Raw genomic sequence first — 144179 nt, forward strand, 5'->3', positions numbered from 1 at the left:
TATGTGTCGTCCTCTTTCCGTTCTCTTTCTTGGCCGTTCCTCCCTTCACGTGCCCGGTTCAATGTTTTGTTTTCTAGCTCTCTGTCTTTCCTCCATCCTTCCTTTATAGCTCTCCTTTCTTTCTTTCTGTTTTTCTTCCTTTCTTTCTTTCCTTCTTTCTTTCTTTCTTTCTTTCTTTCTTCTAAGCTGGTTCGTTACGTTGTGCGGTCAAGTTCGCATAGCGCTGCCTTTCGGTATACGTTCCGTTCCTCCTTGTCTCGTCCTTTTGTGGCCAGTGACCGGGAGCTTTGGGTTTCATCGCCTCCAAGACACGGACGCCTCGAGGCGAGTACACCGATAAGAGCGGCTCCACGATAGAGCCTCAGCTCTGCGAGGGCTTTCTCTCTCTCTCTTTCTTTTCCGACCTTCACACGTCTTTGCCACGCGCGATGCACATCTTTTATTCCGCTTTGATGGCATGCGTGGCTTTAGCCTTTCTGCGTGCAGCCTTCGTGTAGAACACATATAGATGCGGAGGTACTGCCGACTTTGGCATGCTGTTCGGATAATAATCTCCTGGTATTCACCTGGTCGCGAAGTATACCGTTTGGTGTAACTCTCGTGGCGCTCAGCAGACGTACGGTTCACGCTTGATGCTAACATGAAACTAAAATATGTGCCGGATTGCATTTCCAGCCGATTGCCTGTAGAAGTCCCTGTATTTCCTTTTGTGTTCCTATTCTTCTGCTACTCTTTCTTCTTGCAATGCATCCGGACAACATGCATCACAGATCCCCCACCTATAGCCCGCCATGCATGAAGTGTGAACTCGTAAGGACATGGGCGATCGTTATTATTATTGAGTTGATCTGTACTGTTATCAGAGAAGTTCTATACCCCAACTGGAGAGGATATGCTATAAGAATGTTTCGTTTTCAAGCCGTGTCTTGCATTTCTCTGTCATTGACGAAGTAGCCTGATATGGGCGTTCAGATCTCAAACAACTCAAGCAAAGACAAGAAACATGAAAATGCATTGTTGGGACGAGTGTGGAGGGACAGATGTAGAGGAGAAGGAAAAACATTTATTCAGAGCACAAAAACTGGGTGGATTCAGTACGAGAACCCATTGGTCGTCATCATAATCCGGCCCCTCTCAACCAGCGATTTCTGGTCAAGTGGGCTGTGGCTATGAAGGGTTGCCTCCCAGCGCTCATGAGTCGGATCGGGATTGCTGTCCAAGTCTGGGTTTTCTTGACATTCCCAAACCGCGTGAAAGAGTGTGCCAACTGCTCCACAGAAGGGGCAGGACGAATGGTAGGTTTCTGGGTATCATTTACTCATTAGGTAAGGATTGGGCAGAGTATTAGTTTGTAGTCGCCTGATTATGTGCTCTTCATATTTACTTAAGGTTTTGTGAGGAAGAGGATATTTCCTTCTTGTGATCTTATAGTGCTCCGTAATTTCTGCGTAGCTTAGTAAGGGTGAGGGGTTGTCAACTATATCAGAGAAAGGCTGCGTGCCAGATGCTCGGAGGAGGAGAGCTCGAGCAGCTCTACAGATGTAGAAAAATCCCCTGAGGCTAAAGAATTAAACTGCGCAAGTACACGTGGCAAGTTGGGTGATTTGTCTGTAATCTCGGAACGGCGCAAACGCGGGGCCGAAAAATAGACAGTGTACCGTTGTATACACGTCCATATTCTGCTGCAACGTTCGCCCTTCCCTGTGTCATTAAAGAACAATATTAATGGCAGCACTGATGCCTTTGTCTCTCTCAGCATATGTTCGCGCTTTCTGAAACCTGAGTTGTCCAATTAAGTAGCCCGACGTTGAACACGTGTATAAACTGAGGGCTTCGTATTTTGAGTAAAATGTACGCGCCTTACTTTAAAAGGTCGACTGAAGCATTGACAGCAGAACTGCAAGGAATAAATTTAATGCGTAAAAAACACATGCTAGGCTCAGAGCAGCAAGTTCGGTCAGGATAACTGCATTACAATAGCTGTACATCTGCGACTCCTCCGTTACACCTCTTATTGAAAAGAGCAGCGCGAAAGAAGTCTTCTACAAACAACAAGGCATATTACAATGCCATAAAACACAGACATGGTGCGCAGTTAATGAATGCGCAGTGCTTATATCTGCTTTCATTAGGGTGTACAGCTGGCGGTAGTCTGACAGCTCTTCTGAAGTCCACAAGCGCATCAGAGTTTCAAGTTTATCTTCTTTTGTCTAGTGGTTATGTTTCATTAATAGTTTGTATTCCATCGAGGTCGAATCTCTGCAATCGAAAGCTGGCATAAAGAATATCCTAAAATCATACGCGGGTAGCGTACGTTGACGTTGACCGGTTGGTCTTGTCGTGGCTCAGTTTTGTCAGTGATATACGAGTGGACAAACCCGCCTATAGCGCGCCGTGAAGCAGCAAGCAGAGATAGATTAACGGTAAGTTTTTGTTGTTGTTCGCTTGATAAAGGTAGCCAGTTTTCATTTATCTTTTTTGGCTGTGTAATATCAGATGAGAAGAGCTCCCAACAAGCTAGTTTACTACGAAATAAACCACCTCTTTTATTAGTAGAGAATTTTTCTTTCCTTTCTCTTTTTTGTTGCCATCTATCTATCTATCTATCTATCTATCTATCTATCTATCTATCTATCTATCTATCTATCTATCTATCTATCTATCTATCTATCTATCTATCTATCTATCTATCTATCTATCTATCTATCTATCTATCTATCTATCTATCTATCTATCTATCTATCTATCTATCTATCTATCTATCTATCTATCTATCTATCTATCTATCTATCTATCTATCTATCTATCTATCTATCTATCTATCTATCTATCTATCTATCTATCTATCTATCTATCTATCTATCTATCTATCTATCTATCTATCTATCTATCTATCTATCTATCTATCTATCTATCTATCTATCTATCTATCTCTCTATCTATCTATCTATCTATCTATCTATCTATCTATCTATCTATCTATCTATCTATCTATCTATCTATCTATCTATCTATCTATCTATCTATCTATCTATCTATCTATCTATCTATCTATCTATCTTATCGTATCTTAACTTACCTTACCCTGTCTGTCTGTATTGTTTGTTTCGTTCTCTATTTCCCCTTATTCCTTTCTTTTATACCTGTTAAACAGCATGCACGCCTGTGTTGTCTGTGTTAGAGCTTCGATAAGCTTATAAACTTACTGTTAATATGTCTTACATTTTTCATAACCGACTTTCAACTAAAAGGTCTATTTTATCACGTTATATTTTCTTTTTTGCCAATGTGGCAATGGTATTTCCTCAAACTCTAGCACCGGTTCGCTGTTGCTGGTTCGCCTTTACATGAGCAGTTATCGACGGGTCCGCTGCGTTGCAAGTTGAATAAAGTCAGCTTGGTCGCTGATTTTCACAACACTTACGGCCGCGTTTATCAGCACCACATCTTCGCCTACCTCGCTTCGAGAATGACGCGCATTAACAATGGCAACATGTGTTGGGGATTTTTTCTGTGCTTCAAATATTTGCATTAGCTGAACCAAGACGGCGCATTTAACTCCGTAGGCAGCGGTGCGGAGACAGCGAACAGCACCCATTGTGCTCCCGTCAGATCTCTCTGCTGTCGCGTTCGCAAGTGCAGTAAACACTGTACGTGTGCCCCACTAAGTACGCCGCCGAGCAGGGGCTTTAAACCCGGGCGTTAATTAACTGTAGAGGTCAAGTACGGGAGTCGGGCATTTTTGTTTTGTAGCGATAGCTACAATACGGTTGCATATCGAGCCTTCAGAGTGGCGGCGGCGCCACGCTGTCACGTGGTTGGTCACGTGGTGCGGAGAAGCTGCCGGCGGCGCGGCGGTGTGTCTGATCACGTGGTTCGTCACGTGGGTGGTCACGTGACGCAGTTCCACTCAGCCAGCTGTAGCTATCACGTCACTGCAGGTTTAACCAGAGCTAAACCACTGCCAATTTTTATTCAAGCTTTTCATTGAAGTGACACTTGCAATCAGGCTTTCCTCTGGCAGCTTCGGTGCGATGAAGTGTTGCATGAAGTGTTCAGCGTGAACGCCGCAGCACTGTTATGATTAAATAAATGCACTTCCACTGCCATGTTACTGTCGGCTGCTACAAATGCGAGCAAAAGGAAAAGACAAACTTGGCGTGCACTCAGGACAGAAATTCATTTTACCGTTGCATCGAACTTGAAAGGCTAATATTATAGAGGAATCACACGTCTGGAGAAAAAGTACTTAAGAAAGCACACGAAAAGCACTCTTTTTAGTCTTAGCTTGGGAGCAATCGTTAGATGCATTCTAATAGTTTTCATTTTCGTGTTGCTTTGAACAGTAAATACACTGTGAACAACAGACAATTTCTTCTTGTACGACGACTTTTAGTATAGCGTACGCAGACATACGCAAAAGCATAGAGAGCGCTGTAATATAGCGTCTTTAGTACTGCGCATGCGCGAAACGCTATTCCAAATCGAGGTTTAGCGTACGTGCGCGTTACGCACCCCTTTTTCGAATTTAGCGTGCGTGCTCTTCCTTACGCTAGGAAAAATAGCGTTGCCAAGATGGCGGCGCCCACGTCACCCGCTTCGGAGAGAATTCGTCAATGTTATTGGGTTTTTAGGCATATTCATTCCCTTTAAATGGTACACGTGATATTCTCTTTGCCTCCCCTGGCTAACAGCATAACGAAAGAGGGATAAACTTGCCCAATTTTCGCTTCTGTGTAACGATTCCGCAGTTCTCAACCCTAACAAGACACCGCCGATTGTGAATTGCCTTGATTTGGATTTTTACGCCAAGGTAGCCTTGCCAAATGTAGTCGTTTCGGCGGTAGGCAGACGGGCCCGAAAGAACTCAACATGACGTTATTAAAACCCTGGCTCGGTTCAGTTACCTAAAAGAAATTGGGCCCTGGCTCGACTTAACTGACCATGGAACTTGCTATCAAAGCGACACGACTTGGATAACCTCGGCTAAATGCGGAAAACAAGGCTGAACCAGGTGGCGCCACTGCGGTCTCCGCTATCGTTGCGTTCAGGTTGGCGTATTACAAAATAAAAGTGCTTATGCGATTTCCACTGCAACCTCGCGCTAAATGTTTGCTTACAATGCACGTAAGCGCTCATACGCTATTGTAAAACTCTCCAACAAAGGGCGCGAAGACACAGCAGAAACAAGTTGAGAAATGCACCTGCTACCCGTTGTCCCGCGCTCTCTTTTAGGCGACGCGCGGTTTTGTAGCGATAGCTACATTACGCTAGCATTTCGAGCCTTAAGCGTGGCGGCGCCGCCACGTGGTTGGCCACGTGCGGGAGTGGAGAGGGTGAATCACGTCCAGGGACGAAGATGGAGAAGGATCGCCCAGCGGAACAAAGCGGCGAAAGACTGACTTTGCAAATCGACTGAGCGAGTTCCACTCGGCCAGCTGTAGCTATCGCGTCACTCCAGGTTTAACCAAAGCTAAACCACAGCCAATTTTTTTTTTACAAAGCTCTCTACGAACCATGAGTGGAGTTTATTTTCATTGCCCTTTGTAAAAGCACTCCACGTCGTCTGTGTATCATCTGCGTTTGTGTCTTTTAAGCTAGTTCAGCAGCGTTCTTCAGTTTCTGTACGCATAATCACTTGCCTAGCGCATTATGTCAATGCACCGTCATCCCCCGAATTCGCTAGTTTTCTTGTTCTGAAACAACAGAACCAAATCGTCTTTCAAATGTTGGTTGAACGTGCGCCCTGCCCCCCCCCCCCCCCCCCTCCCTCACCACTTCTACAAAAAGAAGCTTCCCTTCGTTACACTCATGCCCTTCTACATGCTGCAAACCCTATCGGCAAACATGTTTAGTACCATTGAAAAATTTCCACCGGAAAGCCTCTTGATGAAAAAAAAAGGATCTTGGTAAGCACGAATGGCGAAGTAGAAGTGCCGTGGAAGCGGTGCTCTCACTGCTCGGTGTTTCTCTCCGAGCGCCGGTGAGAGAAGAGCACAGCAGCGGCGCGCGTGATCGAAGGCGTGCAGCTGTTGGCGCGGAGGCCGTGGAGCGCGTAGCGTGACGCAGCTTCGCTTCGTCTCGCAGGAGGAGGGCGCGGCGCACCGAGGAGGCGACGAGCGAGCCTGGCTGCCGGGAGGAGGAGGCAGCCGCCGGGAGCCCGGGACCTGCGGACAGACCTCTGCGGCCGGCAGAACACCGAGCGGCGTGGCTGGCCCGCGCTAGGCGGGCGGCCATGCCCGTGAGCGGCGCGCGGCAGAGACGAGGAGGTGCGGCGGGGCGGCGGCCATGAGCAACGGCACGGCCAACCTGAGCTGGCTGGACGGCGTGGCGGCGCTGAACGCGACGCTCGAAGGCAATGGCTCGGCGGACGACGACTGGCCGGCGGTGCACGATGACCCCTGGGACGGGTCGCCCTACCCGAGCCGCTACTCGAAGCTGAGCTTCGTGGCTACCGCCTTCGTGGTGACGTGCATCATGATCCTCATCGTGGTGGGCAACATGCTGGTGTGCATCGCCATCGCCACCGAGAAGACGCTCAAGACGATCCAGAACTGGTTCATCGCCTCCCTGGCAGTGTCCGACTTCCTCATCGGGCTCATCATCATGCCCTTCTCGCTCGCCAAGGAGCTGATGGGCTACTGGATCTTCGGGGCGCTCTGGTGTGATGTGCACGCCGCGCTGGACGTGCTCATCTGCACCGCCTCCATCAACAACCTGTGCCTCATCAGCCTGGACCGATACTGGTCCATCACGCACGCCGTCGAGTACCTCAAGAAGCGCACCGCCTCGCGCGCCATGGCCATGATCTGCTTCGTGTGGCTCCTCTCTGCGCTCATCTCGCTGCCTCCGCTCGTCGGCTGGAAGAAGTCCCAGCAGGCCTCCGACTACCCCCAGTGCTCGGTGTCCGAGGACGTCGGTTATGTGCTGTACTCGGCCCTCGGGTCGTTCTATGTACCCGCGGTCGTCATGGTGTTTGTGTACATCCGGATATTCCTGGCGGCACGCTCGCGCGCGCGCCGGCACGTGAAGAAGCAGGCCCGGCACGTCCCCGAGCTCACGAACGATCCGGTGCGCGAAAAGTCGACCACGACCACCACCACCACCACGTGCACCAGCTTCAGCAACCCGAGCCCGCCGGACTCCTCGGCGGCGGCGCACAAGATGAACGGCGGCGGAGGGGCGCAGCGCAGGGGCATTCTGCCCAGCGCCGCGCCGCAGATTATCATCGAGACGCCCGAAGAGCCGAGCTCTTCGCCGCCGTCGCCGCTGCTGCCCCGCCGCCAGGAGGGCCTCGGGCTCAGGGCCCCGGACGTCGGCCCACGGGACGAGTCCGAGGCAGCGCCGCTGCAGGGCTCGCACGACGCGCCGGGCTTGCTGAGCGCGCCGCAGGCGCGGATCGCGCGCTCCCCTTACGGCTCCACGCTGTCCCTCAACGAACGCGACGAGGACAGCGAGCTGTGCGAGTCTTCCAACGCGGCCGGAGGTGAATCCTCGGGCGGCAGCGGCGGCAACAGGCGCGGTGGCGGGGCAGCGGCGGCGGCCCGGACCGCCAAGAAGCGGCCCGTGCCCCCGCAGGGCCTCACTTATGCAGTGGCACGCCACAGTCCTTCCGACGCCGAGCGCCACAAACGCAAGCTGGCCAAGGCCCGCGAGCGCCGAGCCACCATGATCCTGGGTCTGATCATGGCCGCCTTCATCCTGGCCTGGCTGCCGTTCTTCGTCATCTACGTGCTCGGCGCCCTGTGCAAGCGCTGTGACATCAGCGGCACGGTGTTTGCGGTCGCCTTTTGGCTCGGCTACTGCAACTCGGCCGTCAATCCCATCATCTACACCATTTTCAACCGGGACTTTCGCAAGGCCTTCCGCAAAATCCTCTTCAAGTGATCCTGCGCCGCCGCTGCCGCCATCCGGCCCGGCGCTGTCTTCCACAACGCCGCCTGGCCCACTGCCGCCACGGCGCAGCGTCGCCCGTCGAAGGATCCCCGCAACCGCCGCGGCTTCTGAAAACCCCACCGCTGCCTGCTGCTGCTGCTCCTGTCCTCGCCGCCGTACTCGTAGCAAGAGGAAACCTCCGGGAGAAGGCGCTCCGCGTGTGTGTGTCGTGTGCGCTCGTAGCGCCCGCTCGCCATCGGAGTCCGCCTTCCGCGCGCGCCCAGGGACCTGCCCACGCCGTCTGTGGCCTGTGCGTCTCGCGCCTCGACAGTGCCAGAGTCCAACAGCGCCGCCAACGACACCACAGACGACAACCGTGCGTGCCGTGCTGTGCCCGCGCTGCGCACACATGCCACGACCGCACAACTGTGTATACATGTTTGTTAACTACTACTTATAATACCGTAGCACCTACGCGCGCTGCCCCGCACATCCCACCGTGGCCCGCCCCGCCGCGGCCACCGCATAGTATCGTTCGGCAGGTGGCGCTTGGGGCGGGAAGTTGCAGGACTGGCTGATGACGGACGATTCGTGTCCGCCGCGAACTTTCGTTCCCCGCAGTTTCTTACCATTGTTACTTTTGCCCTATCGAAGCGTCGTGCAAGCGCCACTTCCCTATGGCCTAGCAACGCGCACAAAACACACGCAGACAAAACACACGTAAGGAGTATGACGAGTGCCCTCCAGGATGAAATTAACCCGGTTGCTTATGAAAAATGTTTGCCCTCAAGGCGTGCTGTGTGTTGAGGAGACGAATTTTTTGCAGGCTTTCACCAGCAATCGAACGAAATGACGAGTCACGTAGGTTGAAACTTTGGAATAGAGTTTTGGTTCTTTAAAGGCTCCAGTTGTCCTCACCTCGTTAGGTTGCGGTGTCACGGTTGAAGGAATCCATGCGGTAAAAGTTGGCTTCAACAGTTTTAGTGTTCCATGTGGACGGTGCTACGCGCAATTCTGAAGTTAAATGCTGTGCTTGTCCTTGCACTCTAGGCTGGGAATACTGGCTTCTTTTCTTCTGGCTGCTTCTGGTATCCCGAGCGCTTAAATTTTGCGGATTTAACGTGTAGCGCCGCTGTCTATTAGGTTGAGCGCCGAAGTCACAGCTGCACAAAGTGGGAAAAACCGTGGTACCTTCTTGAAAAAAACATGCGGAGCGTCTTCGATGCAAAGCAGGAAAATTCTTGAAAAGCTGAGCAGAAGACTGGGACTCACAAAAATTCACACGCGCGCGCGTATATTCGCAAATACACAATACACAATAACATGCGCTAAGCCGCGTGGACGTAAAAAAAGAAGCATGCAGCTGTCTTGATTTTTCAAACGAAGAACAGGAAAAACAGCGCTTGAATGATCAATGATTTTTTTTTTTCAGATATGTATTACACAATATACAGGTCGAGCTGTACATAACGCTGCGTGAAGCGATACCCGTCTCAGTGTCCCTAAACATTTATATACAAGTTCTTCTCGGACAGAGAGAGAGAGCTTCCGGCTGACGCGAACTTTGTACACTTTTTGCAATGGTGTCGTCTACTGTGTTTCTTCTTTCTTCTCGTTCCTGTCTGTGAGGTCACTCAAGGTTCCATCGCCTCTCCAGGATCACACACACGCGACATGCATATGCGTCCATATGAACACACCCAATCGCTCCCTCGCCGTTCCCTTACACTCAAGTCGCCAGAGACTACACCGCATGCGTCCAAGTGCGATCAAGAAACAGCAAAGCAATGCACACCCATCTTCCTCATCCGTATACTATTATTATTATATTAAACTATCGTTTAAACCGCCTGCATTACATGCCCGTAACTCTTCTGAGCCGATATCTTTTTCCTTGTTTTTTTCCCGGAAGCAGTTATAGCCGTCAGAGACAACACACTCGAAGCAGTGACCTTTGGTTCTAACACAGTGTGATGCATGGCACTGGTAGTGACCCAAGCGGATATTCTGTGTGAATGACGAGTGAAAATCTGAATCTTGATAAGTTTTAGCAGACACGCTGCTGATAAGCCCAAAGATCGTAACAGATACGGACAGAAATGCCAAGAACGCTACTTTAAAGATTTTGTGCCTCTGCGAGATTAAATATTACAAGATTATATACTGAAAAACACATTTATTGGTACTTTCTGAGCATTCTGCTTTTGCACTGGCATACTCAAACGCAAATAATGACGGCAATTACAATGACTGTAGCAACGGATTCCTAGCCCTGTAAAGGAAAGAGAAAATTAATTGTGCATGTTTTTTCATCCGGTATGAGAAATGGACTTTCAAAGGGCGTGATTGTCACTGCTGTCGTACCTTCGAGCCATTTATGCAGACGGTTAATAATATATTGCTTGGAAACATAAATACTGACATAGAAAAATGATAAGGAGAAAAGTAGTAGGCTGTTTCGCATCAGTAAATGAGAAGTAAAAAAAATGACAGGAGCGAAAAAGCAAGTCTAGTGCATTGTGAGAGAGTGAAACGCAGCTAGTTGTCAGCAGTCGTGGGAAAATACGAAGAATTTTCGTTTGTCACATAAACAATATTAATGGCTCACCAGCTGCTTCGAGGAGAACAATGCCACATCAGCTTGTTGTAGAGAAATAGGAGTGTCGTAGCGAAGAAAACGCCGTCAGACGCAGGGAACATGATTGCATGCACTCACTCCAATATCTAAATGGTAATCAAGTGTAGGAGCTATATGCGCACTTTATGAACGAACAGTAGATTCATCTTAAGTGCCCGTGTCAGAGGGCACCGGTGTCCACACGAACATACTCCATAAATCTCTCATAATCGAGCTTCTATGCATGGCTGTAAAGCCGCCGCTTAACGCTCATTATGCGCTGCGGGGCAGCTCGTTTCGAAATTCCGCATATCCGACGATAACTGCTCTAAGAGCATTTCACGGGGAGACACCAACTCAGCCAGCAGTATAAAAAGCCCTGAATCGAACGCAGGGCATGCCGAGAAAATGGCCCTGCGTGGTATGTATTTTGTTGTTATTTTGTTTCGTGCTTTCATTTTCTTAAACATGGACGCTGCCTTACACGATGCGTAAACTCCCTCTCCACCTCTTCCTCCCCTCCTCCCGCTCCACCCAACCCCCGAAAAAATAAAGAAGCAGCAGAGCCTTCAGGGAGATGAGAATTTACAAGGAATGATCCTTTGTACAACTGTGCTAGTTTATTTTCTTCTGTATCTAATGTTTGCGATACTTTCGTAAAGACGCCAAAATTTTAACTCAGCCGCTTACAGCCTCTTGAGCACTACCTTCGTACAGGCATTGCACACGCGTGCCATGGTTGGAGTGTCTCGCATTGGCTTCGGGGTTGCCTGTTGGTTAATGTGGTGTCCCGCAGTGGTACGCATTTGTGCCTAAAATACTGGCTGACATCCAGAATTTCGAAGCAAGCTTTCCCGCAGTGCAATATAGATTGAGCATGCAATGGGGGCTTATGCTTGAGCGGCGAAGCAAGCTTACAAGAGAAGTGCGGGATAAATTGGTACGATTTTCTTGCATGTGCTCCTACACACTATTTGCTTAGAAGCAATTGCCTCAGGATTGCTGAGAAACAAACGAGTATTTGGACGTAGTGAAAGTGGCTTTTCAACTCAGAAATTAATGTTGCAATTTTTAATAGGTGTCTCAAAAAGACAACACATGATTATTTTACACGTGTAAAATAGATTATTTTACACGTGTAAAATAATCGCTTGTGCACCCAACTACAATTTGTTTTAAAAATAACCGCAGCGGACAAAGCACCAAAATTAAGTCACATAAATCACGTTCATCAAACCAGCTTTTTTTTTTTCTAGAATGACAGATGGTTGTGGTATTGTTCTTGGGTGGAGCTGTTTGTAGAATTTCGTACGCCTACGGCAAGCGTTTGTCGTATTCAACCACCTATGTTTCTTTCTATCAAGCTGTATTTCTGTTAGTTCGTCAGTTCGTTAGTTAATGCTCAAATACCTAAGCCGCCAGGGCGTCTGAAACGCGACGCTGTAAGGGAGCCCTCAACAATCACTCGTGGTGTTAAATTTGTCCCTTTATGTGGGTACAGCGCTAGATTCGCCTGAATAAGATTATTATTGAGGCTTATGTTTCAGGCTTCAGGGCAGACGTGAGCTGCCTTTCGGGATTTGACTTTTGATACGTATAAACTTAGCGAAAAGGCATGGTCACGCATTATGGAAGTTTTGCGGGGAACCATGCTGTCGGCGCTGAGCATTTTAATAGATTCTGGTCTGGTCTCTTTTCCTTTTCTGCTTGTCTCGTTTTCGTTATGTTTCTGGACAACTGGAAGGCGGACGCCGTAGCCTGCCGAGGAAGAGAAAATAGTTCTTCGCTTGCTTTAGAAGAACTGCACACAAGTTCCCACTGTCCGTCGTGCCTTCTGGCGGTGCGGGCAGGGCGTTTTTTTTTAATTATGTTTTCTGCGCAAGCTAATCTCTGTATGAAACTGCTGCACACACCGGTTAGCCTGTTGTGCATAGGCGGTGCAGGCAGGAAATTTTATTTTAATTTTTTCTAGGGTAGAGTACGTAACCAACGTACTCACCACTTGAAAACAACGAGAGATCAGGTTCCTGCGCAAATTGTAGCACTGAATTGTGGCTCCTGAATTTTGGCACAAATTGTGGCAGATATAAGACCATTTTTTGGTTGAACGCAAATAAAGTTCTGTCGAAGACAATACTTTTATTTGCCGGAACTGATGAGCTTTCAGTAAACAAAAGCAAAGAAAGAAACCTGAGGGCGTTTGGACGAATCAGCAATGTCCTTTCTCACTTATTCCCTTCTTTCCTTTTTTTTCCTTCTCAAATCGCTCCAGCACAGGTGCATTACTGGCTGCCCGGTGACTAATTAGCCGACCAGATAAGCCGGAGAGACTTGGCCGAGTGAAATGTCAGGCGAAGCGTTATGCCTGCCTTGACAAACGACTTGGGTCGTTAACGCAGGAAGTTGGCAAATGTCCCGAGTTGTGCGTAGAGAAACCGAGCGTCTGCGGCGCTCTTTCGAGAACGGTGAGGTGATTTTGCCTCAAGTCATCCTCGCACCTCCTATCTCATTACGCACTGAAGCAGCGAAGTTCATCAGATACAACTAGGGGATAAAAAAAAATTGTAGCCTGAATTACTAAAAAAAACATAAAAGAAGCAGATAAGATTGCCTCACAGTGCAAATCACTTGCTGGAAGAGAGCTTTAGCTTGAATGTCAGCTGTATGTATAGGAACGCCGAGATGCGAATGTTAGAGACACGTATAATTTCTTTTCTCCTTGGGAATGCCTGCCTCACGGGGGCCAGAAATAAACGCTATTTACGAACTCAAGATGGTCTGCTGTTGGCAGACATGGCTCGAGTGTCTCTAGTTCTTGTCTATTGTCTGGTAACTTTCCCAAGTACTTAATCAAAATGTCGCTCGTAATTAGGGGCATAAACAACAGCCTACTTTCACACCATTGTTTCGGCTTGGCATTTTACAACCACTGCGAGGATCCGGCATCCGCGAAAAAAAAAACGATAATGCTGAGTTATTTTTCTGGACTCAGTATTGTGTCGCCCAACATAGAGCATCCCCGTAACTTAGCCCAGCTACCAAAGGCGAATGCAGCTAAATTAGTCAAGGTACAAGATGGAGAAAAAACTGTTAAGGGAAAGGCAGAACTGGGGGGCTTTTCAAATAAGCTTTCGAACACTGCATAATTTTTTGGTCTTACCGGTCACATAGCGTCATCATTTATGCCAGATTTCCCACATTGTCATCGTTGTCTCGTTCTCTGTCTGAGGCAATTTTGAGACAAGACCTATTTCGTGTGCGTTTAATATGCTGCTTCCGGGAAGTGTAGGCACATCGTTTACTTTTTTTATTTAAAGTATTCTTTTTTAAATATTTGCCTGCAGGCAATGTTGACACTTTCTTTTTGAGCAGCGTCATTCCTTTTTTTTTCGTTGGCGTTACCTATTGCTCAACGGTATCAGGAGAAGTAAAAGTGTCCGCTGTTTTCGCACAAACCGATGCCCGTTTGTATAGAGTAATTCAGCAATACGCTTCCGCAACACTGTGGCGTTTCGTGGCCTCTGGTCACCTTTCCTCAGCGTAGTGTTTTGTGCCTGAGACCGAAACGGGCACGTGATGCTAGAAGCAAGAACAGGAAACCAGTGCCCACACCACCGACTCACTCAGTTTCACACGCATTAATTGTTCCTGAACCCATGCTTTCTCCTCAACTCACAGCACTGACTAGTTCTGCCGCGAAGGTCGAGATTTCGCATTTTCACGCGTTTGTATTTTCTGAGTTGTGTGCGATTGGTTTTAGACGCAGCCGTAATTTCTCCAGTATTTCACCTTAATTTCTTTTGTTGGCCACGTCGACAATGAAAAGTTTATTTCAAGTAAGCATTTGTAATGAGGTTATGACTGTCTACGGTAATCAGGACCTACGAACAGCCTTTGTATTTATTCTCCTCTCGCATTCGATCGTACTACAGGCAAGCAGCTTATGTCATAATTTTCGAAGAAAACAAGAACCGAGCCCAAAATAAAAACAATACCCGTGCGCGCGCACACACACACACACACACACATGCATACACAGATAAAAGAAATGAATGAATAGCGGCTGTTGGCTCCAGAGTACCGCGTCGCCGCTGGTGGGTGAGAAAACGCTGGAGGAAAATATGCGACAAAAATGAAGGAAAGAAAAAGAGCACACGGTACTTAGCCTAATCTAAACCTATATCAGCACGCCCGTGGAGCGGATACCGATCTTTCGTTCTTTTTTTTTATTTCCTTGGCTTTTCTGTTTTTGTTTCACCACTACAGCTCCTCGACACGCTACTCTCCCTCACGCCTTATGTACACGCCGGGCCCGATAGCACCAAAGACTACAGCACATTGCACGCCTCGGACTCCCGACGCTACCTAAGCACAAACACAAACGCCGATCGAAACACTGACACACATGTGCGCGTGCGTACCACAAAACATGACACACTTGTATGCAACCAGAGAAGCACGTGATCCGGCCTCCGCCCAGCTCCTCGCATCATTTCGGCAATTACGCGTGAGATCTCTTCTCATCAACAGCCCCGCTTTTTTTTTTTTTTGAAGCCAATAAAATGAAGCGCCCCACTCACATCCTTTCTTCGAAATTTTATACCTGTCCTCGTGCAAGGGGGAGATTCCTGTCCTGGAGGCAGTGTTATGAGTATGCCTGACTGTGAAGAAGTATTAGCACGAAGGTTCATCGCAAACACAAGCGGATGCAACTCGTCTTTCTTTTTTTGTGTTTGTGGACTGCGGTTGCGCCCCAATATGAGCGAAGACTTTCATTTCTACTTGCACGCTTCAACTAAATTCCCTACTAGTTAAACAGCATGCGGTCAGTGTACCGATTGGTAAACAGCTCCACCTTCTGCTTGTGTTTTTATTCCTTTCTCCCTGTTGGTGTGTTTTGCATTATTTCAGTGTCGCATAACACCAGTCAGGTCACTGATTTTGGAGATGATCGAGTCCGCTTCGGGAGGAATGGCATTATTTAAACGCCCCGCGTTTTTTTCCTCAGCGTTCTGTGATGTCAGGAGGCAAAACCACAAAGTATCAGTCTGTTAAGAAGGCGCTTCACTGGAATCAAGACATTTCTTTTTCTTGCCTTCTTTCTTTCTTTCCTTCTTCCTTTCTTCCTCCCTTTCTTTTTGTGCCTCGAAATTCAAAATTTCATCTCCCACGTAGTGGAGGGCTCCGGAATAATTTCGACCACCTGGGGATCTTTAACGTGCACTGACATCGCACAGCACACGGGCGCCCGTGTGCTGTGCGATGTCAGTGCACGTTAAAGATCCCCAGGTGGTCGAAATTATTCCGGAGCGCCCGTGTGCTGTGCGATGTCAGTGCACGTTAAAGATCCCCAGGTGGTCGAAATTATTCCGGAGCCCTCCACTACGGCACCTCTTCTTCCTTTCTTCTTTCACTCCCTCCTTTATTCCTTCCCTTACGGCGCGGTTCAGGTGTCCAACGGTATATGAGACAGATACTGTGCCATTTCCTTTCCCCCAAAAACCAATTATTATTATTATCATCTCCTACGCTCGTGTGTTTCTGTTCTCTCGTTTCCGGCGAGCTCTCTGAGAAGACACTTTCGTGCTTATGCTTGCGAGCGAATTCCTTTGTGACGGGAATAGAACACCTCTAAAAATAGTACTACAAAAAGTGGCTTTCTTGAACTCGTACCATTATGTCTTGTTTCTGCTTTCATATGACCTATTCGTGAATCATCATGCTTCGGCAGTGAGGTAGCACTCCGAGATGTCTGCGTACGGCACTCCTGCAATCATATTCGAGATCGGTTTCTGCTGAGGGTTATGAGGGTATCCGTCGAGAAACCCGGTATAACAGTAGCGCGGTATAAAGCATAATAACGCTGGACACCACCTCTGGCCCCGTTCCGTAGACTGTCGTCTTTGAAACAAGTATAGCCAAGCCAGAGACGCAACTGAGTGGTAAAAAGCATCCCTAAATATGTTCTAATGTTTTTGTATCTTTACACTTAGTCTGTTTTCTTGTCTCTTTTAGGGCGGCGCATTTTGCAATATATTCATTTCACTTACCCCTATATGCGGAAAAATGTCTTGCTTTCTAACCATTCTCCCTCAAGGCACTCCACAGCGCTCACACTCACGAATACGACGAATGCTACGACACTTTGAAAAACAGCAAGCAAACACACATTGTCTCAATGGTGCTGCAAAACCGCAACAAAAAAGGGGGTCTTTCCGCGATGAAGGAAGGCCACCCGGACTGACTCGTTCGCTTCGAAGCGTCGGGATAGGTGTATTGCTTACGCATGGTGAGAAGGAAAATGTGAAACGAAATGAGCAGAAGAAATGCGATGCGTATAGAATTGCGTAGAAGAAGCAGAAATAGAAGCGGCCTACGTGAAAGAAGAAAAAAAAAGCATATTTCTCGGTGTCTCGCGTCTCCGTGTTGTCTTCTCTGCTCGTTGTTGTTGTTGTTGTTGTTGACCGGGAATGCAAGGACTGTGTGTTTATCTGTTGTTGTAACGGCCGGTTTTGCAAATTAATGGCGCACGTGCCGTGGGAGAGTGATTGAGTGATCGGGTGAATGGATGCGTGACTGATGGAGCCTGCGGTCTGTTGCTCCAAGCGCCTCTAACTCAATGGTGGAGCGAAGCAGAGCGCGGAATAGGCCAATGCTTCTTTTCAAATCTTTTTGTTTCTTCATTTCCACACTCGTCGCACTGCGGCGTGGCAGTTTCAAATTTCCACAAACTCCGCTTTTTTTGTGTTCGATTTTCGCAAGAGGTGCGTACAGGAACAAAACAAAACTGTTTCTTGGTAACGACGCCGGCGCCAAAAATTACCCTCTCCAGCCTAATAAATTGTAATTCGTGATCTAAAGTGGTAAGAGGGCACTAATGTACCCAAACGTTATAGGCCTGTTCTTTAATTTATTTTCTTTTTTTTTCACAGAATAGGTTCAACCACCAATGGCCGAACATGAAACCTTGAAAGAGGATTTAAAAACTTCACGTTCGCAAGTGTTGCTAACGCCGCTAATTAATAACGGGTTAATGATGATTCTCTGGGTGACAGCCACTCTTTCTTCACAAAGGTCCCAGGAATAAAAAAAGAGAATGAATTATGACATTACGACTTGCAGCCTTTAACTTCGGCAGAACGATTTGCTGTTTTTTTTTTTTTTTAGAAAGCGTGTTGTCAACAAATCAACCGTATACCCGAGGCTGGAAATAAAAAGATTCTGTGCGAAGAGGGCACACGCGCGTAAAAATTTCAGTGAACAGCCTCTGCCATCTTTCTAGTCGATAAAAAAGAGACACTTTTGAGCATTGAATCTACAAACAGGGTGGTTAAAGGCTATGCACACACGACGTTACTTTTCTACGCGAATGGTGCACCAAGTCCTAAGACGTACTATCCGCGACAAATGAAACGCGAACAAGACAATTGAAATACGAACAGCAAAACGAGGAGATCTTAACTGAGGCCCGAAGACTGCACTTCACAAGTGTTTGTCAACATCGCTTGAATTTCCCCTCTAGGGGCTAACATAAAACACGTTGCGGGGCTAGTTGGTGATGCATTTTCTTTCCTTGAAATTAAGCATGGCTGCATAATATGTAGCGCTGTTTAGTTTGAAGGAAAGAAAATGCATCACCAACTTAGCCCCGCAATGTTTTATTCAGCGCCCGTCCTGTCATGTCTTTTACTGTATTCGTCTAAATATGCAGCGCTGTTTAATTTCAAGGAGCTAACATGTTTGAGGTTTTTTTTTTTGTTCCCATATCAGTTATCTTGTTCGCGTTTCATTTTTCGCTGATAATAGACTGTTTCTCACCACAGACTCCGAGCTGCGCGCACAGAAACCAATGCCTGAGGAACAGAACTGTAGTTCAGGGCTTCGGCACTTATCTGGCTCTTCCCTGTGGTGATGTGCAGTTTCTCGCCTCGCAAAATCTTGGAACGTTTTAGGAACACTAATTAAGCGGATACACAAGATCTATTAGAAACGCTTAATGGCGCTCTAATGGAGAAATTCCCAGTATACGCATCATTGCACAAAATACCGCAGCCTCAAGGTTATCACGTGGTCCCAAGCTTACGGCCTGGTGACAGTCTAAAATACCAGAAAAGTTTTTCACTTTCTCGTCAACATTGGCTCGACCTCTTTTTGGGTTCTGGCAAAAGGTACTTTATAAGAACGCGCTTTACCTATTGCAGGCTTGCACAGTCATAACTATCCACCCCGTTTTTACGAGGTGAGCTCTGTAAGTAACAAAAATGCAAAGCTGTGTCGCGCTGACTAAGATAGTTTAAAAATTGTCGCTACCTAAGCAAGGTAAATCCCGACATCGACAAAGACTGCATGGTTTACACTTGTGCCTCGTCGCAAACAGATGTCGAAAGACTGGCGCCTAAAGATTATGCGGCTGTCTAAAAAACGCTGCATATAATTTCATGTGCAGATATTATGAAGGGCCTTCAACATCGGTGCGCTTGCTTCCAAATTCAGACTAGTGCAGCCTTCGCTTCGTGCTATCATTCAGTGGTAGCGTGTTTTTTTTTTTTGTGAACACGTGAGTTCTGTGCAACGAATCCAACTTCAGTTCTGTTCACTGTATTTCAATAGTTCTTACCTTATGCTGAACACGGCTCCAGTTTGACGCAGATAGAGCGATTTCAAAGAGCCACGCACTGTGGAGCTAATTCCCCTTCACATATGCCGTACTGCCTCCCGGAGCGACTGGTGTTATTTTTTTCTTTCTATTGAAATGTTGCTTGGCTATAGTCCATCAGTACACGCCTGTTATTGGTTGCCTGTTCCCATATTATAGTGTGGATCAATAGCCTGCACAAGTGAGCCGGCGGCCGTGGCTGTTTACTCCTGTTTTAGCGTAGCTCACAAAGCGGGCCAGCCCGCGCTGGTTGCAGGCTTCCTTATAATCACCGAATGACAACGCGCTGGTGTGGTTGCCTGTATAACGCATTGTGATTGTGCAATATTACTCGGCACGCAAACTGTTCACAAACGGTGGTGAGCCGTCACGCTCCCTTCTGTTGTCGGTTCTCGTGTTTGTTCCTGTGGTTGCAAAAACAAATGTTGTACGTATATACATATATATATATATAAAAAATAAATATGTTATATATACATAAATGTACACTATAACACAAAAACGCTTTGTCCGCGCCGCCAGGGCCGGAACTGTGAGAGGACCTGCCATCTTGTGGCCCGTTCATGCCCAGCCCTTGCCGAGTAATGAGTGTTACACATAGTACGTTATAAGTACATATGACCATATGAAAATACATATATACATATATAAATATTATATATATACACACACACGAGATTCTAGATGTACTATGAACACCGCACGCGCGCTTGACCGTAAGTGCGAGTGACGAAACGTGATGACGTATGTGCGTGTGATTGTGCGCGAGTGGTTTTGTTGTCAGTCGTGTGCGAGTTCTAAATGCGTGGGCCAGTACAAACGTGTTCATGTTTGAATCGGTTCGACGGTAGCAAACCATATGCATACGTGGTCTGTTTTTTCTACGGCACAAAAGAAGAAGAAAAAAAATATGCTGGACTAAACGACAGCAAACAACAACACAAATGGCTGTTCCACGATATTCTCCACTTTTCTTCTTTCTTTGTTTCCTCTGTTTTTCATACGCATCGTCTTTCCAGAGAGAAAGGATGAAAAGAAAAAAAAAAGACCCGAATACCCTTCGCCTCTTTTTCGAGCCTTTTTGCCAGCGATCGCTTTTTATTGTTAACTTAATGCAAAGCCGGACAGCAACCGCTCCACTGAACTGAATACCATGGTGCTTGTTGAACACAGCGTTTCATGCCTATGCCTAGCGTACCGTACAGCGTGATTATGTATGTGCCACGCCGCAACATGCCTGGGAAGCCGTAAGCGAGGAAAAAAATGAAGCAGCGAGATGGATTATGATAAGGGAAGGGCTGAATTGTTCGGGGCACCGCACAGGTTGGGGATAATTATGGCAGCAGAGTCAATACGGGCTGTTAAAAAAAAAGACTTTGGTGCCGTAGTGGAGGGCTCCGGAATAATTTCGACCACCTGGGGATCTTTAACGTGTGCTGTGCGATGTCAGTGCACGTTAAAGATCCCCAGGTGGTCGAAATTATTCCGGAGCCCTCCACTACGGCACCTCTTCTTCCTTTCTTCTTTCACTCCCTCCTTTATCCCTTCCCTTACGGCGCGGTTCAGGTGTCCAAAGATATATGAGACAGATAATGCGCCATTTCCTTTCCCCCCCCCAAAACCAATTATTATTATTTAAGCCTAAAGACGGGAAAACGACCTATCAACGGCAGTAGAACAGGCTACGAACGACACGAATATAAACTGCCACACCAGCAGAGTTATAGTTCAGTGCTTCACTTAGCAAGACGCGACGGTTTCACTTCTGTTCGGAACTCTGCGTTGTTAGCCACGTCCATGGCGTCTCAAGGCACATGACCTTTGTGATTCACTGTATTTGATTATTCCCTTTTATTTTGATTACTTTTCTTAACTTTTACTATAATTAACTTCGTTTCTCGACAAACGGGAGCGCTCATCACCGGAGCCCGAGTACGGTTAGGTACCGAAACGTACGCGTAGTCCCTATCCGCAATTGCCTGTAGGAGGAGGAGGAGGAGGAGGAGGAAAGACAATTGCCTGTAGCGACGTGCTAAGCTTTTGCGGTGCATTAATGCATCAAATATTGAGCGAATAAGGAAAAATAATAATCTACAGAATAACCACGCGATAACAGCCACAACCCCATTTGTCCGGCAACTGTGAGGGTGACACAAATGTTGTAAAAGTACCCATTTCCACAATTTTTTTGTTTGTTTTGCGTCGTTTCCAATCGTCTTAGCGAGCATGCAGAGGTGGGCAGCTTAACGATGGCAGTATTAACAGTAATTATAACAATGACAACAAAGAATTTGCATTGCGCTTCCCGTGAACTTTGCGTTCAAGCTTTTCTGCATGATAAGACATGCAGTGCGGCAAAGAACTTAAAATGAACTGAATTGTACTGGCGCCATAACAAGGTGGTCATGCGGCGCTGAATTGCGCTTGCAGCAGAGGAGGGTGTTTCTTTTGATTCGTTTAGAATGCTGACACGCAAACAATTTCGAGATGAGGGATATTTTTGCAGCTTCCGTGAATGTCTGTGCATTTGTGCAGAGTCAAAGCTGATGCACCGCGAACTGAGCAGGCCGCGCAGAACTTCACATTTCAAGATAATCTGAACTGCTCTTGAAACGGTGGTGGACCGCTGCCCGCATGAAGCGGTAAGCCGCATCTCCCGAACAAAAATGAGTATGGTGCGAAAAAAAAATGCGTACATTCCGTTATCGATGTAGAAGTCTTTCTGTGCAGTAAACACATCGCAAATCAAACCGCATTAGAGGCAATTCGTAAATCTCATCTACGCTTGACGGAAACGACAAAAACTGAAAAGAGACGCTACGTTATATTAACGTCACCTGAGAAAACATGTAGACTTCTTTGCAGAGATAAACAAGTTTATAGTCTCTGCTTTACATTTCGAAACGTATAGAGTGACTGCAGGCTGAAGACCGAAAAAAAAAACGGAGAAAAGATTTGATTTGTTCATAGCACTTACTTCGTCCTTACCCTCTACGGCGAAAGTGCAAATAGGAAGTTTACTAGACCGATAGGTTAAACAGCGTTACTGTAATCTTTGGTAACTCCATTTAGCGATACAAAACTGTCGCAGTTGGTCCAGTCAGGTAACAAAAAACAAGTACAGCCCGCACGTCAGTCCTTTTTATCAAACTCCTTGCCGTCTTAACGACTTTACCCTGGGCAGGGACCAGTCCTGAGAATCTATGTGCGAGTTTCAGGTCCACTTAGCGCAGCGGTCATCGCCCTGAAACAGTCCGTTGTTGCAGCTTACAGTGCGCAATACTTACACCTTAGAAGAGCAAGACAAGTTTGCACTGAGCTTTAAACGGACGTCGAAATCGACAAGCTACGCGGACACGATTAAGTGCACTGCACGAGGACTTTGTTCCTTCCAGAAGATTGCGCCTAGCGTACGTAAAGCGCAGAAAGTGCATTTAAACATTTTCTCCACTAAAAACATGACAGAACTGGGAGCTATAACTGCTACCCATTCCTTTCTGATCTAACAAAGTATGCGACAGGAGGTAAACAAAGCCATGAAGTCGAGCTATTCAAACTGAAAAGAAAAATTACGATACCCGAGTTAAAAGTGCCAAATGTTAATATTTGATGTGAGGAGCAGTACTGTAGGGTTTTCCATCGCAGATCACTGCTGTCGGTCACTTGTTGGTGAGGAGAGGCCACAACTGAGGTTCTGAACTACAAAAAAAGAACAATAAGAAAAGTGTTCAATCTCCAGCGGCCCTACTCGGTACGCTTGATCATGGTTCAATGTTTTATTATCTCCTTTCTAAAAATTTTGTTCTTGCGCGAAACATCTACCCTTCGTTTAACTCCGAAGCGAGGCGCCGTATTTGCCTGCTGTCGTACTGAACGTTATTGTCAACAACCTGTGCCCATGTTTGCACTCGGAGAACGCAGCCCTATCCCGTCTCACAGTTGGCGCGCCACAGTTGCGGCGTGAAATTGCGCGTGTTGTTTGCTGAGACACCAAAGAAGCAGCGGGAGACGAAAGAAAATAAATAACATAACGAACAAACTGGTACTACAACCCAGCCTTGACGCGACGTTTTTGTTGTGGGGGGCTCTTCCGTTAGCCATGGAAGAATGAAAGCTTGAATTTCATTAACTTTTTTTTTTTACTTTTTCGCCTGAAACGTCCCCGCTGGAACAAAACTCACGGCTGTTTACATTCACTTTTTTATAAACTGCTACCCTTCGCTGCCCCTTGCACGCACTCTGCAATTCCCCTTCTTGTGCACACTGTGAGAAGGTAAACACAAGACAAAGCAACTTTCGGCTAGCATTGTATAAGAATGCGACAAAAAAAACACCACTGTTCAAATCGACTGTCCTGAGTGCATGTTGGAGTCTGTTGTTCGTTTACCGCTGCGTGTGCATTGTTTGCTTTTTCTGGTTCATTTCGATCCCTGTTATGCAACGTATTCCGCTGTGAATACCTTTGAGGTAAATAAAACAAAATTCAAGGACGCTTCCTTCACAACTGTTTTTCTCAACACGCACATGGTCTCGGAGCTTGTGCAATCGCACCCGAGTATACCTCAAGACCACAAGCATGTGAATACGGAAAGGCGCCGGAAGTCGACACTGCAGCACAACGCCAACCGTTCAGGACGCACAAAAAGGGCCGTCAACAGCTTTTTATCAAAGATACTGTTTTTTTAAAAGCGACAGCGTTAAAGGCCTTCTTCCCCAGAAAACCTGGCGTCGGTGTTGTGAGCGAAAAATCAAGAGCATGACTCTGGCAAGTTGCGCCCAGAGGGCAACCTAGAAGGCAGGCAGTCCACCTAGGTCACGTGACCTCGTGGCGTCATCACAACCTGCCCAGCGGATAGCTGGCAAACCACACCGCGGCAGGTGGCAGTTTACTATTCGTCGCTCGGGAAAAGCAACCTGAGCTGCACAAGGCCCAACGCAACAAGGCCCAGTGGCGCATCGCTTAACCGCTGCACCACTGCGCCAGGAAGGGGTACGAGGACTCCCAGGGATCTATGAACGTAAAGGATAATCTTCTGCATATATAGAAATATAACCCATTACACTTAAGTGTCCTCTCCAATTTTTTTATTCGCGCTTTTACATCTCTCGCACCGCATGGTCCGGCGTCTCATTCGTTGCACCTGTCATTGGTATGAGAGTTGTTTTCCATTCCCAGATGACAGCATGAGTAAGGGGCATCCATTTTGGGATAACGAGCACGTCTCCTGTGCGCGTCAGTAGCCGAGCGGACATCCAGGATATATATATATATATATATATATATATATATATATATGCACAGGGGAATGTTTCTACTGTTCTCCTTAATTTTTTTTATTAATGCTTTGATTAATCTTTAGCTTAAAGAAAATTACTTATAAAGCAGCATAAAAACAAACATGCCGCCGGTGGGATCCGAACCCACGACCTCCGAATATCGCGTCCGGTGCTCTACCACTCCTTAGTAGACCACGACCTCCGAATATCGCGTCCGGTACTCTACCACTCGTTAGTAGAGCACCGGACGCGATATTCGGAGGTCGTGGGTTCGGATCCCACCGGCGGCATGGTTGTTTTTTCTGCTGCTCGATAATTAATTTTCTTTAATATAAAGATTAATCAAAGCATTAATAAAAAATTAAGGAGAACAATAGAAACATTCCCCTGTGCACCATGGTTTCGGTGACTATTGGCTTCCTTCATATGTTTGTCAAACGAGCCCCTCATTTCGTTTATATATATATATATATATATATATATATATATATATATATATATATATATATATAGTGAGAGTCAAGGGCAGCGCTGAACGATATGGTTGTTGTGAAATGAGGGTGTTAATTTTCTGGAGATGCACCAGCAGCTCATGGCAGTGTGTGACGAGCAGACAGACAGACAGAAAAACTTTATTCAGCAAGTGAGTTTTAGACCCAGCTGGGTCCCTGGGCCACTGCGCGGTCCCGCACTGCATCAAGTAGGTCATGCCGGAACATGACGTCGGCAGCCCGAGTCACCGCAGCAAGCTGCGATGTCGGGTCTGCAGACATAAGCAGGACCTCCCAGCTCGAGATGGCGCGCTGTCCCCGCGGGGGAGGGTCAGCAGGGCAGCCGAAAAGGATATGGGAGAGTGTGGCGTGGGGGTCACCGCATAGGGAGCATGCAGGGGATGTGCCGCAATAGTGGGATAAAAGCTGAGGGGATAACAGAGAGCGGGTCTGGAGGCGTCTGAAGAGGATCTCTTGGGAGTGCGTAAGAGAGGGGTGGGGAGGAGGGTAAGGCAGCATCCCGAAGAACCTCCCTCTACTGCGTGAAAGGCTGTAAAGTAGGCCGCACGTACAAAGCGAAGAGGACCAGCCCTAGGCGGCCGCAGAGTGCAGATCAATATGGTATGGACTTGGTATATTACCTCCAACACAGCTAACACTAAAGTTCCTGTCACGTTACCTGAACGTCCTTTCAATTTTAATGCGAAAGCTTTATAGTAGTGACACCAAATCCTGCTGATGTCCGACGCAGAATTCCCTGACTGGGCACCTGCCCACATTAGCAGGTGGTGAAGGAATTACTTGAAACAAATTCAATCCGTCTCCTGCCCGCCATGCACGACACTGCACATCTGCTCATAACTGCTCATGAGACGGGCAGCCTTCCGAAGAACAATCTGTGCAAAAATGAGCCTTCCGGCGTCTATAGGAAATAGCAACCTGGGTCTCACAAGCCCCAACTTGTGTTCCTGTATATGCTCCCGCAGGGAGCAGAGTTGCGTGAAGGTCCGCCATTTTGTTCCAAGCTCTGCGGGAAAGATTCTTCTCGTGTAGCAGGAGCCTCACTAGAAAGTCTGTTTAGAGGCACCCCTCCTGGTCCCTGTGGGGGCTTCACAATACACCCTCAGTCGGATAACAAAGCAGACAGCACTCAAGATGGGGAGCCCCTGGCCCCATCCTCGTCTAGGTGGGGCCTTCACAATACCCTCCCAGTGGCGCATCTCTCAACTGCTGCACCACTGCCCCACTGCGCCAGTAGAGGTATGAGGACTCGCCACGAACTATGAATCTATAAAACAGAATGAGTACTTGCGCGGGAACGTTATTTAATGCTATAGATCGCATTGCACTCTAAAGGGTAAGTTAAGCATGCATCGTCCAATTTTTTGACCCACGGTACTCGCCGCTAGCTTTTTCTTCTATGAAGAGAGGTTGTGGCATTTCTCCATGCTTGCTTCACGATCGGTTGTTTCAGTTTACTAATCAGTATGCATTATATCTTAACTGAACGGGTCGTATTAACCAGTTATAGTTACTTTTTGCATTTTCTAAAACCAAGCGTAAGCACGTTCGCCCTGTTCTAACAGGCCACAGTATCTCAACCACAAGTTGAATGCCCTCAATATTAGCTTTTATAAATTCGACATTGAATTATTGATAGAGCAACTTTTATTTCCATCAGAAAAGATGTTTGTCCCCGCCCCCGGGCACGCAGGCCTGGAAGACGGGGAGTTGCACGTCCGCTGTTACAGGCTGGCTGGCAGTCCTTGACTGGTAGCGGCCTCTTCCTCCAGATGGATGGTGGTGCGCTGGAGCTCAGGATCTGGGCTTCTAGCAGGGTCTTCTATAGGCTTCTCTACTATCAATATTTTTGCCCGCCCCGGGAGAATTTGGGCGCTCCCAAATTATGCGGTCGACGTTGAGGCAGGCACTTAGGTAATCATGATGCAGCGAGAATCCCGCACTTGATGGACGACGTCTTTTCGGCTTCCATTATCCAAGCACAAGAAGACGCAGTTTAACGGTTGAGGCATAACGAAGCGCCTCTCTACGCAACACCAATCACATGAATGCAGCGCCGATAGAGGTAACTTAACTTTCTTTTCTTTCCCGTCAATAACAATATATGCAAATCTGTGCTTCTCCGCAAGCACGGAACAGTATCATCAGAGCCCTTCAATGCTTTTTCAAAAGGCATTGAAGGACTCTGGTGAACTTAGGAACTATATAGGAAAAGTTGTTTTTAATGTATATTTTCAGCCACACTCTAGCGACCGGAGAATCACGATGAAGCCGTCCCGAGGACTGGCGCGCGCTCACTCGAATGTCCGTAGCTCGGGAGTGGTGTTGAATCCCGGGAGTTGTGCGGCAGTGCTTCTTTAAAGTCGGGCTACGGCATAAACTAGCCGCCGGTGCTAAACGCTCGTTAATCAATACACGCGTCTCACCCAGAACGTGTCCGGTCGCCGCCTCTTGGACCGTTTGCAAATCAAACATGATCACCATACGATAGAAAGGGTTCCAGTGCCCGAACTGTGGAGACGCGCCCTCTTACGTTCAACCGCTTTCGACAAAGATGAACAAGGAGGACCACAATGACCGGCGCCAGGCACGAGCGGATGCTCTGCCTGGAATTCATTGATGAATTGGAATTCATAATTTATTTAGAAATGAACTAAAAATCACATTTCATTAACTTTTGCGAGGTAAGTTTGGCATAGTACTAGCAAAAACAACGTTTTGTGGAGGGAAAAATCTTCGTTGCGGTTGGCCTTCAGGTACGTCACACCACAGCAATCCTATTAGACCACGCACTACAATTTGGCCAGCCGCCTGTGACACACAAATATTCTTTATGAAGTTTTCCTGTTTTCCTTTTATGGGTGCACCCGACGCGGTGGCTCAGTGGTTAGGGCTCTCGACTACTGATCCGGAGTACCCGGGTTCGAACCCGACCGCGGCGGCAGCGTTTTTATGGAGGCGAAACGCAAAGGCGCCCGTGTGCTGTGCTATGTCAGTGCACGTTAAAGATCCCCTGGTGGTCGAAATTATTCTGGAGCCCTCCACTACGGCACCTCTCTCTTCCTTTCTTCTTTCACTCCCTCCTTTATCCCTTCCCTTACGGCGCGGTTAAGGTGTCCGCCGATATGTGAAACAGATACTGCGCCATTTCCTTTCCACAAAAACCAATTATTATTTTTATGTGTGCTTGATAGGGGAGTGGGAATGTTCAAACATTTCGGATAGCGAATCGTATATCTTCCTATTTGATTATTGAAACGAATCAAATAGCGTATGTTCAAAATTATTCGAAACGAACCGATCGAGTATGTTTTCATCTTTTCGAGTACTGTTCAAATGCGCTATTTACTCGATTCTCACGCGCACCTTCATCCTAAATTAAAAAAATTCACCTAAAATTGACATGCGCGTTAGAATCGATTATACGAAAATGGAACTATGCCAGCAAAACCCTATTTTCATCGGTATTACAAAATGTCTGCTTGCCATTTCTTGCGCATTGACATTATCGACATCGCCTACCTATAGCCTACCGCAGTCTTGGATGCCGTTAGTCCTCCCAAGCATATGAAGCGCACCGTCCGCAAGGCGCCGACCTGGCTAACATGGAAGCGTCGGTTCCCAAGACGCGCCGAATTCACTACGATGCCGGGTTGAAAAAAAATGGTTGGGTTTTAACGTAGTTAACCCGAGTATACGCGCTAAAGAATGTGTTTAGCGTGGTAGGCTCATGGTTTTGCTTTGCTGGGTCGTCGGCACGTCTGGCGGTGTTATTAGACTCCAGTTAAGCTCTGATTGAAGTTAAGCTGATCTGATCTGTTCACGCCGCAACAACACCAGTCATGATGGGCTGCGGCGATGCAACGGCCGCTCGTGCAACGTGCTCTCGTGCAACGGCCGGAGATAATAATAATAATTGGTTTTAGGGGGAAAGGAAATGGCGCAGTATCTGTCTCATATATCGTTGGACACCTGAACCGCGCCGTCAAGGAAGGGATAAAGGATGGAGTGAAAGAAGAAAGGAAGAAGGGGTGCCGTAGTGGAGGGCTCCGGAATAATTTCGACCACCTGGGGATCTTTAACGTGCACTGACATCGCACAGCACACGGGCGCCTTAGCGTTTTTCCTCCATAAAAACGCAGCCGCCGCGGTCGGGTTCGAACCCGGAGAAGCTGATCTGTTCGCGCCGTCGCGGGTTCGGAACCCTGTCGCGGCAATATTCATTTTATTTCTGCGCCCTCAAGGTCAGGGACGCTACAAGATTCTTGGTTGGGCTTGACTTTGTGAAGTAGTGCTTCGCAATGAAAGCAAGCGACCTTGCGTGCGGAGGTTTTCTAAGCACACACTAGCGCACCCGGGCAGCCACTCGCCGAACGCTCATCTGTCCCCGGCGCTCCCGTCCAGGGCGCACAAGCGTCTTGGTGCTCTGCCAAGTTTCCCCGAGCGCACCACCGCCGCCTTACCTCCCATCGAAAGATAAACGCGCCATGATGTTATCGGAGCGCAGTACCTTGGCGCGCTGCCTAGGTCTGCGCTACAGACAACGAAGAGGGAGGGAAGGAAACAAAAGTTAACGCTTTAAAAAAAAAGGTGATGTTGTGTATCGAAGCGTGAAAATCTGGTGCATGTTAGAATTGGTAATTGCACTTTTTCTGGCCTTGAAAAACGGGGGCGCGTCACAACCCAGGACACTTTAGTATCGAGTAAACAGGGTAATTGGGGCAAGGTTCAAATAATATTAACCCACCGTATTTTTTTCTTCAACGACTGTTCTAAAAACGGGGCCCACACCGGTGCCGCGTACTATCCTGCTGGGATCAGTATGCGCAGGATGAAGGGTTCAGTGCCGCGACGCGGTTCATTTGTGCGGGGGCGGCGTTCATAATGCTCATCCACGGCCGTCGGCCTCTGAGACGATCCACAACATGGCTCGAGGTTTCGTCAACCGAGTCGGTGAGTCGTCCGTATCCGTGGATTATTCCAAGGAGGGGCTGGCATCTTTCCACGATATCACAGGCTATCACAATAGCAGTGACATCACAACACAGTAACGTGACGTACTATTAACGGCGACGCGCGACATCGGCGAGGCGCTGCTTCGGCGACTCAGCGGTCGGTGGGCTGATCGGCATATATGCCGTTGCTGACGCACCAGCCGGCACATTATATCGGCGGCTGAGCGAAACCTTCACGTCGATGAGACGATGATTTTCTTGTTTGCACCTTCTCCGTAATACGAATAAGAGAAACTAGCGACTACATTTCGTATGTTCACCCTTCGGCTCACCTGCAATACGAATAGGCCTAGCGAGTCCGCCGGGTTCTTCTTATGTGAAATGTCGGCGATTGTGGAGAGCGAGTTCAACATTTTAGCGGATAGATATGATCATCGAGAGTAGTTTTGACAACAGTGACATGAAATCGAGGATTGTTTACATCTTAGGACGCAAATACATCAAGCGGGAAGCGCCGCTGCTAGGCGGTGTGACCCAGTCTGTCGGTCAATGCTGCAGGAGCCCGCGGCGGCAGCTACAGTCGTCGGCGTCGCTTGAGGGCAACAAATTAAGCCATCTTGTTTATCTCAAATGGGTGCCGAATATACCTCTAGATACATCAATTTAAATTCAAGTACTAGACACATCGGAAACAGCAAAAAAGCAGTTACAATGAGTAAGAAACGCCGGTCCTACGCGTTGTCAACAACCTGGCTATGAAGCATTCCCCAGGCTGGCGCTCGCCTTCTTCGGCGATGCTTGCAAAGTTATCGCACTACGCGAAGAAATAAACCAGCAACCGGCGCAAAAGAGATGAGCTTGCTTAACCTAAGTGGAACGCAGCTTGCAATTCATGCCGAACTAACGCGCAATTGCTGCCTGCATACAGATGCAAATAAGTAAACAAAAGTATGCGCCGAGATGCTGTCGTCGTCATTGGCGCATTCCTGGAGGAGTTACGTACCCGTGCGGTTAATATTGAACCCTGTACAATTGTCTGGAGGCATTCATATAGCGAATACATGGACTGTTTGCTAAACTAGCAGCAGATATCGTAATCAGCAGCCACAGGACCCTGAGCAATCTCGCAGCACGGCTGCGCGGCGGCGCGAAGTAAGTCAGAGACGGGTGTTGATCGGTAGGAATAGTGAGGCATCGTGTGGCTGTAATGTGACCAGGGTCAACTACGGACCACCAACACAGACGTCCGCCGAGCATCGGCGTCGACGTGGTAAAGCGAAATACAACGCTGAAATCGCGTTGGCATACGCGGTATGACGATTGAGATCGGCCGAAGCGAGCCGCTTGGCTTCTGGACTCAGTGTCGTTCCTCGCTCGCTTGGTTTTTTCAGTATATCGCAGTACCGACCAAGTTTGTCGGTACATGATTTCGAAATTAAGGCGCTGCTATATGCACAGCACCTGTACGAGAGCAGACGACGCAGCACTCCGTGTGCCACAACTTTTGGGGCCCACGTGACCAGGGTTGCTGCTCTTCCCTGATCGTGACGTCTCAGCACACCCCGGCGCTCAGAAACCGAAACCGAAATCGCTCAGTATAAATAATGCAATAAAAATTATTTACCCAACTTATATGAATTGCGCAGCGTGTATCACGTGTCCTGGGGCAATACGCAACGTTTGCAACATTGAACACGCCAACCAAAAATTTGGTGTCTCCACCCCTTTAACCCCGAGTGCAGGGTCTGTGGCGAAACAAACACGTATGATCACATATTATGGCAATCTAAAGAAGAAACCTCCACTGGAGGATCTAGTACAAATCACTTCTCTTGAGAAATGGAGGCAGTTCTGGTCAGCTCGGACCAGGGAATTCAAGCCTTGGCCACCGAGTAGGCCGCTAAGGTCGCCGCTAGCCATAGGTTGGAGGCCATCTAGCGCGGAATGTCTTCATCTGGACGAAATAAACGTTTTCCAATCCAAAAACCGCGCTTTCAATTCCTGATAGTTAACCAATAATTTCACCCTACAGTGGAAAGCAGCGGGGCTGATTTACCCACGTCATTGGGGTTTAAGGACAGTGAAGGGAAAGTAGATTTTAAGCGGGTAGAAGTAACCAAGCGAAGGTTATCTGATTGGTGGCTAAAATCAAGACAAGGGTAAAACATCACAAGTCATGGCTAGGTGGCTTGAACCACCGCCCGATTTAAAGGGTTCAGCCTTATCCATCCATCCATCCATCCATAGCAGACGACACGCAGGCAGCACAGAATTTTCTTGTGACTGCCGTTGCAGCAAAAGCTATGCCTTCTGGTGCGCTGTTTCTCATATTATTTGTGTGGTGTGTTTAGTGTTACCGTTTGACAATGGACGCGTCGATGACTGCAGTTGCTGGAGGAAGTAGCGAGCTAAAGTGCGTTGCTGTTGCGTTCCGTTTTGCACGTCCAGTCAGCGAATCAAGAAGCCCGGCGTTTCGTTCAATGAGATTCCTGCCGACTTAGAGCTCCGGAAAAGACGGCTCAAGGTAATTAGAGGAAAAAAACTGGCAGCCAAGCACAACATCAAATCATTCTGCAGTTTGTAGCTTGCATTTACAGCCAAAAAAAATGCTACTGTAGACAGTTTGGCTGCCCACCAAGACAGGGGTGGACTCTTACCCGACGTCAGCGCTCCGAGGAGTGTTGCATGACCTCAAGAAGTTCGTCGATATCGTGCTCAAGGACCGAACGCATCTTCAAAGACCACTGGATATATGCTTGCTCTACAACTATAGTGTGAATAAAACCGCGGGTTTACCTGTCCTGACCTGTGAAAAAAACAAGGATAGCGGCCACGGGGAAGCACTACTGCATATTATATGCAAGAAATTAATCAAACCGTTGCTAACAAACCATGCACTTGGCATAACAGACAAGAACGCAGTTGCGAAGATGTATATACAATAAAAACCTCTCCCGAAAACTCTTGAAAAACTTCAGTAAGAAACGATTTCAGCCGCCTTCATCGCACCGACGCACGCCATTTTTTCTTGTAAGTGCGCACGTGTCTGTGCCTTCAAGCGTAGTTTTCTTTTTTTTAACATTCGCAAGTAGCTCGCCATGTCTGATACTCCCCTTGTTCCAGTGGTCATTTCATCAACGCACGTGCTTGTCATTTGGAGAAATCCGATCAGTCAGGCCTGCTTTGTTAAGGTACGAACACACTAGCGGAAAAACGCGCGGCAAGCCGCTGGCGGCAGAATTCGCGGCGCTAAAGGAGCGGCCATACCGGCGGCAAGGAGTGCGCGGGAAAGCGCCGCCGCGCAAGGTTGCCGCCGGTTGCCGCCGGGTTGATCTGCCGCTCAGAGGGTGGTTCGAGGAGCCATTTTCGGCGGCTTGCCGCGTGCCGCGGAGCGGGGAGACCAATGAGGGGCGCCCGACTTAGTCACATGGGAAGCGTCTTTGTCGCCGCCTCTTGGCTCCTACCAAAGTTACATTCTAGCGCCGGCAGCGGAACCGCGCGCGCTCCTCCGGAAGCAGGGACCTCGACCGGTATGGCGTGAAAAGAGCTTGCCGCGCGTTTTTCCGCTAGTGTGTTCGTGCCTTTACTCCCAAATTCACTGTGCGCGTGTGCATACCACAGGAGCCTAGTAAAGTGTGTTTCTTGAGGAAATAATGGAGAAGAAGAGCATGACTTTATTTGAAGTCTGTCAACGTTGTTCATAGAGGTACCGTTCGGCGAATCCTCGCCGGGAAAATGACCAGAAACAGCGCAGGCTGGACACTCCAAGATCTGCTTCACCCGATCGAAACATCTCTCGCAATGCTCCGCCGCAAGATTGTAACAGACGCGCGCTTCGCAAAGTTCTAGGAACATTAGATATGAGGAATATGCCCCCTGCGGGCCAACGACTCCTCAGGCAGGTTACCGCGACAACTCCGGCTTCCATCCATTGAGCGCCATGCAGTCCTCCTTTCCCACGGGTCACCTGGCTACAGTTGAGAGCTCAGGTAATTCCGGACTTCCTCTTGTCCTTATTCTATCTCATGGATTATTTTCCCTTTTTGCTTGTGCGAAGTAGTTGATTTCTTGCCATTGCCAACAGTACAATACAACAGTACAACAGTACACAATACAACAGTACAGTACAATACAACAGTACAATACTGCATGCATCATGCAGTGTAAATACTTATTTTGCGGCATTTCTAGTCACTCCAAGCACTTGTTGCAACATGGATGTTTCGAACATGTTCCTCATGTTGTAAGCCGCCCAAAAGTTACTGGTTATGCAGCAGACAAAAGGTCCTAACGGCATATGGTAGAACGGCGTGCACAGCACGCTTTCAGATTTCGAAATCGAAACTGATGGTATCTCTTTCAGTATTATGTGGAAGTCAGCTCAGACTTCTTAAGCATTTGCTGCACTCTGAGACTTTCAAAAACATGTTTTTGCCATTAAAAAAATGAAAGTTGTTGCTCAAAGCCACAAAAAAAAAAGGATGAGCCAGCATGATCGGGCGCCGTGCATCACAGTCTCCTAGGCATTGAAACCGAAATTGGATGGATGGACGGACGGACGGACGGACGGACGGACGGACGGATGGATGGATGGATGGATGGATGGATACGGCTGAACCCTTTAAATCGGGCGGTGGCTCAAGCCACCTAGCCATGACTTATGAAATGTTACACTTGTTTTGCTTTTAGCCACCAATCATATAACCTTCGCTTGGTTACTTCTACCCGCTTAAAATCTACTTTCCCTTGACTGTCCTTAAACCCCAATGCCTTGGGTAAATCAGCCCCGCTGCTTTCCACTGTAGGGTAAAGCCCTTTACAGAATAATATCAAGTGTTCAGCCGTTTCCTCCTCTCCGCACGTAATGCACAACCTGTCTATCTCGTGGTACCTGACTCTATATGTCTAAGTCCGCAAAACTCCAGTCCTGGCCTCAAACAACAAAGAGCTTCCCGTACAGTTATCACAGATATTTTCTTTGGCAATTTCCTGCTTAAAGATCCTGTATGTTCCCAGTGCCGATTTCGTCATCATCTCTGTTTTCCACAGAGCTCTCTCTGTTTCTTTAACCTTTTTCTTAACCGATAATTGCTGATTTGCCCCCTTACTGCTGTCCAAATATTTGCTTGTCAATTTTCAAGTTCGCTTTCTCCATTTCGTGTCAACATTCTTTATATACAGGTATCTGAAAACTTTCCTAGCCCACTGCTTTTCCCCCATTTTTCTCAATCGCTCCTCAAATGCTACTTTACTGCTAGCCTCTCTGCTCTCGAAAGACGCCCATCCCATATCGCTCTGTACCCCCTGATTTGGTGTATTTCCATGTGCTCCCAAAGCTATCCTCCCTACGCCACGTTGTTTAATTTCTAGCCTTGCTTGAACATCGGGTCTCATGCACAGGACCGCATTACCTAAAGTCAGGCTAGGGACCATCACCCCTTTCCTGATCCCTCTTACCACTTCATACCTATTGTAACTCCCCAGTGCCCTATTTTTCATGACACCTGCATTCCTACTAGCTTTATTCATTACATATTTTTCGTGTTCTGTCAGATACTCAGCACCGTTATTTATCCACACCCCAAGATATTTGTACTCATCCAATACCTCTAACGTGAACTCCTTTATTCTATGCTCGCCGCCCTCATCATTAAATACCATGACTGCAGATTTTTCCTTACTAAGCATGAAACCTAATCTAACTCCCTCTGTACCACATATGTCTATCAACTTCTGTAAATCTTCCTTGTTGTCAGCCATTAGCACTATATCATCCGCGTAAATTAGTCCCCGTAATGACTGTTTAACCCATTATCCTTGCTTGAAAAAAGAAAGGTTGAAGCCTAGTCCGCTCCTCTCTAGCTTGGTCTCCAACCCTTGCAGGTACAACATGAACAACAAAGGAGACAGAGGACATCCTTGCCTAAGCCCCCGCTGTATCTCTACAGGCCCTGATACATTTTTTTCACATTTTATAAGCACTCTGCTACATTGATATATATATTTTAAAAGATTAGTTACTCCATCTTCCACATCCAATGTGCCCAGTATGTCCCACAAATACCCTTGTATAACATTGTCATAGGCTCCCCTAATATCCAGAAATGCTAGCCATAGGGGCCTGTGTTCCTTTTCAGCAATCGCTATACATTGCGTCAATGAAAATAGATTGTCCTCCAACCTCCTTTGTTTCCGGAACCCATTCTGTAGTTCCCCTAACACCCCCTCGTTCTCCACCCAAGCCTGCAATCTATCCTTTTTAATCTGCATCACCACCCTGTAAACCACAGATGTCACTGTTATGGGACGATAGTTACTTACGTCAGCTTTGTCTCACTTTCCCTTATATATCATGTTCATTCTACTTAATCGCAATTCATCGGAACTTACCCATCCACTACCATTTTATTCACTACCTGTATTAATGTTTGCTTGGATTTTGGTCCTAGCTTCTTTATCAACATAATCGGGATACCATCTGGCCCTGTTGATGTGCCACTAGGAACCTTCTTCTCTGCCCTTTCCCACTCTCTTTGCTCAAGTGAAGCTATTGCAGTAACCGGTCTGTCCTCCTTCGATAAATTATGTGCAACATTCCTTTCTTTAAATTTGTGTCATCCTTGTTCCTATGTGTTTTATTGCTTCATCCCCTTCTAGTCAAATACCCTGATCTGTAACAATAAAACTTTGCTCTAGCCTAGTCTTATTACTAATTGCATTTAGATGTTTCCAGAATTTTTGAGCTGCTTTTCTATCCTTTTTGTTTACTTTTGACATCCATTGGGCACCCTTTCTTCTAATTTTCTCATTAATCAAATAGGATGCTTCCCTTCTACACTTTATGAAGGTATCCCATTTTGTGTCTACTTCAACTTCTGGCTCCCCTCTCTTCTTGGAATATCTGTGTTCCCTGGACGCTTCTTGACGTTTCTCTATCGTCCTCTTGACCTCCTCATCCCACCAATTCTTGGGTTTGCGTCTTTTCTCTTTTAGCTTTACTCGCACCTTAGCTAGCTCTAGCTCCAGTAATCGAGTTAATTTGGTATAAGTCCATTCTGTTTCATTATCTTCAAATATTACTTTCTCAATTCGTTTGGCTGCTGCTTCCAATTGATTTTCTGAGTAAATATTCCCCTCCGATTGTTCATCTCGCTTCAGTCCTACATTGGTTTCTCTTCTGAAGCTCAACTTGATACGTTTGTGGTCACTACCTAGACTTCTGGAACCATGTTCATCTATGCTCATTACCCCTAATCTATTATACAGCCTCTGTGACATTAGTGCATAATCTATCGTCGAGTGCAGACTCCCTGCCTCCCATGTTATGAGCCCTTCACATTTCTCGGTACTGTTGCATACAACTAAATCATGCCTGTCACACATGTCCTGCAGCATGCTTCCTGTCGAATCGATGGATGGATTGATGGATACGGCTGAACTCTTTAAATCGGGCGGTGGCTCAAGCCACCTAGCCATGAGTTATAAAATTTTACTCTTCTCTTGATTTTAGCCACCAATCAGATAACCTTCGTTTGGTTATTTCTACGCGCTTAAAATCTACTTCCCTTCACTGTCCTTAAACCCCAATGCCTTGGATAAATCAGCCCCGCTGCTTTCCACTGTAGGGTGAAGCCCTTTACAGAAAAGTGTCAAGTGTTCAGCCGTTTCCTCCTCCTCCTCTCCGCACGCAACGCACAATCCGTGTCATCTTTTAGCGCCGCCTAGCGGCCAGTCTGCGCAACGTCGAGGCGATCTCGGGGCCCATTGAAATCGAGGAGACGCTTCAGGCATGTTCTTCAATGCCTAAAGCCGAAAGCCACCGTATTCAAAGCCGCGCCGGACGGGCCGCCGCGCTGAAGACAAAGGGAAAAGCTGAGGAGCATGTTATGAGCGCGTTGAAAGTCGAGGATGCGGAGCATGGGTGAGTGTCGTACCGCGGGACCATGCGCGTGCCATTCAAATCCGAAGCAGCTAAAGCTGCACCAGAAAGCCCAGGTGAAGAAGAAAAAAAGCCCAGCCAGAAAGTGATTTTCTTTTTCTCTCAGATTCCTCTATGTACAGTATTGTGCGTTTTTATCGCTGACACTTTCAAAAATTTCTCCGCCTCAACCGCTGGCTCGTTTGCGGTGAAACTGCACACAGAGCTTGCGTATTATGGTAACTTTTGTATCGTAGCAAGTTTGACAATGGTACTTACTTAGTTCAGGCGCATATGATGCGAAAACGTAAGCGTCTACGAGAGATTGGCGAGCCAAAACCCGCAGACGATGCTTTTTCGCTGAGAACCGGCAGTGGCGCCATCTGTTTTCGGCAGCGGAAAGCGTCCCGACTAGGCCGCCGAGGCGAGCATTGCAAACAATATTCTTTAAAAGGTAAAGCCTCGTTAAATCATTTGTTCTGATATTTTTCCACTTAATTAGTCGAAAATGTTGTAAGCGCTTCAGTAGAAGCAGACGAAACGACAGGAACGGCATATTCAAACGGCCCGCGCTCCTTGCAACGCTCTCCTCGACGGCCTTGTCGGGACGCTTTGCGCTACCGCAAACAGATGGCGCCACTGCCGCCCTTCAGCGAAAAAGCGTCGTCTTCGGGTTTTGGTTCGCCGATCTCTCGTAGACGCTTACGTTCTCGCATCATGTGCGCCTGAACTAAGTAAGTACCACTGTCAAACTTGCTACGATACAAAAGTTACCATAATACGCAAGCTCTTTGTGCAGTTTCACCGCAAACGAGCCAGCGGTTGAGGCGGGGAAATTTTTGAAAGTGTCAGCGATAAAAACGCACAATACTGTATATGAGCCGCTTGAGATAAACCTGAATGAGTTTCTTCCTGTTTGGATCTGCTCCAAACCCTGGCCAATCCCCCACCCTGGGTAGGCGGGGTGCCGCGACGAAAGCAATGCGAAGCGATGCGCAGTAGCAGACGACGAGCGCGCTCGCTTCAAGTGCGGGCGATGACAGCGTCGCCGCTACTTTCTCCCAAAGGAGGCACGCGGCGAACGGTGAGCCGGGCCTCCGCTCGAGTACAGTGGCTGGAATAGGGTTTTCCAGCCACTGTAGCTCGAGTTCACTGTAACTAGGGGCTGGATTAGCTGGATGCCGCATCGGGCGCTCGAAAGTGAAGCCACCGGAAGTTGGGCGGCATGTCCCGGAAGTCAGCCTTTGGCAGTGCACGAAATCGGACCTCAGCACGGTTTTTCTCTTTTTGTTTTCGTTTTCTACTTAGCATTTTGTCTTTTCGACGTTCTCGTCTTTTTTCGTGACAATGCCTGCCTGTTGCGCCGTCAACTGCATGAGGAGAGCAGCAAAGTCCTCGGGACGTTTCAAAAATAAGGGTCCATTGCATCGCTATGGGACGACACTAGCAGACGACAGAACGTCGTTGCACACAGTACGTACGGAGCCTCGCCTGCTCAACTGTGTCGCCCAGCTGTTGCGCTAGCGTCGCCAAGTCTGCTCTTTGTTGCGATGCACGTCGTCGCTCTCTAAGCCCAAGTTACACTATCAATGAGGGATATATTTAAGAAAGAATAACTAGGTGGAAACCTTCATTAGGCAGCCGACTTATTGCAGTGACCATTTTACAGAATTAAGCCTGGACTCCATGTACGCGAAAACTCACGCGAACGCGAAGGCGGCAAGCGATGAGCGACGCCGTCGCGCGAAGCAAAATGCATGTGTCGCTTGCCGTGTCGCTCGGATCTGCACCCACAGAAAATTTCGCTCGTCGCCCGGAAGTCCCCCACGCGACTGGCTAGACTGGCCAACCAGAGCCCCCCAAAGCCGTTTCCGGTTTGTCTATGGTTTCTCATGGGTGCATCTCACGAAACCGGCCCGTCGTCTTGGTCATCGCCACCGTCGATAAAATATTTGGTTTTGTAGCTGAGAGGCAGGCTCGCATGATTTAAATAATTAAAAAAATCTACTTGTTCGGTGCGGAGGGCCAACAGCATATGGAGCGGGCTACGCGAGCGGGCGTACTGCAGGGAGAGATGCGTGTCGAGCCGCGGGTACCGGCGCTCGATCCACCGTGCCGCTGCGCTCCAACTGTGCAGAAACACTCGCGGCGCGCATTCTCACTGGTAAATTATAGTTTGCTCACTTACAATCAAACTGCGGTGACAGTTTATGGGAGTGTTTTTACTAAGCCGGAGTGCACAGGCACCGAACGAAAGCACACCTCCCCCGTTTAGACCGAAGCGGAGAGCAAGGGCGAGGCTACGATCTGGTGAGGTGCCGTCGGTGTTCTGCTGGTTCACATTAGCGCGTCCGAAATGTATATATGGCACTGCTTTTTCGGCGGAGTGTATCAAGTACTGTTTCGTACTGTAGCAAATTATGCCTGAATGGGCTTTTATTCGTGATGCTTGGTGCAGTTGACTTCTAACAGCGCTTGTCACATGCTGTTGTTGTTGCCTCAAATACGATGGCACATACCCACGGTGCGGGATTGGCTAGGGTTTGGTGCCTATTCAAACAGGTAAAATCTTATATATCCAGGATTATCTCAAGCGGCTCATAAATTGAGAGGACTCTGAGTGAAAAATAAAATCAAATTTTGAGAATATGTTACCATCGTAACATATCTCACCTAGAAAAATGTTCGCCTGCTGCAAAAAAAGTTTTTTTTTTATTCCTTGAAAAGACCCTTACAAGAACAGTTACTTTAAACAAAGGGTGATTAATATTCAGAAAATTGTCACATGCGCTGCTGCCATTCGTCTTTCTCGTCAGTCGTTTCTCTCGTGCTGTGTTGATGAAACGTGGCTGTGCTGTTAAGTTATATTAAAAGCACGTCTGGAAAGTAAATGACGCACTAAAGCGATAAACATCACCTGTCATCCATGAGAAGAGACATCGTCCACCACCAACTCGAAATTGAAACAGCGGCCGCTGTATAAGAAGTGGCTCATGGAGTGTCAGGATTTTCGCGCCATTGCCTTTTCTTTACTACATATGTGCAGAGGCTATAGCCAACACATGATCACAACCTGGCAAAAATCCTGGTACGGCTGAGTTTATATTTATGCCCATGATGTTGCCAGGTGAGCAAATAAATCTCTCAGCTCACAGGTACACACACCAGAGATAAAAGAAAGAGGATTAAGCATAGCAAGAGTCAGTCAAGTAGTGGAGCTGCCTAAATTTAGAACCAACACACGTCAGCTGTGGCCGTCAACAGTATGTGCAAAAGCAGGGCTGGCATATTGTTCATGTGTTGCACCAGCCAATTTTAGTCCAATTTGATCAAAGGCTTTAGCAGGATTTCAGCACAACAGATGTGAGAGTCATTGAAGTCTTCAGATAGGTCAATGACTTTCATTTGGGTCTTAATATGCCTGACAAAAAACCCACTCAGACTTGCAGACTTGGTTGCGACTGTGTTTGTGGCTTGCTCTAGCTACGTCCCGGAGCTTTACCATTGAGCTACTGCAGAGTGGTACATACATACCGTCTAGTTTCTTGACCCACGGCTCTATCTCAAGGAGGCGTCAACCACAGATGCTGAGCGAAGCAATTCTACTGTTTAATTCATTTTATTCTAATCTAGTTAAAATGGCCTGGCTTCTTCAGCCCTTGGTCAGCATTAAGCAATTCATGCTGCACAGCATCAAGGAGAGGTTTTGTCCACAAATCGAGCGTTGGGTTTTCCAGTGGACTGTCTCCGAGCTGCAACAGAGTCTTTGCTGTAAAAATCTCACAGTAAAAACACGGGGAGTGTGCATCGTATACTTTACTTTCACAGAGCAGAATACAAACTCAAGAAAGAGGTGTCTAGGTTTGGCGTGGATCTTCGGTATTCCGCTTCGTACAAGCTTTTGAAGCACTGCAGACTGGCTGATGAAGGTGGAACAAAAAAAAACCTGATTTAGAAAAACCTATGAACACTGGTATGTTCCTTGTACCACAGATGTAATTTGCAAGATTCCTCTAATCTGTGGCCAGGTTTACTTTGGTCATATGTTGTATCAGTTATAGGTTATGCAAACAAACATGCGTCATTAATGCCTGAAGTTGGTTCGCAGCCCCCCTTGCATTGTAAACATTCCAGACTCTGAGCTCGTGTGTGTGTGCCTTATTTGGGTGTTGCGTTAATAGTTGGCCGGCCAAAGAAAAGACCTGATAGGGAGATTTTGACGCTTTCCAACATAATTTTGACCTGTAATGACTTGTGCATGAGTACACAGTCATTTGCACTACTTGGCAATTAGAGTGAACTTTTCTAGGCATTTCATTGTTCTGTTTCAAACATGCTTCTTTTTTCTTTGTTAACCAACTCAAGAGACGTGTCATTTCATTTTGACCTCTTTTCTTCTATCTTTGCGTTTACTTCACGTCCCCCTTTTGTCATTGTTTCTTCCTTAGGCTTTTTTAAGTCACGTGCTCAAGGATACAGCACACATGCCCGTTGGTAGTAATGTTTTGTAATCCACATTAATTGTTAGTTTATTTATTTACTTTTATTTATTTACAGTACACCCTGCAACGCCAAAGCATTTTAGCAGGGGAGTGGGTACAGCATAAAGTGACGAGTACGTGAATATAATCACACCAAAAGGGAGGCATGAGTTGGGCTCATCGTCACCCCGTCTTTCCATTCTTGCTGTCTAGTCTTGTTCTGTGCTATGTTTGATAAAAAAAGAAGTTCATCCAAGGGGATAGTGTCTACGAGCTACTAGTTGAACTAGAAGGGAAGGCAACCAGTTGTGCTTTGAGGGACGGCACCAAAGACAATGAAGAGGCAGTTTTCTGTTTATTATTTTTGGTCATTGCTGCCTTTTCGTTCTCTTTTTTTTTTCTTTTGTCCTTCCCAGTTTTATTTCCTTTGGCTTCACCTAGCACTTGGTGCAGTGCAACCCATTCCAGAGGGTGTAGTCCCATCAACATCAACATAGCGTATGGTTTAAATTCTGTTATTTATACTTATCTGTTGCAAAATAGCGCACGCATAATGTATATTAACTCTGTGAAAAAGAAGGATTCCTTCTCCCTGCTACCTTCACAGTGCAAGAATGTAGTTTTGTTGACATTAGCTCAAACTTAAAAACAACCACATTGGTTGGAGAGCGTAAGGAGGTTGTACGTAGAAAAGATGAGACAAATGATTACGGACAAAAATTAACTAAACAGAAGCTAACAATCAAACTAATTGTAACTTACAGTGTCTGCTAACAACACTGTAGACAGTGTCATTCTTCACCTTGTCGCTTGTCTCATCTTAAAGTTGCTGCGATGACTCAGTAGTTATGGTGTTTGGCTGTTGACCCGAAAGATGAGTTCGAACCAGTGGCGGCAATCGTGTTTCGAGAAATGCGAGAGGCCCCTCTACTGTGTTATGTCAGTGCACGTTAAAGGAGCTCTGGAACGCCTTCTGAGGAGAGTACATGTATAAACTCACTCGATCCGTACATTCCAGCATCATGAACACCTGAGCCAAATTATACACTTCTGCATGCTACAGAGAGCCCACTATCGTGCGCGAAAGTTGGCGAGCCCTTTCTGACATCTTTCCATTCTCGTGCCCTCCACCGGCTCACGCTGCTGTGTATTTTGGTTCAGAGATGGCCATTGGTTAAATTCTTTCCGGCGTCGCACAGCTACCATGGCCTAGGCCAGTCAGCTGCATCGCTCTGCTGGGTCAGGAATCTGTGCGCCCTGAGGAATCCATGTGCACATTGGCTGCCAGCAGTGGGGTCAAGTGGGTAGGGCCAGTGGAGCAGTGCTGACCTACGAGCACACAAAAAAATGACTAGAGGAGAGGGAAAGCGGCGTCCTTTAACATCCCAGGAATACCGCACCTTTACTGAGAGCCCCTTTCAGAGCTCCTGTAAAGAACCCCGGTTAATCGAAATTAACTGGAACCTCCACTACAGCGTCCTTCATAGCCTGGGCCACTTTGGAATATTAAACACTGTAAATTCAAAGTCAAACCATTGTCTCATTTTAAATTGTGAGGTGTGCTGTCCAATCAGCATGGTTTTTTCACCATGACATCTTCTCCCTGCTTCCTTAATTGATATTCATTAAAATTTGTTTTGCAAACTGCAGCAAGTTTGCATGGACAGCAGTTACGAAGGTGAAGTGTATGTAATCTGCCTTTTTGACAAGATGTGGCGCACCCTTTGGGGAACGTGCGAAAATTGCACGGAAATTCATCTGCTACCCACAGAACTAATTGAAAAACTATAGGGGTGATCAAATAGATTGATATGGAAGAAATGCAGCAGCATTCTTGTTTCAGTCGCTGATCTATTCCAGTTCTGATTCTATTCCAATTCTGAGTCCATTTTCTTTCACTCCCCAATCTATTTAATTGTGATCTTATTCTAGTACCAACTACACAACTAGGTGAAATGTGTCACATTGCCAGATCGCGGCGGGTCTTCATACGACTGTCGGCACAGCGGTTAAGCAATGCGCCAGTGCACTGACAGGTGGCTGTTTCAAACACAGCCGCCAGTGTGGCTTCTAAGACCCAGGTTGCTTTTGCCAAGCGATGTGAGGTAGAATGCCTCCTGGAAGCCTCATTTATGCACAGATAGTTCTTCGGCAGGCCGTATATTTTGCATATTATATTTTATATCGTCCAACATCTTGTCTTCCCCACAAGTAAAGAAAGGAAGGATGGGCAGGGGAGAGGGAGACGGTTGACAGGTAGCAGGTGGGGAGGAAAATCACTCTACTAAACACTACCTTCACATAGACACTTACACTGGCCAGTTTGCACCTTCATGGTCCTCCTAATTCTATCAATTTAAACATATTTGGGGGACACCTAAGCTCTACGTTTAAGGACATGACGTGATATCGTTAATGGGTGCCGTCAGCGGCTCCTCTTGCCTGTGCATGCACGGACACTGTTTCCATATTATGTGAAAGACCACACAACGTACATATTTAGCCCCGCTTTAACCAAGTTGTATGAACGTGCCTGCGTGGCCTAGGGGAAGGTTGTCTAACTCATAAACTTAGGGCCAGGGGTTCGATTCCTGACTAATTACCCCAATTTTGTTTTCAGCGCAATTCATTTACTTTATATACTTACATGTTCTAATTACATTTGAGTAATGTTTTGACCTTATAATCACCAGTTCTCTATTGTTTTGATTGCTTTTCATTGCACAGCTCCACATGGGACTTCATGACCCTCTCGACCAGTCCGGCTTTACCGCACACACCAGCGATGATGCCAACTATGCCGGGTAACTGGACCCTTTTATTTATTTTTTATTTTTTTACCCTCAGGGCAAAGCATTACAGAGGGGAGTGGGTAATACATAATAACACTGAAAATACAAACAACAGCAGAGAACAATAAATTACCAAAATATAGATAAGTTAGAATAAGTGATCAACACAATATATCATTCAATAGAAGCGGTAACAGCAGACCAAAACAATACAGGGTCAGGAATTGTGGCAACTTAGGAAGGAAGGTGGTTCCAGTCATATGACGTGCGAGGAATAAAAGAATCCGAGAATGTTTTTGTTTTGCATGTAGAAATGCCTACCTTATGTATGTGATCTGTGTGACGTGAAATATATGAAGGGGGAAGAAGTAACTCGTAGCGAATAGACTCATGATGAAATATTTTGTGAAAAAGGCACAGGCGTGCAATTTTGCGTCTTGATGCAAGTGATGTTAGGCTCAGGGTAGTTTTTATAGCGGTTACGCTTGATGTACGCCGAAAGTCAGAGAGAATAAACCGCGCTGATTTGTGTTGTACCATCTCCAGTAGGTCGCTCAAACTCTTAACACCAGGGTCCCAGATTGATGAAGCATATTCTAGTTGTGAACGTACGAGTGTCGTATAGAGTAGAAGTTTGATATTAGTTGGGGCTGCATGAAAGTTACGTCTCAGATATCCGAGCATGCGATTAGCTTTGTTAGTGATGTGCTCAATGTGCGCATGCCAGCTAAGGTCAGACGTAATAAGAATTCCGAGGTACTTATATCTCGTAACTGGATCAAGTAACACATCATTAAGAGTATATACGGGCAATTCACTATTAACGCGAGAAATGTGCATTAGTTTGCACTTTTCAGCATTTAAAATTATAATCCAAGTTTTGCACCATGTTGAGATATCATTAAGGTTAGACTGAATTATGTGCTTGTCACTATGATTTGTTATTTCCCGAAAAAGGACGCAGTTATCGGCAAAAAGATGTAGAGAAGAAGAAAGGTTACTGGGTAAGTCGTTGATAAATATAAGAAAAAGCAGGGACCCCAAGACGGTGCCTTGGGGCACACCAGGAAGAACAGGGTGAACGGTGGAATTAACGTTGTTGATGGCAACAAATTGCTGACGATGGGTAAGAAAAACTTAGAGCCATTTTAGAATGTTAGTGTCTTATCCTACCATGCGCAGTTTTAGTAACAAAAGGTGATGGGAAACCTTATCAAATGCCTTCACGAAATCTAGAAAGATGCAGCGATCGAGCGGCAATCTAAAATTGCATGAAGTTCGTGCATGAATAAGAGTAACTGTGTTTCGCATGAATAGGATTTCCTAAAACCGTGCTGAGAAGGATGGAAAAACAAGTTTGATTCAAGGAAAGTGACAATATGTGAAAAGAGTATGTGCTCTAAGATTTTGCATGGGATGCTGGTAATAGATATGGGCCGGTAGTTAAAAGGCGAATGTTTATTACCAGATTTGTGCACAGGAACCACCTTACTGATCTTGCAATCGGCCAGTAATTCACCGTTTTCCAATGATTGCTGAAACATTTTAGTTAAGGCAAGCAATGAATACATTTTAGTACTTTTCAGGAACTTTGTAGCAATGCAATCAACACCAGCACTGGAGGATATCTTAAGATTATCAATTATTTTAACTATACCATCAGGATGTATGACGACAGGGTACATTGGGAGGAAGTTGTTATGAGCCAGTTGAGGGAAAACCGTAGTTTCACCACTTTAAAAAAAAGCTAGAAAATACATCATTCAATACATTTGCACAGGCAATATCAGATATATGTTCGTCTCTTGAATTCGCTAGTATTATTCTAGACGTTTCATGATGCTCCAAAATTTTGTTGGGTTATTGAGCAACATCGGTAGAGTGCTATTCTGGTAATTTGCTTTAGCGTTCTTGACCGCAGAACTGTAAGTGTAAGCTGCAGAGCGATAACGGGACAAATGATGTTCGGTGCGTGATACTTTAGCTGAACGGAAGAAGCGTTTCTTACGGTTAGACAAGCGCTTAAGATACGCGTTATACCATGGTGCATGCAGCTGATAAGATATTACGCAAGTGGGTATGAAACGGCTGGTGAGATCTAAGATTTTGTTCTTAAATAAGAGACAGTTTGCGTTCACCGATCACGAGTCGAATTCGTGGAAAAAGGTGGCCAGGGAAGAACCTAGTTCATTATTAACTTTGTTGAAATCAGCGCGATGATACATGTGTATTATTTTAGTGTGACTAGCCGATTTTTGTATGGGAATGTTCACAGAAAAATTGAGCAAAGAATGGTCGCTTAACTGGGGCATGTACGTTATTTCTGAGCATAGTTCTGGGCATGTTGTTAGTACGAGGTCTAATGTACTTGTTGTAAATTCAGTAATCCTTGTAAGCTGAGTAGCAATTTGGGTAAAATTAAACGGTGAGCATAAATTAGTGAATTCCTTGCATAGTGTCGAAGAGGAGGACGGTTGCACCGAGGGCCAATCGATGCCCGGAAAGTTAAAGTCACCCAATAGAAAGATCGATGACGAACGGTAACGCGTTACTATAACATTAATGGTATCCTGAAGCTCTGCAACAAATGTAGGAGATGCATTAGGTGGTCGATAGCATGCACCTAGGATTATTCTCCTGTAGCCTAGTTGAAGAGATACTCATATAATTTTTAACGTTATGGACCCTTAATGTCATCTCGTTAAAAAATGCTCATAGGTTACGCAGGCACTTGTTGCTTGCACATGTCATCGACATGAACCGCACGCAGGTTCGATCCCGGCTGCTGTGGTCGAATTTCGATAGAGGCGAAATTCTAGAGGCCCATGTTCTGTGCAATGTCAGTGCACTTAAAGAACCTCAGGTGGTCGAAATTTCCGGAGCCCTTCACTATGGCATCTTCATAGCCTGAGTCGCTTTGGGACGTTACACCCCCATAAACCAAACCAGACCGACTTGAACTGCATATGTACACTAAGACACTATGTTTTCAGCCAGTGGAGGTATGAAGAGGGCAGAGTAATAGAGATATTGTGCATGCACGAAAAGAGCATGTGACAAAGGCAGATTCTTGGGCTGTTCCATTTCTAGAACAACATGGAGCACTTCTAAATGCCCAAGCTTAGAAAGCATTTAATTGTTTGTTTTCTGTAGCTTGCTCTTTCAAACCGCAATTTTGTGGGATGTCACTTGTTTTGTGACATTTGCAGTGTGCCTGATATTTGCTTTTCAATAAATTAACATGCCTTACAAAATCAAATTAGAAAAAGGCACCAAATGTGCACCGTCAGCAGTTAAATGTCATAGTTATTTGGGGGTCACTGAAGGAAAAGACTTAAAAGCCATCACCTGCGCACTTTTTGTAAACAGTTTATTGTCATCTGTAAATATGCATGAAGCTGTTCACGTGTTTAATGCTGCTCCCCCCCAGCGAAGAAAAATTGACATCTTGACTTGCAAGCAAAAAGTTAGAGCTGTCTTGCTTTGTCATGTTGATCTGTTAAAGTTGTGTAATGCAGTGATGCTGCAGGCAGTGCTACCAATCTGATTCCAACATTTGGCCCGTTTGTGGCACTACCTTCAATGTCAATGGCAAAGTAAACTTCCATCATATCATGAGAGAGAGAAGAAAAACAGGGCAGAGAGGATGACCAGGCAATGCCAGTTCCCTCCCCTACACATGGAGAGTAGAATGAAAAGAGTGGAAGAAGAGACAAGGAAAGTCCAAGTACAGAAAATGTTCGTGTTGTCCCTGGGTCTGTAAAAAACAGAACGCTCGCTGTCTGTCTAGTGTGGCACTCAAGCCTGTAGCTCTTTAATATTTGAGGAGCACTTTGATAGCATTCCTAGCTGACAGAGGCTGAGGCTACAGTCTCAGGGTCTTGGGCTCCTTTAGGAGATGCAAATCTAAGTTGCAAAATGCTTCCCCCGGAGACAATCATTGATTGTTAAGCAGGGTGAGCGGTTAAGTATGTGTGCAATCATTTCCTCGCACTTGCAGCATCCACACGCTGGAGTTTCAGCCATCCCATTTAGGCGAGACTGAGCATTCATGAACGTCATGCCCAACCACAGGCAGTGCACGACAAGCATGTAAAAGCACAAAAAAAACAAGGACAAAGAAGATTTTTGCGCTTTTACATGTTTGCAATACATCAACCCGCCCAAAGGTCTGTGCTCTTGAGTGCACGGCAGCATTGCAATCAGTGGGTTGCAGTGGCCAGGACCTGAGCAATAACCTGAGTTGGAGCTAAGAGTCGTGGTTGTAGTGGTGGTGTCCAGACTTCCTTGGAGCGCTTCATGAAGCCAAAATCATTCCGCAAGCAATTGCACAAAGCTTGCTTGCGTCAAAATGATAGTTCTGGTGCTCAAGGATGTCCACAAAACGTGCACTGTGTTTTTGTTGCTCTTGTGCTGCTTGTGTATGTAATGTTATATCAAAATTAAGGAGATTTGTACCCCTCGTGTGAGTGCTTGCCTGCGAGAGATGTTTTTGGCTTGGTTTATAGTTGCTCTTTAGCCTTTCATGCTTCAGAACTGTAAAAACTGGTTGTCTTTAGCCTCTTATACTTCGAAACAACTTTTCTTGGCAATGACATGAAAGCTGCAGAGCCAAAACATGCCCTGCCTTGCTACGCAGCAAGATCTAGTCCCTGAGATTGCAGTTAATAATTTTCTCATAAAACGGACTATGGTCGCAACACTCGTTTTTTACGGCATAGTTGTAACATATAATTACCAGCTTTCAAGTTTAAGGAGTCAATGCAAAAGAAATTCCTTTGATTGCAACAAATTTTCTGAGCACATCTTGTTTTAAAGGCTTCTGTAGGTGACCTCCGGCTCTACCAGTAACAGAAAGAAGCAGCCACGCTGCGAGCAACATGCAAGGCATCCATGTGCACCGTCCTGTGGCTGGTGGAGTGGTTGGAGTGGTGGAGTGTTATAATTACTGACGCTTCGCCCCTCTAGCCCTCACTCCATTGGCAAAGAAAAGCTGTTACCAAGTATACGTAGATGCAAGGAAATAACCTTTTGTACTGCCATGCGTTCATCTTTCTCCTGCAGCAGCTCCAGCCTCCAAGATAGCAGTGGCACCCGCTATCAGTCATGCCTGGTGCGTCTGTGGTGCAACAGAAGCACCTGGACTGAAGTTTTACACCAACCCGAAAACTCATGAGTGAGAACACGTAAGGGAAATCGTTCAGCTGTGGCACATATATTTTGGAAAGTACCCAGTCATCACACCTGAGGACCTACAGTGGCAAGCCAGCTATTTTTTCAGCCTCAGTTTTCTTTACTCGTTTGCCTGCAGGTAAAACTTGAGAAGGCATCGGCCTTAGCACGACTCTGCGATGCCTATCTGCACAGTCCAATATCCCGCCAGACTTTTTGGCCATTTATTTTGCTCATATGATGGAATGGCTGCATGAAAACATATAACCATGGTATTTCATAGGTTCAAAGATGTAGTTTGATTTTACTGGCAATATTTTTATTGCAATCTCTTATAAAAGCAGCTGTGGCCGTCATGCACTACCGGTGTAAAAATCCACTGATAATGTTTACTACATTCGAATCAGTGTGGAAGAACGGATTTGTGCTCCGTATAGAATATGATGGCGAGCAGGAAATTCCACAGGACGGAGCAGATGGGAGTTGATGAAGACGCCCCTGCAATGCACAGCACAAGAGTGCGGTGCAGCTTAACACGAGGCGTGTTCGGCTGCGGTGATAAGTCTAGTGGCATCGTGTAGCGGCCTTTGGAGCTGATCTGTTCATGCCACCGTGGGTTCGACTCCCAGTTGTGAATATTACTGCGATTTCTTTTTGCTAGGTCCTGAATTAACCTTTGGACATAGATCGCAAGAGACTATTTTGCTAGGCTCTAAACCTCCGAACATACATCGGCAAGAGACGACTAGCGCTTTCGCACTAAAATGCTAAAATTGGAGCCTCTATGGGTGCTGTACAAGTAACACTTGCATGAGGTCATTGTTCCAACTCCCAGATTTCCTGCCTTCCATGCGAATCATTTTTTTTCTCCTTTTTGAGTAGTAATAGCTGTAAGCCGTATAGATTGTACATAGATGGTGTAGTGGAAATTGCTAGAAGAAAAATTTGTTTGCAGTTGTTACATTTCCTGAACCCTGAGCAGTAATGTATACTAATGAAATGTGCAATTTTATCGATGCTTGTGCAGATTTTTGTTTGTACACAATTTCTTCAGCATTGCAAGCAAACAGCTTAATTCATCATTCCAAACTGTGCTGTCATTTTTATGTAGCTCCTTGCCTGTCATTGCTCATGTTATGCATTTTTACATTGTTTAGAACGTGAGAGACAAACTACCGTGAATTACTTTACACCACATTCTGAATATGTTCATTTGACATTCATCTCCTCTGCATTTCGTCTTCACTGTTGCTGGGTGCTCTTCTTCACCAGCATTCCATGCGTAGTTTTCCAAGAAATGGGGAATGTAAATATTCTGGAAACTGTCTGCAGCTTCTGCAGTCCTTGCCATGAGGATCTTAGGTGTTGTTCATGGCTGCATTAATTAGCCGATGCTTAGCAACCACTCCAGTGTGCTATTGCCTTAGTCATTTGCTGTGCATGGTAATTTCTGAAACATGCAGGTAGATTACTTCAGCGGTCTGTTAAAACTCAGAGTTACCCACAGTCATAGTCGCATGCCATTTTGATGGTGCTTTTGTAATGTCACCTAATTTGCCTGTGTAACCGCATCCCACAACATTTATTGCAGTCGACAATGCAGAATTTCACTGGGCTTCTCTACATCACAAGACTGCTTGAGTTCTTGTGGTTTTCAGGTGGTTAAGGGTGACTGCAGCATGGAATGGCAAGCCAAGAACGATCGTTTTGTATAATGACAAATAGTGGAGTTTTAATGAAAAAGCGTTAAGGGCCTTGTTCAGCAAAAAAGCGCCGTAGTTGGTGCTGGCATGTCGAGAAAATCAGGATTGGTTGCGAGGGTTGTGATGTCACAACCACATGACCTCACGTGGGTAATTCGAACACCCCACAATAATCGTGCATTGCAGCAGTGGAGACGTCACTGCACAATTCCTTATTGGTCTACAGGACAATTGTAAATAGAATTGTAAAAGAAAAATGCTTGAGCTGGGGCTCGAACCGCTGCCTTTTGGGCCACAAGTTGGGCACGCTACCCCTCGAATTAATAACATTTGTTCTTCTTGGTTAAAGGGTAGCCTTGTGTGTGTCTTGTGGTTAATTTTAAAAAATAAAAATTAAAAAAGGTAAAAAAAAATAAAATAAACAACAGTGTTCTTTGAAGTGACATGCGAAGAGGACCATATGTCGCTGAAGGGACCCATTAATGCTGTCGCTTCGTACCCTTAAGATGGAGCCTAATTGTCTTTCTAATTTTTTGTTTGCAGTGGTGTGATACAAGTTGTCTTCAAGAAAAAAAAAGCCAGCAGAAACCACGAAGGATGGTTAGACTTTGGAAGAACCCAAGGAGAGCACCAACGAGTGTTTCAGTCTCTCTCCATCTGCACTTTGAGCGTTCACATCTACAGTATTGTTCAAAAGAAAAGAAGAAAAAAATCTTTGAAGTGTTTTGTATTTTGTGCACTGGTGTTCTTGTATGGCAATTAGGCTATGCCAGAAGTGGTGCTTGACACTTGCTGTAACAAAAATTCTTTAAATTTTTATTTCTCGCTGCCTGCATTCCTGACGTTAATAGTGCCCCGAGTTTTGCCCGAATGTTTGGCACATTCTTGCTGACTCCACAGGAGCAGTGGGGAAACACCTTTTGGTTGTTTTTCTCAAAATTTCGTTCAAATTGCACACAGTCCTGTTTCTGTTGCTTGCTCATGCTATGCTGTGCATGCGGTTCGTGTTAACTTGCTAGTGCTTCATATGGAGGATTATAGCACACAATACAAGACTCGAAGTTTTGAGTCTAAAACAGCGCTGTATTTCTCAATTTCTTTCTCCTTGTTCAATCTTGTGCTCAATAGATCCTCAGTGCAAATCCTTAATTAGCCTGAGTTCGTGTTCTTTAACTAGCACTTGTCTCTGATAGTTGACTTGCTTTTATTTTGTTTTTTCATTTGTGATATTCTAATACTGAATGCTGGTTTTCTTAACACATGCAGTACCTTGCTTTGCAGGTGTTCTGAGGTAAAGGTTGCTGTATTAGTGTTATTTGCTGCATGTTGCCTGCCTTTTTGCATAAAAGTTTTCTTGGCTAGAGGTACTTCTTATGTCTTCTGCAGTGAACATAGTGGAAGAAATATTGGAGGCTGTGCGACTGAAAACAATAGGAAGGAAAGCTGAAGTTTACCCAAATTCTTTTTGCTGTGCAACATTTGTATTGAAAAAATTATCACTGTTGAATCAGGCAATTAGGCACGAAATATCGTTTTGCTTGTTTTTTGAAGCTTCAGGATTAATCAGTGCAATGCAAAAATATATCCCCCGTTGAAGTTCTCCAGCCTGAACTCTCATCTCATTCTGCTATCTGTGTCGGGGTGTTCGTGTGCTTTCTGCTTTGCAAAGTGACTTTGCATGTGAGATTTACATGTGCAATATTGGAACAACTTAATGATGGGCTTTTTAAGGTGAGCCACTTTAGGTACAGAGGCATACAGCTATACCTATATATGCTTATTAGGAGTTGTCGTGAGTCCTGCTATTTCTGTATGGTGTGCATTCATGTTTTGCTCAGTTTCAAGTGCTGTATGCATTTCGGAAGATTTTTTCTGTTACTGCATTATGTTTTTCTCTATTCATTTGTTAGTTTGTAGTGTATATCAATCCAGTTCGATAGAAATATGTGCACAAATTATGGACTGGCTTTTGAAGGCAAACTAAAAGATGTCTCTAGATCTGCACATTTACAATGATGTTTGCATTCCTTTGCAGCAAGATAGCGAGTTGGTTTGCTGTTTTATGTAGCTGAAACCGGTGTATTACTAATTGCCCTGTATCATTCAGTAGACCACATTTTGCCTTATTTCTAGTAATGGAGTGCAAATGCCTAAGCATATAGAGTTCTGCATGCTCCTGAGGGCTTACAGTCTTGTTTCTTTGAAAATTCGCCATGCTTGTAGTGGTTATTGTGTATTTCGGAGCTTCCAAGATTATCTGTGAGCAGATCATGCCGGCCATTAATGAGGACTAATACTATATTATAGAAGACGAAGAAAAAGCATAGTATTCAAAGGTGTATTTTATTTTGTAACGTGTTCGTTTGCAATCATCACTATTAAGTCTTGTCTATGTCATAGTGCGAAATTGCATGGGGCTTCTTTTTCATTTTGCTCGGTAGTGGCATCTGCATAGATCTGTGGACTTCATACTTTATTTCATTAGTTTTTTTTTTCAATTTTCAATTTATTTTCACCAAAATAGAGCATACATGGTGAAAAGGGGGGGTAGGAGAAAAAGCTGCACAATAGCAGCTTGACAAAGCTCTAACCACCCTGGCAACAATGACAGCACTGTAACAGTTCAATATTTTGTTCATTTTACAAGAAAAAAGAAGAAATCACAGTGAAAAAGAAATGCAGTGAAAAAGTTAAATGTGTTGGTGTAGTGCCCGACTCATTTATGGGCATTTTGTTGCAATTGCCACATGCATTACATCCCCTTGCACAAAGGAACACTACTTCACTACTTGTAAAGATTATTCATGCATAGTTCATTTTCTTCATACTACATCCCTATTGCACTCAGTGTTTTTGTGCATGTATAGATGCATTTCCTTTTTTGAGAAAGGTGCATTTAATGTGGGAGTTCGTATCTCTTGCAACCTGACACATCCTTTGATGTCCTTCATGATGTTGTCATAACCACTCTGATGGCTGGGGCAGGCATCCATTGTGATTGGAGCCGCCTGCTTGGCTTAGCTTGGCTGCACATTTTGGATCAGGATTAGCTAGCGGCATGAATTTTACCAAAAACATGCCTGATATTACATCACAGAGGTGCTGATGTAGTCGTCAGAGGTTTTCTGTAATCCATTTCGTGACGAACAAACATGTCGATGCATGGATGAATGTTTTACATTCTGTACAGTAAATTGTGCATCCTTTGATAACAACAGAGATTTGCTTTAGTATCCCTTTAAAAGTAGCCATGCACAGCCAAATTCTTGTACCTTGCAATAAAGCAGTATAATTTTGTTCAACACCACGTGCACTGCGCTACCAGTGCCAAATGATGTTCCAGCACCTTGGGCTCAGGAGTTGAATTTAGGATGCTACCAAGTGCAGCAACATAATTGCATAGCAGAGTGTGTACTCCTACCAGTGTTCTTGTTTATTGCACTAGCAATAGAGCTTCCACCTGTCCTCTGAGCAGTTGTTCTGTGTAGTCCCTGTGTGTGGGCAGGTTGTGATGACGTTGCAAGGTCACATGACTTAGCTGGCTCACCTGCCACGTAGGTTACTAGTCTCTGTAGATTTTAGTGTGCTAACACTAGAGCCCCCACTCGCTGATGTTTGTCTGGTCCCTCTGTGACCTTGAAGAGCTGGGTGGCAGGTAAGCCACCTAGGTCGTGTGACCTTGTGATGTCATCTCAGCCTGCCTACCGGTTTGCGAGCAAACTGCCCACAGCGGCAGGTGGCAGTTCAGTTAATGATTAGATGCAAGAGGTTGCTCATGGAGAGCAACCTGGGTCTCACAAGCCCCACCAGTGGCAACTCCTGCCATCACAGGGCAGTGGTGCATTGTTTAACTGCTGTAGTATGAGGACTCCAGGGGATCTATTAATGTAAGGTAGACCATGACCAATAAGAGAATGAAAACTGAAATGCTAGTGCATGTAACTCTCATTTGGACTAACCATGCTAAATCGTCAGTCATTTTTTCTTTAAGCCTGTTGCACTATATGGCACAATTTTTACAATGCAGGTGCACCCACCCTCAACACTGTCGAACATCGAGGCACCATCTCATTGAGTCCTGAGGGGATACAGGAGTTCAGGGAGAGGTACGAGGGCCACAGGAAGTACCTGTGTCAGTACTGCCCTTACGCAACGATCTATTCTTCCCATCTGACACACCACGAGCGCACGCACACGGGCGAGAAGCCATTCGGGTGCACGTTATGTCCTAAGAGCTTCAAACAGAAGATTCACCTCCGGGAACACATGTTGAGACACACCTTGGATCAACGATACTGCTGTCCCTTGTGCCCAAAGCGCTTCAGCAATCGGAGTTCTCTACCGGCGCACATGAAAACACATGCTCGTCAGGCCATGAGAAGTCGCTTGAATCAAGCGGACACTGATGACAAATTGAAATCGACCCATGCTGATTGATTATCACATTATAATTGCAGAAAGGTTAGTAAAAGTATAAAATACGGGTATTGCGCAACTGCATGTGGTTTTTCACAAACTGCAATGGCATGGAGCACATTTTGGTTGGCAGATCTCCAAGACTACTCCTCTGCTGCCCAAATGCTCTTGCTTGACATCACCCTCATTGTCAGATTTGAATCAAGTGGCAAGGAAAAAATGTATTTTCGATTCTAAATTTCCCAGAAAATATGTACTTTTCTGCCATACAAAATGTCAATGGAGCCACAAAAAGCCGTACAATTGAATTTAATAATTCGGTGAAGGTGTTCTCAGTGCCCCTTTAAAAGGGCTGTATGTTGTGCTTTTGTGCCACTTCCGCCTCTTTGTGTGTAACCACAATTTTTCTCGTCATTTACGAAATAAAAGTGAGGGTTCTTAGCATACTTCTCCCTTGCAACTTGCGTGTACCCATATTAAATGCATGCATGATTGAGGTGTATTTCAGCAGAGTTATAAAGTAAATGCAGAACTTTCATGCCACTGTTGTGTTCCTTTACTAATAAGTGATGGTTATGTAGTAAGCCCTTGTCTTGATTTGTGATACCAAAAAAATTTTGCTAATTTTGAGCAAATGGGAAAGTTCTTATTGGAAGAAAATTGAATTCTGTTAATAAATTTTTTATGTCTTTAGCCTCTTGATTCTGTGGGTTTATTTCTTCCTGTCCTTAACCCACTGTGTATCTCCTTCTGGCACTCGGTCTACAGTTGTAAGTGACCTACGATGTAAAATCCTTGTATACAAGGTGTAGTTACACAAATGGGGACATCATAAGAAAGTGCTGATATGCGAAAAATATCCCGTACAACCATTTCAAGCCCAGCATGTGACAAAATTGGTTTTAGATGGATTCCTTTGTGTTTTACAGTAGCTCTGGCGCAGATATAGTGAGTGCGCATGTTCTTTTGTTTGCTTTGCAAGCATGAGTACTTAGAAAGTGCTCTGCAGCTGCATCGCTGCTCGCTCAGTTTGACTGTGTTTACACTTGTTGTCGGTGCTTTTGCATTTTTGTTTACCCCCCCTCCCCCCGCTATACACTAATGCCAAATTGATCGATTTGTACACAATTAAATAAATGAAAAATAAATGTGCTGAAATGATTACTATTACTTTTGACAGGAATCAGTCAAAAGAACTGAAATTGAGATGCTGAAACTGGCGATGACACACGATGTGGAGATATGAGGTCTTGACACAGATTCCATAATTAAGCAACTGGAAGAATGGAAGTTTTTCTTATGCAGTCTAGGCATGTCCCGTGGGAAGTTCTGGAAATATTAACATTTTTTTCCTCCTTTTGAATTTTTGTGCAGACAGGAAGGGCAGAAAGTATGGAAACTTTTTTCTTAATCTTCTCCTGTAGTGTACTCATGAACACACTGTCATTGTCTTGAAAGAATGCTGAAAAATAGTGGAATTTTATTTGCAGTGGTGCAACACAAGTTGTCTTCAAGAAACAAAAGCCAACAGAGACTGCGAAAGACGATGAGACTAGGGGAGACGCCAGAAAGAATACCAACATGAGTGTTTCAGGGTCTCCACATGAGAATGTTCACATCAATTCATTTAGTTGTGCATGCATTTATGATGTAGATAGTGCAAAGGATTTTGCCTGAGTATTTGGTGCCTTCTAGCTAACTCTGCAGGGGCTATGGCAAACCACCTTTCTGCTTTTGTTTTTCTCAAACTTTTGTTCAAAATGCACACAGTCCTGTTGGTGTTGCTTGCTCATATTATGCTGTGTCAATGGAAATGCATCTGGTTCATGCCACATTGGCTGGTGCTTCGTACAGAAGATTTATCGTGCACAAGTCAGGACTGTGAGCAAAATCTGTATTAGGAGCAGGGCTATGTTTGTCAGTTTCAATCTTGTGCTCAACAGATAGCCAATGTGAATCCTTATCTAGCCTGCGTTCCTTTTCTTTGACTGTCGCTTGTCTCTGATAGTTGGCTTTATTTTTTTTCTTTCTGATATTCTGATACTGAATACAGGTTTTCTTATGACAGTGCCTTGCTGTTGCAGGTGCTCCGATATAATGATTATTGTATTAGTGTTATCTGCCGCATGTTGCCTGCCTGTTAGCATTGTGTTTTCATGGCTAGAGATGCTTCGTATGCAGTGAATATAGTGGAAGAAATATTGGAGACTGTGACTGCAGTGGGTGTAGGAAGGAAAGCTTAAATTTGAAGTGTTTCTACTGTTCAACATTTGTGTAGCTAGACTAAATAATTTCTGCTAAAGCAGGCAGTTAGGCGCGAAATATCGTTTGGTTCTGTCAAGCTTCACGATTAGCCATTGCAATGCAAAAATATATCCCTGGTGAAGTTCTCCTGTCTGAACTTGCTTGTCTCATTCTGTCGTCTGTGTGCTATGTGCTTTGCAAAATGACTTGGCATTTGAGATTTACATGTGCAGTATTGGAACAACATAAAAATGGCCTTTTTGAAGTGAGCCACTTCAGGTATACAGCTATATACATGCTTGTTGGGATTTGTCGTGAGTCCTGCTACTTCCGTATGGTGTGCATTTATGTTGGAACTACAAAGATGAGCTTATATGGCTGATCAGATAGATTTTATAGATCTTTTGCTGAGTTTCAAGTGCTGTGTGTATTTTGGGAGATTTTTTCTGTTACGTACTACAGTATGTTTGAACGTTGAATTTTGCATGCACACGAGGGCATACAAGCTTATTTCTTTATATTTCTTGTGGTTACTGTGCATTTGGAAGCACAGCTCAAGATTAGCTGCGAACAAGACTTATCAGTCATTAGAAAACAAACACACAGCATGATACTCAAAAGCACACTTTATTTTGTAATGTGCTCTCATTTCAAATATAATCTGTAAAGTCTTGTTTATTTCATAGTGTGTAATTGCATGGAGGCCTCTTTTTCTTTTAATGTGAAAGCATTAGATGGCTATGTCCCGAGTTTTGCGTCAGCAAAACTTTCTCTGCACGATTACGTCGTTCTGTGACGATAAATATGCAAAAGTGGTTGTGTTAGATAGTGTGTGATGACATGTCGGCGTGGGAAAAATTTTGTCGATGTGATTTAATTATGGAAGTAATTAAACATGAAAATTACGCTTTGACGTCACAGTAGCCCGTGTTTATGTCCCGTGTGTCGTGTTAGCAAAACTCTCTGCACGATTATTTCGTTCTGTGAACATAAATGTGCCAAGGTTTGATTGTGTTAGATAGTGCGTGATGAGATCTTACTGTGAGAAACATTTGGTTGATGAACTGCGATAAATTAATTACACTTTGACGAAACAATAGCCACGGATGTCCACATAGCACCTGGATGTCAAAACAGCTATGGACGTTGAAGTAGCACGTGGAGATGAAAGTTTAAATATATAAAAACATAATTAAAAATAATTATAAATAGAAGTAAAAATAAATATAATAGATTACGTATTGGCTTCCTGAAAAAACCGACGTTTAAGAATGTTCCATGCTCTTGCATTCCTTCATGTAAGCAGACTTAAGTGCCCTGGTAATTTTTTCAATTTTGCTTGGTAACAGCATCGGCATAGATGTGTGGGCTAAATATCATGCTCCATTAGTTTCAATATCATGCTCCATTAGTTAAAATTTTTGATCAAGTGCCCAGCTCATCTATCAGGATCTTGTTGCCATTGTCAATGTGCTGTGTACTTCTGAACAAAGGGGTGCTGCTTCCCGACTTGCAAATATGCAAGTACTGTTTCTTTGCTTCATACTATGTCCATATTGCACTCAATGTTTTTGTGCATGTTTAGATGCATTTCCTTTGTTGAGGAAAATTTGTTTAATGTGGGAGGTGTTTACTAGGGGAGTTTGTATCTCTTGCACCCGACGCATCCTTTGACATCCATCATGATGTCTTCATAACCACTCTGGTGGCTAAGTGTACGACATTCATTGTAACCGAAGCCGCCTGCTAGGCTTAGCTTGGCTTTGAATGTTGGCTTAGCTGAGAGCGTGAACTTCACTCCAGTCGATGTGACCCAGGCGCTTGTCAGATATTACAGCAACAGAGGTGCAGATCAGAGATTTTCTCTAAAGCATATCATGACGAATGAAGGTGCTAGTGCAAGGATGAAAGTTGTGTTCTGTAGAGCATATAATGCATCATTTAGCCACAACAGAGATTCACTTTGTCATTGCTTTAAGCATAGCCATGCACAGCTAAAATCTTGTACCTTGCAAGACACCATTATATCTCTTTTAGTCACCATGTGCACTGTGCTGCCAGTGCTAACTGGCATTCCAGCACCTAGTGTTCAGGAGTTGAATTTAGGATGTTGCCAAGTGAGCAACATAAGTTAAAAGCATAACAGTGTGACTCCTACAGATGTCCTTTTTTTCAAGCCAGTTGTGCTCTATAACACTTTTCTTGAATGCAGGTGCACCTGCCCTCACTGATGTTGGACATCCAGGCACCATCTCATTGTGTCTTGAGGAGATACAGGAGTTCAGGGAGAGGTACGAGGGCCACAGGAAGTACCTGTGTCGGTACTGCCCTTACACAACGATCTACTCTTCCACTCTGACACACCACGAGCACATGCACACGGGCAAGAAACCATTCGGCTGCACCCTATGTCCTAAGAGCTTCAGACAGAAAACTCACCTCCGGGAACACATGTTGAGACACACCGGGGAGCAACGGTACTGCTGTCCCTTGTGCCCAAAGCGCTTCAGCAATCGAAGTTCTCTACCGGCGCACATGAAAACACATGCTCGTCAGACCATGAGAAGCTGCTTGAATCAAGTGGACACTGATGACAAATTGAAATCGACCCATGCTGATTGATTATCGCTTTCTAATTGTGAAAAGGCTAGTAAAATTTTAAAATGCAGGTATTGCGCAACCGTAGGTGGCGGTCACAAGTGAACTGCAGTGGCATCGGGCACAATTTGGTTGGCAGATCTGCAAGATGACTCCACTGCTGCCAACAGTCTACTGGCAATCATAGAATGCTCTTGCTTGACGTTACCCTCGATGTCAGATTTGGTTCAAGTGGCAAGGTTAAAAATATGTTTTCCATTCTAAATTTCTTGGAAAGTATGTATTTTTCTGCCATATAAATGTCAGTGGAGCCACAAAAATCTGTACAATTGAATTTAATAATTTGGTGAAAGTGTTCTCAGTGTCCCTTTAAAAGTGCTGTTTGTGTGCGTCACTTCAATCTCTTTGTGTGTAACCACAATTTTTTTCATGATTCACGACATAAAACAGAGGGTTCTTATACTGCTGCCTTTGTATTTTGTGTGTTCCCATAGTAAAGCATATGGTTGGGATGGATTTCTCTAGAGTTATAAAAGTAAATGCAGAACCTGCACACCAGTGTTGTTTCTTTACTGGTAAGAGATGGGCCTCTTTTGACTTGATTTGTGATACTAAAAATTTTTGCTTATTTTGAGCAACCAAGAAATTTTATATTAAAAGCAAATTGAATTCTGTTAATAAATTTTTCATGTAATTCCCAACCCCTTGATTCTGTGGGTTCATTTCTTCCTGTCCTTAACACATTTTGTATCCCCTTACGGCACTTGTCTACATTCGTACACGTGATATACACTATATAATCCTTGTATACAAGATGTAATTCCGCAAATGTGGACACCAAAAAAAAAGTGCTGATATGCGAAAAATCTCTCATACAACGCTTTGTCATCGCATAATAATAATTAAATGCCCTTGTAATTTTTTTCTAATGTTTCTGAAATGGTAAAATAACTTTACCCCAACCTAATCTACACATTTAAACAACATATATGCAACTTTTGCTAAAATGTTGAAGTAACCCTGTAAGGCCAGAACAACCAACTTTCTCAAGGAGCATATATCAAAGACAACATGTATTACAATACAGCGTAATTAATGCCTGCAACTCGTACTTTCCGTCCGACAGATGTCATCCTCTCGGCTGTGAATGGCATGAGTCGCAAGGGATAGTGGTAGATGGGCAACATACAAAGTTTTTGAATTAAATTTTGGGGTTGTGCATGCAATTTGTAAGAGCACTGTCTCTGATATATGCAGCTGCAAAGATCTGCTAGTTGAAAAACACCATCAGTACCTACCAGCGTCAAGGAATCTAATACCATATCAGATCCTAATCCTAATAGCCTATTTGCTTATTTTCTACTAATTAGTGTAATAAGGAATCCAACAAACAGGATTAGCATAGATTTTCTGTTTGATACCGTATTAGAGTATAATTGACTGTTGGCTGTCGATAAGCAAATTTTAGCTACTTCTGCTATTAGAATTTTCAGTAGGGAATGTTTAATATTTGCAGGTTATGAGAATGTTGTTCCAAAGCTTATTTGTAACAGTTCACAAATGCTGAAAAAAAGAAATCATAGGACAATGTAATAACGTTTGACCAAAACTAGAAATTAACTGCGACATGCGTATCTCCTTCCTATATTGGGCTACACCGTAAAATCCCAGAACGGACAAATTGGAGTACTCGATTTGCCTGTCGCCAGCTGTAACAGATGCCACAAGTGGGGGCACAAAATACAACAGGCATGGCCAGCCATACTACATACAGCATTTCACGCCTCTAACACGTTTGGAGGAGCAAGACAACTTTGTTGTTGCGCCTTAGCTGTGGCTGTTGCTGTGAAGATCTTATATGGCGCTTCCATATGTACATTCTCACCGACATCTAGAATCTCAAACACCTTCACAGGTCTGCATAACGAATCATCGGTGGGCTCCGTAACCACAGCAAGGTACCTGCACTTGAACGCATTGCTGCCTTGCCACCACTGCAGGACATCATCTGCGAGGCCAACATCCGACATCACATTCACTTGGAAAATGCCCTATAAGGCCGGTGCCTTCTGGCTCGGGACTTTCAGTAACATGACGATGCCCCCTCACTTACAGTTGCTACCCCCATGGGATACGGGATACTCCAATTGCTTTTCAGCAATTGTCGCCCCTTAGCTCGCGACAATGTTCCCCTCTGTAAAGCTCCTTGCAATATGTGTCAGCTTGCAGAAGCTCACTCCGATACCCTCAATGTCTGCAGTGATGATGGTCTCTCTTGCAATCAAGCTCAAATGGCGTGGGTTTGTATGCAGACCTCAGTCTACTCTGGGGGCCTACACCTGCCACGTTCTTGAGCTGCTTGCAATCTCGGGAGCCATTGCCACCCCCCCCACGCACTGATATCAAACCAGTCAGAGTCTTCACTGATTCACACACAGCTTGTTCAGAAATTGTTTGCCCTGCAGGGCAAACCCATACGACCTCCTAGCTGCACAACCTCCTCAGTAGCTACCATGCACTATGCCCGTGCACTCTCCGTACTTCAAGTCATTCCCACATCGGAAAACTTACTCTGCCGGTCCTCTTTTTATGCAAGACCTGCCTGACACCTTCCCAAAATGTGTTTATCAATTAGGTTTATGCCGGCATGGCATATACCACACACTAGTATTCTCTGGTGAAATGGCGATGGCCCGGCATCATCGCGGTAACGTGTTTGCACTGCAAGCTCTGCTTCCAAGCGGACCTTACCCATTTACTCTAGCTGGCAGTACTGCATTTGAAACCGGAATAGCCACACAGTCCCTCTGGCACACAGATAACCATACCATGCTGTTCACAAATACCAGCACACAGCTATTTGCTGCATATGGGAGCCAAAGCGGCCTGATCAGGACAGTGTAGGGGTGCTGACTGAGCCCTTCTGATCGGGTCCAGCCATAAAAAAAAGGACAATACATTGACACTGACCTCAAGATGTGACTAACGTTCTTTCCCCATTCCCCCCCCACAGCGGCTTTTAGTCAATCAAGTGGGATGGTGCGATCAAGATATGAGAAAAACCACGTTACCTGGGCTCAGTTCCCGCCCACGCAGAGATCTGGGGAGAGATACAGGCAATGGCAATACATACGTGAAAAAAAAAGCATTATCGCTTGGTGCAATTCTATACGTGTAATGTTCGTACATGCATTAAAGTTCTTTAATACAAGTTTATGTTTCTGCCGAGAATCCTACAAATGTGCGTACGGCACCACAGTGAGCGGTTGCACGATGAACGGTTGCATGACGAAAGTCTGAGTATTTGGGAAGGTTGAAGGTGCATATGTCGTCGGTTCGAATCCCTGTCGCAAGCTAGCCTCCAACTGGACAAGCACATATAAGCAGTTCTTCGAGGTATAGAACTTGTTGTCCTATATATTTCTGTCTGTGACACTTGCGTGTGCTGTGCACGCAGTTGCATAATGTACAGTGTGGAACACATGTGCATAAGCATTTGTGGTGGTGCGATTGCATATGTGTCTCTGCTGGGCATGAGAGAGTGCAGATTTCTGCAACTGTGCGCAGAGTGTGTGCAATGGTACACGTCTTCTATGCGAGATGAGTGCCACCCAGTGTGTGCATGGTCTTCCCAAGCAATTAATGCATTATGACATCTCTCCCCATTTGCACACTAACTGTCCTTTTACTTTCCCTTTCTGCCTTCCCCAGTGTGGAGTAGCAGGCCAGGGTAGATTCCAGTCTCTCCAGGGTCATCTTACCGCCGCGGCCGGCCTCTACTTCTTTCCTTTCATTAAATTGCTTTCTCTTCTCTCACAGTGTAGAATGGCATGTACCCACTGAGAGGATGGACCAAGACACAGGCGGCAACTGACAGCGTTTTTTCTTCTCCATGAATGACAGACTCTCGCAACGTTTGCCTCGAGAATAGCCGAATTTTTACAACTGAATCCACGTTGTGCACCGCCTCGTCTTCCCGACATTACTGCGTTCCTACGCGCCTCTATGGTGGATGAAGTGTAGTGCTGCCAGCTTTTGCTCTAGTCATTTTAAAGGGGCTGCGAAACACCGCTTGAACGCATGCTGATTACACTTCATATGGATTCTTTATGTCATACAGATGCTGACTCAAAAAGAATTACAAGAATCGATGCATAGAAACGGGAGTTATTAAATGAGGAGGAGGAGGAGCAACTTTATTTACGTCATGGCCTAATGGCATCATGACCTAATGGCGCCGTGACGGGGGCCCAGGCGGCAACTCAGCGGAGGATCTGAGGCCTTTGTCGCTCAAGAGCCGCCGAGACCTGCTGGACGGCCCAGGTTTGCACGTCACGGTCGGAGCATTCCGCCGCAGCCGCGAGTCGCGGCGGAATCGTTATGCTTTTAGAAGCCTCGTCGGGGAATTTTGTGCAGTCCCATAGGATGTGCGTCAGAGTTGCCCTCGCCCGCTGGCACACGCGACACACATCACTTTCATATAAGTTTGGGTATAGATGAGTCATTAACACCGGGGTTGGTAAAGAACAAGTTTGTAGTTGTCTAAACAGCACCGCCTCCGCTCGGCTCAGTCCCGGGTGTGGGGGTGGGAAAGTCCTTCGAGCGAGGCGGTAAAACTGCGTAAGTTCATTGAATGTTGTCATGTGGTCTTTGGCACTACACCACGTTGGACGGTCGGTTGCAGCAGCGCGGTTGGTTAGCGCTCGCGCCACTGCATGTGCCGTCTCGTTGTGGTTAGCGTGCTTCTCCGACGCATCGTTGCCCGCATGCGCCGGGAACCACCTGAGTCTGACATACCTTTCTTCCCGTTGTAGGTCAGTCGAGCACAGAACGCGCACAGCCTCACCGCACACTTTGCCCTTGGCATAATTCCGCACTGCACTTCGGGAATCCCACAGCACCGTTTGGCATCCGGGGTCGGCAATGGCCAAGGCAATGGCTACCTCCTCCGCCTGACATGCCTCTGGGACCCGTAAGCTTGCCGCTGCCCTCGTGGCGCCTGATGACGCATCGATGACAGTAGCTACGAACGCCGTGTGGTCTCCCTGGTATTCAGCCGCATCCACGAACCTGGCGTGCGCATCCTTGGCATGAAAGTCGATGAGGAATTTGGCCCTCGCCGCTCTTCGCTCCTTATTAAACTCAGGGTTCATGTTTCTAGGGATGAGGTCTACCCGAATCCGGCATCGGGTCCCGTCAGGAACAGGAACGTCACTAGTGGCCTTTTTCAACCTGAGCATGAAGCCCAAGTAATGAAGTATACGCCTACCGGCCTCGGTCATAGAGAGCCACTCCAGCTGGGCAGTCTGTTGCGCTTCCGCAAGTTCCTCAAGGGTATTGTGGACCCCGAGTTTCAGGAGCTTGTTGGTGTCCGTACACTCGAAAAGGCCGAGCGCCGCCTTGTAAGCTCAGCATATGAGGCCGTTAATCTTATTCTTTTCACACTGCATCCAGTTGTGAAAGGCTGCAACGTAGGTGACGTGGCTAACTACGAAGGAGTGCACAAGCCGAATCAAACTTTCTTCTTTCATACCGGCCGTGCGGTTGGCGACTCGTCGGATGAGGCGTATTGCGTTGGTAATCTTGGCTGTAAGACGGGAAATGGTCTCGCCGTTGCCCTGTCGCTTGTCTATAATCATGCCAAGCACCCGGATTTTGTCGACCTCAGGGATCACTTGACCGTTCCTCGTGACGATCTTGATGGCCTCGTAATCCCTCGGTTCGCTTTTGTTACGTCTGACGTACTTTGGTGGTAACACCAGGAGTTCTGACTTGGCCGGTGGGCAGATCAATCCGGATTCGTTTAGCTGGTCTTCGATCACGTCGACGGCTTCTTGCAGGGTGGTCTCAATGTGACCATCGCTGCCTCCCGGAACCCACAGCGTGATGTCATCGGCATAGATAGTGTGCCGGACCCCCTCAACTCGAGAGAGTCGCTTGGCCACCCCGATCATAACGAGGTTGAATAACAACGGGGAGATGACCGAGCCCTGGGGGGTCCCGACACTGCCGAGCCTTTTCGGTTGGAGCCGTAGATCTCCGGCGTAGAGCTCGGTAGTCCGCCCCGTCAGAAAGTTCCTGATGTAATTGTACGTTCTTGTGCCCATGTTGAGTGTGGACACCTGGGCTAGGATCGCAGAGTGTTTCACTTTATCGAAGGCGCTCTGCAGGTCCAGCCCTAGGATAGCCTTGTTATCTTTCGTTCGGGTATCAGCGTCAATGATATCGTTTTTCAAGAGAATCATCGCATCTTGGGTGCTGAGGGAACGGCGAAACCCGATGATCGTGGTGGGATAAAGTCCCGACACCTCCAGGTAATCCTGCCACCTACACATGAGGACGTGCTCCAACACCTTGCCCATGCAGGACGTGAGCGAGATGGGCCGGAGGTTGTCCGTGTTCGGTGGCCTGCCTGGTTTGGGAATAAGGATTGTTTTGGCAGTCTTCCACTGCTGGGGCAGTGGAAGACTGCCCCGTTGTCCGCTGCCCCGTCGTCCCTTGAAACGTTCGCCGCCGTCATGATGGCTGATGCCACGGTGGCAATCTGAGTCCTCGCGATGTTAAGGCCTCCCCGAGGCCGCACTATCACCTTGATCTCCTCTCGTGGTAGGGCGTCCGGCATCCTTGCTACCCTCGTCATCGAAGCTTTCACTTTCCTGGCAAAGTTGTTCGTCGTAGGTGTTGACTGGCGAGCGGCAAACCCTTCGCCGGCCAAGGTCTTTATACGCCAGCCAACGTGCGACCAGTCTGCACCGTTGTTGAATTCCTCTGAAGAGATTTCTTCCCCTTGTACCTCAACACATCTCGCCATCTCGGTTTGTACAGCCGCTGCCTGAGACGATAGCCTTCCCACGCCAAGGTTAGGCCTCGCTATGGGCAGTTCCAAGCTCTTCGTTTAGGCTTAGAGGAACGGCGCCGACCTCCACAGAATATCCCGGAAAATTGGCGAAACTTCGTACTTTGTGGTAGCCGCCGGTACTGGCTGATAACCCGCACCTTCACGGATACAATGGTATAGTTATACCGCAGTAACAAATAATTAACACTGCAAAATTGATCATAAAAGCCGGAGCCAATGTCTCCGTTTCGCTGGCATGTCTTCTTCATCTTCATCCTCCTATTAAATGAAGAAATTTCAAAATACAAGCAAACAAAATGCTGCCCTCAACTCGATTTTCGCGAAGCTTCCCATTCTCATTTCACTCTCCCTATGACGACACTCAGTGCGACCAATCAAAACAGCCTATCTGAGCAAGTGGCGAAAGTTTGCACTCCATGGTTGCCTGTTTTCTGTAACTCGTTCATGCCAAGGCTGGCAGCGCCGTTTGCATGGTTACAACCATGTGAACGCCCAGCTGCCCCAGCGATGCTTCACCGTCACGTCGACGGCGCAGAAGGGAACACTGATCAGTGACGTTCCCTTACTTATGGATCCGAACTCGAGCGCAAGATACTGCGACGGTGTGACAGCCTGCGCAAAATATCAGACACATTTATCATAGCGCGTACCGCTACTGCTTACCGCCAACCATCGCTCGTCGCTCCTAGCGCGCTGGTTGGTGACGGCGAGCAAGGAACGCGCGCTGTTGACGGGAATGTGGCGCCATCTGGCGCCGCCGCCCGGTAATCCTCCACGAGCTGACGATACGCACTGCCTGCTAAATGTGAAACGAACGCATCCTTCCTTGGAACCGAAACGAACGCTTATAGAGTGCAATTGCTCGATCGGATCGATTCCGCAAAGCCGCCCTCGGATACGGATGGAGAGTAGCCATAAGTGTTGAGTGCTAGGTCGTAGGCTGTTTACAGAGAGGCGCAAAGTCCTTCGATGAAAAAAGTAGCCAGAGCCTCTGGTGGTGTATTTTTTTACTTTATTCACAGTGCTTTTATCCAGGGCAAACAAGTTGCTTTTGTTAATGTATTATAAAACACAAAAACTTGACAAAACATATCTCTCAAGCTCCCACTAAGTGGTGTCATATGCGCTGCTAAAAACCGCCACTGTACGGTGACACCGACAGCGCCACAAATTTGTTTTTGCGAGCTAATTAAAGTTTTAAAAACCGCAGTATACGCAGTACGACCGATGCTACTAGCACCACTATAACTGATTCTCTGCAACCAACAGGCAAAACAATGCACTGAAAATGTGTTTCGGGGCCCCTTTAAGAAACTATATTAAGGAACTCTATGGTTAAAGGCGTTTACAGAAAACTTATCCATTTTAGCTGCACCGATGAGCTTGAAACGGAGCGCGCTCGATCCAAGAAGGGCAAATGCAGGGCCCACGGAGGCCATTCCACGGACCTCTCTCCATCAGTGCATTCATGTGAAAGTGGCGCGAATTAGTGAAGCTAATGAATGGCCGAATTAGTTTACGATAAGGCAATAATGTGACCAACTGTCATACTCAACGACGAAGCTTCATAGCAAAAACGAAACCGAAAGCAAACAAATGGTGGCGACAACCAGCTGCAACGGTAGTAAGCTGGAACTACGCTGCGAAGCCCGCTTTGAGGCTTCCAGGTTCTCAAAATGGCGTCTGAAAAATTGTTCATGGCAAGATGGCGTGCGTGCGCGACAGCGACACGTCTTTGTGGCTTCATAATAAGCTGGGAACAAGTAATGACTTGTGGTCAGGCTATTCTATCTGCTCCCAGCTGAACCAGGATGTGTTAAAAAACATCAGAGAGTGTTTCATCGATCTACAATCGCAGGTTAAGCTCAAACTGCTCCTCTCGTTTCTGCACATACCACGGCGCAATGTCGAAGAGGTAAGACCAGTGTGTCACTAGCCTTTAAACAGTGTCTAAGCGTTTACAAGGGCCGTACTTGCGTCTATTTTGTTCCCTGTACTGTCTGCATTGGTACACGGTTGGTATCGTGGCTATTTGAAGCAATGCGTGAACATGTGCGACCTGCCGGGAAGAGCGTTCGCTGTTCGGTAAACACACCAGCTGGAGTGTGTCACACAGGGCTAGCTGGCGGCTGGCGCAGTCAGTGCTGCCGCTGAACGCAGTGATAGTCGCTTACGTCGAGACTGCTTGTGTACGTACGTCATAGCCGTCTTTGCACATGTTTCCGTTTGTCTTCGTTGTTTATTTCGGGCATCGAGCCCCCAGCGGTGCGCTAGGCTTTCAGTTCTTTTCCGCTGTTTTGCGCGCCGTGCGCCCGCAAAGTCCTCATTTCCATAGTGAGCGCGGCACTGTCGTTTCCCCGCGCACGCGATCGCGCGCGCGCGCCAGTTTTGTACAGCGTGATTATTAAATATATAAATATTTACCACTTTAGCTTGCCCTATTCACGGGGCGCGAGCGGGTGTATTTTGTCACGAACGCTACGCTGCATCGCTGTCTATTTCCCGAAAGCTGCAATCATTCGCGTCACGACAGAAATCTGCAACAGAAGTGCACCACTGTGTTTTCGAACGCATTAAATTTTGTGGTGCCACTTTCAAGCAGAACACGCATTCTAGGTACCATAAACTAGGAGCTATATTTATGGCCAGCTGTTTTATCAGCGGAACTTATTTGCACTGTACAGCTTGTGGTTTGTGGTAATCGAACTTATTTGCACTGTACAGCTTGTGGTTTGTGGTAATCCCGTTGCTCATATAATAGGGAGCAGGGTTTCTAAGGTTTTTTTTTGCATGATATGTTTTCGCCATAATTAGTGTCAATGGTTTAACAAAACCTCAAGACAAATCGACTAGTTTTGGGGAGCGCCATAGACAATTTTGTTCAGCTCAGGCAATTTGAGTTCAGTTTTTGTCACCCATTTTTCTGTGCATATATTTCAAAGTGGATTTCTACTATCATGAACCAACCTGCAGCTGTCCGTTAGCTATGTAGCCCCCATGTCAGTTAATATAAGTGCATGGTGACTTAGTCCTGGATGTTCTTTGGAATTTTGGTTTTCTTTCTTTTGCAAAACTTACACCAAAACTTACAGGACACATACAAAGAAAGAAAAGAAATGTAAATGCATAAAGGTCACCTTTGTTTTCTGCAAGTGCTTTAAATAGGTTCAGTTGTATCGGGTCAGTATTCAGTCTCTTAGTGTAGTGCTTGTTGCAGTGTGCATTTTTCTCAGCTTCTGCACAGGCTTTTACAACTTGTGCCTTTGACCCTTCTATTGATTGTTCATCTGCAGTAGTTTCATTTTGTGATGAAAATGCTGGACTGCACTGACATAGTGGGTCTCCATGGCATGCCAGAAAGCAAAAATTTTTTTCTAGTCCGACTTTCATTTGATGTTGATGACACCACCTGGAGTCTAAACATTAAACTGCAGCAGGGACACAAAATTTGGCGGTTCATCTTTCAAATGGAATGTCCATGAATATAAATTATTTAACCATCAGAAAGAATAAATAATTAAACTTTTTTAGGCAGGTACGTGGCTTTGAAATCCTGAAAAATGGACAAATGTTTTTTTTTAATTCTTGTATCAACTTGTATGCGCCGCCTTTTAGGCTGTCCCGAAGTCTCTTAGCTGAAATCGACCGGGAAGGATTCTAAAAAGAGTTGTTTCGGGAACTGAGGCAACTGTGCTTTGCAGGGAAACGCTCGAACAATTGGCGTTTTTCTCCGTTTAATTTTTATGACTAGATGCTGATCCCCAGCGCTGCGGGGTACCCACCGGTGATACAATTGGTACAAGCTTTCCCCTGGTCTGGTGCTCGGCTTATTTAGGGTGAAATGCTTGGGAAGTGGGTCTTTGACCCCACCTTGAGAAGTCGAAAATACCTTGTGTCATGGCGCTCTTTGGCCATAGATGCCCTTCAAAGAATACTTTTTACCAGCCGAAAAAAGACGAGGGACAAGAGGAGAACCTACACAGGACAAGGCTGCCCTTGCTCCATAATAATAATTGGTTTTGAGGGAAAGGAAATGGCGCAGTATCTGTCTCATATATATTGTTGGACACCTGAACAGCGCCGTAAGGGAAGGGATAAGGGAGGGAGTGAAAGACGAAAGGAAGAGAGATATGCCGTAGTGGAGGGCTCTGGAATAATTTGGACCACCTGGGGATCTTTGACGTGCACTGACATCGCACAGCACACGGGCGCCTTAGCGTTTTTCCTCCATAAAAACGCAGCCGCCGCGGTCAGGTTCGAACCCGGGAACTCCGGTTCAGTAGTCGAGCGCCCTAACCACCGATCAGCTTATGAAGCTGATTTCTTCACTACTGTTTTCTCTGTTTTGACCTTGTTTGTTTTGTTTCACCCCTAGGACCGTAATGCATGTCAAGACATTTTGTTTTTCAAATTTGTGTTTTAGATTTTTTTTATATGAAATTTGGTTCTCACTCCTAAGTATTTCAATGAACAATGCATCACAAAAATTAAAAAAAATGTTTTGCACAAAAAAAAAAATGCTAAGAATGTCGACCTCTAGCATGCCGGTAGGAACACAATGAATGCTGAACCAGCCTTCTGGCACATTTTCTTAACTTGCCTTTTTACAAGATTCAGGAGAACAATATATATTATAAAACAATTTTCTGGGGATATAACAGTGCAGATTAGTGAGAGTAGTCATAAGATCATATCTAATATGCTAAAAAATATGTGAATGCATCAAGAAATAAAAAAATATTTATTGGAAGCTGTGTCCCCCTTTATTATTTATGTGTATAGTTAGTTTATGTATATTGTTATGCAAGAAAGTGCCTGCAGAATTTTTTCACGTATGTAATGAACCTGCATTATAGCTAGCTGCTTCGGGTCTTTGACCCCACCTTGATTAAAAGAAAAACCTTGTGCCATGGCGCTCTTTGGCCACAGATACCCTTGTGCCGTAAAAATTCATCATCATCATTCATCATCATCAGCTGTCTGCTTCATTGTGATTTGCACTTGTGTACACCTTTTTAAATCTGTCCTGTCACTGGGCCGTGGCAGTATCATTCTGATTGGCTGATTTCGCAGAGGCAGCTTTCTGTACATGTTTGGCACAGTCCAGAATGTGTGTGTACCCAGTTAAGTTGTAAGCAGTAAAAAGCTCTAGAGCTTCAGACAGGCCTTTTTCTTTCTGCCTTGTTTGTTACACTGTACATGTGTAGCATTTGTTCATATTTTTGTAGGTTCATGGGGTACTGTCGTGTCATGGCAGGGAAATTAATATGTGATGTAAAAGTTGCGACAGTCTAGTATTTCATTGCTACTGGTCACTTTATTGCAGATATGCAAATAGCTGGTAGACTTAATGAGGAGATATTGCTGTGGGATTAAAATGAGCAGTTTAGGCTAATTTGTTTTGTTTTGTTTATGGGGGTTTAACGTCCCAAAGCGACTCAGGCTATGAGAGACACCGTAGTGAAGGGTTCCGGAAATTTCGACCACCTAGTGTTCTTCAATGTGCACTGACATCGTAGAGTACACGGGCCTCTAGAATTTCGCTTCTATCGAAATTAGACTGCCGCGGCCGGGATCGAACCCCCGTCTTTCGGGCCAGCAGCCGGGCGCCATAACCACTCAGCCACCGTGGTGGCGCTTAGGCTAATTTGTGAATGCTTAGAAACTGTAAGACTGTTCACTTATACTCAAGTGTATACACCAGATTAATAGTGAACTTCAAGAACCGTTCGATTACCTGTTGATATAATGTACACGCATTGAAATTTTGGGTCGTTTTGCCAGCAGTCAGTGATTTTATAGCATGCCATCTGTATCTCCAGCAGATGAAATTCTTGGATTACATTGAGAAATATGTTGGAAATTATGGCTTGTGTTACGTGGCAATAATTAGTTTCTTTTCTTGTGCAAAAACGAGAACTATTGGCATTTGTACAGCCAGTGCCATAAGTAGGGTGGATAAGTAGGGTATTATAGGGCTAGTACTGAGATGGTTTTGGGAAAATTGGGCTCAGTACCATTAGTGGCTGTTATTATTAGGCTTGCCTGTAACTAATGAAAATCTTTTTTTTTTTTTTACATTGAAGCAAACACTATTGTTGCACGGGGTGAGTTTAGCAGTGCGTAATTATGTAAACAATTACTAGAATGCTGCTTAACTCATGATTTGCACTGGTGAACTTACTGAGTGCTGGTACATGTACTTTACTATTGTTGGCATCCAGCAAAGCACTAGTTGCTTTGGCTTCCTACTTTGCTTAGATACGTGTCTTTCTGAGGGGCCTCTGGCCATTTGGTGTGTGCAGCTAACTATAAGCTTTAATTTGGTTTGTGTGGACGGCAAATCCTGTAATTGTTTGACGCCAACACAAAGCTGGGACTTATAGTTAACCATCTCAAGCAGTCATGTTTTGCCAAGGTGAGAACTATTGTAAATGCATGAACATTCGGCCGGAAATACCATTGTTTTAGCAATGTGGGATTTGAAGACTGTTTCTTGAAGTACAGCACATTCAGGCATTGCACTAATAGTCTTTCCCCGCTCTTGCTGAATACACGGTGGCACCATGTTTCCTCTTGTGCTGCTGCTTTCACTATGTGTTAGCATAGCAGCAGCTGCAGTGGATTTACATTGTGATAACCCTTTAAAGGGGCACCGAAGACGAATTGAAGTTGGCCTAGATTGATGTACTACCATTTTATAATGACAAAGAAGACATGTTCACTGGAAACAGCTCCTGTAAGCTTGAAAAAAGTTAAAAAAAGTAGAAGCTGCTTTCACAACTACACTTTGGGGATGTCAGGTGGGATCTTTTGTTGTGTAGAACAGTATGTGAAGGTTATGCATTTGTATATAAGGTGAGCTTTTGTATCACAATTGCTAGTGCACTTTAATTGTATCAGGAAGATGAAAAAAGCAGCTAAACCTGGAAAATTAAAAAGAACCCAAGCTCCCTGACATCGTCTCTAACGGCTCATATTCGAATTAGATTAGTGGGAAAAAGCATCCCGATTGTAAATTAAAATTTTTCGCCAATTAATGCATCTTTTGCTTTTGAAGAAACAAAGACACGAAGGGTACAGCTATTGTACTTTACTGAGAACAAAAGTTATGTCTGGTTGTTCCCAGTGTTCTATTATTGTCTGCGATGTGCACTTCAGAGCAAATTACATTGATGTATGGCACTAGGAATCAAAATGAAGTCATGCTAGGCTATAACTGTGCAAGGCAAAATGAGTCTTGTATAGTTCTTGAAGCCGTGTGGTTGAGCAGAGCTTTTTCCTTGGTGCCTGCTTTGGCAGTAATGAATGAACTTGCATTTTATTGGTCAGCCACAGCACAGGAGGAAATAATGGCAAGAATGTGTGACACATTGAAGGGTGCGTTATGATGCTTGGATCCTGCAGAATTATTGAAAAGAAAGCATGAAAGGATTTATTAGCATGAAGCAGTTATTGGTGCACTGGTGTTATTGCAATTAATATTTTATTGAGGTCTGGTCATAGCATTCGGAACTGTATGGCTTTCACATTGGAACAATAAAATACTTTTAACCTTCACATTTCTTTGTGGGCTATGGAGACACGGCATCAATAAAATTCAAATTTTTATTGAGGGCGGGGCGCATAGTTTCGAAATGACTAGAACATTGTGGTGTTCTTTTGTGAGAGCATAGGCTTCAAGGAACTTTTTTTTTGTAACTTCTGTGCTTTTAAGACTTGATGGCAGGTTTACTTTACTTCACTACCAGTCTGTCATAATGACAGTTGCCAACATTAGTGACATTAGCTTACCTGCCAACTCTTCCCAATTTACCGTAAAATGTATGGATTTGGACACGTATTACGATTTTATTTATCTTCCCTAAAATTTCACGGAAAGTAAATTTTATTTGTGAAAAACATTTGAAATTCTGTAAAGAAAACCATACCGTTGCTGGTGGTATCCTTGCGCCATCACGAGAGAGGAATATGTACCATCTGTGAAATCAGCTGCAGCAGCTAGAACGTTGTGTAGTAAAACATCATTAATTCGACCCAACTAAAAAATTCAGGGGGGCACTTTGTTGACCTAAAGTGCGGTGAGGCGAAAGCCTTTAAGTGCGGTGTTGCTGCTTGTGTCACTGATGTGTGGTTAAGATGTTAAGTACATAATTGTTTGTGAATCTTAAGTGCTGGAGACACTGGAGGACGTTTGGAAGGCATCCGTCTGATTCGATGCCTTTCCGCAAACTCTCCAGTGCCCTAGACAAGGAGAACTACATATGCGTTGGTAGGAAGTAGCGTAGTTGTTAGTACACTTGGCCGCGGAATGGAAAAATGGGGGTTCGATTCCCATTGTGCACAAAGATTTTTTTTCTTATCGAGTTGCTGTATGTAACGGATGCCGGACCGACGGGAGAATGAGCCATTAAAGGCTTTCGCCTTAATAAACATTTATTCCTGCTCCTCACCCCCCGTTAATTTGGATAATCCGGACAGCTGCCAGAGTCCCGCCAAATGCCCGTTTACGAGTATGGCCTCGGGAGCTCGCTTATTCGGATGCCCAGGGGCTGGCATCGGTCAGTTCAGACGGGCTGCCGAAGGGAAAGAAGCGTCGCACTGCGACATTTTTATTAAAAAAAAAAGTCTTCCCCCACCTCCTGGTCTTGAAGGTTTTACGAATTTGAAAGCCTTCAAGTTGGCAGGTATGCGTTAGCAATAACCTGTGCATGTTTTGTTTTATGGGCATTTATCTAAGTTATTTTTAATCAATTCTAGGTTGTTGGTGGTGTCAATTCTAGGCAGTTTAATTTGGGTTCTTTCTTTACTATTGTAGGGAACATCTTCAATAAAGGTTTTGCTGAAATTATATCAGGGTCATAAAACGTACAAAAACACATGAAGCTTTTTTGAAAATAATCAAAAAATGAAAGAGCAGCTACCACAGGTAAAGGAAAAGCACAAGTATTGTGGGTACACAATAGTATATCCATTTTGAGCAATGCTATGAAGATTTATAGTCGTGCTGTATGAATCTGCATGCATGCGGAAGTTTACATTTCCCCTTTGCGAGATGAAATGATTTATGCCACAACACCGTGTATTTTTGGCTGGAGTTATATTTTTCTAATCCTCCGCCATTCCCTTTGCTTCCCTTCTGTTTCATGCGGAACACTGACATCAGTGGAAGACAGAGCTGGAAGACATTTTGGAGGTGGCATCGGCCGACAGTGACCAGTGGGTCAGCATGCTTGCGGAGTTGCTGCGGTCATTCCCCAGCAGTGGCGCACTCAACTTCAACATAGAGGAGAACTCTGGTGTCTTTGTGGATCTCTGCAATGAATTGCGGAAGCTGGGTGCGTATTTGTTGTAGCGTGTCTTTACCACTGGGGCCTATCAAAGTGATAACTCGGTACAGACCTCATCACTGACTAGCGTAGTTTAATCATGGAAAATCAGATTGCCAAAGTAGCAGTGCCTGCAGTGAGTCACGAGATGAAATTGATGACTTTTGCTCATTATACCGATGCTCACGCAAGAAGTCGTTTGCACACTGGCCCCTTTGGTCATTAAAAACCGAGCGGCAGTCTAATTGAACAGAATAGCCAGTTTCAGAGGAGCATATGTTTTCTTTCTTGTTAGGGCAGGTTTAAGCTACTACAAAGCTTATTGGGCGTGGAAAACAATGTCCATGTTAGCACATTACCAAGTTCTTTTCAAAATAAGAGAAAAATTGTAAATGTAGGAAACTGGGGACACTTTTCTATTTATGTTTTTAATTGGGTCACATTTCGTGATTTCAGTTTCGCATGTACATGTTCTCCTGGTTTTGAGTAGCTTTTCTGCAACAGAAGCTAGGAAGTAGCAGGAGGAGGTTACGAGGCAGCCGGGTAGCAAGCCGAATGACCTGTATATATGGCGCAGAGAGACATGGAAGTAAGCTGTTTTGTCTGTTCCTCCTTGTTTTCTCTTCTTCATTTTTTTTTAAACTCAGTAACTCAGTTCACCTCAATTGTCTATTGCTTTTATTTTGCTCTTTCTCCCCATCGCCCCTCCCTCCCTCAATCACTGCCAGAAATACTTTCTGCCTTCGAACAGATTCTCTGCTGTCCCTTTCTGCCCTTCTTACCTGTCTTAGCTATTCCTTCTGCACTGCTGCCCCAGCACTGCCCCAGCCTGTATCTATTAATTTTTGCCGTAGGTGCGGAGCACGAGAAACGACGAATGAGAGTGAGGAGCAAAGTACAAGCACCGACTGATAACTAAAATCAGTAAAAAGATAGCTCATGAAAACTGCCTCTCTCTCACGCTCTGCCTAGCCTCTTTTCATTAGGTTGTTAATTCCACCACCTTGCTTGCTATCGCTGCCAGCTTTGCACTGCAGTTGTTTCCAATTCTTTGTGCCACCTATTCGGCACTCTCTATGCCAGCAGTCCGCGAGTTACGTTTTAGGAGTGTGCAAAGCTGACGCATTGCAGTCAGCATTGTTTGCAGTCCTTTCTTCATCCCTTCCTTCGGTTGTGCGTTAATAATGTGTTTTTTTTTAATTTTTATGCACTGTATATTAGTTTGCCTTTCTGTCTTCCCTTTTGTGTTTCCCTTGTGTTCCGAATTCTTGTCTATCACTCCTGTCCCTATCTGTGCCTTGCAGTATGGTTTCTCAGCTAAGCCAAGCTGCTTTCCTAGTTTGTGTCTAATTATCTAGCCCTGTTCGCCATCACGACCACCTCTTCTTTGCGGTTTCGATTTTGGCAGTACCTCCAGCTTGTCATTTAGGGTGTGCTTGGTTTGTAAGCTTTCTGTGCTTGAATGGAGCATGTAATGGCTTCATGGTGCTTCCTGGACTAACATATGAGGAACGGGTGTCCTCACTGGGCCGTAGGCACTTGTAGCGGGTGTCCGTGTGACAGGGTTATGCTCGACACACCAAGGCAAGGCACGCTTTAATTCAGCTGTACATTGTTTAGAGAACTGTTTATTGCTTTTGTGATGAGCCAGGAGACCACTTCTAGCATCTTCCAGTGCAGTAGAACCCCTCTGTAGTAAAGTCACTCGGACCAGCAAAATCTTTACTACTATACCAGGGTCTTTACTATATCAGTTGTTGGTGATGGCATGGCTCTGAGCATGCTCTCTGGCTACTTACTAAATACAAAGTGGTGGCTTATGAAAGAAACACTCAGAAATACCTTCCATTCTGCTCTTATCGACCGTTTATGTGATAATTGTTTTCATTTATAAGATTTTATACTTTCACGTTTTTTAGTTCATTTATGTTTCGGGAAAGTACTACATTTGCACGAATACAATGCGGCTTCGAATATAACGGCAGTTTGTTTGCATGTAAAAAAATAGCCCATGCTGAGGCAGTGATCGAATATTGATCGTTAACACACCTAACATAGGTCGCCAGTTTGAATCCCTGCCATGAGCTAGACTCTAACTTAACTAGTAAGTTTATGCTGCATGAAACGCGAAATCGTATGCCACTACCCCCGAACACTCTGCGACAAACGGTTGAGCCCCAAATGTTCATACGAAGATATGTAAAGACATGGAATTGGGGCTTCAAAGGTCGCCGATTCGAATCCCTGCTGCAAGCTAGGCTCTAGCTTAACTAGTAAATTTATGCTTCACGAGACGCTGAATCGTATGAAATCATCCGGAATATTATGCGGCTAGTGGTTGGCCCACAAATTTTACACGAATATCGGGACTAAGTGGCCCGACTTTGACACCTGCCAGACGAGGACATATATACCGGATCAGATTGGTGTAGTTGAGTTTTGAGTTGTGGTGCTCGGACATCACTTTGCCACCGGTTATTATTTTATTTTAATATGTAATCACCTCGATTGCCATGGCAACCACTATGATACAATGTCATTGCTATGGAGGCCGCCATCTTGGAATCTATCTGTGGAATCAGCATAACTCGGAGGCTCGAAACGCGACCAGTACAGCTAACATTCTAAAACCAAAGCTTTATGTGAACACTGCGTCACCTCTTCCGCAGCCTCAGCATCATTTAAGAGGCAGTAGTTGAGAAACGCGCGTGACACAGTCAAGCGTGCCAAAACCACCCACGCAGTTCCGCCACTGTCCTGCTGTGAACTTTCGCCCTTCCCTTCTCTACTCATCACTGCACTTTTGCTAGCTTTCCTTTCTCAGCGAACCGTGCTGCATTCTTTCTACGTTCATAGCCAGCTTTACATTTTTTTTTTTTCATGTGTGTCTTCTCGCTTTGCCTCACAGACCCAAGGCCTTCGAAAAGTTGGCTTCTCCTCGCGCTGTGGAGCTTATTGGTGAAGCTATCTCGAAAAGCGCCGTCATATCGTCATCGGCATCCATTTGCCTTCGAACGTTAGCCTGCGAGAACTTATTCGGCGGGAAGTACGTCGCCGCGACCAGATGCTATTTACTGTAGCCGTTTATTGCAAAAAAAATATTTACTATATACGAGAAAAAAAATGTGCAGTCGTCTATGGAAGGCGAAATGGGACCGCAATTTCACTTTACTATATCTGAGTCTACTATAGTGGGGTTGTACTGGAGCACAGTCATACAATTCCAATGTCAGGTTTTCTATTGGTAGCACTCGAGTATTAAAGACACAGGTCTGGTATACTGGTTGGCTGCATAGCGTGTAACTGTAGTAAGCAGTCATCCAATTGCAGTATCATGGCTGGTCAGTCTCTGTTGTGTATTCTAATGCTCTCAGTGGTTATCACAACGGAAAGAAACAAAAGGTACCTGGCGTTATACTGTCACGTTGGCCTATGGCAAGCCTCGGTATTCCTCAGTGGCTGTTGCTCTTATAGGCTGGTGTTGTTATTAGTGGCCTGGTGCTGTATGAAAGACCATCACACATCCCCTGATGCCTTGGTAACAGTGGCACCATCTTGCATGCTTTCTTGCAGTGAAGAAGCATGCTGACAAGAACATCCTTCCCCTGGAGTGCCTGTACCTCAACAAGCACGCCCTGACTGCGCTGGTTGGCCAGCTCCCGCAGCCTGTAAAACACTTTGCCCTCAAGCGCAAGCCCAAGTCAGCTGCCCTGCGTGCTGAGCTTCTCCAAAAATGTGAGTCACACTGGTCTCGTCAAGTTGCCTAAAACTTGAAAGAAAATTGTGGAATGGTTTCTGAATGCGCTATTGATTTTAACAACAGCTTTTGCTCACATGTACTTGTGGCTGCGAAAGTCAAAGACTGCAGCAAAACTACCATTAATCTTGTTGCCAATGTCAGTACTACGAGTCCCCGCATAGATGGTGACTTCTGGAGTGGACTGTGATGTGAACTGTGTGGATTGATTGTGTGCATAGTTGGTGACTGCGGGAGAGAATGTGTGCTATTATAAGAGACTGTGCGTTTAGCGAGGTAGATGCGGCATTGTTAATATCGAAGAGATGCTGCGGTGGAGCAATCCGCCTTTTTCATGTTCCTGTGCTGCCACCTCGCGTACAGCGCTGGAAGCTCATTGGAAGGGTACTGTGCGCCCAACCCGGCCGGAGTGAGTGCCGCTGCGGAGCATGTTTTGTAGGAATCTGTCAACGATTGCGTGTCCTGGGTAGCACCTGGTGCCTGGAGGATTTCTAGGATTGACTGGTGGCTGTGTGCGAAGTCCAAGGCAGGCTGCTGAGCCCACCGAAGAGCAAATTCTTCAGTATCTCCGATCATGCGGCATGCGATGCGATCGCCAGCTGAGCAAGGGCCGCTGCTTCAAAGATGAAGGCTACATTCGGAACATAATGTTCAATGAAATATCCCCGATCAGTGAGAGTGGCGTTTTCCGCTGTATATGCCTGCCATCCATGAAAGGTGGATACTACATCGTGCACGCCGTAGCACAGAAAACGACTGGGGACAACAGTTTTCACAATCCCGCCGCGGTGGCTGAGTGGTCATGGCGCTCGGCTGCTGGCCCGAAAGACGCGGGTTCGATCCCGGCCGCGGCGGCAGAATTTCGATGGAGGCAAAATTCTAGAGGCCCGTGTACGTGCGATGTCATTGCACGTTAAAGAACCCCAGGTGGTCGAAATTTCCGGAGCCCTTCACAACGGCGTCCCTCATAGCCTGAGTCGCTTTGGGACATTAAAAGCCCCACTAAACCAAACCAAACCAAGTTTTCACAAGCAATCGTTGTGCTCAAGTGCTTCCGAATAGCTACACGAGCGATAAAAGCACAAGCGTACTCACAACATGGCAGCTCTGCTAGCATTTTACTTTATTTTCCCGCAGCACACCGCTGCATAGGTTAAACAAGCATGCGCGTCCATAAAGATGTGCGCGAGAAGCGCACATTGAGCCATTCCGACGAAACCACGCGCTTTTCATCATGGATATGATGCGAACACACGCATAACGCACCTTCTGCTTCTTCTGCCTCTTAATACATGGCACATACCCACATGGGGGTATTGGCCAAGATGTAGTGGCATAAACAAGAAATTTTCTTAGGAGATTGCGACAAAATTATAGCACCATGCGTGAATGCTCTCGTAGCTTCTTTTTCGTTGTCCGCTCCACCGCGCGTTGAAAGCGGCTCACAGCACTTGCCCATTTGGCCTTCTTGCTTGAGAAAGCAAAAAGCATCGGAATGAAGTCTGGGTGCCGCGGTGACATTCGAGGCCTTCCTGCCCATCAATAAAACATTTCGTGATGGACTGCACACGCATTTAACCACAGTACCTCGTCCGCACCTGTCACAAAGTGATTCCCGCACAGTCTTGACGGTGCCCAATGGCGGCCACGATCGTCGAGCCGGCGAACGGCTTTTATCCACGCTTCGCGTCGAAGGCGGTCCCGGGAAAAATCCGAGTTTGCTTCCCTTTACATATTGGGCAATGCAGCCGTATGCAACACATGTCGTAGGCATTGCCAAATGCGTCGCACTGAACGCCCGACGGCTGCAGCAACGCACTTCACATAGGAAGCCGGTTTGTTTACACTTCCACGGCCGGTCTCGAGTGGCGCGCGACCCTTCCAATATGTTTCGCGACACCGCCGCCAGGGGATGGGCGCATGCGCAGTCGCATCGTGAAAAAGGCGGATTGCCGGCAGAGAAAGCAAAACTAACCCCACCTGTAGCATTCAACATCTCAACTCAACTCAACTCCCCGCAGTGTTCAGATAAGGGGACAATTGATTCCTGACAATATGCCGCATGTGCTTTTGGCTGTTTCGTTGTAGTTACGGTCATGGTTATAATGGTAACCTCATTTTAAAATTCTAAAACAAATTTTTGTTTTTTGTGCAGCTTGCACGATGATTCTGAGGAATATTTCTGAGGAGCTAGAAGCAGACTAATGTGTTTTCAGTGTGAGTTGCACGTCAAAATTACACCCACTTCTTGCTAGAAGGTTATTTCGTATTGGTTACCACAGCCGAAATTGCCTCTTCAACCTGAATCTCATAGCAGCATTGGAAGGGATAGCATTTTGGTCGGTGGCACCAGCAGTTATGGATGTGGTAAAGTGTTCTTGCCGATGTTTTGTCATTGTCAATGGTTGCCTTGCATCGTTTGTGAAGTGAAAGTCCAACAAATTGGCCCAGCCTAATAGCAGCAGAGATTCACATGGTGCACATTACAAATCCAAACATCTGCCTGTTGTTTGTTCTTCTCATTGAGTATTCACAGATGTGCGAAATAATTTTAATTATAATTTCCCGCAGTCTGCATGATAATATAAAGTAATTTGAGGAGGTGTAAAACAGTAAATTCTGAGTATTGCTTGACAGCACCGTATGTCCAATGGGTGTCAGCGGGGTGTCCATAAACTTCATTTAAATATCTGCAAATAATATTACTATACTTGCAGGTAGTTCTTTTGGCAATGCAGCCAAGGGCAGGGAGGAAAGGGAAAGAGACGGCCCTTTGTACGGGTGCCACCGTGTGGAGTGGATTGTTTGTTGTTCAGGATAGGGGTGTGGAGGGGTGAAGGGAGGTAGCTGGAGAGACGGTGCGGGGTTGCTATGGTTGAGGAGTCCACTCCCCTTGGCACGGGAACAAAAATCCCGTCTTCTTCTCTTTTCTGCCTAGCGCCTGCTGCACTGCCACAGAAAGTTGTCCGTGAGTGTAATATCAAAAGATTGGAAAACTAAAATTAATTTGAAATTAAAATGAAAGATTGTTTCTGAAAATTATGTTCAGTGGCTAGCAACATGAAATTTTGAATGCCTTTTTTTTTTTCCTTGAGCTCATGAAGAATTTTCTTCTGAGTATTTAATGGTGTTTGCTTTGGTTTATGGCTTGGTTTATGGGGGTTTAACATCTCAAAGTAACTCACGCTATGAGGGACGCTGTAGTGAAGGGCTTCTGAGTATTTAATGGTGTTTGCTTTGGTTTATGGCTTGGTTTATGGGGGTTTAACATCTCAAAGCGACTCATGCTATGAGGGACACCGTAGTTAAGGGCTCCGGAAATTTCGACCATCTGGGGTTCTTTAACGTGCACTGACATCGCACAGTACACGGGCCTCTAGAATTTTGCCTCCATCGAAATTTGACTGCCACGGCCGGGACCGACACCTTGTCTTTTGGGTCAGTGCCATAACAACTGAGCCACTGCGGCGGCCATTTAATAGTATCCTACCACAAAGGGCTTATTTACAGCGTGTCATAGACAGTTATTATTTCATAAGGCATTTAGGCCCTGTTTGCATGGCTTGCATATGGTCCGATGCATCAGCAGATTCTGTAGAGCAGTTTGTGTTTGGGAATGACACTACCATTAGAGACACTGGCACCACCAGGTGGTCTCCTTACATGCAGAAATAAAATGAACTCACTCCTCCTTGTTTTTTGTGCGTTAGCTTTTTTTTGCATGTGTTTGTTTGTTGATTGGGGCCGTCTTCGTTTTTTCAGCACAAGATGCCCTCTCCAATGCCAAGCGGAGCACATCATCCTCTTCTGTGCCAATCAGGTGCCGGGGGCTCACAAAGAACATGAACGATTCAAGTAAGGCTTCTGTTTTTCTCCTGGTTAGCTAGACTACGAAAATTGCTGTCACCTGGACTACTTTTGGCGCTGCATAGACTTCAGCTAATAATTTCTGCTGTGGCATTTGGCAGCATATTGCAGCTTTGGGACAGTAAAAGTTTATGTTACCCAAAACTCATGTTCCTTGCATTAAATGCAGTTTGAACTGATGAAAGTGAACATAAAAGGGTACACAGGCAGGTAGTATGCCCTATTTTACTCTTTAAAGAACATCTTTAATCGCCTGTTCTTTTTTTTTTTCTGGGGAGGCAGTGGCCCACTCTGGTTCTAAGCCAAACATTGTGGAAGGCCTCCTCTTCACCTTTTTAAAATTTGAAGTGGTGTGGTGTTTACTGCACCCATGTCTTGTGCGCCTGAGTTGTGAAAGGTGTGGGACCATCTGGTTAAGGAGCGGGTCGACACTGCCAATGTTAAAAGTGGCAGTCACAGGATGGTTGCATGGTCCCAGCAGTGTGACTCGGAAGTCTCAAACTGCTACACCAGTAAGCACTGCTACTTTGATAGCACTTTAGTAGCGGGGTTTTTGGCAATGTTTGGTTTCGATTGCAGTCCAGCATCAACTTCACGCAGGATTTGCGACACCGAGCTGGTGCTGCGCTCTGATGCACGCTCGCCCCTCAAGAAGTCGCGCAGCATGTCTGCTGTCAATGTGTAGCCGTTGTTCCGTGCTTCCATCACTTAGCAGAGCATCTCTTCCAGTTCGGGAGATTAGCACGACTTGCCTTGGAAAGCACACTTTTTGCAGCTTGTGTTCCTCAATGCATCCTTATGGTTGCACCATCGTCGAATGCACTTCTCGGCCACGTCAAATTTCCTGCCTGCCGCACGCTTGCCATGTTTGACAGCAAACTCCCAGCCGCGTAGCTATTAAGGTGCTTGTCCATCGTGCTAAAACTGAAATTCTCAGCGGCAGCACGCGGAAGCCACAACTTCAGTGAACTAACGTGCTACCACAACTCCCGTGCCTTTGACAGCCACAAGAAGCTGGAACTGGTGATACCGACGCCGATATGGATAGTGGAAGCTCGCAGCAGAGGAAAAAGTTGACGGTGATGGTGAATGAGCCGCGACCTCGGGCGCCATCCGTGGGCGGCAGCTGGAAGCTCCTGTGCGCGTGCGTCGCCTCTGCGATCAAATGCACTGTTGCTCGCAGCAGGAGCTGATTGGGGAGGCCATGGCGCATGCATTTCGAAGGCTACTTCCGCATGGTGGTGGAAAGTTCGGGTGCGGCCATTACATGGATATTATTTCTTTTTAATATTTCCTTGGGGAAAACGGTGCGGCTGGTACATGGGTGCGGTCCTTACATGCATTTACCATTTATTACAACACTCAGGAAATAAGAGACAACACAAAGGCATAATACTTTGCCACATTGCTCTGTAGTTATGCATTTTAAAGGTGTAAGCATGACTTAGTGACTGTGTTTTCGCATTGTCTCATTAAAGGTCAACTACCTTATAAATGCGTGTAAGGGCCGCACCCGTGTATGGGCCACACCCCGTTTTCCCAAAGGAAGTATTACCAAAAAATAATATCCCTGTAAGGGCCGCACCCAAACTTTCCATGACCCATGCGGGAATAACCTTCGAAATGCACGAGCAGTGGCCTCCGCGATCAGCTCCTGCCGCGAGCAACGGGGCGCATGATCGCGCAGGAAACGCATGCGCCAGAGCCTCCTCTGCGCACAGGAACTTCCAGGTGCCGCCCACGGATGGTGCTCAAGGCGGCGGCCTATCATCATCAACATTTTCCTCCGTTGTGAGCTCTTGCTATCCATATCGGCATCAGTATCACTAGCTCCGTTGTGGCTCAGAGGCGCGGGGCTTTCATGTGCTGACGCCGAGCGTTGCAGTTTTAGCATGGTAATAACGCAAGACACGGCTGGGAGTTTGCTGTCGAAAACGGCAAGCGTGCGGCGGGCAGGAAATTCGACGTGACCGAGAAGTGCGTCTGACGATGGTCAACCAAAAGGATGCGTTGAGGAACACAAGCTGTAAAAAGCGCGCTTTCCGAGGCAAGCCGTCCAAGTTTCATGAACTGGAAGAAGAGTTGCTCTGCTAAGTGATGGAAGCGTGGTACAACGGCGACGCGTTGACAGCAGAAATGCTGCGTGACTCCTTTTGAGATGAGCGTGCACCAGTGCACAGCACCAGCTCAGAGTCGCAAATCGTGCATGAATTTGATGCTGGACTGCAATCGAAACCAAATATTGCCAAAAACCATGTTACATAGAACGTAGAATAAATGCTGCTGATTTCCTGATCGGTGTGTTTTTACTTTAAAAAAAAGTTTTTTTCACAAATCGCGTGTATGGGCCGCACCCCGAAAATTGGCCCTCAAATCTGGAAAAAAAAAGTGCAGTCCTTACACGCATTTCTACGGTACAACAAAAATTTTCGTCCCGTAAGAAGTCTTCTTTCCTGGTTCTATGTCGAGAGAAGGACCTAGTAACAAGGGAAGCCATTTATAATAGAAGTGATTGGGTCATTAATCGCTCGCAAAATTTACCATTTTTCAAACTGAATCTTGAGTGGGCCATTGCCAAGTGCCGAAAACAATGTTTAAATGGGAACATTCGGAGCCGTTCGGTCTCGTAGTTGTGGTGTTTTGGCGGCTTGCTGCTGCCCATAGAAATAACAGAGAATGGGCACGTGTATGCTTGGAGCAATGGTAATGTTGATCACACGTATTTACAGTACTGCAAATGAGTACTTGCAAACATGGGCCACCTTTTTCTTTGCGTCATCTGCTTTCCTCCCTGTGCCTCTGACGAGAGATGGGCAGCTAGTACAACTTTTGCAAAAACTGTTTTTTTGGCCGGAATTGCCACAGACGATACACGGACATTTGGTTCAGATTCATGCCTGTCAAAACCAGGTAAGGACCACTCCAGATCGCCACGCGAAAGACAACAGATCTCCAAGTGCTGCTCATTTGTTGTTTGCTGGTCACACCTTTGACTGCTACAGAGTGTTTCAGCATTGTAATAGAACCTGAAGTTTTGAAAAACTTTGCTACAGTACCAAACAGAGGACTGTCCGACCATTTCTTAGCCTTCGACTTTTCACTCCATTTCACCTGCCATCTGTTTACTCCCAGTTGGTCTTGCTTGAAGAAAGCTCTTGGTTTCTTGTACATGCACTATATCCGGTAACTTGCCTAACTGCGTGTCGTACTGCCAGGTGCATGCATCATCTGCTACAGAGATTTTTAAACATCTCATAACAACAGTACAGCATAGACCACTTATGAAGCATACCTCAGAAGTCGGAAAACTCCGCATTATAAGCAGTACTGCACGGTAACCAAAACGTAGCTTTTCCATGCATTCGCGTTTTCAGAATGGCCAGCTTACCTTTTAAAGTGCACCTAACGCATCAGACATACAACACTGCAATCACTGGCAACAAAGAAGTTTATTTGATCTTTTTGTCGAACCATCGTAGTGAATGAAAGAACGACGTTGTTTTAGTTTGGTGTTGTGATTGAACTGCGTTGCTAATGGCTTCATCTTCAAAAACTGTGAAGCACTTAGTGCTTGCTCGCTGAGGTTTCTCTGAGCACAATAGAGGCGCAGCTTGTTGCAACAGTCGAGCGCATCTTTGCACGAAACTTCTGCTGCACTTTCACTCACTTCGTCGGGCTCATTCTCGGCTCATTCTCGGTGTGCAGTCGCGCATCGGTGTGCAGTCGATGTCTTCATCTGTGGCAGCTACTTTACACACAACGCCGTTGGGGCCGACGATGATTAGTTTATCTCGTGCCGGTCCTTGAAACGCTGAATACAACCGTTTAGTGGGTTGAAACCATCATGCCTCAAAACATTTGCAGGGCACCTGGTCTTGACTTGCATTATCGAGCGACTCACAGGAACGCCTGGACCGCGCGAAACCTTTCAAGCAAAGCGGCGACATCTTCGTACTTTGTCGCACGAATCTGCTTCCTTGCAAGTGACGCGGAGTCTTCCTGCAGCTGTTGTCGCAACTTGTCGCTGTTCTTCCAAATGGCGGACACAAAAGCGGCGATGACACCATACTTTTTTGCCACCGTAGCCTTTTTCAAACTGCTCTCAACATCCCTCACAATGCTCTGCTTGGTTTCGAGAGCTTGCCATTTTCTGGCTTTCGGAGGAGCAAGCACCATCGGAACTGAAGACAGCCAAGGCTGGTGGACTTGCCCACGTTGTCAGCTAATTTGCCTACGTTGTCAACTTTTCGCTACACGCGACGACACATATCTTGCGCATGGGCCCAGGCGTGACAAGAGGCTGCCGCACATGCGTGTGGTATCAACAGCGCTTGCAGTGTCATGCCGTGCGCTCGCCGCTGCCACCACCGCTCCAGCCAATGCTCCAGCATGCTTGTTTGGCCGTGCCATCACTTGCTTTAGAGTTTTGTCCAATCAGTGTGCCCAACGAAGGCGCATCGGAGAGAGAGGGAAAACACCTTCTTTGCGACTTCTATTTTTTTTTCTATCCCCTCCTGCCTTCTGCCTTGCATTGGACCATGCTGACAATGCTCCCCTGCCCCACCTGTTGTCCCCTTCTTGTGCAATCTGGGAAGCATGCTCGTCGCGCCTGCCGGTACCCACGGGCCCGCGCCAGTATGCAGGCCACCAGGCTTTCCAGAAACCGCACTATATGCTGTCTCCTGTTACGTGCTGCCGCGTATTAAGTGGTACGCCAATACATTGAACTCTATGGGAAGTGAAGCGGTTGTCACAAAAAGCAGCATGTAATGCGGTCCCTAATTGTAAGCGGTTACGTTATAAATGGTCTGAGCTGTACTAGTTTTTAACCTTTGTTTCAGTTTCCTGACATAGCCAGCATATTAGGTGGCATTCCAGCCAAAGTAAAATTTCGTTGCAGTTGGCGTTTAATGTTCAGCTTGATATTTGCTTATCTGTGTTCAAGAACAGACTGTCTGCTTTATTTATGGAAGCCCTGTGGAATTCTTGTGCATCGCATGTGAGAACATTGCTAAACTGCAGGGAATGAGCATTTGCTAGAGCCCTTCGTCAATGTTGTGCTGCTCAATAGGTTCAGCTACTGCAGTTATCATATTGAGGTGTGGCAGCAAGCCAAAAAACACTGGACGATATGGCCCACTGGTATGGTATTACAGTCAGCCGAAAGTTTGGACCCCTGATTTTTTGGACATGCTTGATTATTTGTACTTTGCCGTGGCACCATGACATGCCCCATAGAGCCAATATTTAAGAGCACCTCCAGTTTCGGATGCATCTCAAGTGATTGCTCGATTTTTTGGACTTCATTCGCACTTGCAGCAGCATTCGTTCCAATAGCCAAGACATCATATAATGTGCATTAAGGAACCTCTTTAATCAGACTTGTTGGGGATCGAAAACTTGACTGAATAAAGTGGAATTCAAGTTAAAAGGTAACCTCTTCAACGGTGGCAGGGCTGATATTCTTAGCGGGTTCGTACATCATGCACACATGGTTGCGCAAAACTGGAAGCGTTCTCAGACATCGTCCGCAGCTAAAACTTAAATAATAGCCAAAGTTCACTGAACTCATCTGTGTCGAGTTTATTCTTTTGTCTCAAATACGTAGAAATGCAGCAGCGGTGCGCATGGGAGGTGAACAGCTTCGTGAAGATGGCTAGCAGAAGAAAGAAAGCTTGTACTTGCAACAGATTGCACTGCAGCCCCAACTGTTCTATTGCAACACTGTCAAAGCTTGACTTTTGATGGCAGGCATAACGCCTTTCATTATATCCAAGCCGCAGCAGAGAATGCATGCAGTAACATATTTACCGCTGGTTTTGAGATTAGTTTTCGGCTTAGTTTCTAGGCCTAATTACAAAGGTCAACGCCAACCAAACACTTGCTTCAGCTGTTCATCGGTTCTTTCTTATCTCTTTCGCCACTTTTGCCTTTTCATGCCCTCCTTACAGCGGGTGCAGCGCAGTTCCCGCAATGGCAGGTTCGCTTTCATATCTGGATGTCATCCCAGCCTGCGTGATTTTGCGATGGGCCAATGGTGGTACAGCCATCAAACGCCGAGCTCATGAAAGCAGTAGCCGCCTGTCATCTGTGTACACAATGCGTGGCAATACTTAGAGCTGTGAAGCATAAAAGTATGCACCGTACTGGCAATTAAAAGTTGACATAAAGTGATTGTTGCGGTAAAATTAGGTTTTTCTGACTGCCTGGTTTTGTGGAAGTTTTCTTGGTCCCTAGAGTCCGAAAAATCGGTTGTCGGCTATGTTTAATGGCTGGTGGGCCTAGCGCAAGCACCATGCACTGTGGCAATGTCCGCTTTGTCGTTGTCACTCTTAACAACATCCTTAGTTCAGTCCGCGTATGTGCAGTAAGGAACTAACAGTTCTTGCTATGATCCTGCAGGCCCGTTGCGTGGGATCCCGAGCCGGGTGCCAACAGGTGGCTTCAAGACACCCACCAGTGGAAACCGCCTGAGCTCTGGCACTCCGTTAAGCCGGTCCCTCACAAAGCCCCTTGGGAACAAAAAGGATGGTGGAATTAAGGTGAGTTGGCAAGAAGAGTCCAGCCTTTAGCAGCACCTAATGTACTGTCGAGAGCAAAAGTGGTGTCTACCACACACCCAGGAGCTCCCAGGCGGCTACGGTTTTGCTTCCCACCAGACCGGCTGACTGACCATGTCTGAGATTGCCTGCCCATCACTTGATTAGGACATGGCCTGGGGCCGAACAGCGCGTAACTTGCCAATGGATAACGTAAAATTGTCTTGCTCAGCAGACTCACCAATTGCTGGTAGGAATTGCGATGACTTCATCGCGCGGCTGCAGTGTATGCGAGGAAGCGTTTAAAGGGACCCTGGAATGATTTCGATGGGCATATTCTAGTGCAATAGATCTGTAGAGATGGTCTTTTTGGGTATTTGAGTCAAATTTCAAAGCTCTGTGTGGACTATATTATTTAGAAAAAATTTAAAAATAATGATTAGGGCGACACCTCACCGACTGGGTGTCTCCAACCCTAATGACATCTGTGGGGTAGTGGACACACGGTCGTTGAGGTGTTGCCCTAATCGGTTGCGAGCAGCGATTTCGAAAACTTGTTTCTAAATTATAGGGTTCATGCAGAGCTTTCAAATTTGACTCGAATGCCCACAAAGGCTACCTCTACAGATCTGTTGCACTAGAATACGCCCTTCGAAATCGTTTCAAGGTCCCTTTAAGTACGATCACATTATCATATGCGAGAATGCCGTACCTCTGTCTGCGGTGCGAGCAATCAGGCCGATGCTCTTTCTTGCTTAGCTTTTGTTTTTAGCTTGGCTTTCAGATGCCTGTGCTCCTGTGACAATGAGGAAGCAGCGGGTATAGTGACTATGCTTCTCGCTCTTCCCGTGCTCCCTCCACATGAACGGAATGACACCGCGAGCCAATGCATGGTGGCATACAAGATGCAGTGGCATGTGTTGACTGTGAGGGTTTTGCTTTTCTCATCTGCTCTTTTATGGTCTCCTGTGGTCTAAGAGAGTTTCTTGATTCTAGAAAATGAGAATTTTGTTGGATAACAGAAGTTGCTGCAGAAACGGCGCAGGAGCAGACTTGTGACGCGCGCTCCCTCCTCACCGGCATGTCCCTTCTGCGGACAGCTGAGCAGACGTGGGAGCCCTTGCAAGATATTCTGGACATTTTGCTCTGTGCAGAACTACTGTGAGTGATGATTGCTGGAGCTACAGAAAATCGGAAATTGTAAACAAGTATATTGCTTGCAGTAAGTAACAACATGAAAAATGGCAGAAATCAATAAGACTCCTATACTACATCTCATAAGTTCCTTGCAGTACGATCAGGAGCCAGTCAGGAGGGCGCATTAAATGTATTCCTCCGCGTTTCATCGTCTGCATGCCGTCTGCTCGTGGTGTGCACAGATATGGCTAGGAAAACGTATAAATCAACACTGCCTACGTACCATTAGCTTATGCATACTTACATATGCTAAACACAAGCATTTTGTGGGACATTGTGGTATTTGTCACATTCGCACATTCAATTCAGCTTATGCAAACATGGACACAACAATAAGCTCATCCTAGTGGCGCCATCTGGTTGTTATGTTAAAATGGGAGCCATTTTTGCCATCCAACCGATGCTCCTCTTAAAGGTGCACTAAAGAGGATTCTGTGCTTGTGTTTTTCCCGTGGGAACTCGATCTACACGGTCGGAGCATTCTTAGAAACTTCGAATTATTGTCCAGTGCGGCCGATTTTCCTATTAAATCGGATTGAACATCCAGGCTCCCACCTTTTTTTGAACTCGCCTCCGAAAGTAGAAGGAGTCAACCAACATGCGAAGTGCCTTTCAGCTAGTTGTGTGGTGGCTTTGCTTTTTCTTTTCTTTTTTTTAAGGTTTCATTTGCGGACAGCATAGCTACAAATCAGGCCCACGGAATTAAAAATACATGTGGACTCTTTGCTTTCGCAGATCACTCCGTGTATCACTACGTGTCACTCCGCAGATGATAGAGTGGCAAGCTGCTACGCAACAGGCTGAAAGGCACTCCACGTGTTGGTTGACTCCTCCTACCCTTGGAGGCGAGTTAAAAAAAAAATAGGCAGGAGCCAGGACGTTTAACCCGATTTCATAGGGAAATCGGCCGCACAGAACAATAATTTTGAGTGTCTAAGAATGCTTGGAGCATGTAGACCGAGTTCCCATGGCAAAATGGCGAGCTCAGAATCCTCTTTAATGCATTTTTAAGGCCTGGAACATGCAGAATGGCCTGTGAATAAAAGAAAAGCAAATTTACTTCTGATAAGTGTTGTTATGGTTGAGATGAAATGAAGTGAGAGCAGTGTCCTTTTATAGCCAGTGAACGTGCTGGAAACAGCAGTAACAACTGCAAATTAAGTCCGAAGTGACTGGTCCTGGTTCGAATTGCACTGCCATTTTGGGAACTATTTTTTAGCATGCGCAAGAGCCATGCACGGTAAACTCTGGAAATAGCCTATGTAACTTGAGCGTACTTAGGTAAGGCTTGATTTGAATAGCCTTTGGCACGTGTACACTAAAAAGTATGTTATTTTTTTAGGGTACGCTATCTGATATGCTCATTTTATACTGGAACTCCATTCTGCAGCGTCAGAACGTTGCCTCTGCACTCATCGCAACTTTGTTAGTTTTGCAAGGAATTACTGAGATGGAGTTTAGTTTCCCGCGATTCTGCACAAAATCGGGGATTTTAGCATGTTTCACATACTAATTGTGTTTCAAAAGCCACATTCACTTTTTACTGCAGAAGCAAGTGTTATTGTCCCCCCGCCCCCCCCCCCCCCCCAAACCGGAGGAATCTGGTGTTAGTCAGTGGTGAAGCCTACCAACATCAGGTACAACCCCTCAGAAGCTCCACCTACTGCCGCCACCCCCAGTTAGGGGCTCCACCCACTGACATCCTCGATCCACCTCCTCAACCCACCACCATCCACCTTTACCCTCCAGAGGCCATTCACCCACCATCCATCCCAACCCCCTCACAACCCCCTGCCCCACTGGCTGACATGCTTATGTGCGGCCAACAGCTGCCGTCGCTGCAGGCTGGTGGAAAAGCTGAGAAAGCAAAACTATGCGGCCACACTATCTCTAGGCCTAGTGACAGGGGCCCTCTGATCGTTTTCACGCCTGCCGTTGTGCACACGTCAGAGTTGTGCAAGCAAAACTGCACCATCTGATTCAGGCTTGCGGGAGGATATTGAGACAGTCACTGGCCTGCTGGTCATACCTCAGCGTGGCCACCCGCCGGGGCCCCATCCGAATTAACCGATGTGAACCCAGCAGCATCGCAATGAATGAGCATCTGGCACCTTAGAACGTAACGTGACTGCGAATGTAACGCGAGGAGTGACTTTACATGCTACCCAGCGGGAAAAAATAAAACCACGAATGGAACGTCAGGCTTAAGGACACAAAACAAAGACCTTTAATAGACATCATGGCCAACATGTTTATTCGTCTTCCTTGCTTTCAGAGTCCTCCTTTTCACTATCGAAGTCTCCTGGTAACTTCTGTGGTACCGATGTTGTTCACCGCAGAGAGAATCCATTCCTCTTCATGAATGTTTGGGTCCACCCATGATATGCTCTGAACTTCCCATCTCCCGAGCAGCGTCTCTAACTTTTCAACGGATCAGCTCGACACTGACCCCCATGAGACAGTTGCGCTGCTTGATAATAAAGTCCGCCACTTTTTTCTCCAGCTCGACGTGATGGCCGTGGCGAGGCCCACGAAATCCTTTGTGGTCGGGCTCACATTTAAAAAGCCCCTCGCGCTGCAGCCGCCATTCGCGGATGGTTGACTTGCTGAGGTCGAGTATTCGAGCTGCTGCAGAATTCCCAACCTCTTCAGCTAACAGGATCCCTTTTCTCTTAAAAAGAGCCTCGACGACGCTTTGCCATCATGTGCCCGGAATCAGTACACCACGAGAGACACCACAAGAACACGACGCGACGATGCGGTGACCGCAAGGTCGCAACGAACGCAAAAAAATGACAGAGAACAACGCCTTCTTTGACTTTGGGTGGATGCGGATTTGGCTTCCGTGGTACCCATGTTGCCAGCATAACATCGCAAAACTGCGGAAACCGAAACCAAGCTGATTGCTTTGAAATGGCTGCACCATGGCTCTGCTTTAGGCCAATCAAAGTGTGGTGTTCGATTATAACATGAGGGTAGACTTTAAGGGGGAACAATCCGGGAAAAACTCGCGTTACATTCGAGTAAATACGGTACGTGGCCATTCGCCGGGATCACTGTGGCTGTCCAAACTGACAGGAACCGGCCACAGGGTTTTACTATAGGGGTAGTGATGTAGAAGTTGTCTTCCTGTCAAAGTGCTTTATCACATGTTTTTGCTGTATAACAAACAATACTAACATTGCACCTGCCTACTTGCGAAAAACAGCCAGTAGTGGTGGCACTTTTCTTTTATCTTGCTTAGAGTTTCGTGAAAGTAGTATTATTGTCAGTAGAAAGTGGTAGTAATCCTAATCCTAAGCCAACTTTATTTGTTATGTCACTTTAAAAACCGGTGTGTGTGTACCTCTGTCTGGTTGCCCTGTCAATATTGCCATATCTTCACTGGCATGACCGCTGTGCCACCATGGTTGCACAACTCTGATATGTTTGCTTTGCACAAAGCACTAAAGCATGCTTTTTTTTTTCTTGATTTAAATTAGTAAAATTGGCTTCCACCTCTGTTAATTTTGACAGCGTAGCGCTGGAGCTACATTGCTCGAATTATTGCATAGTGCCCATGTTTGCTTGTTTAATCGCGGAGAAAGCTGAATTCCACCCTGTATTCAAGCCAGACATTTTTAAGGAGAAACTTGTCCATTATGGTTGATGAGCCTGCATCCATTCTTTTTCTGTGTGCAGCTGCTGGACATCAACGAGCAGCCGCTTGGTTATGGAAGAGATGCCAAGAGACGGAAGAAGCCGACAGGTTAGTTTCTTTCATAAGATCGTACATACTGACCCCCACTTCAGAAAACCATCATTTTTCTTTTTCTCCAACTTCTCTTTGAATATGCATGATATGAGCCGTTCCCTTTCTTTCGCTAGTTGTATTAGTGGTGTGTTGATTTATTTTTCAATGTAGTTTCACAGGCTTTGTAGGCTCTCACTGGGGTGCAGAGATGAGTATTATACTGGGCTGAAACAGCAATGCCATTTTTTGCTTAAAAGATTCACCTGGACTGTATTTTACTCCAGTAGAACCTCGATTACCGTATATACTCATGTAATGAACCCACTTGCATAATGAACCGGCCACCACTTTTGTTGCCCATAATTTACTTTTTTTTTTCAGCCTTCAGCTTTTTGTAGCTTGCCAGATAAGATTAGGAGATTTCTTAGGATAGTGTGGCATGCAGCTGGTGCAAGACATAGATACTTAGAGATCACTGGAAGAGGCCATTGTCCTGAAGTCAATGTAAACTAAGCGATGATGATAATGAAATTTTGCTACACCCCTGCTTGAGCTTTTCAGAATCAGCTTAGGTTTCATGCTTCCAAGAGAGGCAAATTGGCTTAGTGTGACAGAAAAAAAATCAGATAAGTTCACCTAAGAATTTTTATTTTGGTGGTATCAGGCTGCAGGTGCAGATGAATTAATCTTGCCTTAGAGAAGAACTACATAGAGCACAAAACATTTTAAAGCCAGTCCTACACTGACAGCTGTTAAGAAAGATTTTAAAACTGTTTTTCTTTGCACAAACGATAATACCCAGTTTGTGTTGGTAATGTGGTTATGTTAATGAGGCTCTCCCAGAAATTCCAGCCAGAGGTAAAAAAACGCGCGCCTGACCTTCAGGGCCACCCGCCGCGGTGGCTTAGTGGTTAGGGTGCCCGGCTACTGATCCGGAGTACCCAGGCCGCATTTTGATGGAGGCGAAACGCTAAGGTGCTGGTGCCCTGTGTGATGTCAGTGCAAGTTAAAGATCCCCCAGGTGGCCAAAGACCTCCACTACAGCACCTCTTTCTTCCTTTCTTCTTTGACTCCCTCCTTTATCCCTTCCCTTAGCATGGCATAGCATGGTTCAGGTGTCCACCAATATGTGACACGGATACTGTGTCATTTCCTTTCCCCAAAAACCAATTTAAATTTTCCTTCAGGGCCAGTGTTCAGTATGATGTTCAGTATGTTCGCGTTATCTCGCCCCATAAAATTGTTAGATTGATTGGGTCAGTGAAGGATGCTAAACACCAGCCGCACGAATGTCTCTGACTGCATGCCTTTGTTGATGACGGAAGGAGGGACGGGACGGAAGGGACAGGGACGCAGGTACGATATGAAATTTCGACCCTTCCAAAAAAATCCCTTGAAACTTTTTTTCCCGCGTAATGAACCCTGCCCCTTCTAACTGATGTCAACATTTCTGGAAAAAAGTGGGTTCATTACGCGAGTATATACGGTATATGACTTTCAGGAGACTGCATTAAACCATTGCATAATCCGTGCGTCATATAATAAGAAATGTTGTGCAGTGATCTCATCCGTGCAACAAATGTGCCTGCTATTTTGGGATATAAAAGTGCCCCTTCTTGTATCCTTTGAGAATTTGTACTGTGACTGCATGGCCAGGAGGCCTTTAGGCATCAACGAGGCACACATACGCTCGCTCTTGTAATTGTGCATTGAAACTTATGCTCTGCATGACGTTCCAGAAATATGGCTTGTCCGAACCTTCCAAGACATTTTGCTACGTGCGGTATGAGCATGTTGACGAGGTGTTCTTCTGTTCAGACTCTGCCTTGAGCTGCCGTCACCCTGTCGTTTATGCAGGAGTGCCTGTACTAAGCATTTGGACAGCAAAGGCAAAAAGCATAATTGCCACATTCGCATGTGGTGCTACTGAGACTAGAATGTACCCAGGCTGGTGATGCTCTGCCTGCTGCGATGTGCCACTTTCCAGCAAGCCACTGAGTGGTGGCACGCCGCTCGCTCTTTGTCACTAGGCCTGATGTGCTCTTTGTCACTAGGCCTAATGTGCTCTTTGTCACTAGGCCTAATGTGCTCTTTGTCACTAGGCCTAATGTGTTGTGCACTGAAGCCGCAGTGCAAAGCATTTTGGAACTTTTCACTGCTTATCATAAACGGTCTAACCTTGCTTCCAGTTGCTGCCAACGCAATAACTTCTTGTTGAAATGAACCTACAACTGGTTTTCATTACTGCTTCATCAACATAGTGATTGAAAAGGCAGGCTAGGCAAGAGCCGCCCTGCACAAATGGCTGCGCGATACATGTGCGCAGTCGGAGCTGTCATTGCAGGCTGTTGTGCACTTTAAAGGGACACTGAGGACCACTGATTATTATTGCGCTCAGCAAAAATTGGTTCTCTGGCTCTCCCTGGCTGTGTTGATGTTAGTTTGGCAGCTAAAGACGTATTTTTCAGTGAAAAAATTGGATTTAAAAATCTTTCTTCCATTCTATTAAAACTTGTCACATCCACACCAGAAAGGATGGGTTGCCACAATTTTGAAGTGAATGGTGGTGTAGTGTAGCCTCTGAGATCTGTGCCATAAGATCGGTGTGAGGTCGGCCAATGATGGCGTCACCTGCATTTCATTTTTTCTAGCTTATAAAAGGTCCGCTTTCGGTACGAATGGTATCTTTTTGATTAAAACGGGGCAGCCTATGGATACATTTGTCCTCAGTGTTCCCTTAACTTGGCTTCAGAATACCTTGGGGCAGCAAGGCATCTGCCAATAAAGTTCTTCTCAAGTCCTTTTCATTTCGGACGGTACCCACTGGCTGTTGTATAAGGTGGTGCATGTATAATTCTGTGTTGTACAATTGAAACTTTTACTGATCTCTGTGGGTGGCTTGTTGGGACGCATTGACTTATACACTGTAAAATGTGGGGTGGTCACATGAACAGATGTATAATTAGCGTTTTCACCGTAATACTACTTGTAGATTTTGTGTGCTCTGGTCAGAGTTAAAATTTGAACATGTTTCTAGTGCTGCGGAGTAAAGCTGCAGCTGCATAGGATTAGTTATTGAGTGCTAAGGCGTCACGTGCAAACCAGTATTCAGCTTAACTTGTTTTTAATGAAACTGACGAAAGCATTTCGGGCATGCTGTCTTATTTGTATGGGCATGCAGTGAGCGGTCATGCTGTTGGCAGCTTGAAGAAACAAATTCTGGCCTTTAACCTCTGGATTAATTTAGTTTTTCATGACAGGAGGGCAGCGTGATATTTTGACAAAATTATTAAAAAAAGCGCGTTTTTTGCGACTTGCTGTGCAGAGGAACTACCAGAGATGCAGAAGAAAGACAAAGAAGCACCGACCACACCCACGACGTCGGCGGCACCGGTGACGCCGGACTATGCGGCAGGCCTTCTTTCATCCACACAGGTGAGAGTTTGAAGCTTAAGAAGGTGCCATCTGAGCAGAGTCAACATCGGAAAATTCCGTTCCAGCATCATGTGCAAGATGCTGGAGTGTGGTGGATAATGCATAATGGAATGACCAGAGTTGTGCGGTTCTAAGTGTTGTTTGTGAAACCATGGTGCATCTGAGTTGCTGGCTGTGCTGTGTTTGGAAAAAAACATATACTAATGAATTATTATTAATTAATAATAGAGGTTGTGAGTTTAATAAAGACCTCTGGGTTTACTCGAGCAGTTGAAGTTACGGCAGTTGTAGCTGTAGCACCTTTACCATGGGGTCACCATGCACTAAATACATGCACTCAAGTTTATATGGACTGGCAGGCTTTAGTAAATCGCATCCCTTGCCATTGGCAGTCACTCATCAGGTGGTCACATGTTGTCCTAAACCGGAGATTAGGAACTAGAAAGTAGCTGGGACCTGTTTTCATTGAAACATTTCAGTGCCCTTTTCAGTGGGTTTTCGTTAGTCTTCATCTGGCATGCCCATGCTCCAGAGCACATGTCTGTCATGCAGTGAAGTCTTGTGGCCAGCATGCTCGTGAATCTTGTAGGAAGCCGACCTTAACGGGTACTCAAGCCAAAATTGAGGCTGCTTGCCCTCTGTCACCTGTATCAGCCTTGGAAGTGGGGCTAAGTGTCCCGAATAGGTCTTTCTCTGTCGTCTACGCCATTATTCTTATAAGACCCATTTCCCAGGCTCTATAATCAATGGAGGCTGTGGAAAAGATGGGCGCACGTTGGCCGCGCTGACGTATTCATTGGTGTGCTTATACTCGGTTGTATCAGGGGGTGCTTGGTGCGTGTGTTGAAAAGGCTTTCTCAACACTCATCGACAGCGTACTGTACGCTAGCCAGGTTGTCCTCAGTCTACGCAGTGACATGTAATCGTGTTCACATAGCGTCTGTTCATGTGCAAAAGTCGCGGGCGAGGTAACATTCAGCTGTAAAGATGCAAGGCTACAAAAGGAGGCCACTGGACCACTTCAGCTTCATTATAATGAGGTTCAGCTGTAAAACATCTCACCTTGTGATGAGTGGCCACGTGTGGAAGCAGCATCCACACTGTGACGTCACAGCAGTTTCAGCCGTTCGGCTCAACTGAACTGCAGCCCAATTGTCTTCTAGCCGATATAAATCTGAGTGTGCATACTTATTAATCGTGCGACGCCCTGCACAGAGCAAAGATGATGAAGCTATCATTACCACATTGCACAGCGGTCAGGAAAGCTGTGCTGTTTCGAGGCCCACATGATCATAGTTCCCACTGCACTGTATTTGAAGTCTTGTTACTGCAAGTTGTCATCGGAATCGTTACTATTAGCACGATGTTGCTGTTGTACTACTGTTGTGCTATAGTTGTGTGTCGTGACATAAATTATGTGCTCATCCATGATCTCGGTCAGTTACAGCGCAGCTTTTTTACTCCTGTCGTAGCTTTGTGAAGGGGCATGTGATACCTGCGTAAGTATTTTGTTTGCATCCGAATAGTGGAGACAGCTGGCGTGTGCGTATTAGTGAGCTTATTTTAACCTACAGCAGGTGTTCCCAAATTTCTATATCTCAAGGGACCCCAACAGCCTTCAATATGTGCCAAGCAATCCCCTACCCCATGCTTCTTGTCAGTAGTGGCACAGGCGAAGCATCACAATTTATCGGTGCAGCTTGAGAATGGATGTTTCAGGCATCTTTTTACCGTTTCATTCCCTTTTTATGTATGTTTGTTTTTTTGCTTTCACCAGTCTTTTTTTTTTATTAAATACCAATCTCTCGCTTATGCTCAGACCTCAAACTCCAAGAGGAAAACCCACAAAACTAGTCGTAAGACAAATGTTCCGCCGCATTTGCATGCTTGGCCAGCTGGGCAGTGCACAGAATCATGATATTTGATCGCCTGGCTTTCATTGGCCATATGCCGTTCCCTGCTCCAATCACATTCTTTTTCTTTTTTCAGTTTTGCCAAATATACTAGCTTTTTCGGCACCGATAGGCTTGCCAGAGGCAAAACTTTGGCCCAGCGCCACCAACACCATTAAAGCATTTGGCGAAACGCCCCATACAGGCGATGTTTAAAAGCTTTGGCTAAGATGCACGCACTTTTTCTTTTTTTGGTCTTGGCTTGGCTCAGCTAGCTTGACGGTGCGGCTCATGCTTTCAGTCGCCGTGCGCGAATGTGTGCATGCGGCGCCATCTGCTGTCAAGGAACAGAAGTCCAAATGCTGGCTGGTAATGATGAGAGTGACCTTGATTGTGTAATGACATCAGGTGTAACGCTCCCGTTACCAACACTCGGCCCTGTATTATTCACACGAAATCCTAGATAATTTAGCATTTCAGAGTTGAGGAACAGTAAAAATGAGTTTTAACAACACCAGATACTGTGTCTTGTCCGCACAACTCTTAAAGAAGTGTAGTGGAAAAGGAGGACCAGCCAGTGTGGGTGCTTGCGGAACCCATAAAAACAGCCTGCGGAATCCGGTTTGAAAACCCCTGATCTAATGTGTAATCGCTCCTTTTGTTGTTTGTTGGTTGCCCAGCTACGTTACCAAGTCTCATCTTTCTTTCTTTGTCCTTATCTTCCTTCCTGTCTGTCTGCATTTGCACACGTCTGTGTGTCTAGGTATACTCAGCATTCGTTTACTCGTCGAGTTCCTTCGTGCACTCAAGATGTGGATGGGTCTGTGTAACCTCTTTTTTCACGGCCACGCCTTGTGGTGGCTTCTAATACATCTTGTGTCAACTGCGCAGCATGATTGAAGTCGTCCAAGCTATCATCTTATTGACAAATTCAGTGTCACCTTGTTTCATTTGCAAGAATTCATGCGATTATTTGTGTGACGGTCACCACAGGATAATTTGTTCTGTAGCTAGTGCTTCTGAAAACAGAAAAGTAAAATGAGGAGGATGCTAGTATTGTCTAGATGTGTACGTCACTGCTCATGATAAGGTCCACTTAGTATGATCAGCTTAAGTTAAGGACAACGCAGCGTGCCATGGAGAGAAAAATGATAGGTGTAACGTTGAGTGGGTGAGTGAGCAAACACGGGTTAATGACATCCTAGTCGAAATCAAGAGGAAGGAATGGGCTTGGGCAGCGCATGTAATGCGAAGGCAAGATAACCACTGGTCCTTAAAGGTAACGGAGTGGATTCCAAGAGAAGGCAAGCATAGCAGGGGGCGACAGAAGGTTAGGTCGGTGGGTGAGATTAAGAAGTTTGCAGGCATAGCGTGGGCGCAGCTGGCAAAGGACAGGCTTAATTGGAGAAACATCGGAGAGGCCTTTGCCCTGCAGTGGGTGTAGTAGGGCTGATGATGATGATTATTATTATTATGATCAGCGTAACTTTCTGTTTTGCCTAATAGAACATGTGCTCCCTGCCTTTCTCGACTCGCACTGTGCCACCACAGCGGCTCAGTGGTTATGGCATTCGGCTGCTGACCCGAAAGATGGAGGTTCGATCCCGGCCACGGCGGTCAAATTGTGATGGAGGCGAAATTCTAGGGGCTGTGTACTGTGCAATGTCATTGCGTGTTAAAGAACCCCAGGTGGTCAAAATTTCCGCAGCCCTTCACTACAGCGTCCCTCATAGCCTGAGTTGCTTTAGGACGTTAAACCCCGTAAATCTAAACCTAAACCTCGACTTGCACTGCATGATTGCGCATCTAAAGTTGTTGATTTTGAGATGCTCCGATAAAGCAGTTTGCAGATATTTTTAAACACTAGTACAAGTTTGTTGCCTTACCGATTACCATGGTTTTCATTTCTTATGGTGACACTTTTTTCAACACGTAGCATTTTCGGTGCATGGTGAAAAATGCCAGGATACTTTAAGCTAATCTTGAGCCCTCGCACAACAGCACCTTTCATGGGCCTCATTGCAGCTTTGTTGCAAAAGATTTCGTTAATTCTTGAGCATCAGCACAAAAACCTGATATTCGTTGAAGCGGAGCGTGCTTGCTGGAATTGATGTTAGGTTTTTCCATTAGAAGCGGGTTGGACTTGCCAGCCGCTCATTCTTTTCTTGATCTTTTGCTGCAGCTCTCTTCTGTACCAGCGTCTCCAGCAGCGTCTTATGGAATTCCTGCGACGAGCACGGCACTTCCGGCTATAGTTGCAAAGACCAACCCTCCACTGCCTGGTAAAGCTGGTTTTTGTGCATGATCTGAAGTGGGCTGTAGTTTTTTTTCATTCTCATAAGTATTGCTGAGAGGCTTTGATGTTTGTTTTCCTGTTTCGATGTCCCTGGTACGCGAGACATGACCAGAGAATTCTGGAATCGTTATGGTCGTGTGTGGCATCTTCTAGGATGTTTGAAATCGTTGCCGATGTTTGAAGCATGGATCACGAGCCTGAAGTAACTAGAAGAATAAGAATGGGGTGGAGCACATCTGGCAGATACTCTCAGATTATGAATGGCAGTTTAACAACATCCCTCAAGGGAAAAGTGTATAACTGTTGTATCTAACCGGTACTCACCTATGGGGCAGAAACGTGGAGGCTAACAAAAAGGGTTCAACTTAAGGACAGCTCAGCGGGCTATTAAAAGAAAAATGATAGATGTAATGTTAAGAGACAGGAAGAGGGCAGAGTGGGTGAGGGGTCAAACATGGGCTAATGACCTCCTAGTTGAAATCAAGAGGAAGAAATGGGCTTGGGTAGGGCATGTACAGTCGAGTCCGCTAATAACGAACATGAGCTTCACGCGGCGTCCATTCGTTATAACCCAAAGTTCGTAGTAAGTGGACCACAGCTTTAAAGATGGTTGCTTGTTAAAACACAGTTTTTTCGTTGCGAAAAAGTCTGTGATGGACGTCTGTTTTTGCAGCGCAGATCCAATGAGGGAGGTTTTTAGTTTATTTAAAGCAGAAGCGTGCTCTTCGCCGAGGCCCTTGGCATAGACAAGTTGTTTGAGGCTCTCAATGTACCCCATTGCTAGAGGCGCGCTTATGGGGGCTGGCTCTGAAGTTTCATCCTCATCCGATTCCTCCGCGTCACTCTCGTACCGCACTTCAGAAACTATGCCCTCGTCCGTGCACGGTTCCGCAGTGTCGGCGTCGTCATCAACAGAAATAGAATCATTCCAGCCAATGTCATGACCGCCCATGTCGGAATTGACGATGTGCTGCCACAAATCGCCGCCGGGCAGGTCATCTTTTGAAGCATGAGGCTCGACATCAGACACTCGACGAAGCCGGGCTTGCAGAAGCAGTTCCGCTCGCCATTGGCCGTCTCCACTGTCCAGGCCGCTTTCATCATCTCTACCGCCGAATGAATTGGAAATGGACACGGTGTTCCCATCCACCATCCCGAATTACAACCAGGGCCCGAGATTTGAATGAAGCCAACAAAACGTCCGCACCACAACATGAGTGACAAAACCATGCAGTGGGGTAGACTTGCAACGTACACAGGTAGCAATCAAGCCAATCAAGCTAAAGATACAGATGCATGCGCCAGCGGAGAGACCAATGAGGGCCGTCCGTGAGCATCAGTGCAGCCACCTCTTGGCTCCCACGAAAGGAGGCCTGCTTTACGGAGCTTGGTCTCCGCAATCGGCATTGGCGGCGGAGCGGTTGATTGCGGACGCCACGCGTTGATTTGCAAGAGAAAGAGGAGAGGGAAGTGTAGTTGCGAGGAGGGGCTGGAGGGCAATCTTGGAAAGCACGTCGGCGGGAAAAGGGTAGCTCGCTTGAGAGCGGCACGAAAAGGTGCGGGCAGTTAGCCTGCGATGAGGCTCGGGAAAACATACCACGCATCGGGAGCACAAAGGGGTCGGAGGCAGGTTATCTCGCATCGCGACCCCGAGTTTATGCTGTCTGTTCGCTGTAACGATCAGCAGGGCTTAATGACGTTCGTTATACGTGTGATTTTGTGCCATTGAAACAATGTATATTTTGACGCTCACGCAGGTCTCGTTCATTATAAGCGAAAGTTCGTCTTAAGTGGGGCCATTATATGTGGGCTCGACTGTAATGTAAAGCCAAGATAACTGATGCTCTCCAAAGGTAACAGACTAGATTTCATGGGAAGGGGAGCATAGCAGGGGGCGGCAGAAAGTGTCCCCCCTTAATTGGAGAGATGTGGGAGAGGCCTTTGTCCTGCAGTGGGCGTATTCAGGCTGATGATGATGATGATCTCAGAAGTTTGCTGTTGCCTTTAAATTCAGTGCGGCCCTTAACACTGTCATCCTGTTCCTGACACCCATTGTGTGTACTTGCTGCTATCACCGTTGGTGACCTGTTCTCTACTTGTGGGCACAAGTTCTCCCAAACGAGCAATTTTTATTTTGCAGCCTTTTTCCAGCCCGATTGAGCCCAATTGTCATTGCTGCCACGTGGCATTATTTCCCATTATCTTGCACTGACCGGGTGGGGAAGTGCAGGGAATAGGCATGGTTTAGTTAAGACAAGAAATGCAGGTAGAGCAGCTGTGTTTTCTGTTTGTGGAGGCAGAAGGAGGAGACAGCTGTGTAAAACGCTCTTACGCGCACTAAGGACACAAAATTCTGAACAAGGAAATGACTTTTGTGGAGGTTTTGAAAATTGTCACCTTTTGTGAGTGAAAGTGAGATTTTGTTAGCCTTTAGGTCTCAGCTTCATATGTAAGTATTGGCAGAATGCAATGACTACTAAGTGTTTTTATTTTGGCTATTCATTCAGACTCCCCTTGTCTCCCCTGGGGTATAGCGGGAAGGGATTATGGGATATGCGATGGGAATGGGTACAGCGTGGGTTTTGCTCAGTGATACTTATTGAGCCGAGCTTCTTTTCAGGCCTCCATAGAGGGCAAGCGCTCGCTCTTATCTGAATGTGCAGCCCTCAGCCTCCAAGCAAAGCAAACGCCCAACATACTATGCACTTGTGGTGCTAAGGGGGGGAGAGGAAGAATTGCCCTGGTGGAGAGCTCTGGATTAATGTCCACCTGAGGTCCTGTAATGTGTGTGCACTGGCATTGCGTAGCACGTGGACATCTTTTGCATTTCTCCTCCATCGAAATGCAGCCAGTGGGGCTGGGATTTGATCTTGCTCAGCAGCTGGATGCCATTGCCACTGAGCTATCCCAGCAGTTGGAGACAGGGTGAGATGAGCGTGTTCCTGAAAATACTGTGAGACAGCGTCCTGTGCTTGCAGATATGTGGTGAAAGCTCAGCTTTTTCTTGTTTTACAAACCCTGTCTTGGTGTCGTGAAACACTAAGCAGTCTTGAGGAGTCTGTGTCCTGTATTTGTGGCTCCAAACATGGCAATGCATTCTCGCAGCATCGGGCGGCAGCGGCAGCAATCAAACAGGGACCACCAAGCCGGGGGCGACGACGCTGGAGCAGAGCACGGCTGCAGCAGCACAGCTGCACGAGGTCATGCCACCCAGCAGCACGAGCGTTGACGCAAGCACAGGGTGCGCAGCAGTCGGCATCTCGTGTCATCTGAGGGTTTAAAATGACCAAATGGAAGAAAACCAACAAAGTATTTGGCTGATATGTACCGCACTAAAACTCCAAAAAATCAGGATGGCACATTTCACTTTTATTGCACATGGCATTCTTCCAGGCAACAGTAGCGTTGCAAATAAGAGACTTAAGCAGCCTGACTAAAGCATTTATCTTCTTATCTTTCACCCTGAGCAGTGTCGTATTGTCGCATGTTTTTTTTTTTTAATAATGGCCTTTTTAAAACTTCATTCAGCTGTTCCAGAAATCTCTGCATTCTATTTGTCTTGCCTTCTGTATGCACAGCAGTAACACCTATTGTTCCTTTCGCAAACTTTGGTGGATTGTCAGGGATCACTATAGCCTGAAATGTTCTAACCTCGCCCACTTTCTCTCGCTGCAGTGTGATGGCGTCAGTGGCATCAACAGTAGTGGTGGCCCCCGTAACAAGTGGTGTGGTGACGGTGGCAACAGCCCCCAATAACAACAGCACAGTGGTTCGCCACACGACAGCCACTATCGGAGAGCTGGGGGCCCTGAACAGCACCACGACATCTGTGCAACACATTGCCGTGCAGAAGGTGCAACCTGTCGTGGCTCAGCAGACAGCCGTTGTGGTCACCACCCAGCCCCAGCAGCGGGTGGGGTTGTCTCTTTCGGTGAGCACAGTGTGTTTGTTTTAATGCGCAAAACATTGGAGGGCCCATGACGGCAAAAATTGACCGCTGAATGAGGCTGCATCGTGAATAGAGATGAGGAAAGAGCGAGGGAAGAACCTGCGCTCAAGAGGTAGGGGAGGCGGCTGTAGGGAAAGCCGGAGGTGGCGGGCAAGGAAGGGTGATGAGTGGAGAATGCTGGATGTGGCGGGAGTTAGTTATATTCCGTTTCATATATCAGATGCAACGCTATGAAATGTACGGAGGTAGTTCGGTTGAAAAAATGAAGGGAGGTGTGTTACCGCGTGTTTGTTCTGTGGCCGAGTGGTTTAAGGCATGAAAAAGCGACAGTGTGTCGTCAGCACTAAGTGTGCATTTAATCAAACTCATGACACTTGTATCGTGTAGTAAGTTCGCAGGTAACTCATTTACTATATATTTCATTCACCACAAGAAACGCACTACTTTTTGGTCGCGGATGTAGGCAGCTCTAACTAGAGCACTAGCTTTGACAGCACATGTGCCACATGTGCTTCTGGCATGTGACTAATGTATGTGTGGCAGATATGATGAACCATGTGCAAGCACTGTGGCTGCTCATGTGTGGCAAAATGTACAAAGTTTAACGTGGTTATAACAAAATTGAAAAAATTCAAGAGATTTTTCGTTGCACCCAGGTTTTCTTTATATGCAGTTTTTACTAGAAGGCTCGAAAGAACAATGTAGAATGGAAACCTTTTTGAGAAGTAAGTGTAGATGTATGTAAAAATAAATGTAGAGGCAGCAGCAGCAGCCGCCGCCTCCTCCGCTGTGGCTTGTACAACGCTGCCGTGAGTGGAGCGGGGAGAGGGGAGAGTGGGAAATGGCAGGGGCACCGCAGCAGAACCAGAGGAGAGTGCACGTGATCGCGCCGCCGCCATAGACAGGCAGCAAAGACATGTTTCTTCCTGCATGTTCCCTGTCACGGTCTGCCCGCTGCTGTTGTCTAACGAAACAGACTTTTCGCCTTGTGCCGCCAGCGTTCTCCTCTGTCTCCGCACTCGACGTGTAAGAGCTATCGGCGCTGGAATCACGCGAGCAACCATGAGGCAGCGATGGGAATGCATTGCTCGTACAGTTTTTTTTTTTTGCTGTACCATATTATTTTCGTTGTTTTTGAACATACATTGCTAAACCATGTCGTATGACGTTCCAAAAGTGAAAGCAGCGGAGATGTGCCGTCTGCGTTTGAGCACAGCGCTTTGTGTCAACTGCGGTCACTCATTCCGATCATAGAAGTTCCTCTCATGTCAGTTCTTGTTTCATCATTCTGAAACTTTTCTGCCAACTTTTGTAACTCGGTACAAGCCAACAGATAATCGGCACAGTGAGTTCGTTATATCAAGGTCAACCGTTGCAACACCTTTGTTGCATGGAGGTCTCAAATACATGCGCTTCATTGGAGGCAGCATTGGGGAATTGAGAAACTTTTGTAATATCGAGCAATTGCTATATGGAGGTTTGTTACATCCAGGTTTAACTACAGTCACCGACCGATTTTTCGGACTCTAAGGGACCCGGAAAATGGTCCGAATAATCGAACAGTCCGAAAAATCCCTGAAGTACAAAAAAACCACTTTATTGAGATGAAATCGGCTTAAAAAAGTAACTGATTTTACCTCGCGACAAATTTCTCTTGCTGGCGACGATTTGCGCCTGTATTTGCGCCAAAGTTGTGCTTTCACTGTACACGCTAGACAGCAAGGTTTACTACATTTAGTTGGAATACTGCCCACACTTCTTTGATGGACCCGGCAGGGCCATGTTGTCCACAACCCGTGTGTGCACCACACTGCTCGTCAAACACAGGCAAAGATAAGGCACTTTTCGTTCAAAGAGGCGGAACCGCCGGACGCAATCACAAAACGGCGAACGGATGTAACTTCGTGAAGACTGAGCGCCACTCGGTCAACGCGGTCAGAGAAACCTAAGTGACAAAACGACGAATGGCAAACGTATGAGACCCGCCGCGGTGGCTCAGTGGTTAGGGCACTCGGCTACTGATCTGGAGTACCCGGGTTAGATCCCGACCGCGGTGGCCGCGTTTCGATGGAGGCGAAACGCTAAGGCGCCCGTGTGCTGTGCGATTTTAAAGATCCCCAGGTAGTCGAAATTATTCCGGAGCCCTCCATTACGGCACCTCTTTCTTCCTTCCTTCTCTCAGTCCCTCCTTTATTCCTTCCGGCCGAGATGCGCGATAGCTCCTGCACAATTTCCTTCCCCCAACAACCAATTTTCAACGTATGGGACAAGCAATAACTGCCTGCGACAACGTCGGCGACAGAAACAAGTGGACGGCGATGACAATCTGGCTGCCACCTCGAAGTGTCAGAGATCGCAGGGACCTCTGCTGGCAACAATGACGTACCGAAAGTATGTCAAGCCAATCCAACTGCAGCGTAAATCCACCTCAATCCAAGATGGCACCTTTTGCGCCGGTGAAAAGCCGATAAGATGGCTGATTTTGGCCCGCAGGCGACTGAAATTAGTCCGAAAAATCGAGCTTTTGGACTTTTGTTATCCGAAATATCCGTCGCGAATATGTATGTGCTTCTACGGGGTGACTGACGGCGCCTCATCGATGTCCGAAATATCCGAAAAAATGTCCGAAAAGACCGAATTATTGGAGTCCGAATTACCCGTCAGCTACTGTATATACTTACTCTAAAGAGTTCCTGGATAAATGAACCTTGCGCATGTCATGAGATCGTGTCATGCTCGCGCATTCCCATCAGATGAAACCATTTATTGCCTCCTCACACCCAGTTGTTTTTGCTGTACCTACACCTCACATTGTCACTGTCATAGTGTTGTGTAGCTGCTATTCATGCTACAACCCAAGGACAAGCAGCACAGCCAGTGGCAAGGAAAAAACGCCCCCAGTTCATTCAGTTCTTCATGTACAGGTGTCATATCCAAGGCATCAGCAGTTATCTTGTGACTTGCATATTTTGACCCATGTCCTGTCTCAGTCCCGTTTTGATGCATGCCACTGCAGTCGCTTAAAAAGTAATTGTTTTTAAGGCAACAGCATTACAGGTCCTCTTCTTTAAAAGAGCCAGCGGCGATGTTTTCCATATCACGAAAAAGGCCATCGGTCAAGAGAGTCATGACGTAGTCATGATGTCAGGGCAGTTTCATTGGCTGAGAGGGTTGTGACATCATCTAGCCATCATTGCGAAGTGTCTCGGAAGAAAGAAAGAAAAGCATCTACACCAAAAACAAAAGAAAGCAGTCCTAGAATCAAATCGCTGGCCTTTGGATCGTGAGCCTGGCGATCTACCTCGACACCACTGAGGAGCATTTGTTTCGTGCGATAGTTTAGAAGTCTTGTGCGACCACCTCATACCACACAGTAGGCAGTAAACACTTGGTTAATTGGAGTCACCAGTCGGTGTCACCAATTGGTATCATCAGTTAAAACACAGCCTAATGCGCAGTGAATAACCGGAAGCGACATGTGTGACTTATCATTCTAATCAAGTTTTTTGGGTTTACTTGTGCGTGTGAAGCACGGGAGAGATTCGGTAATGGTGAGTGTGACTGGCATGGTCAGTGACGACGGCAATGCCGACGCCGCTGCCGGCTTTTCCGCCTCGTGAGCTCCTTAACACTGTCACATTAAAATGCACTGTTGTCGGCGGTATTTTGTGCCACCAAGGGAGAGGAATATATACCATCTGTGAAGACGTTAATACGACCAAACTAATTCAGTGCTTATTCCTACTCCTCAATCCCCGTTAATTCAGATAACCCGGACTGGCTCCAGAGTCCTGCCAAACGCTAGTGTATGGCCCCAGGATTCCGTTTATTCGAATGGATGCCCAGGGGCTGACATCAGTCAATTCGGACGGCTCCCCAAATGGTGCTGTTTCGTGGTATGATGTGCTTGGCAAACCGATCACCAAGATATTCGTCCCCAGGCCTGAACTGCATGTTATATTCATTGCTGCCGGCACCCCTGTGACATGCGTGCACCCGCAGGTGTTTTGTGATCGGCAGGCCCCTGGCGATTGGCCGTGTAGAGTCTGGCCACGTAATTTCCTTTTCGGAGCTTCGCCGCTGGCCCGGAGCAGCAGCGGCTATAGGCTGCGCTTAGAAGTCAGCCAGCCGAGCTAGACGCTGTTTAGAACGATGATTGCATTATCGCGGACATTCTTTGTTTGTTTATTTAACTCTTTCGCTACCGCGGAAATATGGACGATGTGGAGTGTACTGAAAGAAAATTTTTGTTTCACTAGAAGTAACAAACCCAGCACATATTGCAATGCAAGAAATTGTAGCTTATTAGTTACACTTCTGAATGAAACAAACAGCAGACTTGTGTGTGCAAAAGTACTTGAACATTTATTAGCAAATGTGGTAAAAACACAGAAAAAGTATACAGAAAAAAAATTAACGGCTGCACTAAGCGGGAACTTGAGTAGAGGAAAACTGGAATATACAAACTGGTTCACATGTTTATAGCTGTCATTCCTCCAAGTTTCAGCTCTGAGGTAAAATTATTGCACTTTCCACAGCCGGTCAAGTCACCGGTCATGACTGTGGTGCCACTGTGAAAAGGAATCACGTGAAGATGTGAATCAGAGGTAGACTTGACAGGTGCTGCACATAACGTTTAATCTTTGTTCATGTTTTGTTCTCTGATAGCAGAGCTTGCAGTTCCTCCTTCCATTTTTTTTTTTGGTTGGTGACGAATGGATTCTATGGGAGTATTGGGGGCGTGGACTTCATCTACCTCACCCATACTCTAAGATTTGTTGAATGAGCCAGCCTGAAAGCCAGCTGACCCAAATTTGGCATTTTGGGCAAGCTCTGGAACATCAGGATCGATGAACTTTCATTGATGTGGTTCAAAAGCCAGGACACTTTCCAAGTCTTGCCAATAGATGCAGCTGCCACTGAATCCTCTGGGTCCGCTACGTGCAGAAAAACAAGCAAAGCAAAAAACTGATTTCGGCAAATGTTATTTGGTGGCTGAAGACCAGAATAGATGATTCCTGTATTCCAATAGAGATATAGTCGCGGCAGGTTAACAATTCCCATGTGTATGATGATTCCAATGAACTTGTCCAACGGATTCACCTCTTCCCATGAGTCGTCACGCTGAGCGTATGTTTGCCTGTCCAAAAACTTCATCCAAGTTCATCGCCTCCACCATGAAGAACATCAAGAAGAAGTCGATAGGTTGAGCGAATCTTTGAACGCCGCTCCGCAGCGATGCACCGACATGGACACCTGGCCGTCATCTCGGTTGAAAAAATGCGACGCGACCTTGAGCATTTGGCAAACTGTCTTATATGTTGTTAAGACCCTGAAGCACAAAAATAAACCACTCTCATCGGTTACAAACGGCATGCACCGCAGAAAACACAGAGCGAACGAAAACAAAAGTTGCATGCGAATACACGCTTACATTCCAGGCCCCTGAGACGAAGTCTCGCTGTTGGAACCAAAATCCGACGTTTGTACATCATTGCCTGACTTATCATCGCGGCTTTCGTCACAAAACCCGGAACCGAAACCAGCCGAAGCGCTCGGTGTCGAATTTCGATTTCGAGGAGCGCACGGTGACGCAGACGCCATGTTTGTCGGCTGACGCTGCTTCGGCCGTTCAAAGTTTTATTTTTCACGGCGCTCCCTCATGTTCTAAACTGAAAACAAAAACTGCAATTATGAACTTAGTTCCATAGAAACAACCTAGATCGCGCAGCGTGTCTGCAAGTGCCGAAATGAATTTTCAGCGGCTTTTTCAAAATGTCGATCATATGTGCCCGGTCTCCTATGGAGCGGTAGCGAAAGAGTTAAGGAAAGTGTCTTAATATCCGCTCTGGCAAGGCTCAGAAACCAATGTGCGCTTCCCTCGGTTTCGTCCGCGTGATTCAATCTTCCAGCATGCCCAAATTCTGCGCTCGTCATGCGCTGTTTGCTGTTTGTGCGTTTCCTCACATGCGACACAACATGTGAAGAAGCTCCAGCGCTATTGCATCACACACTGAAAGAATTGACAGAAGGTGACATTTTTCTTTAAAAAAAAATGTGCTGGTTGCACCATCCCCTTACCTGGTCACGAAGATTTTATGACTTTGAAAGCATTCAGGTTGGCAGTTATGCCATTGCTGAGAAAAATTGATACTCATGGACAGCTGTTGACCATCATAGTTATGTGCAATGTGTCAAGAAATAGTAATATGATATTAAGGGGGCAAATAAACTTTTCGAGGTGTTTGTCTTTTCTCTTGTGTTGTGTGGAGGATAACATCATGGTAGTCTTGGTGCTGCTTGTTATGTAGCTTTTTTATGGTTTTTGATGCCGTCTATCACGTGACATGCCCGGATCTCAAGGTTTCTTGTTTCCTTCGTGTATTTCTTTTCCTTGCATTAGTTGGACCAAGTCTCTGAGGCTCAGGAAATGTTCAAGAACTCTAACAAGGTGTCCCGTTCAGAGAAGGCGCTCATCTTGGGCTTCATGGCTGGTTCCAGAGGTAAGTAACTTATAGCACACTGGTTGTGCCACCTGGGATGTCTTATGATGACAGTTGCGGGAAATGACGCCACATCACAATGAGGTGGTGCATGTCCTTTGGCCTTATTTGCCAGGTGACGCCTGCATTTAGGTAATGCCACCCTAATGCACTTCCATATCTGGCTTCAGGGTCATTGGTCGTTAGTAGGATTTCCATTGAGTTATTGATGCCTTAACATACTTTCCATGAAGCTCTGATGCAGTTGTACTAGGCTTTAGCTCCTGAGAAAAAAAAACCTCGTTATCAAAGACAACTGTGTGGAAATTAACAAGTGTTGCTTGTTTGCAGGCTGTGTGTTGAGGTCTACATCAGGTGATTTCATTACTGTAACGAAGGCATTGTCATCACTGTTTAATAGGTTTGCATTAGTGTTTTTTTTGTTTGAAGCAAATAGTAATTGTGAAATAATTTTAAAGCAAATATTTCAGATATTTTGGCACACAAAAGAGATATAATGGCGCAATCGATATTTTTCAGACCATGTAGGTATATTTCTAACCCACAAGATCATTGCTGGAAAAAAAAAAAAGAGAGAGAGTGGAAAGAGTGCATTGAAGTTATGCCGACCTTTTGCAAAAATGGCCATCCGAAATAGGGGGGGGGGTGTTGACCTGCACTGGGAGCTGACCTGTTTGTGGGGTTCAGGTAGGTTTTGTTGAGCCATCATGTGCTGGTGTCTATTCATGGAGCTGCACCTGTCAAAAGAAAAAATGGTCAGTTCATATACAAACCAGTCCTGCTAATGAAAATTTGAACCGTGTGTCATTTACCTGGCTCACTCACTGTTGGTCGTTTTCCTGGAGGAAAAATACATAACACGAGAGCAGAGTTTCAGTACTTCCTCAAACCTTCCCAGTTTGCCTCATGCCAAAATCTAAATCTACAGGAATGTTGGCAGCTCGGTTTCCGCTTAGTCATCTAGGCCACACGCATGTGAAAGGCATAGAAGTTGCGTTGTTTTATCACCTTTGATTGTCGCTTTCCTCCAACTACTGGTCTTAATTGTGATTGCGTTTTTGCATGGCTGTTGATTTTCGCTATGCGCATGCCACGGTGCTTTCCCACAGGAAGTACAGTATAGACCCATGTAAGGCCCGCGCCCCCAACTGTGGTGCCGGTAGTTCGAGAAAAGAAAATAATCAGTGAAAAGAATTGCTTCATATGAGCATTATTTTGCCCATGTAGCACGTTACGCTGGGTGCTGACGGACGATAACTCCCTGTGACATTCAGTACAACCACACACGCATCGTCGTACGCCCCGGACTTTGTCTGAAACCGCGAACATGCAGTGCCTTGGCGCTGCTTGCTAGCTTTGTGCACTCGCCATTCGCGCCAGAGAGGTTAGAGTGTTATGTTGTGCAAAAAACTAGAATGGGGAGTACCCATGCTAGCAGCGCGTTTCCTTGCGGTGATACGGCACCCACCCAGTTTGGGCGATATGTGCCGTAGTAGTGTGCTGTTTGCTCGGTGCCACTATGCCTAACGTGCTCCGCATCAAAGCCGCAGCTAAAGTGCTCCGAGTCTAGTCACAGTTAATACGATGAAAGGTCTAGCCTTATTATCAGTTTAACACCACGTAATAACTTCGCATTAAAATAAATGTGTAATTGATTTTGTCAAGGCCTTTCACAGTGAAGTGCATGGAAAGGCAGGCCGGGTGAACACCACCTCACACTGACAGCCGCGGGTTGCATGCGTGCTGCTCCATACTGTCAGCCAGGGCATCATTACTGTCTATCGAGCGCTAGATCTTTGGAGGATCTTGACCATAGATTCACGTGACATTTGCGAGTAAGCTTGCCTGTAACAATGAGGAACAAATAACAGAGCCTATCCAAGCCAGTTCTGCCTGGCTTGAATAGTTTAAATCGAAGGTGGCACCTTTCACAGCTGCGAAGAATCGGTTGGTTGTGACAGCGATGCCTGCTCGCATCTGTATTTGTCCGAACAATTTTGTACTCTGCAGAGTCTGCAATATCGATCGTGAATGTGTACACGTTCCTATGAGGTGTGTGACGGTTCCTCAAGGAAGTACAAATTATTGGTTTCCGAAAAATGGTATTTTAGTCTTGAATAGCAAACATTGGTTTTGATTGAATTGAATGTAAAATATTTTGCTATTTTACTGAATATTCGAAATTGTCTATTATTTGCTCAAGCTTACAGTTCAGTTTTGTTGTGGTTGTGTCTTTAGGAGTGCATGAATGAAATGTGTTTTGCAGTGTAAAATATTTTTGCAGCCAATCCCTGTCCTGAGCTGGGCAACCTGATCACCATCCGGCTGAGTGAAAACAAAGAAGACATCATCCAGCCCAATGGCGTCGTGAAGCAGGCCATTGTGGAGACACACTTCCAGATGAACTATACGACGGGCGAGTGGAAGCGTGTACGGAAAGTCAGAGAAATCGAGGACTGAGAGAAGCAGCCTCTGTCGCAGGACTCTTGTGCAAGGTCTTTCGTGCAACAGAGAGGGGTGGGAGGTAAGGAGGAGGAGGTGCAAAAGGAGCTCGAGTTGGGATGAGAACGATACGGGACGGAGTGCATTTGGGACATAGCTGTGTGTGTTGTGCTGTGTATTAAACGAGGACTCCCCCAGATGGCAAGGTTTGCTGTCAAAGACGTGCATTCTTTTGTGTGCTTGTTGTTTTTTCTTTATTTTCCTTTTCCCCCTTTCTGTTTGGCTGGTAGCAGGCTGCAGCTGCATAGCTCCCCAAAGTCTTGGCTGGGGCTGTTCTTTTTGTTTGATTCGTTTTTCTCTTGTTTTCTGTGTTAACATGTATTTCCACAAACACTTGAAGAAGGTATTAAGGAAATGCGAAAAGCATGTTTTCATGCCCTCGCTGCCTCACATTGACCCTCCGAAGCAGCCTGTCAGCATCTTTCGCTGTCTTACATAAGTTGTGCTCTATGAATTTTCTTTATTTGCACCAGTTTGACGTGAAATGCAGTTACCTGCCTTTGATCTCAGGGGTGCCTTCAGTTGGCAGCATTTTTTCTCTAGCTTTTGGGTTGGTGAGCAGCCACTCGTGGAGTGTGCCCTCCTGTGGTTGCGTAACTTGTGGTCGCAAAAAACACTGGTTAAAACTGAATGCACTCTTTGACCTCCTGGCCATTTCACGAAACATTTTTGATGCACGCACAATTTTCTTCTTATGCAAATGGTACTGTCTCACTGTAGTTATTATTCTTTTCAGTTCTTTGTCATTCTTCAAGGCACCGTTAGCGTCGCAAGTAGGAGGCTCTAATAAAACATTCATCCTGGGGTCTCAAACCTTGTACAGTATGCCTTTTGATCGCTGTGAAAAGTTATTGCCTCCTGTTGCTGTTTAAGAAGCATGGCACTGGCTCCTGGGTTTGTGTGTTTATTGGTGAGAAGGGGATGGGAGTTCATTTGCATATGCCTGTGTATCATAGTTGCTTCACATGTCCGTTCAGTGTAAATACCCTTGCGCATTATTTTGAAAACAATCGATTTGGTATGTTCATTTCAAAATCATGAAATCACTTTCTTTGCTCTAGTGCAGTATGAGCTTAGTTGATTTTAAAGAGGGGTGAACTCTCTTAGTTGCATTGGTGTACACGGTGTTTTATTTATTTTTGATTTAAGTATCTCATTCTTCGACGTAGGTAACACCAGGAAACATTTATGAAAGGCATTGCATGTCCAAAGTTTTGACTGTGACAAACGACACACCTTGTGGTGGTGACAGTTGGTGCACATTTGTTCTTGAGGTGAGATGTCACAGGAGGAGGCATGCCTGTTAATATTGTGGTCCTTTTTCTCACTGTATAATGTGCACCATATATCAGTTGCTGTGTGAAACAGAAGGGCCCATGTTTGGCAAAGGAAATATAAGAAAAATAAATATTTTCACAATGTTCCAAACCCGCTGTGGCACTTTGCAATGAGGTTGAATGCCTTCTGCGTGGTAGAGTATGTGGGTGGGACCACTCAGTTGAACAATAAAACGATTCCTCAGAAACTTGGTAACCTGAGCAGATGTTTCCAGGTTTCTATTGTAACATTCTTTCGTCATCTGGTTGGTGTGTTGTCAAAAGTGTCTTTTTTGAATGCTGCAGGAGCTTTTCTTTTTTCGCATCTGCTGGAACGAAAACTATAATGGCACAGCTTAATAGTGGGGAACAGTTGGCCTGCTTTAGTGGCCTCTCTGGTGCTACATTCAACTCCCTGTACAACGAAGTTCACGGGGCACGAGAAAAATTTAGCAAAGCAGAAACTCCTTTATCGTGAAATAGACTCAGAACAACTGCAGAATAGACTCGATAATGCATAAACAACGTTTAATTTTTAGAGATGAGTCTGGTTGGTGTTGCTTTCGCTGTTTCGAGATACCGTATTTACTCGAATGTAAGTCGACCTATTTTTAAAAATTTGAAAATCCGAAGTGAGGGGGGTCGACTTACAATCGAAATGAAAACATAGCACTATAAGTAAAGGCGAGACAAATGAGAAACGAGATATCGGGCATGCTACAGCGTGGTTGCATTTTTGCTGTGTGGCTCCGTCGCATCGCTCTTGGTGCTGGCCTTGAGCAGCTGTTATGTCAACGCGCAAAACTGGCATACCCTCCCCGCACGCGCGGGCGGCGGCCGATAGCGGCTATCGATAAGGAGCAAACTGGCACCCCACATGTGGCTGCTGGCTGCAGTTGCTGATAAGCTATGGCGGCCCGATAACGCAATCGCGTTCTACAGGAAGCTCAAGCGTCCAACAAGTTTTCTTTTTACTTTCAAATGCGCGCCCGTTGATAGTTGATGGAGGGGCCGCTGTTCCAACCGAGGCGGCACCCCCACTCGGACCGGCAGCGGTGCCGGGGATGTCGGTAGCCGACGGAAGAGCCGATGCCATTCGTGCGTAGTTTCTCTTTGGCTCTGATGCATTTGACTACTGCCGGCCACGTTTCACAAGTTTTTAATGTAGTGCTTTGTCAGTCATCATTTGTGCTCCAGGTCAGGCAAGCGATCGGCACTCGTTCACGGCTACATTCAAGATGGCTGCCATTTTTTACGCCGAAGAAACGAACAGCCGCGTGCCGGGCCGCAAGAACAGCCGCGTGCCGGGCCGCAAGTTCGACGTTCGCAACGGGTGATACAGGTGTGGCAGCTGCGGTAAGGAAAATTTTCAGCTGTTCCGCGTGATGTCGCGATGTGGCTGTTTGCAAAGTGCGGGATTTCACTGGACGACGACGTTAGAACAACGTGCTGTGGGACCGCAGCAGCGATCACGACAGCAGCGCTAGTGAGGACGATGGCACAAGTGCGGACGAGTAGTCCAGTGACTAATAGATTTTTCTTTTGGAATGTGCCCACGGGCATGCCCACGCGGTAGCCGATAGCGACTGGCAATAAACAGCGGCCCCTGGATAATGCTATCGCGTTCACGTATTCAGAAGTCTTTTTTTTTATTTTTCGGAAATGTGATTTGGGGGGTCGACTTATATTCGAGTCGACTTACAATCGTGTAAATACGGTAAGCACTGTGGTACGAGCTTCCCGTCCGCTGTGTTATTTGTGACATCGTGAGCACGTTGTCGTGCTCTGACATTCTACTGCCTGGGGCTTTAAAGGGGCCCTGTGACACTTATAAGCATAGGATTTTTATTCTTTCTATGCATAGTACATGGTGATGCTATGCATAGGAGATCCAAGGAGATCGTTGAAATTGTACCTTAATATTCAATATTTTATTGTGCTACAGAAATGCTCGTTTTATGCTTATGGTGTTGAAACCTAACAGCAAATACGAGCAAATTAAAACTGATAAGAGTAGTGCCATAGTGGAGAAATTTTCCATTCGCTTCAGACTGTCGCAGTAGCAAGCTGTTCAAACTGCTGATACCCAGAACCTACTGGGCATTGAAACTGCCTTGGACTTCCAGTGGACTACCACTTCTAGGCATTTAGGACATCTGCAGGTTGCCGACGCATGTACAGAGGATGTCCTCTGGACTCTCTAGATACATATATATAGGCAATCCAAGGGATGTCCTGCGGGCATTTAGAGCGGACGTTCGAATGTCCCATGAACGCAGGGTACGTGCTATCACCCACACAATATTTGACGCCCGATGGCCATTCGCTGGAAACCCTACTTCGGATGCTCAGACCTGTGCTGTACATCCCGTTGCTTTACTTGAATATGACTGTCGGACTATCTGATGCAAGACTGCAAATCGTGTAGCTTGTTCGTCAAACATCTGAATATAGAATTGTGCTTCATTAGTATGGACACTTTCATTCAGAAGAAACACTTAAAGTGATTAAGGTTGTATCATGTGCATAGCCATATGCAATGAAATGGAAATTAGTTTTGGAGCATCAAGGACATTGTCCTGGCAGCCGTTATATTTAAAAATGCAGTGAAATGTGAAGTGTTTAGTAGTACAGGAGATATGTTGTCATGATGTCTCCTATAACTGTTTTCATCCCTTAATCCGCTAATACCCACTTGGCTGACAGCCATTGATGGATGGCAGGTGAAGGCTGCTTTGAGGGAAGCAGTAGTTACAAAGAATCCTTCGTCATCAGCAGCACAACAGCCTGACTGCGCCCATTGCGGGGCAAAGGCCTCACCCATGTCTCTAATTAACCCTGTCCTTTGCCAGCTGTGGCCACCGTGTCCCTGCACACTTCTTAATCTTATCCGCCCATCTAACTTTCCGCCGCCTCCTGTTAAGCTTGCCTTCTCTTGGAATCTACTCCGTTACCCTTAAGGACCAGCGGTTATCTTGCCTATGCATTACTTGCCCTGCTCAAACCCATTTCCTCCTCTTGATTTTGACTGGGATGTCATTAACCCGCATTTGTTCCCTCACCCACTCCGCCCGCTTCCGGCCTCTTAACGTTACACCTATCATTTTTCTTTCCATAGTGTGCTGCGTTGTCGTTAACTTAGGCTGAACCCTTTTCGTTAGCCTTCATGTGCAGCCATTCATACCTTCATAACTTGCTCATTCATAACTTGCTCCTTGAGCAAGTTACAGCGGACCTTTTTGCCATTGTACAAGGGGGCTTTCTCCCGCTAACGTTGACTAGTGCAATTCCCACTGACTCAGAGCTCCGGTTTCTCGATACCCGCCTTAAGTTCTTGGACAACCGCGTTTGTTGGTGCTATTCACCACGCGCTAACAAACCCCTTCTGCCATACATGTCAGCTCATACTAAACTCGTGAAACGAGGCGTCATCAACTTATGCATGCAAAATGCTCTCGAAAAGTCATGTCCCCACCTTAGCAGCTTCAGCTTTAAAGTACAACTTAGAAGATTCCTCGAAGCAGGTTATTCTAATGATATGAGTGTTTCAGTGGCTGAAAGCTTCCTCAAGAAGAAACTTCAGGAAGAAGGAAGAGTTACAAATAAAACGCAAGGCAAGATGGCTGTCATCCTTTATATCCACAGTCTGTCGCACAATCTAAAGAAAATAGGAAAGAAGGCAAATGTCCGTGTGGTTTTTTTAGCCCCCAGATGAACTAAGTGCCATTAGCAAAAGAACCCTGCCCGCCGAACAACGTCCCCAAAATCCGCAGTGTTACACCCGCCACCGGAAAAGATTTGTTAAATGTACAGAGGGCATCATGTACACCATCCCGCTGTCCTGTGGGGTACAGTATGTGGGACAGTCTGGTAGGTGCCTCAACGAAAGGCTTCGTGAACACAACAACGTTAACGGGCAGTGATCTGGCTTTGCATTGCAAGGAGTGCAGGTGCGTGCCCTTTCTCGATAAATGCTTGGTAGTTGCCAGAAGCTGAAATAAACTGACTCGAGAAATCGTTGAAGCTACACAGATAGCTACTTTGCGTGATCTGTGTGTTAGTGAGCCTTCTATATTCTTATCGAAACGAGAATTGGCATTCCTAGGTTTGTAATAGCCTTTATCCTCTCATATTTATCTTTACATATTGATTTCTGTGGCTTCGCAGCTTTGGCGCATGCGCTCGTCGATCGGCTGTCTCGGTTGCCATGGTTTTGTGTGATTCCTTCAGTCGAAAGTTAGCACTCGTGGTGTGTGTTCTGTCTTCTTCCGTCGTCTTGTTTTCGAGCTCCTTTTCTCATGGATCAGTACCGCCTTACCCTTGTCAATTACATTTGCACTACAATGCATGAGACAACTGAAAAGCCATGAATTTTGAAATTATTGTCTTGATGATGTTGGATCCTCGACCCCGTGAAAAACAAATTTCACAAACGTCTTGAAACAGCTACAAATGGCAGCAGACATCTTGCGCTAGATGAAACGTCTCATAGACGTAGGCAGTGAGACGTTTTTTCAGAAATTAATATCTTCGTGTGGGTTAGTCGGTCATTCATGGAAAATAGCGCAGTGGAAACGGTGACGACTTTAAAAAAATTGCCACAAAACAAGCAATTGTCCTATATAGTCTGTTTCTTCGATGTCCCTGTTTCCTTTGCACTGCCATTTTTCAAAAACTTCTCTGAAATGTCTTAAATAAGACATTTCTTCAGAAACTTTTCTAAAACGTCTAACTCAATAAGACGCGCTTATCGTTCATGCAGTTGGCAAGAAGTTTCCGCAGTGGATTAAACCCCATAAAGATGTTTTTACTACTGCTAAAGTTGTAGATCACGAAAAGCGTTTTCAACCTCAACACGTTTTATTCTAGCCATTCAATAAAACGTATACAAGTTCGGCATAAACTAAGATGGCTCTGCGTTAATCCGATTTTTGCACGACTTTTTGAAGAGCAGGCGAACTGGCGCAAAGACCGCTCTTTGTACTCAAGCTCTGAAAGCACGTTAATCATGGTTTACATCTTAATCCGCCACTCTCATGGCTGGACCTCGGTAGCATGCGGGTACTGAAAGCCGACGGTAGTTACACGAGTGCTGAAATTTGTTTCATGTTGTGAACGCCTCTTCGTTCCGGCTCGGCTGGCCGGCGGTAGCGGTCGGCTAGCCCGGCGTCGCAGCGAATGCTGCCACCACCTAGCTTCTCGTGAGCCACTCTACAGATTCGCCACAGCTGCGCATGCGCGAAACCGAGTGACGTCATGCGCCGCGCAGGTGGTCGCTCTTCGCCGACTCCGTCGCCTAACCTTTCGGCGCAGCCGCGCGCTACTGCACATGTGCGTCATGTGCATGCGCAAGGAGGCTATATAATGCGCTTGCCACAGATTATGCGTGCGCACTCGACACGGAAGGGTAGGAGAGTGCGGCTGCTGCTAGACTACGCACAAAAGCTGAGAAACTAAATTTGTCCGATTCAGTACTACTCGCTTGGGAGTTGGCTGCACAACAGCGAAAAAATGATATAAACGAGTATACAATACGAGCTAAGCTACGAAGCATAACCATGACGTCAAACCAAGCTGAAGCTTTTCGCTTGTATATCCAGGCTTAACCAGAGCTTAGCCACTGCCTAATTTTTTATTGCTCCACCATGAACTAACCACGCGCACAACCTGTACACAGTCCTTATTGACGCGACAGCGTTAAGGAGGGCTCGTGTCGCAGAATTCTAAGCCAGCGTCGGCGGCGTTGGCCGTGAGCGAAAAATCCCTCCTCTCCCTCCTCCTCGCAATGTACGCCACTGCCCCAACAGATAGCGCGCGACGGCAGCGCCTCACGCTCGTCTCGTTCGGGCGCAGTGGGGCCGTGCGGGCAACGCAGCGCACATCCAAAGCGCGTTCACCACGAAGCTTGCGGCTTGCTGCCCGTTCGTTCGGCGCGGAAGCTATGCTGGCGTTCGTGGCATCGGGTTTGTCGAGAACGATGTGCCGACGAACTACGACTGCAACTTGAGTCCCGCGCGTTTCGGCAAGGCGCCTGTCAGCGCTTCTATACGTGGTTTCCCGCTCCGCGCGTCCGTTTCATGTACGTAGTAAAGGGATTTGTCTAACGGGCAAGGCGTCGCGCCGAACGGGCGATGGCGTTCCGTGGACTCTATGGCAGTGCTGCAACACGCTGTCACGTTGCACTTTTAAAGGCGAAGCTTAAGCGTCCTCCAATTTTTTGTGTAGTTTGTGTATCCTTACTTGCTGTCCCCTCACATATTTCATTTCTCTATTCTGCCTGCTATCCTTAGTTTCCGCTGCCCCAGCTCAGGTGCTTCGGTATCGTTGGCAGATGCCGGGGCCAGCAAAACATTTTCCTTCCTTTTTATTATTATTTTAATAAAACCATTTACTACCGCGTCGCTGCCTTCGTCAAGCTCGCCTAGCTGGCGCAGTCCGCTTATTGGTCCGCTTGCGGTTCGCGCGTACTCTGTCGTGCGCCCTGCGGCTTGGTGTCGCCCCGCTCGGTGCCGCTACAGTCCGCGTCAACATGGCTTTAACCGTTTGACGCAAAAAATAAAATTTTCTACGAGCTGTAAGCGCTTAGTTTTGCATAAAAGTGTGAGATGCAGTTTACTGACTTTTTATGTTGTTGCTTTGTTGAAAATTTAAAATTGTTTTTTTTTTCGGAAACCGACCGCGGCGGCTGCGTTTTTATGGAGGCAAAACGCTATGGCGCCCGTGTGCTGTGCGATGTCAGTGCACGTTAAAGATCCCCAGGTGGTCGAAATTATTCCGGAGCCCTCCACTACGGCACCTCTTCTTTCACTCCCTCCTTTATTCCTTCCCTTACGGCGCGGTTCAGGTGTCCGCCGATATATGAGACATACTGCGCCATTTCCTTTCCCCAAAAAAACAATTATTAAGGAAATGGCACGGTGTCTGTCTCATCGGCGGACACCTGAAAAGCGCCGTAAGGGAAGGGATAAAGGAGGGAGTGAAAGAAATAAGGAAGAAAGATGTACCGTTGTGGAGGGCTCCGGAATAATTTCGACACCTAAGGATCTTTAACGTGCACTGACATCGCGCAGCACACGGGCGCCTTAGCGTTTCGCCTCCATCGAAACGCAGCCGCCGCGGTCGGGTTCGAACACGGGAACCCCGGATCAGTAGCCGAGCGCTCTAACCACAGCCGCCGCGGCGTGCTTTATTTGTAATTTTGGGAATTTAGAAGTTTTTTTCAATACAATTTCTTCAACACCACATCATAGTGCTAGGAGCGCGGCAAAAAAGCCAACAAAAATCGTCGACTTGACGGGAACCGCGCCCCCGTTACAGAAATGGCGGCGGCAGCGGTGCCGCATTTTGTTACGCTGAACAGAAACCACTTCGAGAGGAAAGAAAAAAAAATGGCTGTGGTTTAGCTCTGGTTAATCCTAGTTGAAGCTTCGTTTCCTCGGCACATCGTCTACGCAGCGTCTCATTCCAACGCTCTCGAGAACTCAAACCGGTCTCTTCCGCAGTTGAAGAGTCACTCCGGGACGTGGCACGACTTCTAGCTGCATCTTCGTTACGACGCTTCTGGAGTCGTGCGGCGCGTTCTTCTGGCGTCTCTTGAGCGCGTTCTCTTCCCCGCTTCGTTCTGCCGTTGTTGCGTCTCTTTCGCGCTCTCCATAACGACTACAATACACTAGGGCCATTTTTTTACCTACACTGGCTACACTAGTGTAGCATGGTTTCATTTTTTTTATCAGTGTAGAAAAAGTGTAGCTCCGCCCACCTACACGGTCGTATTTCTTTTACGCGTAGTGTAGCACGATAACTACACTTTCTACACCACTCATATTTTAGTCTGGTGAACGCTACTTCGCGTTTAGGTATACGCCGTGTTCGTTCGGTTGGTGTCAGCGCTGGGCGACTCACGTGAAAAATACAAGTATATTTGCATACATGGTAATCTACATTTCTATGTATGTTAGTGCGAAGCTCCTTAAGCTTACAGTATCGTCTTTCACGTCTGTTTATTAATACGGCGGCGTCTCAAAGCGGTCCGTCAGCCCGCTGGCTGAGAGCCGAGGAACAGCCATTCGAAGTCGCACCCCATATGCCGCGGAACGCCGGTTTCAATTTCAACGCGCCGCATAACGCTGTTCCCCTAGCCACGACAGATGCATGGATGTTTTGTATTTCTCACGAGGAACCCGTCATCGACCCTTCATCGGACTTTTTTTTAAAATTGGTTTTTGTGTGGAAAGGAAATGGCACAGTATCTGTCTCATATATCGTTGGACACCTGAACCGCGCCGTAAGGGAAGGAGGGTAAAGGAGGGAGTGAACGAAGAAAGGAAGAAAGAGGTGCCGTAGTGGAGGGCTCCGGAATAATTTCGACCGCCTGGGGATCTTTAACTTGCACTGACATCGCACAGCACACGGGCGCCTTAGCGTTTTTCCTCCATAAAAACGCAGCCGCCGCGGTCGGGTTCGAACCCGGGAACTCCGGATCAGTAGTCGAGCGCCCTAGCCACTGAGCCACCGCGGCGGGGGTCCATCCGACTTACTGTGCAAGAAATTTAGCGACGTACAGCTTCGTGGTACACTCCATGCATCCGCTGAGCACACACACACACACACACACACATATATATATATATATATATATATATATATATATATATATATATATATATATATATATATATATTGTAAGGGAAGACTTCAAGGGAGACGTTTATTCCAGCCCGCTGGCAAAGACGTGCTCCCAGCGAACAGCACCAAGCGATGACTATGGGAATGTACAGTGCAAAGAGGATGAAGGCGCAGCCAGAGAACCGACGACGACGAAAGCGCATAAAGTGCTCACAATAATATATATATATATATATATATATATATATATATATATATATATATATATATATATATATATATATATACACACACCCACTGCGAGGCGACACCACCTCTCCCTCTACGCCAGCGGAGCACATCTGGCGGAGCGAGCGGTGACGCCAGCAGCGTCGTCGACGGCGGCGCCATCTGTTGGAGCGCGGCTGCGGCGTTGCTAGGCGACAGCGGCTCAAGGTCGGCCACGCATGGAGGAGGCCACGGCATACGACATAAGGCATACGGCGCGACGAGTCGAAATAGCTCGCTGGCTGGCGTAGTAAAGCTTTCGCTTTAAAACAGTGATTTGGCCATTTGGCGTTGCAGTCGCTAGCGGCCTTTTTGGTGCCCGCGCAAGCCGAACATGCTAAAAGCACGTGATTTCGGCTAGATGGCGCATACTGTTTGAGACGGATAATAGTATGCACCATAGTCTCTTACTTGTGTTTGTCTACCTTTATGCGCTATTATTTTTTCCGTCTCAGATACGAACATGCTAAACGTTCCTGTGCGCTCTTTGTTTCGCGCTTGTTGGCGCTTTACGCTGCTGTTTGCAGTTTCCCCTCGTTATCTCTCACTTCCAGCGCTGTACTGAAATATGCACCACGTTTTCCACAAAAGTAAGTCACCTTCCATTTCTCCTGCGCGATGAAAGCATCTACAACGGCTAAGCTGCTAGTGCACCTAATTGTACGAACACGGCCGGTTGATAAGCAACGCACAAGGTATGTGGTACGATTGGCTATAGTGTTGGTTTGCAAATCACAAAAGCTGTATCAGCCAATATTTTACAGACCGAATTGGAACGTTGGATGTGTTAAAACTGCGTTTGCATGTGTTTGAGCTTCCGTTGCTTGGGTAGAGGTCGCTCGCGTATTTTAGCCTGCTCTGTGACGTGCTTTATTGCGAAGGCTCTCAAGAAATATTAATCACGGTAAAAAATTTATAGGGTCCATGCCCAGCTTTCCGTGATATCTACTACTTGCGCCATCTGCCGGCAGTGGCGGTGACAGGGCGAGCAACTTAATGGGAAGGGGTACAAAAAAAAATCGTAAAACGTGAAAAAAAAGCGCCCGCAGAAAATGCTTTGGAGATTTATATAATATACACTGAGAAATGTGCTGAAGTTTCAGTTCTGTGCTATTAATGCACGAGGTTCCCAGCGCGTTTGAATATTATACGATGCTGCCTACGGGAGGGGGCCAAATTTTGCCCATTTTTTTCATGCTTTCAAACTGTATAGCACCGTAACACGGACAGATATCGAAAATGCTTCCTGCTTTTATGTACCCTGACATATGAAGAAGGCAGAACACCGACTAAAATAAAAATGAACACTTAAATTACGTTTCGGCTCCCACACTGGAGCCTTCTTCACAAACAGGTACAGACGCGAAAAAAGCTTATTTTTTTTCACGTCTGTACCTGTTTGTGAACAAGGCTCCCGTGTGGGAGCCGAAACATCATTTAAGTGTTCATTTTTATTTTTGTCGCTGTTGTGCCTTCTTCTTCATGCACACCCCCGACCAGACGGATTTCCGTCCAACCCTCGACTTCACCCTGACATATGCTGCTTAAAATGGTGTGCGACGATCTGGCATAGCTTTGATCAAGAAGCTTCCTGAGGGCTTTTAATCTGAAACCTGATATTGCCTAAAATGTGAAAGATGGCGTCCGGTAGCGAGCTACGCTGCAGGAATGGTTCGGACTGGTGAAGTTGTGTCCATTTTGATGCTTACCTTTTTATCGGGTGATTTATGCCGTGTAGAAATGAACAGATGTCAGAGCTCGGACCGAGTGTCTAGACCGGAGTTTTAAATATAGAAGGCGATTACGATGAGCATTAACGCAGCTACATGAAGAACTCGCAGGTGTTCATATTGTCACCGAAAGCCGGCAGAAAGGGCAGAAGGGCACACCAGGACTAGCCAGGCAGACACACAGGCAGGCCACAGTGTTAGCCATTTACTGGCGCCGCCATGCGGTGGGACAGCACCCGCTGGTCTTCTTTGTCTTTGAACTTGTCGCCATGAAACGACGCAGGAGTGCGAGGCGCATGAAGAAGCAGCGGTGGGGAACTGACGGCATTCCGGCTGGTCTGACTTGCCGCAGAGTCTTGCATAGGGCGCCGAGCGATGTAATTCCGGCTTAGAACCTAGCCGCTATGCCCACATTTCAACGGACGCGAAATGCAACAACGCATTGGCTATTTACCTACCCCACAGGGTCGAATTAGTTTGAATCGCTCCAGTCCCTCATAGCCCGTACTCGAACGAATTTGCATCTATTTCATTGTAACTTTTCCCAGTTCTTAGGTTAGTCTGCCTGTAACAGCTTTTATTTCTGTGGTCGCGTGAAAAACTAATTATACGGCACTGAAGAATACTATCGCATACTTCGACAGCAGCAGTGTTTGGTAAATCAAGCGAAGGCAAGCAAAGAAAAGTGAGGCTGTAGTTGCAGGGTATGGACGGATGTGGTTCAGCATATCGATGGCGCTGTATTTATAGCATGCCAGCCAGGCAGCACACCAGCGTCACACCAGCAGACAGCACACCAGCAGACAGCGTCAAGCACCCGGGATCATGTGGCGTGGCACGCTCACGTTTTTTTCCCCTGTTGTCACGAGGCGCCTGTGGAAAAGTAAACATCATGACAGAATTTCATTTCTGGAATTGTGCTTTACCTTATGCCGAAACAGGTTGTTGTGTAAACCAAAGCTTTCGTCACTTTCTTTATAGCAGGTAGAGACCTATCCCTGGTGTAAACAGCGTGACGTCAAAGGGGAGAGGTTCGATGGACAAACTCGCCAACTTTATCTTCTAAACTGGCTTTGCACATGACGAGCACTTGTTGCCCATCGCGGTCACAAAGCACATGTTAAATTGCGAACCAGACCAGAGACACGTGCGCTGGTGATATATGCAGAGAGAGGTCTGTTGAAAGTTGACGTTTCTCGGCACACAGAGGCGGCTCCGGGGGTGTAATCAAAACTATATACTCATTAGTACAAAAATAAAAGAAGTAAAAGGAGTAAACCGCTGGAGACGAAATAGGAAGCCATTAAGTTGGTGGAATAAGGAAATTAGGGAGGCTATCGAACAACGACGGTTGGCATCACGGAAACGCAGATAAGCAAAGAGGGCGCAGTTATCTGAAAATGAAATGGGCCAAAAATGGGAATCTTGTCGAAAAAAGAAACAAGTGCAGGTTCTCGTTCAGGCTAAAATAAAGCAGTCCTCTGATAGCTGGCTGGCTGAAGTTCGCGATGCAACTAAAGAGAGGTCAAGAAAATTCTGGAACCATATAAGCTAGCTGGGTAAAGCGAATCACAGAAAGCAGGAACAGATTCACGATGCCGAGGGAAAATGTTTAGAGGGGGATGATGCTGTGAACTCCATCCATCCATCCATCCATCCATCCATCCATCCATCCATCCATCCATCCATCCATCCATCCATCCATCCATCCATCCATCCATCCACCCGTCCATCCACCCGTCCGTCCGTCCGTCCGTCCGTCCGTCCGTCCGTCCGTCCGTCCGTCCGTCCCATCCATCCATCCATCCATCCATCCATCCATCCATCCATCCATCCATCCATCCATCCATCCATCCATCCATCCATCCATCCATCCATCCATCCAAAGGAAGGAAGGAAGGAGTGTTGGGTATTCTATTGCGTAATTGTTACCGCAGTCGGGGCCTATTGGCCTGGGCGTCCGCCTCGGCTGCGGGAGGTGGTTGGTTCGAAACCCACCGCCGGACACCCACCGGTAAAAATGGGTACAAGCCACCCCCGGCCCGGCGCCCGGCTTCTTCAGGGGTGTGTGCTTGGAGGAGGCTCCGCAAACCCCACTGCGCCCCTTCGGGGGCAAACCCAGTTTCGAACAACTCAGCCTGCAAAGGTGGTTCGTGCTTCACTCCCCAGTGAAGAGTTCGACTCAAGACTAGTACGCTCTAACCAGCGTCAGGTTCAAACACTATGGTCCTTTGTCAGAAGCGATTCAGAGTATCACTACGGTCATGGGCTAGTCCGGCTTTTCGGCTGCCCGACTTCCATCCAAAGGAAGGAAGGAAGGAAGGAGTGTTGGGCATTCTATTGCGCAATTGTTACGCGGTGCGGGGGAGACCGGTGGCGGGAGGGAGGGGAAGGGGCTCTTGAAGGAGCCTGGCGAAGTCTACGGTGTGTCATACAATGCATTTACTTGCTATCTAGCTTTTCGTTTTTTGGAGTATACGGCAGAGAAAAAAAAAACTGAGGCAGGTTTGACGATTGTATTTCTAGGAATTTCGCTCAGTGCGTGTGTTTTGAGAAAGCTCATACGTGGATTGCAAAAGTGTAAAACTTAGACTGAAATTTTGGTCTTCGGGAAAAGAAGCGCGTCCATTACGCGAGTAAATGCGGCAAATAGCTTGCTAATTGCTTTTTTGTCATTTCTAGGAGAGTGCGGTTAACTTCACAGGAAAGTTTTATTTTAAACTTAAGAACACGCACCACTCACGTCGAGAAAAGTGCGGCTTGCACTTAAACAACGGAAGCATTTTGTTTCAGCAAAGGACAGTAATTAGAAAATGTCGTGCGGGAATAATAAATGATCTTAACATCCTTACAATGTATTTTTATATTTTGTTTTTTTCTTTTACTTCGGGCTAGTATAATTGAACAAAGAAGTGCAAACAAGGGTACATAGATTTGTTTCATAACTAGGTAAAAGAACCAAGAAACACTACTCATGCTCTGTGCAGCTTGTTGGGAGAGCAGTGGTGATGGTTTATATGTAGGATTACTCTTTCTATGGTCAGTCGGCAATTGCTCAATCTGAGCCCCTTAATTTAAAGTATTTCTACCACCGTACTGCAAAGCCAGTGTTCTCGAAAAGCTTCAGTTATTTTTATCACTGTTGGCCGCTCAGTTTATGAACGCTAAGGATACACGATGTGACGGACGGCGCCCAATAGAACGTTCAGTTCCCACAGATTGCAGAGGAGTGTCTCACTACCGTCACAAAAAAAAAAAAAACCTGCAGTGCACCGCTATTGGTGGTCGCGCCAGTTGATGTTAGGTACGCTAAGTTCCGGATACGAAGTCATTTATTTATATATTTATTTACACAATACTCTATACCTTTTGCTTAGGTCCAAACAGGAAGGGCACAAAGAAATAACATACAAGTTCAGTCATTGAGGAGTAAAAGCATGCACGACAAATAAAATTGAAGAATATGTCTCTACAGTATCTAAAGTACATCATGAAAGGCCTTCAGAAAGTGACCAACGGCTATCACACTCTTAGGGAGGGCATTGCAGTCGGTAACCGTCCCCGGAAAAAAAGAAAGAAAATTTAAAAGCGTTAGTTTTCGTGAAATATGGCAATAAACTATGATCGTGGGGATGAGGAGTTCGACGCGTTTCTGAAAACTGTACATAGCATATCGCCGGTAAAAGAGCTGGTTCGCTGATTCGCCGCGAAGACAGGCGACAGCATTTACAGAACCAGGACGGCACCTTGCAACTCCCCAAATGATTGTTGAGATAAGGCCCTTTGGACGTTTACATTGCGTTCACCCAATGACACACTTTGTATCACTGCGTCCCGTTTCTCCAGAGATGTCTCTCTTCTCTATACCTTACAACTCGTCAAAAAGAACAATGGAAAGCCTTCTCGCATCATTCTCAAGGGCCGCTGTCTTGGTAGCGTTTTCAAGCGACCTCAACAAGCCCTTCAACCATCTTGCCTTTTCCGTCCCTTCTTTCTCTTCTCACTGGGCGCCTTTCTCAATATCCAACTACTGAGCATGCGTTCCTCAGGCGCACAGAAGTCTTCACGCCGCGTTGATAGTTTTCTTTCGCCCACAAAAGCCCTTCCTGCTCCCCTCTCTACCCAAAGTGTGGAAGCTGATCCGAACAATGGTTAACCCGACCGACCAGCCCAACCCCGCCGCTGTGTGCCCTCCCGTCTCCCTGCGTGCGGCTATGCGAGGTAGGAAAGGGGAGAAGAAAAGAGAAAGGAGGATTTCAGGGTGAAGCGGCCCGTGGTGGCCGGACTAAACGACCATGTCCTGAAAAGCTGGGCTTGTTTACGTAGTTAAACCGAGTAGACGTGCGAAAGCATGCGTTTAGCCTAGTTAGCTCATAGTTTCGTTTTTCTGGGTCGTCGGACCGTCTGGCGACGATATTAGACTCCGGTTAAGCTCTGATCGAGGTTATAAGCTGATCTGATCCGTTCGCGCCGCAGATGGAAGTTGATGAAGACTACGACGTGCAATGCGCAGCGCGAGAGTGTGTTGCAGTTTAACACGAGGCGTGACCGTCTGCGGCGATAGCGTATTGCTCACGGAACAAAGGTTTCGACGACCGGGCTGATTCGGCGTGGCTGTCCATCATGCGGCGTTTCCAGAAACTAAATACTCCCCGCAACATAAAGAGATCATATGGCACAACACAGTTTTTCTCCACAGGCAAAAAGTGGATACAGTAGGGTGTGATGTCAATGTCATTCTTAATTGTGCGTTGTAATATGTCCCAAGAGCAATGCGCTTTGGAGCGGGGAGTATACGCCTGGAAGAGCCGCCTAGCTGGCTCCCCTGCCTGGATGCATGTGTGGGCCTCCCAGACTTTTGATATTTTTGAAGGTGGGTTCGTGCAGGGAGGGGTATGGTGCCCTGGTGTTTTGTGGCGTAAGCATGCTGAGATTTTTCTTTTCGGCACAATTTCCATGCAATAAAGAAAAAAAAAACAGCGGCGATAGCGTAGTGCTTTCGTGCAGTGGCCAGCGAAGCTGATCTGTTCGCGCCGCCGCGGGTTCGGAACCCAGTCACAGCAATATTTATTTTATTTCCCCAGGCTGGCCAAAGTCACCCACCCATTCGCTAAAGCTGGCACGACGTTCCGCCGAACTTACCCCAGCTTCTTCCCATTGGCTGCAGCTTGCACCACGCTCCTCCGAACTTAGGCGAGCTTACCCGAGTTACTCCGATGCTTCACACAAGTCAAGACAGGATTCTTGCTCGGTGTTGGTACGTCTGGAGTAGTGCTTTCGCACTGAAATCAAGTGCTACCATTTGAAGCAGAGTGAGAAGTTGGGCATGTTGGTACTGGTTCACCTTGTCTGAAAGGCAGGAAAAGACGAAGCACTTGAAGGAACGCACGACGAGCGCTTTGTGCCGTTTGAGCTGGCAGCATGACATAGCTTCACATTGACCAGCTCAGTTTAAACACTGGTACGAATTTTTTCTGCACAGTGAAATCAGTGCTCGATTACATTTTGGGAAGATTTCATTACTCGCCGCTGTGGCTCAGTGGTTAGAGCGCTCGGCTACTGAGCCGGAGTTCCCGGGTTCGAACCCGACCGCAGCGGCCGCGTTTCGATGGAGGAGGCAATTTCGCCGTGGCGGTGCTCCGAGGAGGCACATGACGTCACAACGCGCGCCTCGCCGCGGAGCCGAACCGGTCTGGCCGGGCCGGCGGCGGCTGGAGCACTCAGCGCGAAATAGAAACATGCTCCAAGTCTCCGCCAGTGCGGTCAGAGTGCGCCGAAGCCGCCGAACGCGTCGGCGGTCAAGCGCAGTATGGTCTCGCTTTGGCCGACGTGACGTCGCCGTGCAGCATGCGCGCGCGCGCGTTACGCCGGAGTATAAATGCGCCTTAACAGAGCCTGCGCTTAACCGCTAACCAACGTATTCAGTGGCGGCATCTATGGGAGCCACTGAAGCCCCCCGCGCACTCACTGAATAAAAAAAAAAAAGGCTTGCACCGATGCTCGGAATCGAACCATGGCCTTTGGCGTTTTGAGGCGGAGACGCTTCCACTCCGCCACGACGGCTCAAGCTGTAACTACGAATAAAGGCGCATCTAGTGAATGCACTCTTCCGATGCTGAAGGGGCCGCGCTTTAGCTACGTATATCCTGGCCTAACAGAGCTAGGCTATCAGAATTTTTTTTGCTCTAGAGCCGCGCTTCTGCAGCAGTGTTGTCAACGCCCACGCGTATTACTCTATAGTGCCGTGTGTCTGCCACAACGTTTTCCGCGCCAACGCCTGCAGCGCACATTTCTCTCTCACTGCCGGCGCATACCTCTAAGCTCGAATTTTAGTTCGGTAGTTATATTAGTTGATCCAGAACATGGCGTGCAATGAAGAGCGCGAGAATGTGCTGCAGGTCCTTTCGTGCTCTCGACTTTGCATTCAAAAGTTGCATCGTCTCTTCGCAGCTTTTGTTTGGCAGTCCTCATGGGAGATGACTAAATGTGATAATTTATTTCTGCGCTTAGAAAAAAGGGTCTTTCCTTGCCACACTTTTACCTGAGGCAGGTGATGGTGGTGGTGTAGTGGTTTTTTATTAAAATAATAGTAAAAGGGAAGGAAAAGATTTTTGCTAGCCCTGGCATTTGCCATCGATACTGAAGCACCTGAGCTGGGGCAGCGCAAATAAAGGATAGCAGAAATAAAGGATTCCTGGACGTTGAGCCGGATCTTTATAAATACGATGCAATTTTCCTTCTTGGCCTGCACAGCATTTGGCGAAGCAGGATGGCTGTACGACACTGCGATGGGTATGCGCGGTCAGTCCGAGAGTATTTCAAAGAAAACATATTTAAGCTGCGTGATGTGTACAAGGAGCTATGTTTTAGAGATGAAGTTATCGAGTTGATGGGAGAGTTGTGTTCCTTGAAACAGTTTTGATTTTCTCACGTGAGTGAAACGCATGTCCGCTCTTGACGTTCGAGAGTGCAACGCAGAACATGTTTGTGGTCTGTTGTGAACTGTCAAAACAGGCAATAAAGACCAAAAAAATGCCTTGATAGCGCAGTGCGCTGACGCAGTGGCCAGCGAGGCTGATCTGTACGCGCCGACGCAGGTTCGAATCCCAGTCGCGGATATGTATTTCATTTATTTTTCTCTATTTCTTTCACTAGGCACATTCCCACTAAACGAGCAAGATCTTCGTGAACTCATAAGATTGCTCGGGGTTCACCCACCGGAATCGTGCTTTCGCCTAGTGTTCGGAGCAGCGTTTACGTGACTGCAAGAGATTCACTTTACATTTCCTATTGAGTCACGGTAATGCCATGCGCCACTGTTTCCATGTAGCACATAGTTTTGGAGTGAAGGTGAAGTGAGGACGTTCAACGTGGAAACGATGTGCGGGAAAAATAATGAAAAAGTTAGCTGCGGATCAACTACTGCTATGCCTGGTTAGAGAGCGAAAGTGTGGTGTATCGGGCAACTAGGATCGGATAGGATAAACTTTACTGCTCTAGTTTCTACACACTTCAGAGTGCAGAGGTCGTCTTCATCTTGCGATGTCTTCGCCCTCTTCAGCGAGTGGAGCCCCTATTCCAGGGCCCCATTGGATCTGGCAGCTTTCACAGCACGTTGTACCAGCCTTCGTTGGAAGGCTGGATTGTGACTGGAAAGCGCTTCCTCCCACTGCTCCCGACACTGTTCTATAACTATAATTGTCCTTGGACTCCCACGTTGTGTGATACACCGTGGGTCTGCCTCCGCATTTGGGGCACGTGTCCCTGTACTGCGTTGGATACATCTTATTTAACATGAAAAGATTAGCAAGGGTTTCTGTTTGGAGCCTCCTACATATGACCGCCTCTTCCTATTCAGTATCCTATCCTATCCTCCATGTCCTCCTATCCTCCATATGACCGCCTCTTCCTATCGGGCAACTAGACGCGGCTTGGCGTCTGCAGCGTTGAATGCGTTCCGCGCACAGGATAGGCAGTGCGCCCACCCTGCCACCCTGGCAGGTGGCAGTTAATGATTGATCGCGGGAGGATGGTTACCCAGTGAACGCTGCAGCCTATTGCTGCAGTGCCGCGTGTCTGCCACAACGTTGTAAGCGCTAATTCACGCAGCTCACATCTCTCTCTCTCTCTCTCTCTCTCTTTTTGCAACCGCCGCGGTGGCTGAGTGGTTATGGCGCTCGGCTGCTGGCCCGAAAGACGCGGGTTCGATCCCGGCCGCGGCGGTCGAATTTCTATGGAGGCAACATTCTAGAGGCCCATGTACTGTGCGATCTCAGTGCACGTTAAAGAACCCCAGGTGGTCGAAATTCCCGGAGCCCTTCACTACAGCATCTCTCATAGCCTGAGTCGTTTTGGGACGTTAAACTACCTAAACCAAACCAAATATCATCTCTCTCACCCCCGCAACGTACCTCAAAGCGCGATTGAGGCGTCCACTGTTCCACGGAGCCAGTAGTTCCTTTCCTCAAAAATCATCGGAGTCTAGAAGGTTGCCAGCGCCAACAGCAATGAACACAATGAACGCTGACGGCATAAAGGCTCAGTGCCGCGTTTCTGTTACAACGTTGTGAATGCCAACGCATGCAGCGCACATCTGTCGCTACCGCCACGTAGTTGTTAAAGTGCTTCTGAGGTGTCCACGGCGCCTTGTCTTTGCTTTCGGAGATTAAAGATTGGTTTTGAGGAAAAGAAACGGCGCAGTACCTCTCTCACATATATGTGTCGGTGGACACCCGAACCGCACCTTAAGGAAGGTTTTTCGATTCAAAACTGGCAATTCCAGCTTATCGAAAAAGGGGGCGGCGCCTCCTACCGTCTCCCATATGCAAAGACAATAGTGAGCGCAGGATAGGTTGCGTGATACGACGCAATATGTTCTCTCACTCCATGTGATTAAACACCGTTCGCATACAGCGCAAAAGTCGATACCATCTGTCACCGTGTGGCGTTTCCATCAAGACACAAGATAAAACACCTGCCGCGATCGTGTGAAGGCAGTTACTGACAGGTATGTACACCAGATGATAAAATACAAAAATTCGTTAGGCGGACATTCCTCGATCCATTTTCTAGCAAAAAGGCACGTGAGAATGCATCAGATACGTGCGCAACATAAATAAAATTATCTGACGTCTTAGCGTGCAGTCTCTGAATGCTTTCTCTAAATGAGCTGATTTCTGATAATAGGACGCGGTTTTAACTAAGAAAAACTTCTAAAAGCAGGTTCATCAAGATATGTCCTTGTTTATTACAGTTCGAGAGGGGAAAAAAGTTGGGCTGTGGATTAGCTCAACTAACCCAGAATATACAAAGCGAAAGCTGTCGGTGTACATTGTCTTCATTGGCGTTGGCGTTGACAATGTTCTAGACTACGATGATTTCGAGGAAACGAAGGGCGCCTTGCTGGATTCCTGGGTCAGTCGACGCCTCAAACGCGCTTTGAGGTACGTGGGGGTGGTGAGAGAGAAGAGTGGGCCGCATACATTAGCGCTGACAACGTTGTGGCAGACGCGCGGAACTGCAGCAATAGACCGCAGCGTTCATTGGGCGGCCAATCTCTCCCGATAAACCATTAATTTAACTGCCACCAGCCGGTGTGGTAGGGTGGGCGTGCTGCCATTCAGTGAGCGGAACGCATTCAACGTTACAGACGCCAAGCCGTGTCTATTTACCCGATACACCACAGCTTTCGCTCTGTGACCAGGTTCAGCAGTTGCTAAACCGAAGCTAATTTTAAAGCGAAATCTTTACTGGCCGCGAACTTGCGATTTCGCTGTGGCGGTGCTCCGATGAGGCACAGAGACAGACTTTGAGCCATCGCCTAGCAACCGCCGCAGCTTGGCGGACGCCGCGCGCTGGCCCACCACCACCTAGACTAACTCAAGGCCTCCGTGCGCCGCCGTGACGTCACGCTCGCGGGATGGGCCTGGAAGTCGGCTTCACCTCGTGCGGTACTCCTCGACGGATCTTCAGCGCGCTCCTTACCCCGAGGCCGTCGGTTTATACCGTTTCGTTCATGTAAGGACCAGTAGTAATAAGAACTACTATTACAAAATACTTTCCCGACAGAAACACAATCACTTTTAATTTTGTGGTTTTATTTAGCGTATGCACAAATTAGTGTGCTTTGCGCTGATTGATAGGATCTTACTTCCGCAAGTAAATTTCGCCGCGGTGTCCGCATGGAAATGTTCTGGCCAGGTCATTTACCACAAAATATAAATTCAGTCACCAAAGAATCAATACACGGCATTTAAAGCAATGTAAATACACAGCCTGTTGACAACACAGAAGAAAGGAAGCCAGGAATGAATGGCTACAGTGTTTCAAGAAACGAGTGATTTATTACGGTAAACAACACAAAATTGAGGAAAATATGTACAATGCAGCATAATCACAGCAAGATGAAACAATACACCTCTTATGCATTTTTAACAATTCCAGTAGTTTTGCGTGCAGTCACTTCATTTCTGTACAGTTTGCAGCTTTCGCTTTGGTTTTGGCATAGCCAGTTTGTTGTTGGCTGCTTTGCATAGATTGTTGAGGAGTGTATTGGCTGCCGCACTGAGGATGTGATGCATGACCTCCTGCGGAGAATGCCCCGAATCGCAGTAGTCAGGCGCCTCAAAACCATCAAGAGCATGAGATACGAGTGCTACCAGTGCCTCCTTTTGATTAGCCACAGCAAGAAACTGCGAAGAATACTGCTGGCTTCTAAGCTTGTCAAGGACAATCTCAGTGAAGAGCACCGCATTGACGACCACTGCTTGGGGGAATTTCAAACCCCCTCTTGTCATGCCTGCAATGAGTACGTTTTCATCTTTGTCTAAATCTGTATTTTCTAAAACAAGCATTTCTTTACACGATGTACACATGAGCTTCTTCAACGCAGCATGCGCACAATATCCAGCAACGTATGTCACAGCTGGCATCCTTGAAGTTTTTTTTTCAATGTCTCCGTTGTAAACTTTTATTGGAAACTGCTCGTGAAATGAGCTGGCAGTTGTCTTCGACACCGGCCGTCCTATGACATCTAAGTCGGGAAGATCTAGGACTTTTTGCAGCCGCAGTTTGCTCTCGGACTCATAAATCTGCCGAACCGAGACATGATATTGGGAACAGCTCAGCTGGCGATATTTTGCGAACCTCTCTTCTAGAGAGTCTGTCTGAAACTTTCCAAGTAGGACATATTTAAACCCAAGCTCCTCTAAACAGTAAAGTGAAATTTCATGCAGAGCGTGGCTTGTGTGTCCGAGAGCCATGTGTGTTTCTGGTGTGAAACGCCCTGCATCATGCTTTAGGCTAGCCCAGTAGTCAAGGCACTCTGTTATCTTCTTCAAAAATTCCAACTGAGGGCATGACGTGGAACTCACAGGATACTGCATCTCATCCCGCAGGCGCTGACCTTTCCTTGGCGTCTTTACATTGACTATCCGCCACCAAGTCAGAATTGTAGCAATAAAATCAGCAGTTTCTTTTGCATGCTGTATGTTGGTAGATTTCAGTGCAGCCACTGTGGAGTCATTGAAAATGCGAAGTGCAAGATTCACGTTTTGCCGCTCCATATTCGATGGGTCTAGTGCCTTTAATGATAGGGTTGGTGCTATTTTTAATAGCTCATTTTTCTCTGCATCGTGGAGCTCCCGCAAAGTTTTAAATGATGCTGTCAGAATCGGTGGATTTGGTTCAGCGCTGTTCAGATCTGGAAAATACATGCATTTGCCAATGTTACGCTGGTTCAACCAGTTATTTCGCACCGACTTTAACACATGAACTGGGTCTAAAATGAAAAACAGTGGCCGAGAAGAATCAGCTGGATGCTGATAGACAATGCTGGCCTTTGGCGGACTTGCGAAAAATTTCATAGCCTTTCGATTTATTGAGTTATTGTCTGAGACAACTGCTATAATTTTCAGTCCAAGTGATTCAAGATTCACTATTAGTTTGTGCAAGAATTTATGAAGAGTTTCTGCATCAATCTGAGCTACGGGCAGAATGTGAACAACATCTTTGTGGTTTGAAAGAAGGCTTTGTATCATAAAAACATGAGCTGTTTTGGCTGGACTTGAGCTGTTTACTGCAGCGCCTGTGATAAAGCCACCTTTATAATCAAAGTAGCTTTGGAGATGAATCTCGTCCATCATCAGAGTAACAGTCCGCTCATGCTCTTTCACCACGCTCAACACTGTCTTCGTATAGCTCAGGAAGGAAGAGTCGTGCTGCTCTAGGGCAGGGTTTACCAGATATGAAGAGCAGAGGCGCCTTATGGTTACAGGGTGGGGCCACTTCACTTTCATAGAACTTCGGATAAACTTATATGCATGCGGTGATATTGTGTACAGCAGTCCCGCAAAAACAAGCATGTCTGAAGAGTAACGTAAAGCATTTTTCAAAACAAGCTCTACTTGACTGCTTACAAATTTGAGAACTTCCAAGTGCCATCCCTGATTTTCTTGTTGCTGGTACTCCTCGCACACATCATGAAGCAGTAGCAACGCAGTTTCCAGAAGATGGTGAGCCTTTCGGTTTCCATCCGCAGAGCATCCACTTTGTAGCTGCTCAACAGACTGCAATACCTCATTTAGCTGCCTGAGGTCTTGCAAGTGTGAAGGCACATTCACAGTGGAAAGGTTCTTGATGCACGATTCTCCAATAAACACCTCAACGCACAGTTCTGCTGACACTGTCACCGAACTACGCACAGCGGGAGCACGATCAAATGACAGATCCAAGAATAGGACCTTTGACTCTTTGACAATCACAGTCCAGAAGTCGGAAATCGAGGAGTTTGAAATTGCATCGCAAAACTCCCTGAAACTGCCTACTTTGTTCTTCCGGTTTTCTTCTGCTTGTGCGGCAACAGAAAGCTCAATAGCTTTTCGCAGCGACGCAGCTTCTAATCGAGCTTTCTTTTCTTCTGGTGCCTCCCGGCCGGACGCTGTCGGGCGAGATAGATACTTTGGGCAGTCGGCGAACACACTGGGCACTGCTGTTTGCTTTAGGCGAACGCGTTCCAGCGGCACTTCAATCACCTTGCCGGTCTGCGCATCTGTGTATGTTGCAGTTCTAATGAAGTCTGCTTCGACAAAATGTTTCTCGCACAGCTGAAAAAAAAAGAGTAATGTATAGTTCTATGCACGCTTACGGGAAACGGATCGAAGCGAGCATGAACACAGACTTAACAAATACCTACAGGCGAGAGAGCTAGTGTGCCGCAATAAGCACAACAAACGTAAGGGAAAGCGCTTGTTTTATGTTACATATACATAGAGCATAACCAAAAAAAAAAAACGATGCTTACCACAGTATGCTTTGTTGGCGTGAAATTTTCACAAGAAATCGCCTTTGTCCACGCCGCTCTCTGCTGCAGGTCGCTCGGAAACCTGTAGACGCGGACACTTGAGACTTTCAGATCGTAGTTAGACTTGCAATTTGGGGCACAGCATGAGCCAGGCATTCTGATCTGTGCCTGCGCACGGCTCCTATTTCCAACAGCACCTTTTCGTCACCATTGACAACCAACACCAGAGAATTCGACGACAATTTTGCACCAGCACAGCCACCGAAGGAATGCCGTCGCCTCGCCACTCGGCCGACCCGGTAGAAGTTCTGTGTGGTGACAGCCAAACCGGCTCAACCGGTAGTAACTCAACGGCTCAACTCGTCAGCGTGAGCAGCTTCATCCCCTGACTATTCCCGGCTCCATCCCGCGGTCGTGACGTAGGCGGCTGTGAGAGGAGGTGGCGCGCCGGCCTTGCAAGTTCTCGGTGGTGGTGGCTGGCCGCACCGTCTGGCATGACGTCACACCGCGCGCCTCGCCGCAGAACCGCCGCCGCCGTTTGGTATGACGGACGAGAACCGGCGTATTCAGCATGGTATGGCCGATTTATTATTATTTGGTATGACGTCACACCGCTTTCCTCGTCGTTGAGGGAAAACTGAGGTAAAACAAACTCAGTTAGTACAGCTCATAAAGAACTAAGAAAAACCGCCAGACACCATTGCCATCCAAGAATACGTGGCCAGGGCTAAAACAAACCTAACAGATGTATGACGGAGACGGTATCGGCAAGGCCGTCACCTTAGTACATAAATCAATTACGGCAATCTGCAAAACCAACATAACGGATACGGACGTACCCCACACGGGTCTAGAAATTTTACCTGAAAAACCAGAGGATGACAGCGCTTTCATGATAAACGTGCACAGCCCCCCAAAACAAATGAACCCCTGAATAAACGAGCTGTTCAAAAAAGCCAGCGATATGGCAAGGCAGAACCCACTGTTGAGCCTATGAGACTTTAATGCGGCAAACCCCAGTTGGGGGTGTAAAAAACTCGATGCCAAAGGTAAAAGCATAGCAGAAAGCATAGAGAAATGCTGCATGGAGTTAGCTAACGTCCCCATAACAACGACGAGGATAGGAAATAGCGTCTGCAAAGACACCGCGCCTGACCTAGCCTTCTCAAAAAACGAGAATATCCACTGGGAAAATACAACGTAAACCTTAGGGAGCGACCACTTCATCCTTAGCTTAGAAATAGCCGCCGGAGAAATGAAGAGATGCCTAGGGACTGCCAAAATTGCAGACTGGGAAGCCTTCAGAAACCACAGCGACGAAACCAAAAAACCGATAACCAATGACAGAAGAGTGGTGCACGGAGCTTACGAAGGATAGACAAAATTCACGAAGATAATCGCTCGCACGGAACAAAACCCAGACGTAGACAGCCACCTTCTTCACCTATGGAAAGCACGAAGAAGCTTTATCAGGAGATGTAGGTAGCAAAAATACAACAGGAAACTCAATCTGAAGTTCGCCGAACTAACAAAGAAGGCATCAGAGCACGCAGACAACATCGCCACGCAAAGCTTGCAACAGTTTACGGAAGCACTTAGAGGAATACTAGACATGGCCCGAACTTGGAATGTACCAAGAGCCTTGATAGACCCAGCAGACGAGTTAGCTCGAGGGTACTCAACCGAGCACACTCAACACTTTGCACCACGGGCATCTTTGACCCCGTTACCCCCGCGTACTCAGACATGCTCGATCACTACAGGGGTCAGTGGAAGCGCTACTCAGCCCCACACAAAAGGCTATCCAAATAGGAGGGGGTTGACTGGCACAGATTACAAACCAGTACCTACCCGCACCTGCACAAAC

The 144179-nt window shown here is 46.4% G+C and overlaps 3 protein-coding genes across 8 annotated transcripts in view; all 3 read left to right on the plus strand.

The window, feature by feature from the left end:
* Octalpha2R (alpha2-adrenergic-like octopamine receptor) overlaps positions 1–15734 on the plus strand; it is a 619288-nt gene extending 603554 nt beyond the window's left edge. For all 4 annotated transcript variants that reach the window (XM_077661821.1, XM_077661822.1, XM_077661824.1 and 1 more), the window contains one exon: positions 6088–15734. In XM_077661821.1, coding sequence (XP_077517947.1) covers positions 6289–7887 — 1599 coding nt within the window. In that variant the 5' untranslated portion in view covers positions 6088–6288 and the 3' untranslated portion in view covers positions 7888–15734. The remainder of the gene's footprint in view (positions 1–6087) is intronic.
* A 23349-nt stretch (positions 15735–39083) lies between these two features.
* LOC144128433 (uncharacterized) lies at positions 39084–53783 on the plus strand. 3 transcript variants are annotated; one of them, XR_013313786.1, is made up of 4 exons: positions 39084–39283; positions 45019–45095; positions 50148–50269; positions 52502–53783. XR_013313786.1 is itself a non-coding variant. In XM_077661827.1 (4 exons), the coding sequence occupies exons 1-3, from the start codon at positions 39846–39848 to the stop codon at positions 50257–50259; spliced, it is 318 nt and encodes a 105-aa protein (XP_077517953.1). In that variant the 5' UTR covers positions 39695–39845; the 3' UTR covers positions 50260–50269; positions 52502–53783. The 3 variants fall into 3 exon arrangements, 2 of the variants coding, with proteins under 2 accessions (XP_077517953.1, XP_077517954.1); XM_077661827.1 differs by lacking the exon at positions 39084–39283 and adding an exon at positions 39695–39974; XM_077661828.1 differs by lacking the exon at positions 39084–39283 and adding an exon at positions 39695–39974 and having other exon boundaries at positions 50151–50269.
* A 15953-nt stretch (positions 53784–69736) lies between these two features.
* Positions 69737–118511, plus strand: Nelf-A (Negative elongation factor A). Its single transcript, XM_077661829.1, has 12 exons — positions 69737–69990; positions 77242–77413; positions 80978–81139; positions 84924–85016; positions 91431–91570; positions 96446–96512; positions 99823–99932; positions 104007–104106; positions 107226–107361; positions 107796–108051; positions 114473–114572; positions 116857–118511. The coding sequence occupies exons 1-12, from the start codon at positions 69781–69783 to the stop codon at positions 117030–117032; spliced, it is 1722 nt and encodes a 573-aa protein (XP_077517955.1). The 5' UTR covers positions 69737–69780; the 3' UTR covers positions 117033–118511.
* Positions 118512–144179: the final 25668 nt, after the last annotated feature.

This window comes from Amblyomma americanum, chromosome 4, assembly GCF_052857255.1.
Source record: "Amblyomma americanum isolate KBUSLIRL-KWMA chromosome 4, ASM5285725v1, whole genome shotgun sequence".
Taxonomy (NCBI): Eukaryota; Metazoa; Arthropoda; class Arachnida; order Ixodida; family Ixodidae; genus Amblyomma; species Amblyomma americanum.

What these genes read in the sequence shown, in the direction of transcription:
- LOC144128433 (XM_077661827.1), top strand. Translation starts at nt 39,846, where the DNA reads ATGGAGCGGGCTACGCGAGCGGGCGTACTGCAGGGAGAGATGCGTGTC. An exon ending in CGCGGCGCGCATTCTCACTG is followed by an intron (nt 39,975 to 45,018) that starts GTAAATTATAGT and finishes TTCATTGCACAG; the next exon opens with CTCCACATGGGACTTCATGA. An exon ending in GATGATGCCAACTATGCCGG is followed by an intron (nt 45,096 to 50,147) that starts GTAACTGGACCC and finishes TTTCTCCTGCAG; the next exon opens with CAGCTCCAGCCTCCAAGATA.
- Nelf-A (XM_077661829.1), top strand. Translation starts at nt 69,781, where the DNA reads ATGGCGTGCGTGCGCGACAGCGACACGTCTTTGTGGCTTCATAATAAG. An exon ending in AAAAGGATGGTGGAATTAAG is followed by an intron (nt 91,571 to 96,445) that starts GTGAGTTGGCAA and finishes TTCTGTGTGCAG; the next exon opens with CTGCTGGACATCAACGAGCA. An exon ending in AGCGTTGACGCAAGCACAGG is followed by an intron (nt 107,362 to 107,795) that starts GTGCGCAGCAGT and finishes CTCTCGCTGCAG; the next exon opens with TGTGATGGCGTCAGTGGCAT.